This window comes from Pelodiscus sinensis, chromosome 8 (genome assembly GCF_052426305.1).
Source record: "Pelodiscus sinensis isolate ZL-2025 chromosome 8, ASM5242630v1, whole genome shotgun sequence".
Taxonomy (NCBI): Eukaryota; Metazoa; Chordata; order Testudines; family Trionychidae; genus Pelodiscus; species Pelodiscus sinensis.
In genome coordinates this window covers 56,699,203-56,843,381 of record NC_143059.1, presented here as the reverse complement: position 1 = coordinate 56,843,381, position 144,179 = coordinate 56,699,203, and the positions used below count along the sequence as shown (strand labels likewise).

The 144,179-nt window shown below is 41.8% G+C and overlaps 1 protein-coding gene across 2 annotated transcripts; it reads left to right on the top strand.

Moving 5' to 3' along the window:
• Positions 1–49,158: 49,158 nt before the first annotated feature.
• Positions 49,159–138,089, top strand: WDR11 (WD repeat domain 11). 2 transcript variants are annotated; one of them, XM_075935350.2, is made up of 29 exons: positions 49,159–49,516; positions 56,389–56,500; positions 62,040–62,193; positions 71,506–71,679; positions 73,419–73,605; positions 75,900–76,065; positions 80,341–80,455; positions 83,535–83,724; positions 85,790–85,884; positions 89,071–89,247; positions 91,706–91,790; positions 96,904–97,010; positions 99,346–99,421; positions 100,298–100,406; positions 100,709–100,833; positions 101,770–101,917; positions 109,075–109,181; positions 110,765–110,879; positions 113,478–113,649; positions 114,773–114,881; positions 120,075–120,137; positions 121,336–121,401; positions 124,984–125,155; positions 126,085–126,180; positions 127,157–127,322; positions 128,545–128,642; positions 133,102–133,247; positions 133,620–133,702; positions 135,745–138,089. In XM_075935350.2, exons 1-29 carry the CDS (start codon positions 49,431–49,433, stop codon positions 135,897–135,899), a joined length of 3,654 nt encoding a protein of 1,217 aa, XP_075791465.1. In that variant the 5' UTR covers positions 49,159–49,430; the 3' UTR covers positions 135,900–138,089. The 2 variants fall into 2 exon arrangements, with proteins under 2 accessions (XP_075791465.1, XP_075791464.1); XM_075935349.2 differs by having other exon boundaries at positions 49,160–49,516; positions 89,068–89,247.
• The last annotated feature ends 6,090 nt before the right edge of the window (positions 138,090–144,179 follow it).

The following is a 144,179-nucleotide window of genomic DNA, read 5'->3' as shown; positions in this document are numbered from 1 at the left end:
GCGGTTTAAAGAGTTACACTTCAAAGCAAGCAATAGTTTAGATGCATGGCACACAGTCCAATGGAGATTCAAGGCCCTTCAGGCTTAGTGCTTGGAGGACCCTTTCTATCTAATCTCTGTTCAAACAAAGGGGAGCTTATAGACAGAGGAGAAACAGTCACTGTTTGCCCTGAGCTGCCATTTGAGTTGGCTCCCAAACTGAGTGCAATGGTTCTGTTACATAGGGTTGCACCCACAGAAATTTCATTTACGGACAAAATGGGAAAAATTTATGGACAGACAAAAGTTTTTACGGACATAATTTTTATACTATAGATTTTGACATTGTAAACTTTAACAGTAAGCAATATAAAATTACATAAATTGCCAATGTGCTGATGCTAACTCGGTGGGATAATGTAGATGATAACATCATGTGGATGACATGATTCATGTTACATCACTTCAACTGTTGAGCTAAATGAACACTAAAACATCCAATTTCTGCTGCTCCGCAGTAAAATGGCTGAAACAGCACAGAAGAAATTTAATAGCTATAGAATAATTGCTGTTTTTTAAAACTATATTGCACTTTTACAAAATTTACGGACACCTAAATTTTTTTACGGACTTTACGAACATATCCAGTTTTGGCCCATTTTTTATGGACTGTCCGTAAATTTACTGATGGTTGGCAACCCTGGGCAGTGTAGTCCAGTCACTCACTGGAGCCAATGGGGGCAGTGAGGGCCTGCTATCGTATATCAGTATTTCTTAGGGAACAAAAGTATTATGCAAGCACTGGCAGGACAATCTTCCACCATAATGTATAACATGTTTTTTTTTCTGGAGAAACCATGTCCAGGAATGAGCATTCAGTATACTACTCCTGCTCCCTCCATCTTTGATCTCTGATGAGAAATAAGCCAGTTAGCGCCTCCTGGAATCTGTAAGAAGTTCACACACTGAGTGAAATGGAAAGCACTGGGTCATTTCACACATAAATAAACACAATAGTTGGTTACTCCTCGTGGAACGAGGTGTACCAATAGTTCGGAATAGGAAGCCTAATCCAAACTACCTACTCTGTGCCGCGTGTAGCTGCGGGCATGGAGTCCGAACTAGCAGACATTTAAAAATGGCGGCGCCCGGCAATATGCAAATGAAGCTCGGGAAATTCAAATCCTGGGCTTCATTTGCAACTCCGGTTGCCTACATTAACCACCCTAGTTCGAACTAGGGTGGTAGTGTAGACATACCCTCTGTGTCTCTCAACTCCTGGTTTAAACTTTCCCACACAAACAAAGCAGGCAGGGAGCCTATATCCAATTCAGATTTCCACCCTCTATCTCGATTGGTTCTCCCAGCCCCCTGGCTGACACTTTTGCTAGGTACCTGAGTTAACCTCTTAGTCACCGGGTGCTGGTCAGCACTTCTCCTGTTCATGACTGATGGTCACGACCACCACTTTTCTGTTGGAAGGGGGTGGGGTAGAAAAGGTTGAGTATGACTGCCTTAGTAGGCTTCATGGAGTTTCTAGCTCTCTACTCTTTTACCAAACTTTCAGTTTGCTTCTTTCGAAAATACTCTTGGTCCCCAAAATTCTCTCTCTGTCTCTGCTTTTGTGGTGCTATACTCCTAGCATTCATCTTCTTTCCACCAATCTCTTGTTTCTGTATCTTCCCCAGCCTTTCTCTGTCCTTGTCTCTTTCAGTGACGTTCCACTATTTTAAATCCTTGTGCAATTTCTTGACCTCACTGCTCACCAGACATTCTGCATCCTAATCGATGACTCTTCATCATTCAAATACATTAATTTTGCCTAAAATGGGATTTCTGATGGAATGCAAATTTCTAACCTCAAAGGGATAATTTCTCTGGGCAGATTTCAAGCATATGAAGAAGTCTACTAAGTTTGAAATGTTTCTCACCCAAGTTCTCAGTGCCTAATCATTTGCTACCAAGGAAAAAACCCCAAAATCTTCAAAAGACATTTTTGCAGAGTGATATTTAAGGCTCAGCTTTCCATAGACGACAGCCAGCATAAAAGAAAACACATTGAGCTAAGAATTGTGGCTGCAAGGGCTTCTATTTTGCCTGTTTTACAGCAAAGAACGCCCAGTATTTGCAGTAATTTGTTTCTCAGCTACTAAGATGACCCTTTCTGCACTGTTTTTTTGTTTTGTTTAGATGTTATGTTTTATACTGCAGTGAGGTCTCAGCTAACACTTCACAGATTTAATCCATACCGTCCTTCACAGTTCCAGAGTTAATGCTAAAACTAGCTTATAAGCTTCAAAAGAGAGAAAGGAAGAGTCCCTAAGATCAAAGTGGTGGTGACAGATGAAAGAAAATCAGAAAATGCCTTTAGGAACTAACAAGGAGACTCAAGGAAAAATGAACCAAAGATACAATCACCATACACACTTAGCCAAATAGAGAGAGAAAGCTTCTGTAGGGAAAGAGAGACTAATATGAAGGAGGATGATTGTTATTATTTAGGTAAGAGCTGGATTTTTAATGGCAGCGGGACGGAAAGGTGATTTGCTTGTGGAGAAAGTTGGATTTGTCCTACCACCGCTCAGGCAAAGTGGAAAAGTGACATGTAGTGGCTCTATATAAGGCTATGTCTACATACACCACAGTTCTTTTTTTGGAAAAAGGCACGCAAATTGCGATTTGCAATTTGTGTACCTTTTTCCGATTCTTTTTTTGGAAGAGGCTTTTCCACACGGGCCCAAATGTGGGAAAAACCTCCTCTTTCGGAAGAGCCCTTATTTCTCATAAAATGAGGAATACAGGGCTTCCAAAAGAACTCACCCACTTTTTTGGAAACTGATCCGAAAAAGCAGACGCATTTCCCGGACACGGCAGAGTTTTTCCGGGATCCTATCCTTGAAAAACTCTGCAGTGTAGACATAGAATTAGTTAGTTATAATTGTGTTGAGACACAATGTAAAATTGTTCATAATCTTCAGCCACATCTGCAACTGAAGTGTAACAAATGTGTTTCTTTTTCCAGTATGTTCAAAGTAGAAAAGTTAATACCGCTATAGGAAATCTAATGGAGGACATTAGTATATATTTCCAACAGAGCATGAAATCTAACTTTTTAAATATGTGCATAAGAAGAAAAAAAACTTGTTGCAGAAAGCACCTATTCGCCTACAGTTTTAATGTAGATAATTACATTATTAAGGCCTTTATCTGAAGTCCATTGAAATCAATGGGACTCATTCTACTGACTTTGGTGGAATTTTGCCCTTGCTATTTGGTGGGGGGGAGGGATAGCTCAGTGGTTTGAGCATTGGCCTGCTAAACCCCAGGCCCTCAATCTTCACAGAGGCCATTTGGGGCAAAAATTTGTCAGGGATGGTTCTTGGTCCTGCTGTAAAGGCAGGGGACTGGACATGATGACCTTTCAAGGTCCCTTCCAGTTCTAGAAGATAGGCAATCTCCATTAATTTAAATTTATTTACTTAGATTTCACTCAGTCTTTACTGAGTCAAAACTCCCACCAAAGTCAATGGGAAACTTCTGCTCTCAGCTGCACGTGTATCAGCCAATCAACTTCACACTGGTTTAGAGTAGAATTTAGCCCATTGGAGTTCTGAGTGAACAGGGATCGTAGCTTCATATTGCACAAATGAAACAAGTCTTCAATATGCTTCCATAATCCTTCATTAGCTGTCCATATAACAGTTTGTATTTGTTCAAAAATTCTTAGTTTTCAGGGTTTGACTGCATACAACCCAGCATATTTCTCTCATTTTCTCTCATTAGCTTCTGGATCATCTGGTTACTTAAATTAAGTAACTAACTTTGTGTAATTAAGGAATGAACTTCCTATTTGTATTCAAGATTTAAGAAATGTAAGTCTGTTGCTGCTGCTTTTAGCTGTTCTTAATTACTGGTTGTTTTAGTCTTTAATTGTACAGCGGTCTGTAACTCTTGTGAAAGATGCAACACCCGACTGCTGTTGTTTACATAGTCTATAAAAAATAGAACCAATTTATTCATTGTTTGCTCGCTGCCTGTATTAATTAACAACCGAGTCTACTATTAGAGGTTCATTGTTAGCCAAACCAAGGCGGGGTCTATTTCCTCTGCACTAAGAAGGAAGCATTTTGGTGGAAGTCCCTCACAAAGTTGAGCCTACAGCAAATCTGGACATGCCAAATAAGAGCCATTAGGCTAAGGTCAGATCATGCCCTACCATGGTAAAACCAATAGGGTGAAGAAAATGGTAGAAGGAAAGCTCAGTGAGGATCTGCTCTTAGGGTATGTCTACACTAGCCCCCTAATTCGAATAGGGAGGCTAATGAGGGCGACCGAAATTGCAAATGAAGTGCGGGATTTAAATGTCCATTCATTCCATGAGGTTTAACTGATACTTTGAAGTAAGGGGTTTATTTCAGAATTGCCCTTCTCTGCCATGTGTAGACGCGGGCAGTTCTTCTGGGCTAGTCAATTTCCAAAATGGCAACCGGCCGGGAACATGCTAATGAAGCGCAGGATATTTAAATCCCACGCTTCATTTGCAATTTTGGTTGCCTTCATTAGCCTCCCTAGTTCGAACTAAGGGGCTAGTGTAGACATACCCTTGGAGAGTTTGGTGTATTTAAGAGAGCCTGGGGAAGACGGGTGCATGTGTGTGCGCACACGCGGGGGAAGGAGGGTTGAAAGGTCATAATGTGTGTTGCTGAGTCTGTAAGAAGTAATAGGGAGTTTGCTAGGTTGCCAGAGGACTAGGAGATGGTGAAGGAGAGTTGACAGAGTTGAGTAGTTTAAGGAGGATAGGGTATGTCTACACTACAGCACTAATTCGAAGTTCGAATTAGTTAATTTGAACTAAGCTAATTCAAATTAGCGCATCTAGACTTAAAAACTAGTTCAAATTAGTGTTTTGGGTCGCATTTAAGGGCAGCTGAAACCGGTTCCAGCAGGGCATCAGGTCAGTAGTTGCTTTGTGTGGCTGCTGTCTGAGGCTATCTGAGGCTCGTGCTTAAAGGGACCCCCCCTGGACAGCCGGTTCTCAGCTTTTCCGCTTGCTTGCCTACCTCGCAGAGGGACAGCAAAGCGTTTTTCTCTACACCTGCCTGTGTTGGTGCTTCCCATTGGGGACACTGCCGCAGTTGGCACCATGGAGCCAGAGCTCACCCTGGGCATGCTGCTCCAGTTTTTGGACTTGCTACTGCAAGCCTGCCAGCAATGGGTGAAGGCTGCCTTACACCACCTGGTGCACATCAGCCCCCTGCCTCTCCCCCTGGCCTCCCCAGGGGTCGTGGAGAAGCAGCAGCAGCACCCGGACACCAGCGTGCCCTGCCGCATTTGGCGTCTGGACGCCAGCAGTGACTGGTAGGACCACATCATTCTGGAGCGCTGGAGAGACAGACAATGGTCCCAGAACTTCAGGATGAAGAGGGACACCTTCCTGGAGCTCTGCGAGTGGCTCGCCCCTGCTCTGCGGTGATGGGATACTCGCATGTGGCCCGCCATCCCCCTCCAGAAGCATGTGGCCATCACCCTGTGGAAGTTCTCCACGCCGGACAGCTACCGATCCATCGGGAACCAGTTTGGCGTGGGGAGATCCAACATGGGAGCAGTGCTCATGCAGGTATGGCACCCACCGACCAATGGGCCGGAGGGGAGGGGGGCTGCAAGGAGGGGATGGGCCGCCCCAGGGTAAACGTGGGGGGAGGAGGCAAAAGTTCCCCGCACTGGATGGTTTGGTCTCTCCTAGCCGTACTACACGCTGCCCACGGGGGTTGCTTCCAGGAGTGGGGTGCGGGGCAGTGCCAGGGAATGAACACTCCCAGCCACCCGGATGCCCCAGTGATTCTTGGTTTGCTGTGTCCCTTTGCAGGTGGTCAAGGCCATAAACTGGGTGCTGCTCTGCAGGGCGGTCCACCTCCCGACCCAAACTCCAGGGGTTCGGCGCCCTCAGCTTCCTCAACTGTGGGGGGGGCCATCGACGGGACGCACATCCCCATCCATGCCCCGGAACATCAGGCCTCCCAGGAGACATCAACAGGAAGGGGTACTTCTCCGTCCTCCTGCAGGCCATGTGTGACCACCGGGGCCAGTTCACGGACATTAATGTGGGCTGGTCCAGCAAGGCACACGATGCACGGGTGTAACAGAACTCTTCCGTGTGCCACAGGCTGCATGCCAGGACCTTCTTTTCCAACCGCCACATCAGGGTCGGGGATGTGGACATGCCTGTTTACCTGGTGGGGGATGCAGCCTACCCCCTACAGCCCTGGCTGATGAAGCCGTACACAGGGCACCTCAACCCCTCCCACCAGGCCTTCAATGCCAGGCTCACCAGGGCCCGCATCATGGTCGAGGGGGCCTTCGGACACCTGAAAGCCAGATTTAGGTGCCTCTTCACCCGCCTCAACCTCACCGAACACAATATCCCTCCCGTGGTGGCAGCATATTGTGTGCTGCACAATTTGTGTGAGCAGAAGTGGGAGGCTTTCCTGCCAGCCTGGATGGCTGAGGCTGACCACATGGCTGGCCAGTACGCGTAGCCCCGCACCGCTGCCATCCGGGAAGCCCAGTGGGGGGCCGTCCGGATCTGGGAAGCCCTGAGGGAGAGCTTCCAGGTGGAGGAGGAGGACTGAACTCTCCCTGCATGCCGCACTGGGACCTTCTTCCACCCTCCCCGCCTTCCCTGTTCCCCTCCCTAACCTTCCTTCCTAAGGTCAAATAAAGACACCTGTTTTGCCAACAAAAATCTCTTTTTATTTTACATAACTGGGGTGGGGGGAATGAGGAGTGAGGGTGGGAGAGGGGAGGGGGAAACCGGGGAGGAGGGAGCGGGAAGGAGGTGGAAAGGGAGGAAGGGAAGGGAAAGCTCAGGGTTGGGGGTCCTGCTGGCTCTCCCGTCTTGCAGCACTGCGGGGGCGTCGGGGAGGAGTGGGTGTGGAGGGTGGGGCAGGAGGGACAGGGGTGTGCGGAGGAAGTGGGAGGGGGAGCAGGGATGGGAGGAGGAGCGAGAGCTGGGACGGCCGCAGAGGCTGGAGCAGGAAGAGGCAGGAACCTGTCCACCAGGGTCTGGAGGTGACCTCTGAGGGCACAGCCCTGCTCCTCCAGTGCCTCCAAACTCCGCTGCCACAGCCGCAGGTCCTCCCGGACCCAGTGCTCCTGGATGTGAATCTGGTGCTCCAGTAGCCGCAGGTGCCACCGCTGGTAGTCCTCCAGGTTCCTGGTGCACCTGCTGTCCCGGGTGTGGGTGGCTGTTGCAGGTGGGGTGGTGCGCTCTGCAGTCCCAGGTGCTGCGGCTGTGGTGAAACAAGAGCAGTGGTCAGTTCTCCCTGGGGACATGGTGGGTGAAACCCAGCCCCCCTCTGCAAGGTGAGGTCGGCATGTGGGGAATGGTCCAGGGCCCCTGCATGACACACAGCTGCTGCTCCATGGTGGGCAAGGCCCAGGCGCACAGTCCCTGGGCTCCCTCTCCCCCCATGCCCTCCATATACATAAGGGGAGCATGATGGCACTCACATGTGGAGCCCTCCCCAGCCTCAGACGACACAGCCGATGTGCTCTGTGGGGTGTCTCGGGGCTCCTGGGTCCTGGGCAGGCTCCCTGCAGGCTCCTGGCTCTCGGCGTCCTCCTCCTCCATGTCCAGGACAGGTCCCTCTACCCCGGGGTCGATCACCACCCGGACTTTGTGAGCCCCCAGGATGCGGTCCAGGTCCTCAAAGTGGGGGCAGGCCCCTGGGCCAGCCCCTGGTTGGGAGGCCCTGGACCAGGCGGGTGCCTGCCTCTTGCAGCCCCGGGCAGGCTCCTGTGAGCCGCCAGCCTGGTCCTGGGAAGAAGGAGAGGGCTGGGTGGCAGTGAATGGCTGGCTCATGCCATGCCAGGTGCAGGGTCTGCTGGCTGGGTGCTGGCAGGCTTGAAACTGGCACGAGCACCGTAGCCAGACCGTGTCCCTTTAAGGACTCCTGGGCCGGGAGGGGGGGCAGAAGAGTTTCCCTGGTTGTGCCCAGAGTGGCCACCAGGGCAAGCTGGGGAGGGCTAGCCTCCCACTAGTTCGAATTAAGTGGCTACACAGTCCTTAATTCGAACTACTTAATTTAAACTAGGCGTTAGTCCTCGTAGAATGAGGTTTACCTAGTTCAAATTAAGCTCTCTGCTAGTTCGAATTAAGTTCGAACTAGCGATTTGCATACGTAGCGCCTATGAAAGTTAATTCGAACTGCTGGTTCGAATTAACTTTGTAGTGTAGACATACCCATAGAGGAGGGATCAGCTGGTCCTGGCCTATGTAAGGCCTGGTAGAAATTTGGGGTGGAGCTGCTCTATAGCATCAGCTTCCTTCCTTCCTTCCTTCCAGGAAAACAATTTTCAGTGTAAGCATCTCTGCTCTTGGTAAACATCTCAGTGTAAGCATCTCTTGCCCTCCAGAAAATCAAGTAGTGGAGTCAGCGCAGCAGGCTGAGCAGTTTGTTTATCTTCAGGAGAGGTAGGCGGGGAGTAAAGGAGAAGAATATACCTATACCTGCCTACAGCTTTAGGGCGTGGGCTAAATCATTTATGGAGAGAGTGTTAAGCACCCAGGAGATCTCTCAGAGCTAAGACAGGACTGCTGGCAGGTCAGCTTCACCTGGTGAAGTCCTAGTCCTATTTCACTAGAACTTCCAAGGCTTGTCGATCATTGAAACTCAGTGAACTAGCTCTACCATCATGAATTCCATCAGAAGGGATACTTATCAAAGTGTCTGAGGGAAAGCAACTTACTGCAGTATCACTTCAGTGGGAAGTTCTGGGGAAATAAAAGACTGGTAGAATCAAAACAGTTTTAGAAACTAAATGAAATACAGAAATGATCCAAAATAAGCCATTCTTGGATTATTGTACTACAAAAGAAAAAAAACATTAGTCCCATACAGGCCATTATTTTACCATTAGCATAATGTCATCAGTTAATGAAGACTTTCAGGAAACATTCACCCAGCTAGCAGATATGATTTGTTATTCTACACATTTATACCCGTGGATAACAGATGCGATTAAAATGCTATCAAAGTCATCTACTTTGCAACAAAGCCTCATCAGTGCCAATCAGTGACCTAACAGCATATGTTTTCTTGATGGTGCAAAATAGCTCTAATTTCACCCATATGGATAATGCTTTCCCACCAACCATAATTTTGCCTGCAGCATTGACAAGGAAAATTTCAGTCATAAATTATTTAATCTATCTTTGGTCCCCCATTGATCAAGCAGGCTCCATCTTTAGATAAGGTGGGTGAGGTACTTCACCGTGGATGGTCCCTAGAAATATGCCTTTGCTACTTATGCAAAACAGTCTGTTGCACCTGGCGTTCAGCTGTGGTGCTCAATGTATGCTTCCCAGACCTGGAGAGAAGCTCTGTGAAATCTCAAAAGCTTGTCTCTTTCCCCAACAGAAGTTGGTGGAGTAAAAGATATTACGTGATCTATCTTGTGCCTCTAAAGGGCAAGAATGTTTGATATTTGGGGTTGCCCCTGATCCATAGTCTGCCAGATTATTTTTCTGAGCTAGTCTTTCATCTGTTCTTTCCTTCTGGAGCCCTCCGATGAAAGGATTCATGACTCCAAATGTGTATTTATTGAAGGTGTCCTAGCACTGAAGCATTCTTGCTTTTAAAACACTTGCAAATGGCTCTCGATCTGTTTCTTGAAGAACATTTAGAACAGGTTACACAGACCATTGAATAAAGGAGGAGTTTTTGCATTGACTTCAGTGGTCTTTGGATGAGGCCATTAGTTTGTAAATTACCCTGACTCAAGTTTCTAAAATGCACACCTATTATCTGAAGATCTGATGCTAGCCACGTGCCCCGCATTTGCTATGAGTAGCTGTAGGTTGGTGTATGCTGAAATCTAACTGAACTACTGTCTCTTCAATCTTCCAGAACAAACCTGGGGCATTTTAGCAAAGCAGAGTAGGGAAGCATACAGGTTCATCTGCAAGGTCTGTCAATATAGCGTCTTTTACAAGCAATACATTGATCCTAAACAACAATAACACACAATTTAAAAAAGAAGCCTTAGGCTATTTGCAGCTATTGAATGAACTCTTGCCACTAGGCTCTATAACGTCACTAACGCAGCTTGCGCACATTTGCAAAATTTTGTTAACCTACTATGTATTTTAGAGAGTTTGTTTGTCTATCTGTTTGATCAAGAACAACTCCTAAACATTAAGAGCTAGAACCACCAAATTTGGTATGCAGCTTGCTCTTATAACTTAAAGCAAGTATGGGTTTGTGCCAAGAAAATGGGATGTGCCTGGAATGGGATTGCTTCTCATAAAACCAAACAGAAAAGAGACAAAATTACCAAACCAAGTACAGTCCTCAAAATTGACATAATTGAGCAAATGTTGAAAAACTGAACAAAGACGAGCCAGAAACATAGGATAAACTGGGAGAGGATTGCTTCTCAATAAACCTTACAGAAAAGAGATAAAAAATAGAAATTTGGAATAGTGCTCAGTTTTGGCATCGCTAAATCAATGCTTAAGATTTAAAAACTAGAAGAAAATGTTACTAGAAACCACATTTACCATAGCTCTTTTCTTAAGAAAAATAGCAAATTATGAGAGTTTATAGGGACAAAAAATAAAATACACTTGATGGAATTCCCATTAAAAATGTACTAAAATTAAATGGAAAAATGTTAACAATCACTTCTTTAAGAAGTCCAAAACAAAAATTGACTTTACACAAATAGTGCTGAATTTTTGAAAAATACAATAATTTAAATAAAGCATGTACATTTTCCTTCAATTAAAGCTTTTTTAAAAAAAGTTAAGGACATGAACAATGCTCTGTAAATCTGTAGACTCTCAGAACGTGAACGTGATACTATTCAGAAGGCAGTAAGTACCATGCACTGCCCCACTAATCATTACATGAGGGTTTGTGTTTGGGGTTTTTTGTTCCCTTAGTGGATTGGGTCCACATGAAAGAACACAGATGAAGTGTTTTGAGCACTTTTGCAATATCAAGATATGGTAGCGTGTCACAGGAGACTATCATAGATATAGAGAACTTCTTTGTACAGCATACCACATTAATACCACACTAATACCAACTAATGCCACACTAATACCAACCCTGGTACCTTCCCTTGCAACAAACCCCGTTGCCAGCTTTGTCCACATATTCACTCTGCTGATACCATTATTGGACCCAACCAAGTGAGTTATAAGATCAAGAACACATATTCCTGCGCATCCAGAAATATAATTTATGCAATCATGTGCCGAAAGTGTCCGTCCGCTATGTACATTGGACAAACGTCTCAGACACTTTGCCAAAGGATCAATGCCCACAAAACAGATATCAGACAGGATCACAAAGAAAAAGCAGTTTCTTGCCATTTCAACCAGAAAGGACATTGTCTCAATGACTTGATTACCTGCATCCTGCTTAAAAGACCTTTTAAGACTTCACTTCAAAGAGAATCCTCTGAACTGTCATTTATGCTTAAATTCGACACTTTACACTTACATTTAAATTAAGACGCTAATTATCTTACCCATTACAAAGATAGCTTCCCCAATTATCACCTCTAATATCATTAGCTCACAGACATTTACCTCCCTCCCTTTCCCCCCTCCGTTCCCCTTCTGTTCTGAAATTTGATTTGTCCTTTTCATATGTGTTCATTTTTTTAATTGTATCCTTTGGTATATATGGTTGTGACAATTTTCTTCCACTATTTGATCTGAGGAAGTGGATCTGGCCCACGAAAGCTCATCACCTATTAAACTATCTTGTTAGTCTTTAAAGTGCTACATAGTCCCGTTTTTTGTTTCAACTGCACCAGACTAACACAGCTACATTTCTACCACTATTCTATATAGCAGACTTCCATACAGACCCTCCGTTGGTGTAACTTGTCGTAACTCCACAATGATTGTTACAATGAGTCATAATGAGAGGCAGAGTGGCAAGAGAGACCCTAATCCATTTTGTTGGGTGGAATGATTTTGCCCAGCCTCCAAAAAACCAAGCCAAAACTAAACTGAACAAAAACAAAAATAAAATCCCACTTCCTACGAATCAGTGATGGGGTGGGAATTTACTTCCCCTGGAATTAGGAACCCAGGGTCACTGCCCTCATCCTTTGGCCACATAGTGTGGGGTGAGAATGACTTTCAGGGAACTATAACAATTTATGTTTGCTGTGGATCTGTCCTATCATATTCTGTGTAAAAATGGATAGGTCAAGCAAAGCAATTTTGCACTTCTTGTTGTCATTACAAATACACAGGTGGATTTTTCCCCAACAAAGGTAAAGTTAAAATGTAAGAAAATGCTTTTACCCTTTTAATGAGTTGCAGCCAGGCCTCGCTTACCCCATATTATGGGATAGCTTAATAGCAACATATTGCACAGTCTGGGTATGTCTACATTGCAACACTATTTCAAAATAACTAACACTATTCCAAAATAACTTAGTCCGCATCTACATAGCAGTCAGTTATTTCGAAATAGGGTTGAAATACTGCAAGCTGGAGGACTTCTTAGTCCAGCTCCTATAAACCTCATTTTATGAGGAATAAGGGAAGTCAGAAGAAGAGTGCTCTATTTCGAAATAAGTGCTGTGTGGACACTACCTATTTTGAAATAAGCTATTTTGAAATAAGATACGCAATTGACATAGCTCAAATTGCATAGCTTATTTTGAGTTATTCCCTGCAGTGTAGATGTACCCTCTGAAACTTAGCAACAGACTTGAAGAGAGAGAAGCTCTGAATGAAAAAAATGGAAGTGGAAATATACCACTGAACAAATCGCTTGGGGTTCACCTGCTCACTATGTTTCTAGTGAAAGGAGGTGCTTATTGGAAAGGATGAGACTTACACTTTCCATACGGAAACTCCACTGGGCTTTTCTTATATGCTCCCTCCCCCTGTCCCAGCCTTCCCTGCTCGTGTTAAGAGAGCTCTAATATCCAAGGAGGACATGTAGGATATGGCCCTTTCTGATCCTCCTCTTCCTGATGCTGATTCTGACCCAAGAATATGGAAAACCCAAAGGCATCTTAAAGACACTTTTTGCCCCATCCCTTCATTCCTAGGCTCACGGATGGCATATGTGAGGTTTTGACATACAGTCTTTAACACAGTGTGTAGAGGTTGGAATAGTAAGCAAACACACTGCAGGTGCAGAATATGGAGAGCATTTTCATGTACCCTGTCCTGGTTTCATTTAACCAATGGTGTACTATTAGCCAGCATGAGGAAATGTTAACCAGCTCACTGGGATTATTCTTTATCCCTTTCAAATAATGTAAAGGGATCTTTATTATCCACTTACATACCCCAGAAATAAATTGGCCTTTTCTAAATGTTTCATTGTGATGAAAAGTTTCAGAGGGGTAGCTGTGTTAGTCTGTATCTGTAAAAACAATGAGGAGTCCTGTGGTATCTTAGAAACTAACAGATTTATTTAGGCATAAGCTTTTGTGGGCAAATCTGATTAAATGGGTCACCGTTGTGTTGAAGGACCCTTTTCCTTTTTTAAAGTCTTCTTTCCAATAATAAATTACTATTCTTATACCTTCAGATACACTGTGAGGAAAGGGGTAAAGCTTATTAAATAAATCATCAGTTGCCTTTAATTTTCTGAGCCATTTTATGAATGAAATGACTGTGATGTCTCAGTTCAGTACTCAGTGATCTCCAGCCCAAATTCCCAACCTACCACCCAGAATTTAGAGCAGGCTAGCTCTAGCATGAAAAATTATTCAGATCTGCCAACTCTGTAACTCTATTGCTATGTCTATACTGCGCTCTCTTGTGCAAGAAGATATGCAAATGAGGTGAAGCGGTGATATTCACCGCGCCTCATTTGCATACTTAATGAGCTGCCATTTTGCGCAAGGTCTTTTGTGCAAAAAGGAGCCATCTACATGCTCCTTTTTGCACAAAACCCCCTTGTTGCGCAAGAGCTATTCTGCCACTTTTTTCAGCCCCTTGCGCAAAAATGGCAGCTCATTAAGTATGCAAATGAGGTACGGCGATATTCACCGCTTTGCCTCATTTGCATATTTTTTGCACAAGAGAGCCCAAGATAGATGTAGCCCACATGTATCTACTGGGAAATCCCCGAGCCTATAAGGAAATCCCCTCTATTTGGCAGATGGAGGTTTAGGGAAATACATAATGGGGGAGTGTGGGGAGGGAGGGAGTGTGTGTGTGTGTGACAGAGAGAAAGAGAGTTCAGAGGCACATAGATCAGAGGTTGGGGACCTCACAGTACAGTTTGTGGACCCTAGGGGACTTATGCCAAACACATGTGCCTCACGCAAAATGCAGAGCTACCCAGTAGTCTTTTGGCAGGGAAGCATTTCCTGAGGTAGCTGGGAGTTTGAGTGGAGAGGGGGTATAGGTGACAGGGATTTGAAGGGAACCAGGCAGAGCTGGTGTGTTGTTAGGGAGGAACTGGGACTGTGAAGCTGATGTGTTTTTGGCCAAAGAGGGGGATAACTGTGTGCATGAGCATACACCACCTGCAGCTCCCATTCTATAGGTCCCACAGCCAGCCAATCACTGATCATTGCTAGCTGGGGACAGCCTCCATGGGCCCCTAGGTAAGGTGTGGGGGACAGCTCTGTACCCCTGGAAGGAGCAGGGCCTCAAGCAGAAGGGGCAGGGCGAGAGCAGCCAGCTCTCTGCACCACCTGGAGCATGGCGCACCTCCTCGTCCCCAGCCCTTAGAGTCGCGCAGAGCAAGTGGCACAATGCAGCACTCTGGTGATGATTTAAAGGGCCCGGGGATCCAGCTGCCTCTGCTGCTGCAGTAGCAGTGAAAGCAGCCAGAAGTCCCAGGCCCCTTTGAATCACTGGGCCCCAGATCAACTGCCCCATCTACCCACGGCCTCCTCCCTCAGTGGACCTGGCTGAGCAAGGACATGGCCAGGCCATCCAAAGGATGCAGTATTTCAGATCTCCCCTCCTCTGACAGGGCGCCCGGGGAGCCACCAGTTATGGAGGTGTATTTCCCCTCCCCTCTTGCAAAGGGAGTTTCAATTTGCACCCCATGCACTGATGCAGCTGTGCTGAGACCAGTTAGTCCATTCATGTTTAGCCAGTTGATGATTAAACTATTCAACAGGCAACCAGAAGAGGGAAGTGAGGAGGTGGACATAAGAACATAAGAATGGCCGTACTGGGTCAGACCAAAGGTCCATCTAGCCCAGTATCCTGTCTGCCGACAGTGGCCAGTGCCAGGTGCCCCAGAGGGGATGGACCGAAGACAATGATCAAGCAATTTGTCTCCTGCCATCCCTCTCCAGCCTCTGACAGACAGAGGCCAAGGACACCATTTTATCTCCTGGCTAATAGCCTTTTATGGACCTAACCTCCATGAAATTATCTAGCTTCTCTTTAAACTCTATTATAGTCCTAGCCTTCATGTTTTCCTATTGCTGGTGGAGTGCTCCAGTTACAGGTGAGAGTACATTTACCCAGAATAGCTTTGCCATATATAACCATCATCGTCTATCGGGTATGCATTTTAATATTTGCATGCTGGTCCTAGCATGGGAGTTACGTTGATTTGGGCAGCTGCCAGCTGACTCTAGGGCCCAGGGGACTAGGGAGTCAGCTTTGCTTATATTTATATTACAGCTATGCCTAGTGGCCTCAGTCAAGAGGAGCATCTCCTTTTGTGAGGTGGGTGTATTAGCAATTGGGGTGGCCAATCCAGCTTTCTTTTTTAAAACTAAGTTTTAAAATCCCACCCTCCCATTAGCCAATGCTGGACAGAGCAGGAGCCATTGGGCTGAAACAGAGCCATTTGTGCGGGCAAGATCTAGTTGAAAGGGGGTAGGGAATAGCATCTATTGACACTAGACACTGATAGGATGCGCTGCTCCCTCCTGCTTGGGTGCAGGTTGGGGTTTCTTCTACTCAGGAGCATCAGCTACTGATGCCATTAGCACAGAGATAAGGAGCATGCATTGTATGGACTGTGATGGGTACAGCTGAAAGCTAACATTGCAATTGTAGCATACAGCAAAGGCCCCCGTCATTTAATGAGGGTGCTGATAAGCTGAAGTTGACATTCCTTTCACACTTGGTATTTTGAACTGTCTGTTGCATATGGTGAAACAGCAAGTCACCTGGGAGGGGAAAAGACAGGCCCACAGAGCTGTGTGTGTGCCTGTTAAGCCCATTATCAGTAGAACAATAGCATCCTCATTTAAATTCAGTGATACAGTCTTCCGGACAATATTATCTCTGGATTGCAGGGATCTGCGGGACTGCAGTTTTGTCAGTGTTTAGGCTGTACTGGGAATTTTAGCAGAGAAGTGCATTGTGGAAATGCTGTCAATTTGCCAGTTAATAAAGCTGTCGAAGGCACTAGGCAAAGAAAGCTGAATGGGGAATGTAGAACTTTTAGCTGGGGTTAATAGTTCTTACAATCCAGATAGCAACCCCTGTCATAACAGGAGAGCAGTTTTGCAGCTGAGAAATCCTACAAGATGAATTCAATGCAAAAAGCCTTGGGACTGATGAGGCATAACATGAGACAAGGTGTAGTTTATGGGAAAGAAAGTTGAGGAGTTGTGACGAGCAGAGCTGTGTGTAGCATGACATGTTCTGCCATTGACTTAATGTCTTTGAGTTCAATTTAAATAGATACAGCTTCAGCTGACTGGCTGAATAATATTAAACAGAATAGGTTTTCCCTTTAGCTCTCAATAACTCCAGCCTACTTAAAGACACTAACTCTAAACAGAAAAGTGATTTCCAGATCAAAAGAAAAGCTGAACTATAAATGGCTATAGTTACTTAATACAAGACAACCCAAATTCCCAAGGCATCTCTGCCACTTTCATGAGTGTAGGCAGGCAAGAAGGAAAGGTTGTTGTGTGGGTGAAGCATTGCCAGAGGCTTACAATTTCTAGATTTAGTTCCTGGCTTGGCCATGAATTTCTTCAGTAAGCCTGTACAGGCAGTCCCCGGGTTACGTACAAGATAGGGACTGTAGGTTTGTTCTTAAGTTGAATTTGTATGTAAGTCGGAACTGGTACATATTGTAGGGGAAACTCTAGCCAAACATTTCTCCAGAGCTCAGTTTTATTCTCCCACACCTCACTTCCCTCAGTCCTTTATTCTCAAGCTGAGGTGTCTGCTGACAAAAGCCGCTCCGCGTCTCTCTGGTCTGCTGGGGGAGGGGGGGCGCTAGCTTCACGTCTCCCTGGTCTGCTGGGGGGAAGCAGCTAGTGCGGGGTTGCCTCACCCCATTTGTAAGTAGGGATCCGATGTAAGTCGGATCCATGTAACCCGGGGACTGCCTGTACTTCGATTCCCAATCTGTAAAATGGGGAGAATAATGTCACTGTGAAGTGCAGAGACTGTGGCTAGATAGAGAGAAGTATCTAGGGCCCAGATTTACCAAGGTACTAAGGCATGGGAACACAGAGGCTACGTCTAGACTGGCATGATTTTCCGCAAATGCTTTTAACGGAAAAGTTTTCCGTTAAAAGCATTTGCGGAAAAGAGCGTCTAGATTGGCACGGACGCTTTTCCGCAAAAGCATCCATGGCCAATCTAGACGCACTTTTGCGCAAAAAAGCCCCGATCGCCATTTTCGCGATGGGGGCTTTTTTGCGCAAAACAAATCTGAGCTGTGTACACTGGCCCTTTTGCACAAAAGCTTTTGCTCAAAAGGACTTTTGCCCGAACGGGAGCAGCATAGTATTTCCGCAAGAAGCACTGATTCTTACGTGAGATCATCAGTGTTCTTGCGGAAATTCAAGAGGCCAGTGTCTAGACAGTCTAGACACAGCCAGGGTATGTCTACACTGCCACCCTAGTTCGAACTAGGGTAGCTAATGTAGGCATTTGAAGTTGAAAATGAAGCCTGGGATTTAAATATCCTGGGCTTCACTTGCATCTTGCCATTCACTTGCGCCACCATTTTTAAATCCCCCTTAGTGCGGACTCCATGCCCGCGGCTACACGCGGCACAGAGTAGGTAGTTCGAATTAGGCTCTCTAATTTGAACTATCATTACTCCTCATGGAATGAGGTGTACTGGTAGTTCGAATTAGAGAGCCTAATTCGAACTACCTACTCCGAGCCGCGTGTAGCCGCGGGCACGGAGTCCGCACTAAGGGGGATTTAAAAATGGCGGCGCCCAGCAAGTTGCAAATGAAGTGTCTAGGGCCCAGATCTACCAGATATTTAAATCCCGGGCTTCATTTGCAACTTCAAATGCCTACATTAGCCATCCTAGTTCGAACTAGGGTGGCAGTGTAGACATACCCCCAGAGTGTGGCAGCATTGTGATGGGGCGTCCACTCCACAGAAGACCTGAAGGAGTTAGGGTACAGTGTGTGTGTGGGGGGGGGGGATGTGAGGGGGAATTAACTGCCTAGGCTGCATCTTGAGGAGGAGTCAGGGGTCAAGGGCTAATCAAATATGAAGCTCAGCTGTGAGGGAACTGTATAACCCTAGCTGAAAACAGAAGGGGATGGAGAAGGGACAAACTGCCTTCCCTCTCAGGGTGAAGGAAGAAAGGAGTCTGCCCAAGGATATAGAAGTAAGGTTGGGATTATGCTTGTTGTAGGGCTGGGCTAGAACCCAGGGTGGAGGATGAGACAGGGGTTCCTCAGAGACTTTAATACCCTGGAAGGGGAGGACCAAGCCATGGAGCAGGAACAGTTGAGTCCCAAGTAAAAGAGGCAGGGAGAGTGATGGAGTGAAACATTTGAGGATGGGATCAGACTGGCAGCGCGAATTCCCAAAAATAGCCAGAAGGAGGTGCTCTGGTGATGAGTAGAACACCCTCTGGCAAGCACTTACAAAATCACAGGGAAAACACTGTGCTCCACAAAAGCCAGTGTTAGGCATTGAGGCTCACCATACAGAGAATAGGGAGAAATAGGTGCCAAAGGATTCAATTCACAAAAGCCAAGTGGAGTCAGCCAGTGGGAATGCAGGTAAGGGTTTCAGGCTGGGACAAAGGAATTTTTGGGTTTTTCTCTCCTTTGTCCCTGGGCAGTTTCTCTCCAGCTACTGAGGGGGACAGACACTACGTCTCCCTCCAAGACAAGACTCTTCACTGTCTGTAAGTAGGGTAAAGTTTAGATAAATCCATTTGGTTTTATTGTTTTATGGTTTTGGAATGGGAATCTGACGTCTGTGCATTTAAAAATGGGTTTTCCTCTCTTTTGTAACTAAGCTCCTGACCCATGGTGGGGTTCCCCCCATGAGTATATTAATTTGTGACTTTTCCTCCTAGTCATGATGCTTGCAACAGGAATATTGTGGTGATAATACAAGTTCTTTCTCTTTTCTTTTTATTAACCTGGTGTTGGTTAATTTTTGTGTCCTGGTTTTTACTTTAGGGGTGAGATTTCCCAAGTGATCGCTCCCCTGATTTTCCTTATCATTACTTGGGTGGTGGCAGTGGATTTTATCCCCAAAATCTAGGTTTTTAAGATTTGGGGAGGGAAGTTTTATATCAGAGCCTGGAAAGATAAGGTTTTGGGGTACTTTTGCAGGCCCCTACTTCTGCATTTATCGTGCCACAGTGGGGAAGAAGCCATGACAGGCCCTCAACTCACAAGCTGCCCCAGCTACTCCCACAAGCCAGCTGTATGATCTGCAGCCAGTCCATTTCTGAACAGTGCCCAGGAAATAGCCATGTATGCTCATGCACCACACCTTGCATTTCCCCGCCTTCTTCTCTTGACCCAACACTAAGTGGGGAGACTTCTTATCACCTGTGGATGGTGAGGAATCCTAGTGGGCTAGTCTGTACTCCACCCTAGTCCTACAGAACACTGGGGATATTAGTTGGCAGCTCCTTCATGGAGCCATAAGCCCAGGCACATACCTGGCACTGATGTCTAATACTTCTACAAGGTGAGGGAAACCTTTTTCCAGCTCCTCCAGAAGCTTCTCCTTCAGTTTTGGCTGCACTTTTCCCTGTATCTCCTGATTTATGCACATGCTCTCCATGACTCCATGAAGTCATGAGTCCTCCTTATCAACATCCTCCTGGGACTGGCCAACGTAGCCATCCAAAATACTAGGTCCGGGATGCCGGATGGGGAGATGCTCTATGATTGTGGGACCTGTTTCTGCTCCTCTCTTAGATCATGCATCTGGGCAGAGTTCTCTACTAGATACTTTTGAGTAGCAGTGAGTGCTGTCTGGGGTTCTCTTCTCTGTGTTGCCCTCTAGTTCCCTACTTTTGACATGGTAACTCTCACTCTTGTCCTTGTTTTATCATTAGTTGTTCTCCCGGAATTGAGGGGAGGGGCCTTTAGCAGTGGGCAGGTACTTTCCCAATAGGTACATTTTCTAGCCATTGTGTTATGGGATATTTTGATGTGGAGTGCCCTCAATTTACAGACTGCACTGGAGCCAAAATTGGGCCTGAATCCCGAATTTTAGGCACCAAAATACTGTTTTTGTGGATCTAGGTCTAGATGCCTAGAACTAGAGCAAAGCAGAAATTAGAAAGACAAGTTTTGTAGCATTTTTCTCCTGACCCTCAGGGAAGCTCTGGGAACATGCCTGGAAGAGTGAGGATGGCTACTGTCCATGGAATTATCCCTTCCTTCCAAATCCACATGCATTTGCTGAGTAAGATAATGCTGGATCCATTAATGGACAAAATAACTCTGGTGAAGCTATGCTGTCATCCCAAGGAGACTGGCGGTGCAGAAGCAAAAAAGCTCTCATAAGTGTCCTGAGATGGTCACAGCTTTGATTTGGATAAGTAAAATCTCTGGGTACATCAATAGTAGAAAGTAAAAGATAAAACACATCAAAGCTCTTGGGTTCACTGAGGCCCACTCAGACTCATCCTGGCCAGATTATACTAATTCAAATGAAATTGAGGTGATCCTCTGCAAACATTGGTTGTTAGCCATTCTATGTGAAATGGGGGTGCTGTGGGGGAGTGTAGCGGGGTCCCTCTCACTCCAGTCCCGTTGACCCCCTGCAGGGTCTCTCTCCCTCTGTGTCCCTGCTGCTGCATGGCGGCCGCTTTACAGTCTCGGCCAGCCCGTTGGCTCGGCCGTTCCCTGCTCTGTACTTCGGGCTGTCAATGCCCTGGCTTGGGCTCGGCCGGCCCGGTCCTCTCTGGCGCCTGCTGTCTCGGGTGCCTGCCGTCCCTCCAGCTCTCCACCTGTGGGAGGTGAGAGCCCAGCCCGTCCCTGCTCTCCTCCCCCCATCTCTTCCCGGATGCCTCCCTTTTGGGCGTCCCAGCCGGCATCACGCCCCCACACGCCGAGCGCACCGGCCGCTCTTTCCTGGGTCCTAGGGCCCGCCGCTTGCGGCCTTGACCCTACTGTGCCTGTGCCGCTGGTGTGCCGCTCGCCCTTGGCCGAGGTGACAGAGGTGCTCTCAGAGCTGCTGTGTCCCGCCAGCCAGCTGGCGCAAGTGCAGGGATTGGTTTCCCCATCACAGGGAGCATTGGTAGGTTCATCCCTGCCAGCCCTAACTGTTAGGCCACAAGCAACTGAAATTTAAAACTAAAATACTCGAGATATGATTTACCTGTTGATTTTTGAGTCTTTAGGGTACACTTGAGTAACCTCTCATGTGAAGACTAGAAATTATTTTAAAGTTGAGACTGAGGCTCTAAGAAAAATACTAAATATGGTGAGACTGGCAAAATTATGAGAGTTGGCAACAGTGTAATTCTATTATTGTATCTGACTCTAACTCTTGCAGCTATCTGAATTTTCCAGAAAACTTTTTAAACACTTTATTTTCCAATGACATTTTCTTAGTTTATTTAAAAAGAGTTCTAAGAAATTATTCATATACTTGCACATTTGAGATTATTCTGAAAAACAAATTGTGATATTCAGGCACTGTGCTTGTTCTGATCAAGCCCAAAAAATGGTACTTATTGTTGCTGGTGTATTGTTCTGATTAGATCTCTTGGTATTCTCATCCTATTGTAATGAGTACACAACAATTTTGAAGGAATGCATTTTTATCCCTCTTAATGCACAAAGTCCTTTTAAATAGTGTGAACTGATCACTTTCAAGATAGCTAATGCATTAGATTAAGTATGTGTCATGTTATCTTTAGAATTCAGTTCAATTGTTAATGCAGTGATGAAAAGGCATCAAGATGCCATTTCTGGTTCTTTGCAAACAGCACAAGTGGATAATGTTTGTAAAAAGATGTACCAGAGATATACTCTTATTGCCTGTATACAAATCTAATATTGCACAGTGTTATGCTACCATTACAGTTAAATTCCCATTCCCTCCTCCCCTTCCGGCCATGTTCAGGGTTCTATGGTAAAGGCCATCTTTAGCTCCCAAGGACAGACTTAAGCATCTAGTGACAATTTCCCCATAATTTGATTAAAATATAATCAAATAGCTCAAGTGCCCCAAGCTAAATTTGGTTTCTATCTGTTCGTGTAGAGAGCATTGTTTGCAAGTAACTTTTCATCATGAAAATCCCAGCGTAGGTAATTTTTCAAATGCTTGATAAGGGATGCATGTTTCTATGATTCTTTTGTGGATTCTATGGCATTGCCTAAGCCTTAATTACATTCAGTTACAACAGTAAATTGCATAAAAGAGGAAGGAATGAAACATAGCTTGCTTTTTGCGATTTTTTTAATAAAGCGAAGGATGAGAGAGCCTACTATCCATCCACTCAAAGGACTTACTGTCCTTTGCCTCATCCTTCTTGCTTCAGCAATGTGCTTTGGTATGCAGGGCTCTTATAGGCTGGCCACACAAAAACAACCAGCTAACACCTCAAGGAGCACAACTACTTTACATTTGTTGGTTGACGCTTGAGAGCCGAGTAAGATGAGTTGTGCATTTCATTTGTGGAAATGCATGTGGCTCCGGAGCCCAAAGGTCAAAGCACACATGCGGTTACAGATAGGGCATGGGATGCCGGTTGTCAGGACAGGAGGGAATGCAGCTCTATGTCGTCTTTCACGTGCAGCTGTGAGGTGTTGGTGGCAGTCATCTTCAAACTTTGTCACTGTTTTCCTCGTAAGGGAACGCCAATTAGTCGTGTCTACAGCAACTAGATCAAGTTGTCGAGGTTGAAGGCCTGTCCGCTGCAAGTTGGTCTTCAGGTTGTCCTTATAACTCTTCCTCGGGCATCCCTGTTTGTGACTACCAAGTACCAGCTCCCCGCAGAACAGCTGCCTCAGGATCCTGCTTTCGTCCATGTGGAGAACATGGCCATACCATCAACGCTGGGTCTGGAGGATCTTGGCTTCGATGCTTGTGGAACTAGCTCTGTCAAGCACTTTTTGGTTAGTAATTAGGTCCTGCCAGTGTACTTGCATGATTGATCGTAGGGAGTGTATATGAAACTGCTCCATCCACTTGATGTGCCTGTGGTACAGGGTCCATGTTTCAGATGGCACAGCATCCGAGAGTACCTCTCCTGTCATGTCATCGTGAAACAGCTTGATGAGTGAGATGAACATCGGTGGGCAACCCAGCTTCCTGAGGATGATCCACAATGCATCTCTGTTGACCATGTCGAATGCCTTCATCAGATCAATGAAGACAGAGTAGAGGTTCATATTCTGCTCCAGGCACTTTTCTTGCACCTGTCTCATTATGAAGATCGTATTGACAGTACTGCTATTAGGGTGGAAGCTACATTGTGACTCGGGGAGACTCACTTCTGAAACTGTCGAAATCAGCCTGTTCAGGATAATGCAGGAGAATATTTTCCCGGCAATGGAAAGCAGCGAGATATCTCTGTAGTTCCCGCAGTCGGCTCTTTCACCCTTATTCTTATACAGAGCAACTATCACAGCATCATGGAGGTCAGATGGCATTTCTTCCTCTTCCCAAATACTGGACAAGACATTATGAAAAACTTTAAGTGACTCCTCATCGCAGCTGTGCTCTTTGTGCATTATCAACAGTCATGGCAAGAGAATATCAAAAATGTAAAAGCCTCATGTTTAATACTAATTATTGTTATGAAAATGTGGAAAGTTTGACAGACGTGGCAAAATGTTTGCTGCACAATTACTTTGTTGCTAGAGTACATTTGCAGTCATAAATCTGTGATTACGATACATGAGAAATACTGACAGCTATGCAAGTACAAAAGTGAATCTAAGCATAGCTTTTAGGCCACATCTCTTTTGCTAACAATGATTTGTCCAAATGTTCACAGCTGGATTGCTCGTGTTACATTAAATGTGACATACTGGCTTCCTTTCCATGACAGCAGCAAAACACAGGCAAGAAATGCACCAAAACTTTGCTTTCAGATGTTCCATGCTAATGTTTCTTTTTCACTTGCATTTTCTTCAAGGACATGTTGAAAGATGAAACTCCCATCTAATGGACATTATCTTGGTAAATATAGGAGGAAAATGATTCATTCAATCTGCACAGAGGATTTTAGTGTTGATCTTCTTTTAAATGCATATATTGTAGTGGAATCTTCTCATGTGTATACTGGGGACAGAAAAATATCAGAATCAATATCCACCATGTGTCTGAGAGGATAAGTTTGTCCAAAGGCTGTACATTTAATATGATAGAAGCTAATTAACTATGCATGTATCCAACCAAGAAGCAAAAAGTTTTGCAATTTGTCTAATAAACAATATGGATATAGAAATATTTTAATAAATTAACCAAAAGAGATTCGTTTATTTTTAGAAAAATAGCATATCATTAACTTCCAACAAAGTACAACAGTTGATTCTCTTGGCGTAATGCTATATGGTGAGAGAGAATATTAGTCAAAAAAATGTCTTATTCCTCAAAAAATGAGGTTTACAGGATCTGTTGAAAAAGGGTTTATTTTCGACAGATCCACGTCTAGACTACCACTTTTTGTCGACAAAGCTCTGTGTCCAAAATAAGCGGCGGCCACGTTTATGCTAATGAAGCATGGGATATTTAAATTCCTGCTTCATTAGCAATTTCGATGTGTCTAATCTGCATCCCTCTGTTGACAGAGGGATGCAGTCTAGATGCACCCAGAGTGACATCATCACGTCATTCTACGTCTCCCTGCCTCCCAGCCTCAACAGATTCCCCAGAAGAGGGGAGGGGGCTCAGAGTGCCTTGGGTTCTCCGCTGGCCCCCAGCTCCCCAAAAGAGAGCCAGTGGGCGGCAGCAGTGGCTCCTTGCTGCGCTGAAAGCCCCAACATGCTGGGACCCAGTAAAGAACTGCCACTTCCGGCTGCTTGGGCCAGGTGTGCTGAGGCCACTGCATGCCTGGAGCTCCAGCCTGGAACCCCCCCATCCCCTGCAAGATTAGCGCACCAGTGCCAGCTTCCTGCAGAGGAGTGGGGAGAAGAGAAAACCCCGAGGCTCCATGCCGGAGGTGGCTTGCGGAGAAGTGTGCACTGCTGACAGGAGGGGAGGGGGCACCCAGCTACAGCTTTGGGGGGGAGGCTGAGAGCTCAGGGGGAGGCCAGAGAGAGGGAAGGGTGGCAAAGAGGCCAGGGCTATGGCTGGGGTGGGGAATGAGAGGCCGGGGCTGTCACAGCCCCCGCCTCTCCGGTGTCTGGGGCTGGTGCGGCCTTTGATACTCCCCTTCCCTCTCCCATAGTGGTGGGGGGGGGAGGGGGGGGAATCTCAAGCGGCTGGGGGAAAACCCAGTTCTTCACATGAGAGGATCTTGAGTGGAGAAAAAAATGGGGACCCTCAGAATAAGAAGGGAGAGGGCATTCATTAATGGACTTAAAAGTAGCCATTCCTCTACAAAGGAATTTCATAAACCAACTGCAGAGAGAGAGTGCAGAATTGACCTTCTTATGTAAAATTGACACCGTCTCCCTTGGTTTGAACAAAGACTTGACCTGATTAACATATTGTAACACCAGCTTTCCTTACATTCAACACCCTATTGACATCAAAAGCTAAGTATGGGACTTATCCAGCCCACTGAATTAACCTCATTAGCACCAGGACTACACTTAACAGTAATTTTTTTCTCCCTCTCCCTTCTTATTCTGAGGGTCCCCCTTTTTTTCTCCACTCAAGATCATCTCATCTGAAGACCTGGGTTTTGCCCACAAAAGTTCATGATACTCTATATTTTTGTGAATCTCTAAGGTGCCAGTCTTCTGTGAGTCTCAGTCGTTGTCATTGACAGACTGACTTTATTATATTTCCTTTCATCTGTCATGATGTTAAATGGCCATATTAACTAGTGACAGGGAGTAATAGGGAACACTGCATTAGTCTGGTTTTGCCTGCAAGCTGCAGACTGGCTGAAATATCTATTGTAACAGATTGTTAGGTCTTATTGCTGCAAGAAAGGAAACTTCCAGGCAAATACAGATAGAAAAATGTATCCTGCTCTTTGAATGGCTTTCCCAGTTTGATAAGCCACTTGCTTCTGATTTGGCTGTTGGACCAGAAGAGCTTGTGGGGGCGGAGGGGAGGGAACTGGGGGGAAACGTGTATCAACAATTGTAGTAGAAAACCCATTGAGTGAGAGTAGTCCTATGTGACTGAACTTAGGGGTACAGAAACTTGCTGTGATGCATTGTGGCACATTGTAAAGGGTGTAGATTTAATTAAAATATTGAAATTTCATTTTCCTATCTGAGATCTTGTTAAAGATGCAGCTGCTGCTATCAAAGGTGTGCTCTCATCTTATGCTATAGTAATTACATCTGTTCAGCAGCTACAGAATACTTGATATACCTAAGATCTAAAATTAGCACAAAAATAGTCTTCTTGTCACGCCTTCTATGGAAATACATTGAATTTGTGGACTCACAAGAAAACCTGAAGTTTCAATCTCACAAGATGCCTTGCAGGGTGAATACAGATTATGCTGTGTATAAGGCTGTAGACACAGCCAATATGGAAAACATCTTCTGACTAATCTCCTTCTGATAAATATCCATGTCTTTCCCAATCTGCTAAATCAAAAGTGAGAGGAGTGGGGAGCACCATTTTCCAGAAACCCCTGTCAAGAGTAGGTCCTCATTGTTACAGGTGTTGACCAAAAATATAAACTCTTGAGATTTACTTAAGATAACAAGTGACAGATGAAGTGAGGGAAAAGGGGAAAATAACAGAATAGATACTTTTTTTATTAATGTCTGCATTTTAGTTAGCCAACACATCCTGTGTATAATATCCTGGTATATTCATCAACTTAGAAAGCATTAATTTACATGAAGATTTTCTGATTTCCAGGCTAAATTCAAAATATTGCACTTTGTTCTTTTCCCCCAACTTTTTCTTCCTACAGAATTTTGCTTGAAAGTGGGTCATGTTTCCTTTTGGGAGTCCTCAATTTCTGAGAACATTTTAAAACACATTAACATTCCCAAGCCCAGGAGAGATGATACTTTGATGGAGGGCAGGAGATGTCACCAACTCCTGAAACTCCAAGGGATACCCCAAAGGCCGATCTTTGATAGCTGCTTTTGTTTAACCTATGTGCAGAAAAAAAGGAGTGGTCAAAAATGGAAACATTGTGAAGAAAATGAAGAGTAGGAATACTGCCACTGGGTCGAGGGACTCTGGTCAATTTATCACACTGCAAAAACAGTCATTAGAACTGCATGCAGATGGGAGAGTGCACTACAACTGCAACTGTTGTTCCTGGGCCATCCATTGCATCTTGGGAGAACTCCATTGCCCTTCCAAGATCTTCCTTCAAACAAAATGATGTGATTGTTTTAGGGGAAAACCCCTCTACTAAAACAGCCAATTCTCTCTCCAGTACTTCCACTGGAAGGGAGGGGGAAATTGAATACTGACGGTGCCATAGAATGTAGAGATGACATAAAGAACTCAAACAAGACTCCCTGAAATAGTTATATGCTAAGAAATCCATAACTAATGGGGCAAGTGACTGAGAGCTAACATTTTTCAGCTGCCTTCTTGATGAAAGATCATTTTTTCTTTTGTTAATCTACTAGTAGATAGTGACTTCGGTAAAATTCTTGTAATGTCTGGTTTGCATGTAGTCTGGAAAGCCTCCGGCTAAACCAACCCTGATTACGACAGAATTGAAACACAGAGTCCCGGGATTAAAAAGAGGTGGAAAGGAGGAAGCCAAGGAGACTGAACTATGGTCATAACTACTGCAGGGAGCCTCCTGTAAGGCCTGAAAAACCAGGGGGAGACAGAGAGACTCTGACCTGGGGTCCTGGAGAGACTCTGACCAAGTAGGGGAGAGACAGGAAAGGCTTCTCCAGAAGGCTAAACTCTCAGCAGAAGGTACTGGAAGCACATACCCTTAGGAAAGAGTGGCTGTGCCCAGCTAAAACTGGGATAATGATTGAAAGTTCATGTTTTATTTTCAGTGATTGTTTTGGACCACTGGACAAGTGGCACTGAGTGAGGGTTGGGGCCTGGACGGTCTGGGTGTACTTAGTAGTCTAAATAAATGGGACTGTGATGTTATCTGATTGAAATGTTGGACATCTGATTCAAATGTGTCATGTGGCCAGAAAGGGTTAACCAGCTCATAGGCTGAATGACCCAGTGTGGACCCTTAAAGACTCGTTAGGAAGATGTGTGAATGACCCGGGCTATTACATTAGGTTAGTGAAGAATTTAGAAGAACTTTGCTGAAGTTCAGTAGCCACTAATAGGTTAACAAAGAAAATATCCTTTGTCAAGAAGGTCCCATTGGGTACAAAGCAGGTCTTGTGATATGAGCAAACAATCCTTCTCTGTTACCATAGCTTTGATTCAATATCAGAGGGGAATACAGTATTAACATTTATCATCATACTTGATTGAAATTGTACTATTGTTTACATGTCTCTTTGAAGGTTCGGATAAAGTATATGTGAATTGTTTAATGCATAAATTACCTGTGCTAATTGCCTCTATGTTTGAGAGACAGAAGAATACATCAAAAGCTTATTGTGCTCTCCCAGGCCAAGTGGTTGCTATAAAGATATAAAGTCCCTTTGGAGAGGATGTTTTTTTATCTCTTGAGTATCTGCTTAGATACTCCCAGAGAAAGCTGCAAACCATAAAGGATGACATTCCAGGAAATCCTGTTTCCTTTATAATGGGCATTGACTTAATAATTCTGGACTGAAAAGATCCATCTGAAACTACCAAGATCAACACCCTATGTAATGAAACCTCCAGAACTGAACTCATGTCTGTATGTGTAGTAAGCATATAACCAACACTCTCTTTTCCTTTTTAATACATTTAGTTTAGTTAATAAGAATTTGCTATAAGTGTGTATGGGATAAGGTCTGAAATATGTATTCACCTGGAAGCTAGTGTGTCCGATCCTTTGGGACTGGTAGAACTTTATTTGATTTGAGTGTCTGGGTGGAAGCCTGAGGCTGGGATCTGCATTGTTTGAACTTCTGATTAACCAATAAGTGATAAAGAAGCTGTTTTGTGCTGTCCGGGTAAATATAATTATTGGAACAACCATGAGCTTTGGGGAGTGACTGTTTCATTTCGCGCAATGTAGCCTTATTGAATGACCTTAGCTAGCTCCACAGGAACCCCATGTGGGGATTGTTTCAACTAAGTTCTTAAAGGGGCCTTAAGATATAGGGGTAGGGGATTTGCTGAGGAACAACCTCTACTCGCAAACAAGATGGGGAGTGTATGGTTGGTAGTCACAATGTATTACAGTTTTTTACTCTGCAGTCATTTAACATCCAGGACACTTTTTTGTCAAATGTGGCAACTCTTGTGAATTTTTTTTAATTTCTACATTACTTGTATTAGTAATCACAAGTTGTCTTTTCAGCTCTATCTTAAAAGCCAGACCAAATAAGGCAGGAGCTTGCATCTAACATTTACATCAGTCCTTCAGAATCTGATAACTGAACAGTAATGCACCAGGGTAGGACAAACACCAAAATGTATCTGCTTTCTTTCAGGCACTTAAGGACAAAATAGAAAGCAAAAGTGCAAAAATGGGTACTAGCAGTCATTGTTCACTCCAGGGGGCCAGATAGCATTTCATTGCTACCTGAAATTTGCCTGTGTATGTATCCAAGTATCGTGTTAGCACTTTTAGCCATAGCATTGCATAGGGAGCTCACATTGAGCTGATTATTCAGCATAACCCCCCTCTTGGCATTGTTATTGCTTTCCACAATAAAATATCCCATCCTGTAAATATCCTGCATCTTTTTTTCCTAGACGTATGTCTTAGCATTTGGCCATACTGAACATCTATTGCTTGTGCCTAGTTTACTGAGCAATCCAGATCACGCTGTATCAGTGATGTGTCCTCTTTGTTATATACTGTCAGCCTCAATGTTTGTGTCATATGTAAACTTGATCAGTGATGATTATATATTTTCTTCCAAATTATTGGTAAAAATGTTAGTGTTAGTGTAACCCACATACCTAATGGGTGTGGTTCACTGACCCATGTAGGGGTACTTAGAGCACTTACAGTGAGAGATAAGAATGACTGAGTTCTTCAGCCTAAGCTAAGAGCCACCTGGCTTTATAGTTAAAGCTGTAGAGGCTCCTACACTAAGCTCCAGAGGTCCCCGGGTTAGTTCAGCCAGCAGGTGGTTACATTAGACCAAGAGATCTGTGTGTAATGCCATTAAAAACCATACCTGCTTGATGAAGATTCCCTACTTAATATTAAATTGAGGCAAATCTGTTAGCCAACTATTAATCCATGTGTGTATGTCATGTTGGTTTTGTACAGTTCTCTATTGCATTTGACTAGTTGGCTCATTAGAAATTTGATTGCAATTTCCATGCTGAGCTATAAGAAACTTCTAGTTATGTGAATTCTTCCTGATCCTCTATTCTCTGGGTCATAGCCTGTCCATGCTCATCATAGCCTGTCCATAGACTGCCACCTCAAGCTCTTGCTTCTGTTCCTGAACTGGCAATCATCTAGTTTCCACTCGCTCTTTTTCCTTTGTCACTGGTTTCTTTCTTTCTTGAATTGGGGTTGGAGATACTTCCTGAATCTGGATCACCAAAAGCTCTTCATCCTCTCTAATGTTTCCTAGTGTAGCTGTTTGTCCTTCCAAACCACAAATCTTTTCTTCCAGTACAATTAGGGCATGCCTACACTAGGAAATTTTGAAATAACTAAATTTGAAATAATAACACCCCAAATAGCTTTTTTGAAATAAGCTTATTCCCCAAGAAATGCAGGAGTACAGATTTTGAGATAACCAGCCTGCTATTACAAAATAACAGACTTGGTAGTATGGATGCTCCACTTATTATTTCTGAATAAAGGAAGTTATTTAGAAATAACTCTCTAGTGTAGACCAGGGCTTGTTGACTTGCATTTCAGTCAGAAGAAATCTCAGTCAAGAAAGAAAACATGCCACATGCATTGTTGTTCCATTGCTGACTATTAGGGTATCAAATGTAGAATCCTACTGAGAACCTCAAATCCTCTCGTTTTATCTCCCTCTGAAACTTCCTTGGTGGTTGCTCTTGTTTGTGGTCTGTGACGGGGCACCGAGACCCCGCACCCAAACACCAAGGCTCTGTGCCCTGGGAGAAGGGCAACAGAGCACTTACCGCCGCTGTTCACGCGCCGCAGCTCAAAGGAGCGGCAACGCGGCGCGGCTGAGCAAAGCCGCGGCTCAGCTGATTGATGCCGCCGCCCAGCTGGAAAAGAGCGGTGGCACAGCTGAGCGGGACATGGCTCCGACGAGGGGGCGGGGAGGGAAGAAGCGCGCGATGTTGGACGCAAGGGGGGGGCGGGGCGTAACCCCCCCCCGGCCGGCGGGGAGGTTCAAAAAGCTGGCTGGCTGCCAAGGACGAGGAGGGGGGTAACGCGAGGAGGTCGCGAGAGTACCCCCCCAGGTAGCAGAGGACCCGCAGAGACGCCGACGGGCTGAGCAGGGGAAAAACTGGCGGCGGAGGAGCCGCAGGAACACTGTCAGTCTCGGCAGCAGGAACCAGCAGGGAAGGAGTGACACCCTGGAGCCGGGGTAGGAGAAAGGAAGGAAGCAGCCAGGGCAGGGCGGCCAGATAGCCCGTGGGCTGGTGCGTTTAGGAACACGCCCCCACCAGTTGGACCGAGACTTACAGGTAGTCTCCGTCCTCAGGGCCCTGGCCTGGGGTCTGGGAGTGAGGGCGGGCCCGGACCCCCCTTCCCTCTCTCCTTCCGAGGAAACCCGGACCATGGTACAAGTGGTATTCATAACCTAGAAATATACACAATGGAACATGATCTACCTATATCTTAATCTAGTTTTACTTTTGAGTAATTCCATTTAGTAGTTTGTCAAATCTAATAAACTATGGTAATCAATCAAAACCTTCATTGTTATTTTTTCTTTAAAAATGCATTATGTGGAAATACAACATTAATGCAACATTTTTGGTAAATGTTCTGAAGGCACAAGTAGTTCACGTAGTTCAAGGTTAATGCTCTCCCAAGAACCATTTTGGCTATATTCCACCTATATATTAAGGTGTAAAAGTTATCACATACAGCAATAGAAAATACTTTACTAGGTATGTGCACGGGAGTTGAAAAACTTACCATTGCTTCCATAATTCTGAATTTCCTGATTTTAGTGCATATAAAATTTTGACAAAGTAGATTAAATCGGGGAAAAAACTTTAAAAACACAGTATAAATGAGAGCATTTTATTTTATTTTTAATCTGTACCTCATCAAGCTCAGTAAGTTCATATGTGCTCACATTTTCTTAAGGTTCGCCCATGCGATTTTTTATAGCTCTTTAAATCGATCTTGGCTCAGATTTGTTTTACATGATTGTTTCATTAAAAAGCTTTTTAGTGACCACTTTTCCCTTAAATAGCTAGGCCAAGAAAAAATTTTGTTGTAAAAAACTTTGACTGATTTAACAATTTCTTAATCTCCTACATTATTTCACATAGCTAGCAAATCCCCAATGTTAAAAAATAGATGTTTTGAGGCAGCCACTTTGAATCACTCAACTTTACATTAGTGTTCTCAGTAACTACTTCTCTAGGGAAATAAATATAAAGGCAAATGCTCCAGTGCTAATAAAATATCTGCAGGTAGCTTATTAGTCACAGGAATATTTACTTTCTGTACATGTCAAATAAAGTGGAAAATAAATGGTTTCTTGAATTATAGTTAAAGGTCCATTTCACAGCTCTGTGTTACACCAATGGAAGCTCACTTAGAAGAGTAGCTCTTTTCCTCTCCATCTACGGGTCATTTAACACCATGAATTTGCATTTTATATCATTTGAGAGACCCAGGAAAAAAGCTACTATGGACTTCAATTGGCTTTCTGTGCGTATTACTGGTGACACTAAAAAGCAATGTGAAGGGCAAGTGCATGACCTCTGCCCTAGTCACCCATCTTGCCTGTGGAGTAGGGTAGCCACAGGCTGAATGATTTCAACAATTCCTTGTGTGCTGCTGAGGGAGTGATTCTCCCCAAACAGGCTAGTGTGCCTCTTAGTATAACTAGAGTGAGCTAGTAGAATTTCCTGAGGGTCCCTTGAATGAGACCACTCACGAGAGTTATGATTACTTGAACAGGGATGAGCCAAGATTGGGCTCAAGCGAGTTAATGTTTCTAAAATAGTCATCAAATGACATTTCTATAGCTCTGCTCCCCCCAGTGAATGCTGCACAAATGCATAGGTCCACCAATGCATAGCTCATTTTAGGGTCATAGCCTAAATGAAGTAGCCTGCTGTCACAGTTGACGAACCCTCCTCATCTCTCTGATTACCCCAGGTCAAGCAGAAATTCTCACTGTCACCTGGTTCCAAGCAGTCCCATGTAATTCACCCACCCTCAGACCCAGCTCTCAGTTGCAGTCCGTGGTACTCACTGAATATTTCCGTCTCATTTTAGCTCAGAGCTTGCAGATCTGCTCCTCTGGAAGCAATGGCAGTGGTTAATGCTGGAACCAATCATACTTTGTTTTTAGGGGGCTCATTTATTTAGAACAAAAGCATTTTAGAGAAAACGGATCTTAAAAATCAACTACACATGACAAGTTTACCAGATGACTACCATCTTCCATAAGGGGGCCTTACTAGGACTAACTCCTGATAGACTCTGCTGCAGAGCCCCGGTCACTTCAGTCTGTCCCCTGTTAAAATTCACTGACAACTTCCTGGACAGCTCCTTCTCATTCACACCCTCCCTCTCTTGCAGGAATCAAGATACTTTGTAAACTGTTTACATCCCTTTTAATCTCTGGAAAAAACAGTTGTTGCTTTACCCTACAGCCTGGAAGGATGGTCTTTCAACTGTGTCCTTGGGTGTTTTTTTGTCTGAGAAGCCATTGTGTCACTTTCCCGGTACAGACACTATTGAATTTGAACATTATAGGCTTATACTACACATTCTATTACCCCCAGTATAAGTTAGGTCAATACAGTCATACAGGAAATTCTAATAACCCACTCTAGTTATACCTCATTTCCTAGGTAACATGCTGGTGACATCTCAGTATTCACTTTACTATATAACAAGAGGCTATGTGGGGTGTTGAAGGAGAGACAGCATCCCCTTTTTATATGGGTGTGAAACATGGACAGTTTACTGAAGACATATTAAACAAGTTGAAAATTTTCACATGCAACCAACCGATATACCTGTTCACGTTGATCACACCCACATCACCTGAAAACTATCTCCCACTGATTTTATATTTCCTTGGGCAAGTCACTTAAATATCTGAGTAAAATTTGACTGATTATTCTGATCTCACTGGGGTAGAATTAGGACTGTCAATTTAAAAAATCATGAATTTAAAAAAATACTACAAAACAGTTCCAAGTACTTCCCTTGTTTCCTCTGGCTGACTTCTATTTGACATTGTAAAAATCAGGACTTTATCAGGGTTCAGAAAGAACTAGATAAATTCATAGAGGATAAAGAACAAGGTAAATTCATCAATGTTTATTAGCAGGATGGTAGGAATGATGTCTTTCGCTCTGTTTGTCAGAGGCTGGGAATGGGTGACAACCCAGGGTATATCTACATTACAGAGTTTTGTTGGAAAAATGGCCGTTTTCCTGACAAAACTTGAGGAACTAAAATTACGTTCTTCTGCAAGAAAATCAAAAGAACAGAGGGTTTTTTACGGCATTGGTAATCCTCATTCTACAAGGAAGAAGCCTTTTTGTGAAAGACCTCTTTCGGAAAAAGGTGTGTGTGGACGGGGAAGAGGGAGTTATTTTGAAAGAAGAGGAAAGAGGAAAAAGCACAGGTGTCCTGGTGGCCACTCCGTCCATAGTAATCACAGCTTTCATGAGAGCATCCATTCAGTCTGGACACTATCTTTCAAAAAAGCAGATCACTTTTCCGATCCACTTTTTCAGTGTGGATGCTCTCTTTTGGAAGAAGTTTCTTCGGAAGATCTCTTCCGAAGAAAGCTTCTTTGGAAAGAGGCCTGTAGTCTAGATGTGGTCTCATTCTGTTCATTCCCTCTGGGGCATCTGGTATTGGCCACTGTTGGCAGACAGAATACTTGGCTAGATGGACCTTTGGCTAGTCTGACCCAGCATGGCCATTCTAATGTTCTTATTTAAAATCACATTTCCACATATTAAAAATTGTTTTAAAAACCCACCCAAGCACCAAAGGAAACTTATAAACTGGTAATACAGAGTAAATTGTCCTCTACAAAGTTGTTTTTTCTCTAATCTTTCACTTACAGTAATCTTAACAGTTAACTATAGCAGTAGTGGATTAAAAAAACTTCTAACAAAAGTACATTGTGGGGGTTTTTTTGTTCATTTATATTTTTATATTTTGACAGTGAGGGTGTCTCCTCAAAGGAGTTCGCAGCTGGTAGCATGTCTGGATGTAAAGCACAACATACATGCCAAGTATTACAGATGAGGTGGGGGCTAACATCTTTCCAAGTTATACCACTGTGACTACACTGTACTAAATAAGCAGAAATTGTCCCCAACAGCTAAGAGTAAAAATCTATCTGTCTAGAATGAGTAGAGTACCGCAGATAATGTTTTTATACAGCTCCTTTCATATTAAGATAGTCCCAATTGACAAGTCTGGGTATGGTGGTTGTAAAGGCCAATCTGGCAGTCATTATGACATTAATCTATGATTCAAGAAAGCACTGGTTTCCTACTTTATGGGGTACATAAATAAAATGTTCTCTCGGAAAAGTTAATGGCAGATATTTTATTAGCAATATAGAATTTGCACTAACATTAATCTATCATCTACAGAAGTCATTATTCATATTAATAAGATCAGTGATTCTAAACTGCAGTACGAAAACTTTTTTTAAATTATAGCTATTGCTTAATGTTAGCATATTTACAAAACCATGAACAGAAGAATTAGAGACAGACCTACACTGCCTCCAGAGTGCATTTTTGATATTATCTATGTCAGCGCCTTTGGACATAATTAGATGAATAGAGCCAATCAGTAAACAACCTGCAAATCACACAACAGAACATCACTGAAGAAATGGGAAAAGTTCAGGACAAGTGCAAACGTTCTAATTCACAGCATGAAACTTTAATGTCATCCAAGGAGGGAAACAGCCTTACTTTATTTCCAGTTTAGTCAAGGGTGATAAAAACATGATTTTCCTCTTTTAAATTATTGTAAACACACTTAACAAACCTCCAAATAAACTTGAACTGCATCTAATGCTAGGAGCTTAGGTAACAAACAAGAGAAATTGGAATTGCTCATTTCCAATTATTCATGCATGAATTCAATATAGCTAGTATTAGTGAAACCTCACGGGATTATTTGCATGATTGGAATGTTAAATACATTATAACCATTAATTTTAGAAAGGATTAAGTGGGCAAAAAGGGAATAAATGGCCTTTTTACATAAAAAATTGCTTTACATTTTTCTGAGTCACTGTTAACTTGAAAGAAAATGATCTCGAATGCTTATGGATCAATGTTCTAAAAGAGAAAGCACAAGATGGGCTATTAGCTGATGTCTACTGGAGACCACCAAATCACACCAGGGACCAGGATGACCTCCTCGTTATACACATATATATAATGTGTAGAGAGAAAAAAGCTACATAATCCTGAGGGACTACAGGTTCAATGACATCTTCTAAAGTTGCCATGTTCCCAAAACAAAAACAACCTTAGAACGCCTAATCATTACAGTTGACAACCTACTAACTCAGGGTATGTCCACACTGCCACCCTAGTTCGAACTAGGGTGGCTAATGTAGGTATTCGAACTTGTAAATAAAGCCCGGGGTTTAAACCGCCCTGCAAGGAGGTTTAACGGTAGTTTGAATTAGAAGCTTTAATTCAAACTACCTAGTCTGTGCTTCATGTAGCCACGGGCAGGTAGTTCGAACAACGGGGCATTTAAAAATGGCGGCACCCTGGAACATGCAAATGAAGCATGGGGCCAAATGTCAGAAAAGCTTCTTCTGAGAAAAAAGCAGAAAAAGATACACAAATTTCAGTTCGCAATTTGTGTATCTTTTTCCGCAAAAACCTGAAGTGTAGCTATAGCCCTAGAGTCCTGGCCCCATTACTTTATCTACAAGACCCTCTTTCATCTCATTTGTGACTTTTCTGCTGCTGTATTTGAATGTTTAACAGACGAATATATCCTACTTAGTACATACAGAGTAGATGTGGCAGTAATTTAACTTTTCAGATATATCTATATTATTGTTAATTATTTCATCACCATATTAGCTGAAAAAGAATATGTTGCCTGGGAAACAGGATTATTCTTTTTTCAAAAGCTTTTCATTTTTTTTATGGTTAGTTTTATCCCTCATCTTTGCATTTGTCCTTATTGAATTTCTAGCTTTCCATGGACAGATCTATTTCCATGGGATTTCCTCCTTGACTTTATGACTCATTACTGTAGTCTGTCCAAGATGATTACAGTGCATGACTCTAAATCCTCAGTGATTGTTGACTTTTCCTCCAAAGAAGTCTGTCCAGACAGGACAGAAAACATGTCCATCTCTTTTTGAAGGGGTTATAGACATAATGCATGGTTCATAATTGCAAACCTCTGGTTATTATAGACAGCACAAGTCACAGACAACCAGAAGCAATAGGGTAGGAGGAAACCTTCTCTGCTCTGTCATACCATGCTGCTCTCATATTGACTGGGGCCCAGCTTTGTTCTAATCTTCTTCAGACACACGTGAATCTGGTCTCTGCTCAGTGGAATTAGGGAGATGTACCAGTGAGGAACTGCAAGATTACAGTTTTCCTCTGAGTTTTCTCTGACAGAGAAACAAGCCTTGTGGAAAGGAGATGTGATATATTTTGACTTTAGTAAAGCTTTTTATGCTGTCTTGCATGATCTTCTTAAAAACAAACTAGGAAAATACAGCCTGGATGGCACAAACAGTATTTATTGATGGTTCTTAAGCAAGCTAGGAAGGGGTACCAAATGGGAGCCTGTAGACATGTGGTCCTGAGCCTGGTTTTATTCAATACCTTCATAAATACTTTATATCATGGCATAGAGAGTACACTTATAAAGTTTTTTGATGATGCCAAGCTGGAAGGGGCTGCAAATGCTTTGGAGGATAGGCTTAGAATTTAAAATGATCTGGAGCAAGTGGAGAAATAGTCCGAAGTAAACAGGATGAAATTCAATAAGGAGAAATGTAAAGTACACCACGTGGAAAGGAATAATCAATTGCACACATACAAAATGGAAAAAGACTGTGAAGGAGTACTGTGGAAGGGATCTGGGGACAAGCTAAATATGAGCCAACACAATAATAGTGTTACATCCTAAAATGATGTTTGTTTGGTTGGTTGGTTGGTTGGTTTTTTTTTTGCACCAGCAGGAGTATTGTAAGCAAAACACAAGAAGTCATTCTTTCATTCTACTCCATGCTGATAACATCTCACCTGGAGAACTGTGTCCAGTTCTGGTGCTACATTTCAGGAAAGATATGGACAAATTTGAGAAAGTCCAGAAGAGAGCAACAAAAATAATTAAAGATCTAAAAACATGATCTTTGAGGGAAGATGGAAAAATTGATTTTTTTAGTCCCGAAAAGACTGGGAGAAAACATGTTAATAATTTTCAGGTACATAAAAGGTTGATACAAGGAGGAGGGGGAAAAAACTGTTTTCAGCCTCTGAGGATTTGACAAGAAGCAATGGACTTAAATTTCAGCAAGGGTGGTTTAGGTTGGACATTAGGGAAAACTTCCTGGTTGTCAGGGCTGTCAAGCACAGGAACAAACTGCCTCAGGACACTGTGGCACTGGAGGGTTTTAAGAACAAGTTAAACAAATACCTGGAAGGGTCTAGCAATTAGTTATTCCTGCCTTGAGTGAAGGAGACTGGACTAGATGATCTATTAAGCTCCCTTCCAGTCCCACACTTCTATGATTCTATGATGCTCTTTGGTGGAAAAGCTACCTGAATGCTGAGTGAGCAGAACACTCTGTAACTGGAGTTGGAAGGTATGCAGTTTCAATGAAAGGATACTTTTTAGGAAGTAGAAGTGGCTTTGCTTACCTGTCTGCAGCTAATTTAAAGTCAATGAGGAGATTCCGTGGAAATAGATCTATCCATGGAAAGCTAGAACATTTGCATTGAGGCTCATTGTTTGTGTTACTCTTCATGGCAGCAAAATACACACCCTGGACTTCAGAAAAGTAGATTTTGACTCCCTCAGAGAACTGATGGGCAAGATCTCCTGCGATGCTAACATGAAGGGGAAAGGAGTCCAAAAGAGCTGGCAGTATTTTAAAGAAGCCTTGTTGAAGGCACAGGAAAAACCATCCCGATGCACAGTAAGAAAAGCAAATGTGGTAGGCGACCAGATTGGCTTACCAGGGAAATTCTTGGTGAGTTTAAACACAAAAAGGAAGCTTATAAGAAGTAGAAACTTAGATAGATGACTAGGGAGGAGAATATATATATGTCTCGAGAATGCAGGGGAGTAATCAGGAAGGCAAAAGCGCAATTGGAATTGCAGCTAGCAAGGAATGTGAAGGGTAACAAGAAAGGTTTCTACAGGCATGTTAGCAATAAGAGAATGATCCGAGAGGGTGTGGGACCCTTACTAGATGAGAGAGGTAACTTAATGACAGATGATATGGGAAAAGCTGAAGTACTCAATTCTTCTTTTGCTTCTGTCTTCACAGACAAGGTCAGTTCCCAGACAACTGCACTAGGCAATACAGTATGGGATGGAGGTGTGCAGCCCTCGGTGGAGACAGAACAGGTTAAGAACTATTTAGAAAATCTAGACATATAGAAATGCATGGGTCCAGAGTTAATGCATCTGAGGGTACTGAGGGAGTTGGCAAATGTCATTGCAGAGCCATTGACCATTATCTTTGAAAATCTGTGGAGATCAGAAGAGGTCTCAGATGATTGGAAAAAGGAAAATGTAGTGCCCATCTTTTAAAAAGGGAAGAAGGACGATCCAGGGAACACAGATCAGTCAGCCTTACTTCAGTCCCTGGAAAAATCATGGAAAGGATCCTCAAGGAATCCATTTTGAAGCACTTGGAAGAGGGGAAAGCGATCAGGAATAGTCAATATGTATTCATCAAGGGCAAGTCATGCCTGATTAGCTTCTATGATGAGGTAACTGGCTCTGTGGACATGAGGAAGTCAGTGGATGTGACATACCTTGACTTTTGCAAAGCTTTTGATACAGTCTCCCATAATATTCTTGCCAGCAAGTTAAGGAAGTATGGATTGAACAAATGGACTGTAAAGTACATAGAAAGCTGGCTAGATGTCGGGCCCAACGGGTAGTGATCAATGGCTAGTTGTCTGGTTCATGGTTGATTTCAAGTGGTGTGCCCCAAAAATTGGTTCTAGGGCTGGTTTTGTTCAACATCTTTATTTATGACCTGGATGGGGGAATGGATTACACCCTTAGCAAGTTTGTGGATGACACTAAGCTAAGAGGAGATGTAGAAACATTGGAGGATAGGGATAGAGATAGGGTCCAGAGTGACATACAAATTGGAGGATTGGGCCAAAAGAAATCTGATTAGGTTCAACAAGGACGAATGCAGAGTCCTGCACTTGGAATGGAAGAATCCCAAGCATTGTTACAGGCTGGGGACCAACTGGCTAAGTAGCAGTCCTGAAGAAAAGGACCTGGGGATTACAGTGGATGAGAAGCTGGATATGAGTCAACAGTGTTCCCTTGTAGCCAAGCAGGTTAATGACCTATTAGGGTGCATTGGGAGGAGCATTTCCAGCAGATCTAGAGAAGTTATTTTTCCCCTTTATTTGGCACTGGTGAGGCCACATTTGGAGTATTGTGTCTAGTTCGGGGCCCCCCACTATAGAAAGGATGTGGATGCATTGGAGAGTGTCCAGTGGAAGGCAACAAAAATGATTAGGGGGCTGGAGCACATGACCTACGAGGAAAGGTGACGGATTTGGGCTTATTTAGTCTGCAGAAGAGAAGAAGGAGGGGGGATTTGATAGCAGCCTTCAACTTCGTGAAGGGAGATTCCAAAGAGGATGGAGAGAGGCTGTTCTCAGTATTGACAGATGGCAGAACAAGGAGCAATAGTCTCAAGTTACAGTGGGGGAGGTCTAGGTTGGATATTAGGAAAAACTATTTCACTAGGAGTGTAGTGAAGTACTGAACTGGGTTACCTAGGTAGGTGGTGGAAGCTACTTCCCTAGAGGTTTTTAAGTCCTGGGATGGTTTAGCTGGGGTTAGTCCTACTTTGGGCGGAGGCTGGACTTGATAACCTCCTGAGGTCTCTTTGGGTACGTGTACACTAGCTCATTAGTTCGATCTAGGTAGGGTAATGAGGGCAAGAGGAGTTGCAAATGAAGCCCGGGATTTAAATATCCTGGGCTTCTTTTGCATGTTCCCGGGCGCCGCCTTTTAAAACCCCCTTAGTCCGAATTCCATGCCTGTGGCTACACATGGCATGGACTAGGTAGTTCAAATTAAAGATCCTAATTCGAACTACCTAGTCCGTGCTGTGTGTAGCCGCGGGCACGGAGTTCGGACTAAGGGGTTTTTAAAAATGGCGATGCCCGGGAACATGCAAATGAAGCCCAGGATATTTAAATCCCGGGCTTCATTTGCAACTCCACTTGCCCTCATTACCCTACTAGCTTGAACTAACGAGCTAGTGTAGACGTACCCTGCCAGCCCTAAGATTCCATGATTCTATGATTTGATATGGGACTAGGCCATTCTCTAGTATTGTGTGGGCTGAATAGTAAGTAATACCATTATCATAGTGCCCTGAATATTATATTTCTATAGCTATCTGAAAAAGAGATCATGGTGAGTTTGTTGCAAATAAATAGACTTAGAAAAATCTACAGAATAAAAGTAATTGTAGAGGATCATAGACCGTGAACATCATCATCGTTTTCTGACATAGAAGCTTCCACATGCAAGAATTATAGAATATAAATTGATAATTATCTGTGTTTTATAAAATAAATCTGATCCTGCCCTTGCTTTCACTCAAAAATCCTATTTAACTACTCCAGGCAGATTGCAAGAAGATGGGAAGTGTTTTGTGGGTCTTTCACGCAAGAGGCTGTAGAGAAAATGGCTTTATATTAGTCATTCTAAACTGGTTTTCATGCTCTTAAAAAAGGAGAGCGAGGACTTCTTGTTTCCTGTTTTCATTGAATCTATCTAAATTACCTTTATGTTTGCCATATTGCTCTTGCTGTCTTGGGCCCAGGATATCAGAGGGTATGTCTAGACTACATAGCTCCGTCGACGGAGCTATGTAAGCTAGTTTACCCAGCATAGGCATAAGTGATAAGTCGGCAAAGGCTTCCCCAGCTGACAGATCCGCATCTAGACTGCTGCGCTGTGCCAGGTCAGCTGATTGTTGGCACAGTGCGGTGGCTATGTTAATTTTAATGAAGCGGGGATTATTATCGTCGACGGAGCCATGTAGTCTAGACATACCAAGAGAGACAAAGTGGGTGAGGTAATATCTTTTATTGGATAACTTCAGTTGGCAAAAAATACAAGCTTTTGAATTAAACAGAGCTCTTATTCAGACCTGGGAAAGGTACTGATGCTATTCACTTCCAACTTTCTATTTGGAATTTGCTTATAGGCCTTTGCCCTTAGTTTGAATATGGCAAAGCATTGATATTTATCATACTGGCTTTGCCTACTCTGCAGCAGGATGAACATCTGTTCGACAAAGAAAGCTCGGAATAGGAGACACTGATATCAGTTAGCAAAGCTGGATGGGGTTCTTTTTAATCTGAAGCAGGTGGGATTTTCAGTGCCATGCTAACCTAAGGCTAGTGAGCTATGCAGAATGTTATTTTCCTGGCAGTCACTCACTGCCCACAGAACCCTTAAGGGTTGAGCTGCAATTCACACTCAACTAGTGCAATCTTAAGGCAGAGAGTGATGATTTCTTCCATCTCTTTTTTATCGTATTCCATCCCTTTGCCTTTCTCAGCAAGATTCGTTCAGGTGTGCAAGCTCGTGACAGCTGGTCTTGACAGTTTCAGTTTTAGGAGAAGAAAGAACTGATACTTAGTGGACTCAGTCTTCCTTCTTTTGGTTCAACTTTAAAGTAAGGCCTGGTCCTTGTGAGAGGCTGCAAGACTTCTGAATCGGCTAAGAGACCTTGATTTCCCTGGAGTTCAGAGTGAATTCAGGGAGCTCCGTATCTCACAAAGTCCAGCCATCAGCTACCAAGTTAAACTGTATCACCAGATTGTATGATATTATGTTGTATTATGTGAGAAACTGTATGAGTTTGTGTATAGAACTGTCATGCACATGTGCAAGTGGATGGAGTTACAGCTCTGTTTCTGACCTGAGCATTGGCATCTCCTGACTTTTGAATGCTTACATCCCCAAATCAGCAATATGAATAATTCAGCAAAGCCACAGGCCCCAGGCCAGCAAAGCACATCTGTTCAGTAAAGCACTTAAGCTCATTTGAATTCCATTGAAATCCGTGGAATTTAAGCACACTGGACATAGGGCTGGACAGGACTGATAAGTTCATTGAGTCCAGTCTCCTATTGCAGGCATGCTTATCATATAATACTGTTCACAAATGTATTGAGCTTTAGCTAATTAGGTTGTTTAGCTCCCATTGCTTTTATTGGAAGGCTGTTCCAGAACATGACTTCACTGATGGTTAGAAACTTAAATCACATTTCTAGCCTAAATGTAGTCATGGCCACTACATACCCATTTGTTCTTGTGCCAGTATTTGCCTTTACTGTAAATAGCTCTTCTGCCTCTCTGGTTTTTACTCCCCACCCCAATATATTTATGGAGAACAGTCGAATCTCTTCCCTGCACCTGTTCCAGTATATATTCGCCTTTCTTGAACACGGCAACCGGAACTGTCCACAGCCAGCAGCGGATATAGGGCAGGGTGAGCAGGGTGGCTGCCCCGGGCCCCGCACTTCAATAGGCCCCGCACCGAGCCACCACGTGGGAGCAAGTGGCGGCGCAAGCAGCCGTTTGGGCCCCGCGCTCCCCATGCAGCATAAGGGTGCAGCATGAGGCCCAAAGAGCCACTTGTGCCGCTTGCTCCTGCGTGGCAGCCCGGCTGAGCGGCACAGAACTCAGCCAAGTGCCACGGTGGGAGACGAAGGGCGTGACAGAGGCCCTTAATCCAATGGTTGTCCTTTCAACACAGCCTATTGTAGTCTCATTTTTAGCTATTCCCTTACCCACCCTACAATTCTTTGTACTGATCCCCATTTTCTCCAGTTTAACTAATAATTTCCCATATTACACTGTGTCCAATGCTTCACTAAAGTCCCGATAGATTACATCCATCACATTCTTCTTATCTTAAAAAAAACCCTAACAGTTACCTTGTCAAAGAAGGATACCAGGTTGGCTTTGTTAAATCTGTGTCGCATCTTATCCCATTACTTTCATATTCTTTCCTTCAGAATTTATTCTAAAGCCTATTGAGGGCAGATTAACAGTTCTGTAGGTGCCTGGATTATTCCCCCCACCTTTCTTAAATGACCAAATTATTAGAACTATTGGGTTAGAGGGGTCCACAAGAGTCATCTAGTCCAGTGATGCGCAACTCGTAGGCCGCAACCCCCTTGGGAGTCATGGCTCTCTTCTGGGGGGGAGGTCGCAGCGCTGTGATTCGGGCCAGCCGGTATTTTCTTTTCCCGGCTTGGCACATGACATACACGCAGCAGGGGTGGGAGGAACGGCAGGCAAGCGGAGTGGCATTTAAAGGGCCCACACTTTTTTTTTCTCAACCAAAATTTTCCCAGGGGTCATGAGTGCAAAAAGGTTGCACACCACTGATCTTATCCAGTGTTTCTCCCATGTAAGAGTACACTTAGGGATACTCGAGAGAAGTCTGGGGAGTACGTCAACACAACTGAAATTTGAAGAAAACGGAATCTTTGCTTTAAGTCTTACAGTGCTTTATTTATTTCTTTATTTTTTACACTAAAAAATTTCATCACCCGCCCAGCTCCAAGTAAATTGTTTCAACAAGTGTGAATGCAATGCTGGAAAAAAAAAGTGTGTGTCTGAAAACTATAGGTACTGGGGATACTTTTTTTTTTTAAGGAGTACTTTATAAAAAAAAGTTTAAAAATACTGATCTAGTCTAACCTTCTGGCAAGATGCATGATTTGTTGAGCCTATACACCCAAGACTAATGGCTATGCAACCTCTTATTTTAATGAAAACTTCCAATGAAGGAGCTTCCACAACTTTTCTAGGAAGTTTTATACATTATCCAACTGTTTGTATAATTAGGAAGGTTTTTTTCATAGGTACAATGTTTGCTATTCTCTAGTCATATAATATCCCTGATTTGATAGATTTACTAAAAATCCTTCCTACCAGACTTGCAATTTCATGTGCCAATTCTTTTAATATCTTGTGATGGAGATTATCTGGTTCTCCTGGTTACAGCACATTAAGCACTTTGAGTGTGGCTTTCACCTTGGCTGTGGTGATTTTCATTTCCATATATATTTTCCCATTAGCATGCTACTTTTTCCACCCATGTTATATATTGCATTATTATCATACTTATTAAAACCCTGAGGCAAAGTTTGCATTTAATTATTGGGCCATACTGACATAATCTTTAAGCTCTCCCACACTCCGCTTCTTTTCTGGTTTCCTTTTTATTTGTATAACTGAAGAACCTTTCACTATTGGTTTTAATCAGCTTTGCAATTCTAATTCAGCTTGACTTTTGGCAGTTCTCACTCAATCCCAATACTTTCTGACCTCCAGAATGTAGCTGAAAATGGACGGAGCTCCTCAGATGTTTTTCAGAACTGGGGTTTAAAGTCCCATTGTCTGCAGTACTTAAAGTGAAGCAGGTGCTTTGCTGAACAGGAATGGGATTACTTGTGTGTTTAAGAGTCAAACGTGCTGAAGAGCTTTTCTGAATCAGGACTTAGCAGTGCAACCTTAATATAGACTTTTGCATTTAATTTTCTATGGTTTTAAAAGGAAAAATAAAAAAGGAAAAGTTTAAATGAAGAAGCTTCAGTCTCCACGGCTCCAAAATTCATTTTGAAAAAAGCTTATGAACCGAACAGGTAACTCTCATATGCTGCAAAATTTTACTAAATATTACCTGAAAACTGCCAGTCTGGTCCTAGGCCATTGAGACTCTATCACTCTTGAATACAGCCACTAGAAGCCAGCTGCCCTTGACCAAAGTTTATTGTATATTGCCCTTTTTTATTCTGCCCAAATAGAGTTTACTTAAAAATTCAAGGAGATGAGAGGGAAGAAGCTAAAGACAGCATACTATCTGAGCTTTCTCTATATTCTCGAGAAGGTCAACTTGAACCATTTTTGGCTCACTTTCTCAAGATAGGCAGGAGTTTTTCATTCTGAGATTTCACATGTAGGAACAAAGGCCCAAATCCATAAAGGTATTCAGAGGTCTAACACCATTGACTTCAATAGAAACTAGGTGCCTAAATATGCTTTATGGTCTGGGCATTGCTATATATTTGATAAAATATATATAATCTAATATTACTGGCATTGTATCCATGGAACAGTCACACAAGAACATGACAAGTTCTGTTCTGATATCAAAAGCACTTCTTAGCAGAAGGTAACCAGTTGCAGAAGCAGAGTTAGTTTTACATTCACAGCAGTGAAAGACATTTCTGAAGAGTGATTATTTAAGAAGTCATTTCACTGATCACATTATTTCCTTTAATACTGTTCACTGACTTGGAACTTCTCACCATGTACAGTCATATCATCAGGTTCTTGCTGTCCCGCCTTCCTGCGTTAATCTCCCTTTTCTCAGGTGATGTCCTCCTTCAGCTTCCCCACTCTCTTCAGCAAACTATTTGTTTCCACAGCATTGGGTGGCAACTCACATCTTTTCCCTCTCTTTTTGCTTTACTGCTGCTTTAGATAAAACTCAAGCATTGCATATAAAATTCTTTCACTAAAACGTTTCCTTTTCCTTCAGCACTGCACATCAGGCTTCTTTATGCTGTTTGAATCAGGGAAGTGTGGTCAGCATCTCTTCTCCTCATTTGCGTATCCTCTCAAAATCTTACATGCTTCCTATTTCTCACTGTAGAAGATCTTGCTAATTTCTTTAGTGAGACAAATGATACACCCTAGAAAAAGCTTTCACTTTTCTCTACCTTCTTCTGGCTGCCTTTTCTCCCTTTTCACCACAGTATTTGATCAGGTGACCTTTTCACTCCTTCAACTCCAGTTGAAGAAACTGGATGGAAATGTTGCTGGGGAGTTTCTATCCACTCTGTGGCTATGTCTACACTGTAGGGTTTTTGTGCAAGAACTCTTTTGCAGAAAACTTCTTGAGCAAAAACACGTCCATACCTCAAAGCACACTGCACGGATACTCTTCCACAAGAAAGTTCTGATGGCCATTCACAGACTGGCCATCAGAGCACCTGTGCTTTTTCAGATAGGCTCTATTTGTGCAAAAAAACCCTGCACAGCATTCACATATGCCTTTTTTTCGCAACAGCTGTAGCACAAAAAGGAGCTATGCCTCATAGAAGGAGGTTTATCTACACTACAAAAAGCCCTCTGTTCTGCCGTTTCACTGTTGATTTAGGCTGTGTCTAGACTACATCCCTCTTTCGACAGAGGGATGTAAATGAGACACTTTGAACTTGCAAATGAAACGGGGATTTAAATATCCCGTGCTTGATTTCCATAAGCACGTTATGGCATTCTTTCAAACAAGCGCCATTTGAAAGTAAAACCACGGTCTAGACGAAGTTCTTTAAAAAACGGCAGGCATTTTCAAAAGATCCTGTCTAGACCATGGTTTTACTTTCAAAATGGCACTTGTTTGAAAGAGAGCCATGATGTGATTATGCAAATGAAGCGTGGGATATTTAATTCCCCACTTCATTTGCAATTTGGAGTGTCTAATTTACATCCTTCTGTCGAAAGAGGGATGTAGTCTAGACACAGTCTTACTTGCCCAAAAGCGTGCTTGAGGTGTGGACGCTCTGTGGGTTTTTGCACAAAAACCCTGCAGTGTAGACACAGCCCGTGAGAAGAGTAAGAGAAGCAACATCAACAAACTCAAAGACACAAACTGTAATGTACCGTATTAGCAAATGGACAATTAAAATGAGTGAGAATTGAGATCTGCTCAGCACTTTGGCAGATTGAGCTCTAGGAGTGTATGATTATGTTGCCCCCAGTGTAGTTTATAAAAAGAAAAAAGTCCTATTATTACTTTTGTAAACAGATTCTTCAGCTCAGAGGATAAAGAACAGTATTTTGGGATTGGAAGATCTTGAATTCTATCTTTTTGTTTTAGCTGACAATTTTATACAGCCAAGGAGCAGACAGAAGAAACTATCAGTTGCAGGTGGCTAATATTTTGGACATGAGGATAAAAGCAATGATTGTATTCAGCTGCTGGGTAACTATTTTTTTTACAAGGCTGCTGTACCAGTTTGCAACAGAAGCTGGGTGTTTTGATGCAGTAGGTGCTGAACCAATGGAGCCGGGGTATACGGGTTTTAAAAAAATGACAGGATCCAAGTCACAGATGAGACTTTTCCCCAGAGCGACTGGGCTAGGATGGATCAAGGCTCAGCTAGCCCCACTAAAATAGGGGTGGCCACATTTATTCCCTACTTAGATTGTGCCCACTGGGTTGGGGGCCCAGTTTGTCAATCAGCGGCCGGCTCCCGGTGCTGGTGGCGCCGACCAGGCAGCGGAACGAGCCCACTGGGCGAGCGCGGCCAGAATGTAGCAAGAGCCGAGACGAGGCAGCGTCTGCGGAGAGGGGAGGCTGCGGCGCGCGCTGAGGGGGCCGAACGGCGGGGAGCTGAGCCCCGCCCGCCCGCAGGCGCTGTCTCGGGAGGGGGCGGGGAGCGGGACAGACGCGCCTCCCGCGGTGGTTTCACTTGCGGGCGCGGAGCGACGCGCCGGAACCCAAGTGCCTCGGGCGCGGGGGCAGGCCGGACCGCTGGGGAAAGGGATCGGCAGCGCACAGCGCCGTGGCCGGGCTGAGCCTCTTCCCCGTTACTGCGGAGACCCGGCCCCCGCCCGCAGAGCCAGGGGCCACCGCGCAGCGTCCAGCGCGCTGCGGCCGGGCGCCCCCCGCCCAGCATGTTGCCCTACACGGTGAACATCAGGCTGTCGGCCCGGACCCTCACCGGAGCCCTGAGCGCGCAGAACAGGGGGGCGGTGGACTGGTGAGTGCGGGGCGGGGCCGGGGAGGGGAGCGAGACAGAGAAGGGCCCTGGTTGGGGGCGGGGGGCTCTGACGGGCCTAGCGGGTGGGGGCGGCTCCTAGTTCAGGGGCGGCTGATGAATCTCTAGGAAGGAGGCCGTGGCGATACAGGGGAGAGGCGCCTCTGCCCCTACGTGGAGGAGGGAGCCCTGCCTGGGTGGAGCAGGGGGAGAGGCCTTCCAGGGAGAGGCTGAATGCTGGAGAGTTAAAGGACCAAAGGTTTTGGCGCAGAGGCAGCGAACTTGTGCCGCCCTTCTGCTTCAGCCTGCCGAAGACAGCTGCCACTGGAAGACGGTGCCTAACCCCCTTCCTCTGTGACTGGTCAGGGTGTTACTCACTTTTCTAAGAGTGCAGCGTGGATCTCTTAAGCACACTGAAATCACGAGTTTTAAACACGAGTTGGTTCGTTTTTAAATCGTGTGGGGTTTTTTTTCTCTGCCTTTTGGTTTGTGTTTTACGTTTTTGAGCTTTTGCTTGGTATGTATCCGGTCACGTTTTCAGGGTTGTTTTGGTTTTTTTCAAACGAATAAAGTTGAAATTCCCATGTAATCTGCAGGGGCTGAAACATTGAGATACCTGATATTGTGGGACTTGCTATATATCTGCGAAAATTATCAATACTGAGTTTGGACTATCCAATCAGTTTCACGTCTTGCAAGTGAAAACGTATCAGAAACATGCTCTTGACAAGTTCAGTTATGTGAAATTTCTGTGCCGAGATCACTGCTTTTCATAGAATCATAGAGCTGGAAGAGACCTCAGGAGGTCATCAAGTCAAACCCCCTACCCAAGGCAGGACCAATCATAACTAAATCAACCCAACTAGGGCTTTGTCAAGCCAAGACTTAAAAACCTCTAGGGATGGAGACTCCACTACTTCCCTAGGTAACCCATTCCAGTGCTTCACCACCCTCCTAGTGAAATAGTTTTTCCTAATATCCAATCTAGACCTCTCCCACTGTAACTTGAGACCATTGCTCCTTGTTCTGCCGTCTGTCACTACTGTGAACAGCCTCTCTCCATCCTCTTTGGAACCTCCCTTCAGGAAGTTGAAGGTTGCTATCAAATCCCCCCTCCCTCTTCTCTTCTGCAGACTAAACAAACCCAAATACTTGAGTCTCTCCTCATAGGTCATGCGCTCCAGCCCCCTAATCATTTTGGTCGCCCTTCTCTGGACCCTCTCCAATGAGTCCACATCCTTTCTATATTGGGGGGCCCAGAACTGGACACAATATTCTAGATGTGGCCTCACCAGAGCCGGATAAAGGGAATAATAATTTATCTGGATCTGCTGGCAGTGCTCCTCCTAGTGCACCCCAATATGCCATTTTTACACTGTCAAATCAAGTGTAAAAATGTAATAAGAAAAGCAAAAAAAGATTTTGAGGAACAGCTAGCCAAAAACTCAGAAAGAAATAAAATGTTTTTTAAGTATATTAGAAGCAGGAAGCCTGTAAAAAACCTGTGGGTCCCCTAGATGATCGAGCTATAAAAGGAGCAATCAAATGATAAAGCCATTGCGGAGAAACTAAATGATTTCTTTGCTTCAGTCTTCACGGCTGAGGACATTAGGGAGATTCCCGAATCTGCACCGTCCTTTGTGGGTGATGAATCTGAGGAACTGTCCGAGATTGAAGTGTCATTAGAGGAGGTTTTGGAACAAATAGAAAAACTTAATGTTAACAAATCTCCAGGACTGGATGGCATTCATCCAAGGGTTCTAAAAGAACTCAAATGGGAAATTGCTGAGCGATTATCTGTGGTTTGTAACCTATCCTTGAAATCGGCTTCCGTACCTAATGACTGGAAGGTAGCCAACGTGACACCAATATTTAAAAAGGGCTCTAGAGGCGATCCTGGCAATTACAGACCGGTAAGTCTAACTTCAGTACCGGGCAAATTAGTCGAAACAATAGTAAAGAATAAAATAATGAAGCATGTAGAGGAACATAATTTGTTGGACAAAAGTCAACATGGCTTCTGTAAAGGGAAATCCTGTCTTACTAATCTATTAGAGTTCTTTGAAGGGGTTAACAAACATGTGGATAAGAGGGATCCAGTAGATATAGTATACTTGAATTTTCAGAAAGCCTTTGACAAGGTCCCTCACCAAAGGCTCTAGTGTAAATTACATGGCCATGGGATAAGAGGGAAGGTCCTTTCTTGGATTGAGAACTGGTTAAAAGACAGGAAACAAAGGGTAGGAATAAATGGTAAATTTTCAGATTGGAGAGGAGTAACTAGTGGTGTCCCCCAAGGGTAAGTCCTGGGACCAATCCTCTTCAACTTATTCATAAATGATCTGGAGAAAGGGGTAAGCAGTGAGGTAGTAAAGTTTGCAGATGATACCAAACTGTTTAGGATAGTCAAGACAGAAGTTCGAACTAGGGTGGTAATGTAGGCAACCGGAGTTGCAAATGAAGCCCGGGATTTTTTCCCGGGCTTCATTTGCATGTTGCCGGGTGCCACCATTTTTAAATGTCTGCTAGTTCAGACTCCGTGCCTGCGGCTACACATGACACGAACTAGGTAGTTCGGATTAGGCTTCCTATTCCGAACTACCTATCCTCGTGGAACGAGGTGAACAGGTAGTTCGGAATAGGAAGCCTAATCCGAAGTACCTAGTTCGTGCTGCATGTAGCCGCGGGCACGGAGTCCGAACTAGCGGACATTTAAAGATGGCGGCGCCCGGCAACATGCAAATGAAGCCCGGGAAATTCAAATCCCGGGCTTCATTTGCAACTCGGGTTGCCTACATTACCACCCTAGTTCGAACTAGAGTGGTAGTGTAGACATACCCCATCAGATTTCCTTTGGCCCAATCCTCTAATCTGTCCAGGTCACTCTGGACCCTGTCGTGCCCTCCAGCATATCTACCTTTCCCCTAGCTTAGTGTCATCTGCGAATTTGCTGAGGGTGCAATCCATCCCCTCATCCAGGTCATTAATAAAGATGTTGAACAAAACCAGTCCAAGAACAGATCCTTGGGGCACTCCGCTAGAAACCGACCGCAAACCTGACATTGAGCCGTTGATCGCTACCCGTTGGGCCCGACAGTCTAGCCAGCTTTCTTTCCATTTTACAGTCCATTTATCCATTCCATATTCCCTTAACTTGCTGGCAAGAATATAGTGGGAAACTCAAGGTATATCACATCCACTGACTTTCCCATATCTACAGAGCCAGTTACCTCATCATAGAAGCTAATCAGATTTGTCAGGCATGACTTGCCCTTTGTGAATCCATGTTGACTATTCCTGATCACTTTCCCCTCTTCCAAGTGCTTCAAAATGGATTCCTTGAGGATCCCCTCCATGATTTTTCTGGGGACTGAGGTAAGGCTGACTGATCTGTAGTTCCCTCAGTTGCCCTTGTTGTACCTCGGTGTCTTGTACCTCAGTACCTTCAGTGGTCTGAACTGTCAGTGTCAGTGTTGTCTGGTCAGGGTCGTCTTGGCATGTTCCTGACAGGACCTCTACTCCGTCGGTGATGATAAACTTTCGGCTGCGTGTGTAACAATCGGTACTCCCTTTATCTAGAGTGTTAGACCCCGTGCACTTGGGTCAACACAGGAGATCTCTGAGAGGCCCCGGAAACGACAGATGCAGGCCAGGTTAGAAATCAGTCGAACAGGTTTATTGTCAAATGCGAAGCTTTACCAGTTGGTAACAGAGATCAGTTCAATGTTATACCACGGGGTACTATGGCCTGCGTTGACAAGGTACCAACACCGGACAAGCCTATTGCCATATATCAGATATTAACAGAAGTTAGTCAAAGTTAAGCTACTGTGCATTCTGTAAGTTTAGGCAATGACACCTGCCATTCAGGCGCCTAGTGCACCCCTCCCCCCAAGGTTGGCCAGAGAGCATCCTTTGCGGTGTCCTTTTATAGACAGGTACAAACAACTTACATCACTTCTTTACGTACCAGGTTACCACCCTCTGTTGCGTGGTTACCACCCCTCACCTTATGGAAGTGGGGCTTAATTACTATACTCATGCTGTCAATCTCGACCCGGTCCTGAACCTAGATTGTTATGTGCATTAGTTTTTAGGGAGTCTTTGTACCAAGACATTTCTTATTAAGATGTTCCGTTACTCCCCTTTAGCTTGCAGTTTGTACCCGGTGCCTCCCTGTGTCCTTCCATGCTCGACCTAACTTACACAATCACACAATTATCAATAGGGCCTCTTTCTTGGCTCCTGTGTTACTGAACCAAAGTCTTGCTCACTAGATTGTGGGCCTGTTGCTGTTTTCATGTTACAGGCCTCTGTTCAGGCCTGCTGACTCCATGTTACTGACCCTCAACTTACTACAGTCCTCCTTTCCTTTTTTAAAGTTGGGCACTACATTTGCCTTTTTCCAGTCATCCGGAATCTCTCCCAATCTCCACGAGTTTTCAAAGATAATAGCCAAAGGCTCCGTAATGACACTTGCCAACTCCCTCAGTACCTTCAGATGCATTTAATCCAGGCCCATGGATTTGTGTATGTTTAGCTTTTCTAAATAGTTCTTAACTTGTTCTTTCCCCACCAAGGGCTGTCTACCTCCTTCCCATGCTGTGTTGCCTAGTGCATTTGTCTGGGAGCTGACCTTGTTGGTGAAGACCGAGGCAAAGAAAGCATTGAGTACTTCAGCTTTTCCCACATCATCTGTCACTAGGTTACCTCCCTCATCCAAGAAGGGCTCCACACCCTCTCTGATCACCCTCTTATTGCTAACATGCCTGTAGAAACCTTTTTTGTTATCCTTCACATCCTTTGCTAGCTGCAATTCCAATTGCGCTTTCGCCTTTCTGATAACTCCCCTGTATTCTCAAGCAGTGTATTTATACTCCTCCCTAGTCATCTGTCCAAGCTTTCACTTCTTGTAAGCTTCCTTTTTCTGTTTAGGCTCACCAAGGATGTCCCTGGTAAGCTAATCTGGTTGCCTAACATACTTGCTTTTCTTGCTGCGCATCAGGATGGTTTCTTCCTGTGCCTTCAATAAGGCTTCTTTAAAATACTACCAGCTCTGCTGGACTCCTTTCCCCTCACGTAAGCATCCCAGGGAATCCTGCCCATCAGTTCTCTGAGGAAGTCAAAGTCTGCTCTTCTAAAGTCCAGGGTGTGTATTTTGCTACTCTCCTTTCTTCCTTTGGTCAGGATCCTGAAATTTGTCTGTTTAAACATTTATATTGTGGTGGAATCAAGAGCTATGGTTTTCAGCCTTTTTTGCTCAAGACCCATTTGTAAATGTTTATGGCCTGTTGTGACCATCTGGAGGTGGAGGCCTTGGGGTTAGTTTTGTCTGTTCCTGTCTGGAACTTACCCTCCTGCAGCTCCTGTGCTGTGGGTCTGGCTGGGCTTGGCTTTCCGCTCCAGGCATTGGAGCTGGTTAAGAGGTGGGGGCTAGAACAGCTTCCCACCTGCTGCAGGCACAGGACTGCTCCAGCCTCAAGGGGTCCACCTGCATGTGACACACCCGTGCACCCCTCAGGCACGAGCTGCTCTGGCAGGACATAGGTGCAACCTGTCCTGCTGCAGGCCCACCGCTGCTCCAACATCCCAGCTTGAGCAGCCTCTGTCTGCAGTGGGCCCATTTGCGCTGGAGGTAGTGGCTGCTCCCCAGTTTGGGGAGGAGGGGGAGATAGCTGCAGCCAATTGGTGGGTGGGAGAGACCCCTCCCTCCCGCACACCCCTCCTTCAAATGGTTAACTGGTTGTTTTACCAGTTAAACAATTATATAGGATTTTACATCTCTACTTTTTTTTTAAATGTTCTAAGCCCTATATGCCCTCCATCTAATTCAATCAATGACTGTGTCAGGAAGGTTAAAAGTACACCCATTTCGTAGCTGGTGAAACTGAGACAGACTAAACAGATGGACTGCAAATCAGGCACATGCTTAATTTCTTGAATCAACCCTCTGAGAACTTCTAACTCAAAACAGCACCTTCCCTTACACTGGCTGCCTTGGAATTTTCTTAGAGCAGTGAACATTATCTGAGGTTCTGAGCTTGGTTCCTTTTTGGATTCCTTGCTTTGATTCCATTTTTATTCTTGTTTGTGTCCAGCCATTTAGCTGAACCTCATATTTTTGTGGTCTTTCTCTGCCATTGTAATCCTCTTTTCTGAGGTCAAATAGGCTGAAACTTTTTACTACTAATGAACTCTCTTGAAATATGCCTTTTTTTCACCTCCCTCTCCCACAAAACAACTAATCAAGAAACCCACCTCCCAACAGTGTGAATTATCTTGTGTGTTTATCAAAGAACATGCCATTTACTGATACAAGTGGTGGGTTTAAACTATGTAAGGGATTAGTTTACCCTTTTAGCATTTAAACGGCGTCTTACATATGTTAGCCTGGCATTGAAAAATGACTCCCTGTAGAGTTCTGGAATATATTTTAATGTTTTCAGGTTTCATTTTAGTGTGTGGCTTTTCCTATTTGTGTTTCTGATAGCTTGATGTTGTACAGACAGGAAGGCATGCTTCTTGCCCCCAAATTATTTTAATTTAAAAAAATGGTAAAACAAATATGCAGAATGTAAGGGAGAAGGAAATGATGAAACAGCTAATATTGGCTGCTACGTCATAATAAACACAATGTTTTAATGAGACAACGATTTTTTTAAAAGTATGTGATATAGAGGCAATCAGAAATAACCAGGTTGCTGTAGTTTGGCTTTATTTTATTACTCATTATGCACAATATCAGTTTTGTTGATAATCCAGCTACAGAAACTCTTACGCAGCATAGATTATTGCTAGTTTGACTTTACAGTTAAACAAAAAAAAACTTGTGAAATCAGAGTACACTCACTAATGGTCTATTACTATTTTTCCAGGGGCTGGCAAGGTTTGATTGCATATGGGTGTCAGTCCCTGGTACTGGTGATTGATTCCAATACTGCCCAGACTGTACAAGTGTTGGAAAGGCACAAAACTAATGTTGTCAAGGTGAGTTATCTGTTTCAGGTTGTTTCATATGATTCTTCTGTGTGTGTGTGTGTGTGTGTGTGTGTGTGTGTGTGTTCTGACTTTCAGTGTAAATAACTACCATTTTATTTAATTTGGCTTTCACACAAAATCTAGTATTAATCTTTAGGGAATTAATCTTTAAGGAATAAAATGACCCCTTTGATGTCTAAGGTAAGGATGTTAAATTTAGATTAACTAATCGAACAGTCAGTGTAATTTGCATCGACTATTTGATTAGTCAATAAGGGCGCCTTTGCCTTTGAAATGTAGCAAGGGCCCTGCTGGCTCTTGCTATGTTTCAAAGGCAGGAGCACAACCAGCTGGGGACTCAAACAGTTGCTGCTGGCCCCGTGCTCCCTGCTTTTGAAATGTACAAGAGCATTGGGGCATGGGGCTAGTGGGGGACTCAAACAGTCCTCCATTGGACCTGCGCTCCTGGTGGTTCTTTACTTTTGAAATGTACAAGAGCCCTCCCCAGGGCTCCCAGGACTCCCCAGTGGCCCAAGGCTTCATGCAGCATTTCTGCTTTGAAATGTACAAGAGCCCCAGCAGGAACTCTTGTACATTTAAAAGGTGAAACGCTGCTACTGTGCTCCTGCCACCCTCCCATAGAGCTGGAGCTGCAGGAACTGGCTTTCAAGCCAGCTTCCCCTGCACCCCACCTCTACCCCCACTTGCTGCTTCTATTAGCAAGAGGGGGGAGTGGCTAGTCAACTAATGTGTCAACTATCGATAACCTTTTGCTTATCGGATAGTCAACTAGTTGCTTACATCCCTAATTAAGTCATCATTTAATCATGATTATCAATCATTTTGAAAATCTTAAGAAAATGAAAGGTAGATAATCGATAAAAAGAGTTCATAATGGATCTGTGGATTGTCTAGTCTTGGTGAAAGGATGAAGTATCTTTTCCGGGAGATTGCTCAGCTCAGAAGTTTCATCAGAGCTTGATCTTATCAACCTTTAGAGCCTGGTAAAAGGCACATCGCTTTGATCTTTTGTGAAACCATGCGGTGTTGGTGGATTAACACTGAGCAATTGGTGCATGTTGTCCTCTTTTACCACTCCGTACTGTAAATCTTCTTGCACAAGAGTAGGTGGGCAGCGTGGATGCTTTCCGGAATAACGGCCGTTCTTGCACAGTAACCCGCCAGTGGAGATATAGCCTATGTGTATGAAAACCAGCATAATTTGGTAACACTGCTCATGGGAAATGGTGGGCTACCCACAGAACCACAGTGGAGTGCAGATTGCCCACCACTGATCTAGTCTGACCTCCAACATAACATAGACCTTAGTATGTCCCCAAAATAATTCCCAGAAAAGATCTTTTAGATAGAAATTGGGACTGGAGAGTAAATTCATGTCACTCCCTGAAAAATGATTGAATAAGGATTTGTGTGGGACACTTTTTGAAGGAGAGTGCAGTTCAGTTTCCCAGTCTCTGCTCTATCCATCAAGCAGAGAGCAGATTTGTAGACTGCAGTTCAGCTCTTCCTTGTCTTATACCCTAGCCCAGTGTTTCCCAATTTTATTTAGCCACGGAACCCTTTTAAACTTGAAAGAATTTTGTGGAACCCTAATAACACTCAAATATCGAGCTGAAAAAGTAGAGCACAAATAAGGAAAGATAATAATAAACAAATGCTAAACAAGGTCATGAGATTAACATTTAGTTTAATTGCACATATTTAAAAACAAATCAATAATATTAATTTTTGTAATCATAAAATTGTAATGGAATTTTCTCATGGAACCCTTATTTTCACTTCACAGAAACCCAGGGTTCCTCAGAACAACATTTGGGAAACACTGGTCTAGCCTGTGTACTGGAATGGTGGCTATACCTCCTATGCAGTCTTTTATGGGAGATGGGGCTATTGGTACTGTATAAGATAGTGGTCTGTTTTGCTCCTGGAGACGAGCATATTTATGAGTGAGATACAGAATACCATCTGCAGTGTTCAAGTGATTTATTTATAGTGGACCCTCTGCACTTGCATATATATTAACCGAAATAAATCTCCTTTAAAGTCTCTGAAGATATAGGTAGCTGAAACAGAGGTAGATAGCTGTAGAAGAGTATCCCACCCCCCTTTTTTTTGGTGGGGTGACAACCATATAGGTTGTAATATTGATGTTTCTTCAGATTCTTTGGCTTTTTGCTTGTGGTTTTTTATATTGTAAAATTAAACCTTTTTGTGTTGCTTTGGAAGCATTGATAACTACCGAAAAGTTAAAATTTGCATCTAAATCAGGACAAGAATCCTTCTAGTCACATCTTAATGACCGAATTTAGTCTCCAGTTTTGGAGCAGTAGCATGTCAATGATCAACTGAGTTTCCTACATAATTGTAGATCCATCATTTTCTTGCCTATTGATTAAAATATCTAAATTTTTGTTTCTGTTGATAAGAATAATTTTTAAATGTCAATATCTGAAACAGCTTTTTAAGTTGTGTGCCATATTGTTTCTCCATATAAGGCAAAACATTTCTTTTACATGAACACTTGGATTAAAGCTTTTCTATTGTATTATATATGTGGAAATTATAAAAAAAAAATGTGGCCAAAATTTGAACAAAATTATATTATCCTGGTAGACAGTGGATCGAGCACGGGATATAGACACATAGAAGAGGTTGGTAAATAACCATACAAATAGTCAATGTGATAACTGTTCTAAATTGAGTATGACATCTAGGTGTTTTTTGTGCAATTTAGAGATGGTCCTGCAGTTTGACACAAAGTGAAAATGAAGGCTGAAAAGAAAGGTATCAAAATATATCTGTGGCCAACCCATGTAGCTATTTGGGTACCTGTATATTATGAAGTATATTAAAATACTTTGTAATGCCTTTATTCTCTTTAGTTATGGCAAGATACTGTAACAGAAAATACAACAAATCATTCTTCAGAATATGTTTGAAAATTATGTACTCTGTCATTACAGTGAATGACACCCACTTTGTGGGAGCAGATTGTCATCTTAGCATACTCTACCCAAAACATGTATTGGGCTGACCTTAACCCTGGCCATGAGCTATAGGTAAATACAAAGGATATAAGAGTGTGACCTGTGAGCCAATACTGGCACCAGTTACAATCTTCGTAGGGCTGCCAGAATACATGGCAACCCCACAGGAAACACCTACAAGATCTTTATCAGGCATTCTTAAAACTTAAATACCCACCTGGGGAAGTGAAGAAACAGATTGATAGAGCCAGAAAAGTATCCAGGCCCAACAAGGAAAATAACAGAACACCACCTGTCATCACCTACAGTCACCAGGTTAAGCCCCTCCAGTGCATCATTGACAATCTATAACTTGTCCTGGAAAACCATCTCTCATTCTCACAGGTCTTGGGGAAAAAAACAATCCTCACCTACAGAAAACCCACTAACCCGAAGCAAATACTTTCCAGCAGCCACATATCACACCTCAGATACTCACCCAGGAATCTACCCCTGCAACAAACCGCATTGCCAACTCTGTCCACATATCTATGCAAGCGAGACCATCACAGGACCTAATCACATATGCCATAACTTTAGAGGATATGAGGTTGTATGAACCCCTGATGTGATATATACCATCAAGTGCCAACGATGCCCGTTTGCCATGTATATTGGCCAGACTGGACAGTCTCAACAACAAAGGATAAATGGACACAAGTCAAACATCAGAAATGGTAACACACACAAACCTATTGGGAAACATTTTAAGCTGCACAGACAATCAATAGCCATTCTTCTACAAAGGAATTTCACCAACCAATTACAGAAAGAGTATGGAATTGATATTCATCTTCAAATTTGACAGTTTCACCAGGCTTGAAGAAAGACATTAACTGGATGTTGCATTATAAAGACAGTCTCCTCTGCCTTTATCACTTCATTTTTACATCAAAAGCTAAGTATGGGACACATCCAGCCCATTTAATTAGCCTCATTATCACCAGTCCTACAATTGACAAGTACTTTGTTTCTTTGGTATAATAACTTGGTTTCTGTTATTTCTACTCCAGCTCATCATCTGTTGAAGTGAGCTTTTTCCCATGAAAGCTCATGATACTATATATTTTTGTTAGCCTCAAAGGTGCTACAGCACTATTTGTTTTTAATGATATCATTGTAACTGCTTCAGGATAGCTATATTTTCGTGCTAACTTTGTGATGCTATGCTATTTCAACAGGAAGCTACAATTTTATATAATTTATTAGATGATTTTTCAAAACCACCATCACATTTATTAACTTGTGCAGACTCCAGGAAAATGACTAATTTATGAGGAAAAACAGAGTAGTGGAATTTTTTCTTTTCTGCTCTGAAGATTAGAAATGATTATACTGGCCAAGATCTTTTCACACTTCTCTAGAGGTATTCATAAATAATTTTCTTCAGTTCCTGAGCTTCATTTTTTTTTAAAAAAAATCTGCTTACCACAAAAATTTAAATAACTATTACAGTTGCAAATGACATAAGAAACATATTTTGAGACCATTATTACAAAGAAAATAACATGGAAAAGCTCCATTTACAAGGATTTTTCACCTAAAAATCTTGTTTGCATTATGATACTAGACTGCCTACCCCAGCAGTTAAAACTGTTAAAAGCCAAGAAATAAGTAGTTAAGTATTTCAGCACATTGTCTGCAGACACCTGCATGCCTCTGCTTAAACTTCACCATTTTTTCCTTCCAAAGACTTGCTCAGTCTCTCATCTTCTGTGCATAAAGTATACGTAGGAACTGAAGAGAAAGTCAAACAAAGAGAGTCAGATTCATTTGCATCACATGAAAACAGACAACTAAATATTTACAAGTTTTATAAGTATTTACATACAAATGCAAGATGTTCTAAATACACACAGTTACTGGAGCCCTTGAACAAAGGAGGTGCTAAAGGAACACTCAAAGAAAAAAAGACCTTGATAGAGAAGCTTAATAAATTCTTTGCTTTGGTCTTCTCTGCAAAGGATGTGAGGGAGATTCTTACTCCTGAGTCATTCTTTTTAGGTGACAAATCTGATAACTGTCCTGGTCTGTCCACTCTTCTAATCTGAGGAAGTGGGCTTTGCCCATGAAATAAATAAATTAAATAAATAAATAAATGCCTGCCTACCTACCCCTCCCCCTACCCTCCCTCTCTCTCCATCTTAATTTTGGAATTTCTTTAACTTGGAACATTACATTCTCAATATTTTTATATTTAATTATTATTAACTGTGGATGCAGAAAAATATTGATTTGTGTAATTTTTAGTGCTGAGCATGCACCTGTGCACAGTGGTAATATATACAGGACAAACATAAATCATTAAACTTGCACAATAGTTGCCAGTTTGTTTCTATTTATTAAACTGCAGTAATTTCACGTGAATGTCACTGTTACACAATTTTCTGGTGTTTGTTTCATATAGTTTGTATCCCATTTAGTGTTTTCAAAAGAGAAAGTATTAAATACTTGTCTTTGTTATATATATTTATTTTAATTGGTTTTATTAATATCTTCAGGTTAAATGGGCTAAAGAAAACTACCATCACAATATTGGTTCTCCGTATTCTTTACGCTTAGCTTCTGCTGATGCCACTGGAAAGATAATTGTTTGGGATGTGGCAACAGGAACAGTTCGCTGTGAAATACAGGAGCATACAAAACCAATCCAAGGTACAAAAGTTATATGCTATTTATATAGTAAATTGTATTGTAAGAGGCAATATTAATCGCTTCTCGGCCTTTTGGCTAAGATGTGCAAACATGTTCTCGGAGCGCGATTTGCGGAAAGGTAGGGGTCGGGTCAATAGGCTGTATTGGCGTCATAACGGTTCCCAAGTCAGTACCCTGACATACGCGGGGCGTTTCGCCTGACTGCCCAATGCTCGGTCCTTGCCTGGAAGCCTCGCACATGCTCCAGATCAATTAATATCTACTAATTGCACTGGTATCTGGAGTCTAGGACCAGTGTTCCCTCTAAGCTGTGGCAGCCCAGCTTCACAGGTGATTTATCAGCTCCACCCAGTCAGTTGCCTCCCTCCTGGAGCCCTGAGTCTCTGACTGGGTGGGGCTGATTAATCACCTGTGAAATTGTGCTGCCCTGCAGCTGAGAGAGAACATTGGCTAGCAAGTGTGAATTTTATTCACAAGCCTGCCTCTTATTCTCTGACCTTGTTAGTTCCTGTTTACCCATCTTTAAGGTAGGTATAATACTTATCTTCCAGCAGGCTTGTTATGTGGTTTGTAAAATGTTTTGAGATCTTGTGATGAAAAGTGCTTTAAGTTAAGAAGTATTTTGTTATTGATAAACATCCATGCAGTACACTAAATAAAACACCCTATTTTTGAGTTGGGCATTTAATGCAGCTCAGAATTCAGTAATATTACTTGTACAACAGTACAGTCCTGTTAATCACGCATTTGACTGTATTCTTGTTTACAATGCATTTTATATAGCCACTAGAGTCCAAGCATACAAATATGACAAATTAAAATTGGGTTGTGTGTTCATAAGGAATAAATGTTTCTTTGTTATTTTAAACTATTATATCCAGGCCCAGCCTTAGATCAAGGCGGTTGCCTTGGGCCCTGTGCCTTTAGGACCCTGCGTTGCCCGGTGCCTGCCAGCCTAGCCTGGCTGCTTGCTTGCTGGGAGCTGCCTGGCCACATGGACCGCGTGGCGCTGTGCAGCCAACCACAACATGCTGCCTTGGGCCCTGCCTGATTATATCGTTTGTCTAAGTACCTATGTCTGTCTTGGCATGCAAGCACAGGAATGCTGTTTCCTGCATAGGAGCTGGTATAGAAAAAGCAATACGATGTACTGGAAAAGGACACAAAGGGAGTATTAAGAAGCAGGCAAATGGCAGCAAATGAGGGGGACATAAGAGGGAACTAGAGCTGATACATACAGGTTGCACCTCTGAAATCCAGGATTCTCTGGTCCGGTAATGTCCATGGGCTGGCATGATCATGGATGTTCCAGGAACAGAGAGTCCTGGCGTGCTGCTGAGGGAAGGAGATGGGAGCCAGTGCATGGCTAGGTTTGGCTGAGAGAGGGGAGCCAGGACCGGTGCACCGCTCAGCTGGGCTGCAGTGGGGAGAGCAGAGGGCACAGGGAGTCAGCACTCGGCTCAGCTGGGCTGCAGGGAAAGGTGGGTGTGAGAGCCAGTGTGCGGCTCAGCTGGACTGGAGAGGGGCCAGGAGATGGCATGCGGCTCAGCTGGCCTACTGGGGGTTGGGGTAGGGGAGAGAGAGCCAGGAAGCCTAGAAGCTCATGGTGGGGGCGGAAGGAGGGAGTGTGCAGCAATGGGGAGCCAGCAGTAGAGGGCCTGAAATGACTTCCCCTGCTCAGGCAAAATCTCTCATCTGGGACCAGTCAGGTCCTGAACGTGCCACACCAGGGAGATCCAACGTGTACTTGGATGTAACTGGGCAGAGTCTTGAAGTTGAGGCTATTGTGTTTGAATTTAATATGGAAGGAGTTGAAGAAACATGAGTGAAAGTGCAGGAGAGGAAGGATTTTTAGATGGTAGGTGATCATTGATTTTTGGTTACAGTGGACAGGATATGTCAGAGGTATTTGTTTTTTTTGTTGGCAGTGCTATATACATGTGCATGTTGTATCACTGCAATGGGAAGTGATAGAAAATACCTAGAATGCCATACATAAATAATTCTTGCTTAGAAGTTGGATTGTTCTTTATTGTGCTTATTCAAAAAATAAAAATGAGTATAGATTAATACTGTGACGCTCAACTTTTTTCCACCCAGGACACAGAAACCACCTAATTTCTTAATGTGTAGCATACCTAAATTTCACAGACTATTCTGGCCACACAAAATTGTGGGCTGTAATCCATATGAAACTGTAGATGTGGTTGGTGCTAGGACATATGGAGGATTGTGCTGGATAACAGGCTCCTGATGTTGTGTTGGATATAATTGCAATTACCAGTGACGTCTGGTGCGATGTTTTTACGTCCTTCTATCTTCCCTCAGCAAACTTCTTTAGTTTTGGAGGTCATGGAAACCAGCTCTATATGACCTGTGGAAGTGTTGTTTGTCCTAGAGCTCATTTTCATGCACAGATCACCCGAACCCGGCTCTTCTGGGTTCTTGCATTATTTGTCGAGCCCTGCTAATAGGTATGATAGATAGGTGGGCAGACTCCAGAGGTGCTCTAGGACTTAGTGATGGGAGTGGGAAGCAACCTTCTTTTTACCTGGCATTTTGTTTGTTTTGTTGTCAGTCAGCAGGTTGAAGTTCTTGAATTAAAAACTACTTTATTGTTATTGGTCATATGGACTTACAAGACCAACTTTTGTGCGTGAGTCTCATTGCTAAAAGAAACTTGCAGTTTTATTTTGTTGGGAGTTTTTCAGTAAACAGGTTTCTGTGCTAACATATTTTGGCATCTTTTACACTTGCCTGTGATTTTTAAAATCAGACCAAACCCTGAGGAAAAAAAAAAAAAAGAGAGAGATTTAAAGAGCTACCTATATCCTATTAGGATTTTGTTTTATTTCTGAAATAAAACTCAGAAATGAGGTTTCGTTGTTTAATGAAGTTTTCATGGTACATTTCTGGGAAAAGTTGATTAGCCTCCAAGCTTTTTTTTTATCCCAAACTCTCTGTGGCACCTTCCCGACTCCTGTTTTTATCTGTAACTGTATTATCTGAAAAGCTACTTTAACAAATTAGATTTTTGTTTCTTTAGCAAGGTTTATAAAACAGATGCATAAAATAAAGTGGATAAAATACAGCAAGGCTTACACATGCTTTTGTTGGCTTCAGTTAATTTAATTAGTATTGTGACTTTTTACATGTTGCTTAAAGCAAATTTCTGATTATATAGCACCAATCTGTATGTTTTGCAATACAAACACCTCCTACCAGCACTCCTGAATATAGTCTCCATGCCATGGAGTCCATGCCACCATCTAGAACAGGACACTCACAAAATTTTCATAGTGTAGACCACATCTTAATAAGAGATTATTTCATAAATCATCTCCCCTCTTGTCATCACAAAACATTCCTTTGATCCTTACCTTAATTACGTATGATGAAAGGTAATATTGAGAAAATTTTCACTTTTAGTGCAACGAGAGTATTATTTTTTTTAATAGTCTTCTGTTGAGGCTCTTTTCTCTCAGGTGTTCTATTCCTTTCTTCCCTTACTCCTTGCATGCACTTTTTTGTTTCTAGTAGTATCTAGTCATTCAGTTCTCTTTTCCCTCTGGTATCCTGGACTTTCTCTCCTGCTGGTAGTTTGGCAATTCCAGCCCCACTGGTACATTTGGTCCTTTTAAAGATGCTCCTAGACACAGTGATTCCCAACATTTTCCAGAGGGACCCATTTTGACAATTCAGGAAGACTTGGTGACCCAAAGCAATTCAAAAATGGGAGGAGGAGGCGAGGCAGAGCCACCTGAGGAGACACTTAGCGACCCTTTTGAAATGTAATGGCGACCCATTCTTGGGTCCTAACCCATAGGTTGGAAACCCTGTCCTATACTAATAGCCTATAAGAGACACAAGTAGTTGGTGATATTGTGAAGGCCAAAACTAACAGGTCTCAAAAAGAACCAGGTAAATTGATGGAGGATTATTAGCCAACACGGTTGGGAGGCCACCTCATGTGAAACTAGGAGTGGATTACAGAGGATGGAGCGCTTGACAGTTGCCTGTTCTTTTCATTTCTTCTGAGGCACCTGGCATTGGCTACTTTTGAAAGATAGGTGACTGGGCTAGATAGACAATTAGTCTGACTCAGTATGGCTATTCTTTTATTCTTTAGTGTGTTTCTCCTCTTTCTGCCTGCTTCTACAGACCTCCAGTCTCCAATCAAGAGAATGGAAGGTGATAGAAACCATTGGAAATGAGCACTTGTGTGACCTACCAATTCTCTGTGCAACCTTAACAAGTGCTTCACAGATGACAATTTGGGAATTGCTGATACAAAATGTACAAAATGTCCTTTTATTTTATATATTTTGATCCTAGGCGTTTCCGCTTGGGTATGGATAAACTTTGTCAGCTTGATGGGAGCCAGACAGGGCATTCTTCAGTTAATAACTCTTTTCCCTGAAGAACATGAACAGGCAAAACACAGAAAGATGGGAAAAGGAAGGAATAACCTCATGTTATGACTAGGGAACTGTGGTAGAGAGAAATTATGACTTGTCAACCGTCCCACCCATTTGTGGCAAAGTGAGAAATTAAGTCCAGATCTCCTGAGTCTCAGTCCAGTCACTTGACCTCTCCGTTATTACTGAGATCAGTGAAGTCTTTCCATGGATTTCAGTCAGAGCAGTGTTAGGATAATTAGGCCAGTGCCGAGTGGTTTTTGAAAATTCCAGAGCATTATTTTTATAAATACAAGGATACTAATTATGTTAGCTGAGTTTGTATATTGGTCATTGGCTTTTTTTTTTTTAAAAAAAGTCCTTCTCACTCAGCTGAGTAGATAATGGCATATTGTATTCTCCAGCAGGATAGATTTAAAATATATTCTCAATGTCATTGGAAGGCATCCATCTTTCTGTCTTAAAAAAAGGGGGGGAGGGAATTACATATTGAAAACCATCTTCTAAAAATTTTCAGAGTTGGATAATGAGCTCTTCTTGTCAGCTTAGAAACCCTTAAAAGTCATCTGATATTTCACAAAAATGATTTGTTCAGATTCTTACAGCACTTTTGTATTAACTTTTGTGTTGGTTCTGGCACATAAAAAAGTGTCAATTGTTAAAGTGAGCAATCAAATTAAATATTAATGGAAAGAAGAATTGAGAGCTCCTAACTTGTTATTTTAATTCTACGTGTGCTATTAGAAACATTGCATTTGTGTTCTGAGGGATTTAGGTACCGTCTTACAAAACTTCAGAGTAGTCTGCAGATTCCATTTTGGTTTGACAGTGCAGATTCACCCCTTACTTTTAGCTGTCTGCATTAGAATATTTTTTCAAAAGTGATTGAGCAATAAGATTGTATTTAGATCTGAAAAGGAAATTTTGAATGGAAATGGGTGAAAAGGAGTGGGATGAAAACAAGTAAATATAGCTTCTACTGAAGGAGGATATGTATTATACAGTTATGTACAAACATCTGCCCACTCCATTGTTCTGTAACCCATCTGATTCTCCCTTCCCTGTTAGGTAATTTCACCTACTGTTATAAGACAGGATACCTTGAATAATTTGGTTTGATATGTCAAAGAAAAATATGGTTGACTCCACATTCTTGTGACTAATCATGTCACTTTAGCAATATAGTTATTCTTTTGCATACATACTATAGAATGATAATTTGAAGTTATTCCTGAGCTCAGGACTCATATTCCAAAAAGATAATTTGAAACACAGTAGTCCTTTGTTTTATTTTAAGATATGGTATTGCCACTATTGAGGAGCAGGAAGTTTAATAGTGGTGTATGCGCTAGTATATGGTGCTAGCCATTTCTTGGTTCTTTCAACTCGTTCATTGTCAAACCAGTGTCTAAGTATGACTGTGAAGAGATTCAAAAGGATCTCACAAAGCTAGGTGACTGGGCAACAAAATAGCAGATGAATTTTAATGTTGATCAATGCAAAGTAATGCATATGGGAAAACATAATGTCAGCTATACATAAAAATTATGGGGTCTAAATTAGCTATTACTCTCAAGAGAGAGATTTTGAAGTCATTGTGGATAGCTCTCTGAAAACATCCACTCAAGTGTGTAGCAGCAGTCAAAGTAAACAGAATGTTGGAAAACATTAAGAAAGGGATAGAGAATAAGGCAGAGAATGTCTTATTGCCTCTATGTAAATCCATGGTACGCTCACATCTTGAATACTGTGTGTAGATGTAGTTGCCTCATTTAAAAAAAGATATTTTGGCATAGGAAAAAGTACAGAAAAGAGCAACAAAAATGATTAGGGGTTTGGAACAGCTGCCATATGAGGAGAGATTAATACAATTGGGACTTTTCAGCTTAAATAAATAAGTTATTTATTTGTTCCCATACAACAGAAACTAGGGGTCACCAAAAGAAATAATAGGTAGCAGATTTAAAACAAACAAAAGGAAGTTTTTCTTCCTGCAGTGCACAGCTAACCTGTGGAACTCCTTGCCAAAGGATGTGTAAAGTCCAGGAGTTTAATAGAAGGTTGAGAAAGCTATCGGGGGGAAGCTGTTCTTGATTTAATTTTAACAAATAGGGTGAAACTGGTTGAAAATTTGAAAGTGGAAGGCAGGTTGGGTGAAAGCGATAATGAAATCATAGAGTTCATGATTCTAAGGAATGGTAGATGGTAGAACAGCAAAATAGAGACAACGGATTTCAGGAAGACAGATTTTAGTAAACTCAGAGCTGGCAGGTAAGGCCCCATGGGAAGCAAGACTACGAGGAAAAACAATTCAAGAGAGTTGGAAGTTTTTTGAAGAGACATTGTTAAGGGCTCAAAAGAAAACTATTCTGCAGCATAGGAAAGATAGAAAGTATGGCAAAAGACTGCCGTGTCTTATCCAGGAGATCTTTCATGATCTAAAATCAAAAAGGAATCCTATAAAAAGTGGAAACTAGGTCAAATTACAAAGGATGAATATAAGCAAACAACACAGATATGCAGGGGCAAGATTAGAAACGCAAAGGCACAAAATGAGTTTAATCTGGCTAGAGACATAAAGGGTAACAAGAAGACATTCTATAAGTATATTAGAAGCAAGAGGAAGACCAAGGACAGGATATGTCTGTTGCTCAGTGAAGAGGGAGAAACAATAACAGGAAAATTGGAAGTGGCAAAGGTGCTGAAGGACTTCTTTGTTTTGGTCTTCACCTAGAAGTTTGATGGTGACAGGATGCCTAACATAGAATCACAGAACACTAGAACTGGAAGGGACCTCAAGAGGTCATTGAGTCCAGTCCCCTGCCCTCATGGCAGGACCCAGTACTGTCTAGACCATCCCTGATAGATGTCTATTTAACCTGCTCTTAAATATCTCCAGAGATTCCACATTTTCCGTAGGCTGGAAACATAGCGAATGGTAGTGGAAATGAATTTTTTTTTTTTAAAAAGAACAAGTTAAAATTACTTAGAAAAGTTAGATGTCTTCAAGTCACCAGGGTCTGATGAAATGCATCCTAGAATACTCAAGGAGCTGATAGAAGACGTATCTGAGCCTTTTACTATCATCTTTGAAAAGTCATGGAATTAGGAAGAGATTCCAGAAGACTGGAAAAAGGGCAAATATAGTACTCATCTATAAAAACAACAGACCAATCAGTTTAACTTCTGTGCCAAGAAAGATAATGAAGGAATTCATCTGTAAACATCTGGAAGAAAATAAGATAACAGCCAGCATGGATTTGTAAAGAACAAATCACGTTAAACCAATCTGATAGCTTTCTTTGATAGGAAATAAAGTCTTCTTGATAAGGGAGAAGCGGTGGATATGGTATACCTAGACTTTAGTAAGGCATTTGACACGGTCTCATATGACCTTCTTATCAATAAACTGGGAAAATACAACCTATATGGGGCTTCTATAAGGTGGGTGCATAACTAGCTGGATAACTGTTCTCACAGAGTAGTTATTAACGGTTTACAATCATCCTGGAAGGGCATCACAAGTGGGATTCCACAGAGGTCTGTTTTGGGACTAGTTCTGTTCAATATCTTCATCAACGATTTAGATGATGGCATAGAGAGTACAATTAAGTTTGCAGATGGTACCAAACTGGGATAGGTTGTAACTGCTTTGAAGGATAAGGTCAAAATTCAAAATGATCTGGACATACTAGAGAAGTGGTCTGAGGTAAATAGGATGAAGTTTAATAAGGACAAATGCAGAGTGCTCCACTTAGGATGGAATGATCAGTTTCACACTTACAGAATGGGAAGCGACTGTCTAGGAAGGAGTACTAAAGAAAGGGATCTAGGGGTCATAGTGGACCACAAGCTAAATATGAGTCAACAATGTGACGCTGTTGCAAAAAAAGCAAACATGATTTTGGGATGCATTAACAGGAGTGTGGTGAGCAAGACACGAGTAGTCCTCCTTCCGCTCTACTCTGTTCTGATTAGGCCTCAATTGGAGTACTGTGTTCAGTTCTGGGCACCACAATTCGGGAAGGATGTGGAGAAATTGGAGAAGGTCCAGAGAAGAGCAACAAACGTGATTAAAGGTCTAGAAAACATGACTTGTTAGGGAATTCTGAAAGACATAGGCTTTTCTAGTTTAGAACAGTGAAGACTGAGAAGCATCATGATAGTGGTGTTCAAGTATCTAAAAGGGTGTTACAAGGAAGAGAGAAACAAATTATTCTCCTTGGCCTCTTATGGTAGGACAAGAAGCAATGGGCTTAATTGCAACAAGGGACGTTTAGGTTGGACATTAGGAAAATCTTCCTGTCAGGGGCGTTAAACACTGGAATAAATTGCCATGGGAGGTTGTGGATGTGTTGGATAGACATCTGTCAGGGATGATCTATATAGTGTTTGGTCCTGCTGTGGGGGCAGGAGAATGGACTCAATGACCCCTCGAGGTCCCTTACAGTTGTAGTTTTCCATGAGTCTAGGGTTAAAAAAAACTAGAATATTTCATGGAGGATAGATCCACTAATGGCTATTAGCCAGGATGGGCAGGAATGGTGTCCCTATTCCCTGTCAAAAGCTGGGAATGGGTGACAGGGGAGGGATCACTTGATTACCTGTTCTGTTCTTTCCTGCTCGGGCACCTGGCATTGCCCACTGTTGGAGGGAAGGATACTGGGCAAGATGGACTTTTGGTATGACCCAGTTTGGTCCTTCTTATGTTATAAATTAAAATACATTGTTTCAAATATGTATACTTCATTTGATCAGGACTAAGAGAACATATTATCAATGAATACTGCAAAAAAACCTTCATGCAATAAGAGGATTTTTTTTAAAAAAAAAAATCATGAAATATTTAGTGTAGTACGCTTAATAAGTCACTCTTTGATTCTTTCTTTTGCAGACATGCAGTGGCTTTGGAATCAAGATGCTTCTCGGGATTTATTACTTGCTGTTCATCCACCAAACTACATTGTACTATGGAATGCAGATACAGGCACTAAACTTTGGAAGAAGAGCTATGCAGAAAACATCCTTTCTTTTTCATTTGACCCCTTTGATCCTTCACATTTAACTTGTAAGCTTGTTGTACAAAAGGAATTTCTTATTTTATGGTATTTGTTTTTTGCTGACAGTGTACTTGGTATAGTGCAAATACAGATAAATGGTCCCTGCCCCAAGAAGTTTAGAACCTCTGTGACCCTCATTTAGAAAGCAGGCTGCACTATGAAATTCAGAGGGGATAATTTCATAGATGTTTGTTTAGTAACATTACACATTGTGCAAGCATTGTTGAAGTGAATCTTAAGAGGATTCAATTGTGTAGTTGGTGATTTAGCAAGCTGGGAGATCATTCTACCTGTAAGTCACATAACTGTGAATGAGAGAGGGAACTGGTGTCAAAGCTGCCATTGTTGGTAGTGTGAGATGAAGGATCCAGCATTGTCCCTGAATTTGCAAAGAACCTGAAACAATAGCCTTAAGTGGTAATGAGATTACTTCAAGAATAGCTGAAGAGGGCGCATAAGAATGATCTAATGTCAGGGCCTTGCTAGATGGGAGATAGGGAGGAAGGAAGTACCACAAAAAGAGCAGATAAAGGAATGACTGAGAAGAAAGAAACCAAGAATGAATGGGACCTTGGAAAGCAGGGTTTTCAACAGTGTCAAAAGCAACCAGATATCAGAGGAGATGAAGTATAGATTTGTGAAAAGTTTAGTTGCAGTTGCAAATGGAGAACAATGAAATCACTATTTCCATTCTTGAATTTAGCTCTGTCAGTACTCCTTCCTCCCCCCCCCCCCCCCCAGATTGGGTATAGTTTCTGTATTTTTCTACTTCCCTCCATGGAACTCAAAGGGTACGCCTACACTGAATGGCTTTTTCAAAATAAGCTATTCTGGAATAGTTATTCTGAAATAGCTTATTTCAAAATAGCACATCTACTCTGCAGGGACGCCTCAAAATTAGTCGGAGGCAGGCTTCCCTAATGTAGATGTGCTATCTCAGTTTAGAACTGCAGGAGGAGGCACTGGGGAGGAATAACTTAGAATGGCCCTGGTGGGCTATTTCAAAATAGCAGCAGTGGAGCGTCTCTACACACCTCATTTCGAAATAGGTGTTATTCCTCGTGGAAGGAGGTTTACAGATTTTGGAATAAGCTATCCATTATTTTGAAATTATTTTGAAATAACAATGTCTGTGTAGACCCTCACATTGTTATTTCGAAATAACGCTAGTTATCTCAAAATAACAGTGCAGTGTAGACACACCCAAACTGAAGGAAGGACATTTGGGTGCATATATGTGCACATATATAATATAAAATTATGGCGATGTCAGTCATGGCTCAATAGTTAAGGTTGAGTTCAGTTATGCAATCATGTGAATGTTATAATTAGAGGTTCTGAGAGAATAATGTTACATGAAATTGTCAATGAGGACTTTTTCTTGTGGGTAACCCTACTTTTCCTTTTGTATTGCAAAACTTAATGAGGAATAGTTGATGACTGAGAATCAGTGTACTGAACTAATGTGAAAGGACAAACAAGAACTTTCTGTCAATGATCTCTACAGTATTTTATAATATGCAGACTTTATTTTTGAAAACTGAGTTTTGTGGCCTCTAGTGAATTGCAATGGACCATCTGCTGCTCTTTCACTAGAAGATTGCTGTTAGCTAAAATCGCGAATTTCCCAGCCAGTTCAATATCATTAAAACTATTACCATTTCTCCACCCAAAAGTTACATTAAAGCACCATAATAAAATTGCACATCATAGTTTGCTATAATAAAAATTTTTTTTCTTGGTACAGTGCTCACCAGTGAGGGCATAGTGTTCATCTCCGACTTCTCTCCTTCCAAGGCTCCTGCCAGCTCGGGTAAAAAAGTTTACATCTCTAGTCCACATTCCAGTCCTTCTCATAACAAGTTGGTTGCTGCTACAGGGGCCAAAAAGGCCCTTGATAAAGTCAAAATTTTAATCACTAATGAAAAACCAAGGTAAGTTGCAAGTGTTTCTTTTGTGCTCAAATAACTTTTTCTCTTTCATATTATAAATCCTGTAAATACTAGTTGAGTTGATTTATGATGTAGTATTTTCTAAAAATAATCTTAGAGGGTGTATCTAGACTACACCTCTCTGCCTACAGAGAGATGTAGATTAGGCACATCGAAATTGCTAATGAAGCAAGGATTTAAATATCGTATGCTTCATTAGCATAAAAATGGCCGCTGCTTTTTTCAGCACGGAGCTTTGTTGGAGAAAAGTGGCAATCTAGAGGCTGATCTTTCGAAAAATAAAGCCTTTTTCGAAAGATCCTGTAAACCTCATTTCACGAGGGATAAGGGATCAGTCATACAATGAGGCTACAGGAGTTGGAGTAAGTAGTCCTCCAGCTCAACATTATTTTGACATGTCAAAATAACCGCTTATGTGTAGACGCGGACTATGTTATTTTGGAATAACATTAGTTATTCTAAAATAACGCTGCCGTGTAGACATAACCTAAGACTGAAGTAAGGCAGTTAAGAAAATACCAATTATTCATAAATGTCTTTTCCTGGGTCCAGTTTGCTATGAGACTGTTCCTGTTCCTCTTTAAGGATTTAACTATGAACAGTACTTTAGTTATCTCCAACTTAATATGTTATATCCAACTTGATGTGAAGTGTAACTATCCATGTTCAGGCTTGGCTCGCCATGGACAGAGGTTGCTCCTTGGGATAGTGGTGCATCCTCTGTCTGTGGGGAGCTTGGGTCTCCCATGAACAAGGGCTGCTACCACCCTGCGCTGCTACTTCTAATATAGAGGCAGTAGCAGAGGGTGGCGGGGGCGCCTCGGGAGTGGAACCGGAAGTGCATTGGCTGCTGGTCCTGTCCCCAGAGACTATTGAATAATTGTGTAACCACTAAATATTGATGTGGTTTCTCAGTTATTCAATTAATCATTTTCTAAAATCCCTAGTTAATAGTGCTGTAGTCAGAAGGAGGCTGAAATAATGTTGGAGCATTATCAACGGCTTCCTGTCAACTTTAACATGTTTTCTGAAAGTGAGGCTAGTTTTTAGTTTTACAAAATAAAAAATTATGTACCGTTATATTCAAATTGCTATGAAGTCCACGAGTAAGGCTGATTTCTCATGAACACCAATACAGTAATTCCTCATTTAACACGGTAGATACGTTTCAGAAAATGATCGTACTAAGTGAAAACGTGTTATGCGGGTCAATTTTCCCATTGAAAATCATGGAAAAGGAGGGGATTGTGTTTCAAGTGCATGTGCGCTCGAAGCTCCAGCCTGCACTTGTTAGCAGCTTGTTACATAAGGTTAGGGGAGAAAGGAGACTGGGTTATAGAAGAGAGGGGATGTGTTTGGCTCTGGAGGAGGGAAGGGAAGGATAGGGGAGGAGGTTTGCAGCCGGCGGCTGGGTTTCCCCAGCTGGCCGGTCGCCGACAGCTGCGCGGGAGTTCCCCTGCCTCCCTGCAAAGCGGCAGAGGTTCACCGCTCTCCACTCTGTTCCCCGGCGACGCCCTCTGGCCAGATGCTTCGCGTCCAGTGAAGACGGGTCGCTGGGGAACGGCGCAGCGAGTGGTGAACCTCCGCCTCTTTGTAAGGAGGCAGGGGGAAGCCCCACATAGCTGCAGGTGACTGGCCAGCTGGGGAAACCCAGCCACCGGCTTCAAGCAGGGGGCGGAAAAGAGGGAGCGAAGCATCCGGCCAGAGGGGGTCGCCGGGGAACGGCATGATGAGTGGCGAACCTCTGCTACTTTGCAGGGAGGCAGGGGAAGCTCTGTGCAGCTGCTGGCGACTGGCTGGCTGCTAGGGGAAATTGTGTTATTGAGGGGATGGGTCGTGTTCGAAAAATGTTCCGTTAAAAAAAAAATCGTGCTATCTCGAAAACGTGTTAAGCGAGCATGTGTTAAGCAAGGAATTACTGTAGATGTTACAGTTGCTAACACTATTCACAGTAGGACAGCCTTTTACTTGAAATGGAAACCTTTACATTTGTTTTCCTAGCATCATAAACTTATTCATTTCCCCAGGCTTTGCATATTGAAGTTAATTTCTGGAGGTGTATTTTGAGTTGTGATAGTTATAGATACTTTATTTGAACCATCTTAGTTGTTGAAATGGGCATTCTTTGGAAATTGACCTTTCTAGCTGCATTCAATTCATTACCATACAGATATGAATTTCATTATGAGTTTGAAATATGTTGATATCAAAACCTCTTTAAAGCTGCTCTTACTTACTGTACTCCTCGTAAAGACTGCTTAATATGTGTATTTCAGTGCTGAATCTGTAACACTGAATGAGTGTCTTCAGTTGTCATATCTACCTTCCAAAAGAAACTACATGTTATTACTCTATCCCAGAGAAATTTTGATTCTTGACCTTGAAGTGAATCAGACAGTAGGTGTAATAGCGATTGAAAGAACAGGCATACCTTTTCTACAGGTAACAAATTCAGTTTGTTCCAGATTAAGTATATTTCATTTAATTTTCTTTGCAATTAATACCATTCTTTAATTAATTGTATTTACAAACATGTATTGTTTTTTATAAATATAAAGTGTATTAATCTTTTCTTTTAAAGTTCTGTTTGCTATGTGGCTGTCAGAAATAGATATTTAGGTTGAGATTTTTAGTCTATAAAACCCAAAGAAAATGTTAGTTTACATGTGAAGAACAAAGATTCTTACTGTGCTAAGCAGCTATATAGTCTGTACTGCATAGCACTCTGTATGCGTGTGAATTATTTTACTGTGTGCATACCAACAGAGAGAAGATATTTTCACCTACTAGATTTCACTTAGGCCCTTAACTATTCTTTTTTAAATAAAATGAAAATGTACGTTTTTCATTTAAATTATTGCTCTGGGATGAGGTTGGGGATCAGGAGTTCACTATGCAGGTATCCCTGGAGAGAGGATTACCCCAGCCCTCTCTCACTGAAGCAGCTTGGGGCCAGGTGAGAAGTGCCTCTCTATGGCAACTGCAGCTCCAGTGGGCACAGTCAGGGGAAAGGGTGCATGTTCCCCCGGCTGGGACAGGTCCAGGTTCGTGTAAACCCTGTGCTCCCCAGCTAGAGTGAGGAAAGCAGCCAACTCTGCACTTTCCCCTCGCTCTCTGATGAAGAGGAACAGCCAGCAATGTTCCTGTATGAACTGAAGGAGAAAGAGCTTCAGCTCCTCCCACCATACTTGAGGGCACATGAGGTATAGGAGTTATTGGGAGTGGGGAGGAAGGGTTAGGGTTAGGGTTAGCCAGCCCCTTCCATCTTCCTGCTGATTGTCTCTTCTCTGTATGGTTTTATGAAAAACAATCCAATTTTCCTGGTACATCCAAACCCTAACCTTGCTTTAAGTCAGAGGTGGGCAATAATTTTTAACCCGGGGGGGAGGGACGGGGTACTTAATGAATTTTGCTTTGTGGTCACGGGCTGGCTCCTCTGCTGGAAGGGGTGGGGCCTGAGGCAGAAGAAGTGAGGCTGGAAACTAGCCTCTTCCCAGAGTTGTTTTGGGCTGGAGGCTTTGAATTTAAAACATTTCAAAGGGTTCCCAGCTCTGCTGCTACCACATGTCTGGCAGCCACCAAGGGTTTGCTGCAGCTATTTAAAAGGCTTGCTGCTCCAGCCCCTGTCAGAATAACACCATGACTGAAATCCATGAGCCATTTAAATAGGATTCTACTACCTGAGCCGCCCCCTGGAAATTCAGTTGCATGGGCAGCAGGATATAAGAGAAAGCAGCCAGATATATTTCACAGGCCAGATCAAAGTGTTAGGTGGACAAGATCAGCCCCCAGGCCGCACCTTGCCCAGCTTAAGTTGTTATAAGAGGAAGTTTTATACCGAATTTGGTGATCTTGCCATTTAGGAAGAGTTCTTGAACAAGAAGATGGACAAACTCTCTCAAATATGTAGTATATAAAGGAATCTTGAATTTAGAAGTAGGATTCCTTGACACAGAATGGTTTCTGCAAATGACCAAAAAATTTGCCGCCTCCATCTCAGCAGAGTCAGTTGTTGATCAGACTAGCAAGGGGATAGAAAGGATGGAATAGGCGTGAGTGCTCTACAGCCTTTCTCTCCTATCTCACCCCAATTGAAAGTGAAGATTTTTCCTAGGCAGGGATAGAGAAGAGGTGTGTCTGCCTTTCCCTGCCCGCCCACTGGCCCTAGGAAGAGAGAAAGAGATGATTAGCTCTTCTCTTTGCCTTTCCTCTCCTGTCTTCCCCATCTGCTTGCTGTACAGGCAGTCCCCAGGTTATGTACAAGATAAGGACTGTAGGTTTGTTCTTAAGTTGAATCTGTATGTAAGTCGGAACTGGCGTCCAGATTCAGCCGCTGCTGAAACTGATCAGTTTCAACAGCGGCTGAATCTGGAAGCCAGTTCTGACTTACATACAGATTCAACTTAAGAACCCCAGGCGTCCCCAAGTCAGCTGCTGCTGAAACTGATCAGCGGCTGATTCCAGGAAGCCGGGGGCAGAGCAACTCTGCCTCGGGCTTCCTGTAGTCAGCCGCTGGTCAGTTTCAGCAGCGGCCGACTTGGGGATGCCTGGGGCAGAGCAGCTGGGGTGCTGCCGGGTTGGTCCAGTAGCGCCGAGGAGCGGCGCTGCGGGACCAACCCAGCAGCGCCCTAGCTGCTCTACCCCAGGCGTCGTGGGCAGAAAAGCCTGGCCTGCTGGGGGGGAGGAGGCACTAGCTGCGCTCCCCCCCCCCCAGCAGACCAGGGAGACGGGGAGCAAAGCCGTGGAGGACGCCCGCAGCAGGACAGCCCAGGCACGCCGCGGCTGTCCTGCGGGCGGCCTCCGAGGCTTTGCTCCCCGTCTCCCTGGTCTGCTGGTCAGACCACGGCTCATCTGGGCGTCCTGCTGCTCCCGTCCTCCGGGGCGAGAAAAGCCCCGTTCGTAACTGCGGATCCGACATAAGTCGGATCCGCGTAACTCGGGGACTGCTTGTATATAGAGCTTCACTAGCATGCATGTGCCAAGTTGGTGTAATGACTACTATGCTGCCCCTATTGAAAAATGGAGGTATAATTTGAACTGCAGATCTGAGATTCTGAGCATCTGTTCAGATTGCCAGTTCTGGGAACAAGAAGGAATTTTTTACTAGGGGAGATTCATGTGGTGTCTGGGGGAGTTTACTTTCCCATGGCATCGTGGCGACTTGGTTAGTGGAAAAGTATTTAAAAGCTGTAAGTTTAATAAGTTAAGTTAGTAACTTCTTCACAACCTGTGACCAGTGTAGGTGAGAGGCTCGAACAAATCAGTTCCAAAATGTAAACATGAATAAGCAATCTGGGAGATGGATGTCGCGTTAGATTGGAGGGGAGACCATGTCTTTATGGACTAAGGTACCTCTGCACAATAAAATTAATAAAGCTGCAGTGTGCCAGTTTAGAATCTGTCTCTGTGTTTACTTCATTTTCCTGCGTTTCCTTCTAAATTGTTTTTAAATTTGATGTAGCTTGGTTGGTGGAGATAAGTGTGGAAACTGTTTGTGTTAGAAATAGTATAAACCAAATGACTGAAAAATCATGAAATTACGGTATCTAAATTGCAACAGTCAAGTTTTGTTCTCAATTCCCAGAGAGACTTGGAGCAGGGCTTGCTTAGGTCACTAGCATTAGAGAAGGTAAACTAGCTTTCTTTCATACACCATCTCCATGTTAATCTTTCCTATTTTTTGTGAATGCTTGGTGATTTAGTGAAATCAAGATTCCATTTGGAATACTGACATACTGTAGAGAGATTCATACAGCAGGGTCTAATAATGTAATGTAATAGTTGCATTTTCCAAATAGTTTTCATTTGTGTATATAGAAAAAATGAAAAGATTGAAACCCATGAATTATGTTCATTCTAAGCTCATGTCGGTGTGAAAATATGTATTTGCAAATTCCATTTTAAAATTAATTGTAGGTGCTTCCTTGTGAAGGATGGGAAGGCTAGTTGGGCAGGCTTGTTGGGTAAGAGTGGGAGAAGTACATGGCTGTTAGAAGAGATGTGGCAGCCATAAGTTTCTCACCTAGTAGCAGTTTCTTTTGTTGAGTAACAGACACTGAAAAGAAATAAACCTGCAAAAAAACTTGTCCTGATGCAGCAGATGTTGTTTAATTAAGCTCACAGAGGCCTGACTCAAATCCACCCTATTTGTGGTGTCATAAAAGCTACCAGTGTGGAAACAATCCTTTGAAGAAAAGAAATGTCATTTTCAGTGCATTCAGCTTTTTTACACACAAGACAATGTGCTCTTTTCTGAGCATCTGGCTTTGTTTGATTAGTTAGCTAAATGAAATCTATGGTCTTATCAAAGCTAGTGTGTTCTTATGGTATCATGAATTCCTGGGACTAGAGAAAAAGTAGAGCAAAATTTCACAGCTACAACAAATGTTTACTTCCAAAGGTATTGATGATGCTATAAAAGAGAGGTTCTCAATTCTCATTGTTAATATCTGAGCTGCAGATTTATTTTGTTTTGAAACAAAGTTTGAGAGTTCCCAAGCTTTTTGCACAGGGGACTGAAATCTGCATAACAGTGCATTTGCTTTTTTTACAGATAATATTTTTACTAGACAAATTGATTTAAGTAGTTCCTTAGCGGTATATTCTTTAGAGACTCCTTTAATATAAACGAGCATGCATTTTCTAATGCATATTAACATAATAGGCACACTATAATTTTGTGTTTAATTCAATGCTTTTTGACATCTGTTTGTATAGGTAATTCCATGCTTTCAGCGTGATGGTTTGTTTTGCCTGCACGAGAATGGTTGTATAACTTTAAGAGTTCGCAGATCTAATATTAGTATAACTGGTACACCAAATGAGGAACAAGGTGAGTTTGGTGCCAACAAATGATTAAAACTGAGTATGATGTCAGAGTCCGCTCTTCTGCCCTACCTTTCAATTTACTGTTTTTTAAAAAAAAACACAAACTTTTTTTGCAAAACATTAAAACCTGGGTCTTACATAAAATTGTATTTGCCTTTTTTATGGTTTTTTTGGGTTTTTTAAAGAAAATTAATTGAATTTCCACTGTTTTCTCAACTTAATTATAAATCCCCTTGTCTTTAATGCAACATACGAGCATGAATATCCTAAAAATCCTCTAATTGCTGAATAAAATATCCTTTTAAAATTATGAATCATTTTAATAATCAAATCTATAGGCAAGTCCCAATAAATGATATTTAATTTGTTCTGTTGTGTCTTTGGACAAAGCAAAAGATGACATACATTATTATGTGTATACACAAGTTTTTGGAAGCACTTTGCTTTGAAGCGTTTATTACAAGTCACTGTGAATTGAGGCCAACTCTAACAGTAATTCTAGTTCTAAATTACAGGTTGGACCTCCCTGGTCTGGCACCCTCAGGAGCTGAGTGGACCCAAACCGCAGAGTTTGCTGGACCTGGGGAGGTCAAGGCTTCTCTCTGGGCTGTGGGCATCCCCTGGAGCCTGGGTTTTCCTCCCCACTGCTGGCTGGGACTCCCAGGGTCAGCCTCCTTGGGCTGGGATTCCCCCCAGTAGCCGGTGGTCCCTCTCCCCGGGATTACCAACTATGCTGGGGCTTTCCACTGACCCCATTGCTGCTGGGATTCTGGACTGGGGCCATGGATTATCTCTGGCCACCATCAGTCCTATTTCTGCCAGGGATCCCCCACCTGGCCTCCGTTGGCCCCGCTTTCACTGGGGATCTCCTCTGCCGGCCACCGCTGGACCCGCTTCAGGGTTTCTGGCTGAGGATTCCCCACACCCACCGCCAGCTCAGCTGCCGCCGGGGTTACCGGCCGGGACTGGAGATTTCTTTCAGCTGCCATAGGGGCTCCCTGGCTTGGGGCTTCCCAGGGCTGGACTCCCCACCCACCACAGGACCAACCTCTGCTAGCCCAGCTGGGACTCCCTAGCACCAGCTGACTTTATGCTCCTCACCTCCAGGGCTGTCTTGTCTAGCAACATCCGTGGTCCTTGCTTCCAGACCATGGATGTTGTCGGACCAGAGAGTCCCAGATTAGGGAGGTTCAACCTGTACGAAACTTATATTATTGGTTGATTAATGGAATATTACTCAGTTAAATGTTTTAATTAAATTAAACAGGGAATAATGGGCATAAGCTAAATCTATATACACGATTAACCATAAAAATTTTAACATCCCTGGGGAAAAAAGTATTGTTTCTGATAAGGTCTTTCGATTGGCTTTGCAGTTTGAATATTTTTTAATGGGGTGCTTTTTAACACCTTACATTGTTCCATTTTGACAAGCATGTCAGAGAATAGGATGTCACAAATCAAATTGGCTTTTAAGAACATATGTTGAAGATCTTACTTCACTATGGGTATGTCTACACTACCACCCTAGTTCGAACTAGGGTGGTTAATGTGGGCAACCGAAGTTGCAAATGAAGCCCAGGATTTGTATTTCCCGGGCTTCATTTGCATCTCGCCGGGTGCCGCCATTTTTAAATGTCCGCTAGTTCGGAGTCCGTGCCTGCGGCTACACGCGGCATGGACTAGGTAGTTCGGAATAGGAAGCCTAATCCGAACTACGTAGTCCATGCCGCGTGTAGCCGTGGGCACGGAGTCCGAACTAGCGGACATTTAAAAATGGCGGCGCCAGGCAATATGCAAATGAAGCCCGGGAAATTCAAATCCCGGGCTTCATTTGCAACTTCAGTTGCCTACATTAATCACCCTAGTTCGAACTAGGGTGGTAGTGTAGACATACCCTATGTGTAAAGCCTTGTGTGAATACAAAATTGTGGATTCACATCTGCGAGTTTCAGCTCATTATCTGAGCCGCAATTTGTGATCCGGATTTTACTTGCATCCGCCCAGCAAACCATCTGAAAGGAATGAGGGGGAGGGAGAAAAGATGAGCCAGAGGGGGCAGGGTCTTGCAGGAAAGACAGGACCAGAGTAGGGATTGGGGGTAAGAAGTGGCAGAGTGACGGTCTCAAAGGGGTGAAGGACAGAGAGAAGGGAACAGACTTGCATCATGTGCTGCCACTGCTGGGGGCTCATGAGTGATGTATCCCGCAGCAGCAACAACAGCTTCCATCAGACCACAGCAAGGCAGAAGGAACTGCATTGGAGTCCTGCCTTTTCCAGCCCCATGGTAGGAGAGAAACCCTGCTGCCCAGGAATCGGCTGGCGCCCAACGTGTTGTCTCCCCCGCAGCATCAGCCCCACAGAGCTGGGCCTCCCCTTTAGAACTAGGCAGCTTACTGGTTTGCTAGGACCCCTCCTCCTTTTCTGGAAACGAGTACTGCAGTAGCAGGTGTGTGGGGTGAGGAGCATGTGTCCCTGAGCTGAACTGGGGTCCCTGCAGGTCAGTGCTTACCAGGCGGGTGCTGGGATAGGAAGAGCTAGGCAGGGCTTGCACTTGGCCCCTTCTGCAGGGAGATTTAGGAGCTTGTTGCTTTCCTTTCTCACTAGCAGTGCAGCAGCCTGCCCTGGTGCTCACTCCTCTGCCTGGCGGCTGGGAGGAGGGTGGAGAGAGCCCTGCGCCAGTATTTGCTCCATTATCCACAAAAGTGATCTGTGGCTATGAAGTGTATGTCTGTGGATATGCAGGACTCTAGCTATCTGCTTACCAATCTAGAGCATGCCTGTCTTTCACTTCTTTTGAAGAAAAGGTTTAGAATTAGAGAAGTGTTATTAATGTTTGAAAAATTCTAATGGAATTACTCATTTTCAAAGTAAATTAAAAATTAAGACCACCCGTTGTACTTGTTAAAAGTGAAAATATATTTAATGTATAATTTTCTTTAATAAAAACTTGTTTTTCCAGGAATATTCCATTAGTCTTAACAAATAAATTGTTTTTCCCATTTAACCATGTCACCCACCGAGAACCGTATCCTATTTTTGAGTCTGAATTTATGCTTATACTTGGTACATTAATATTACAGATCCTATTCAGGAGCTGATTTATGACTTACGTAGTCAGTCTGATGCAATCAGGGTGACAAAGACAGTTCGCCCATTCAGCATGGTGTGCTGCCCAGTGAATGAGAACTCTGCTGCTCTCATAGTCAGTGATGGCAGGGTAATGATATGGGAACTGAAGTCTACCATTGCTGGCAGAAGTTTACGTAGCAGGTAACTGTATTATGTTTCTGTTGGACTGGTGTTTACATAGAGCATTTCACCACATTATATGATATTATAAAAGTAATAGGGTGAGTCATGCGTCTCAAAAATACCACAATTTCATGTGCAGTACAAGGGTTAAAATAGTGGTAATTTACAAAAGTTTTAGATTTCATTTTTGTTTTGGGGGGAAGGGATATTATTCCCTTCACCCCCCCCCCCCCTTTTAAAACAATCGTATTGCAAATGGGAAGGTATCCAAAATAGAGGACATACCTAGGTGCAACACTTTTAAAGGAAAATTTTCCTTTAGCTTTCTCTCTTCTTTCTGCCTTGAGCACTGTCATTCAGGTTTTTTTCAGAAAACTATTTTCCTGAAGAAAAGACTTATATTTCAATTGCGTAAAATAAGAGCTGCCAAAATACACTAGGAAATTAGAACATTTTTAGTAGGTGCCAGTGAATGTCCCCCTGGGTGTCCCCTCATGGTACCCCTCACCATAATTTCTCCTCTTGGTTCAACATTAAACTCAGAAAAGAGGTTTTCACAGTTCTGGTAACAGCTCTCCGTAGGTCTGATTTTGGCTACTTAGGCTAATGCAGAGTAGATTCATACTCTAGCTTCCTGCAAGCTAAATGTTTACATAGACAAGTTCTTTGTTGGCTCAAGGAGGGTAATCTTTACACCCTGTTTGTCAGATTTGCTGAATTGTATATATTGCTATAAGTAGGGCTCGACAAATTATACAATCTATTCGCCCGTGGCGAGTAGATTGTAACCCGGAAGAGCCGGGTTCTGGCGATCTGCGCATGCACAGCTGGCGAGCCCTGGCTATAAGACATTTAAGTACTGAGTGAGTTAAAAAGATGTTGGAACAGGAAATGTTGTGAAATAATGTTGCTATGATATTTTAAACTGTATATTAATCCTTTTTCTGCATCAAGTCTACAGCATTGATTATCTTAGTGTTAAACAGGAAATTCTGCATGTATAGAATTTTGGATGTTATTTAAGAACAAGAACTACATTGGGTAGTTTGTCACAAATGTGAAGCAAAGAAGATTTCGTGGAAAATGTGTATAGGAAAGATGAGAATTACTACAGTAAACTTCCGATAATCCGGCACCTTTAGGACCCAGGGGGTGCCGGATTATCAGATATGCCAAACTATCGAAAGGGGGGGCTGTGAGGGGTCTGAGGTGGGGTGGGGGAGATGCCACCCCAGATCCTTCATAGCCCCCCCTTCTGATAGTCCGGCTCTGCCCCAGGCGTCCCTGATTCAGCCGCTGCTGGTCAGTTTCAGCAGTGACTGAATCGGGGATGCCTGCAGCAGAGCAGCTGGAGTGCTGCCAGGTTGGTCATGTCGCACCGACCCTTGGCGCTGCAAGACCAACCCGGCAGCACCCCAGCTGCTCTGCCCCAGGTGTCCCCAAGTCAGCCGCTGCTAATACTGATCAGCGGCTGACTCCAGGAAGCCCGAGGCAAAGCTGCTCTGCCCCGGGCTTCCTGGAGTCAGCCGCTGGTCAGTTTCAGCAGCAGCTGAATCAGAACGCCTGGGGCAGAGCAGCTGGGGGGCTGCCAGGTTGGTCCCACAGCACTGAGGAGCGGCGCTACTGTACCAACCCGGCAGCACCCCAGCTGCTCTGTCCCAGGTGTACCCAAGTCAGCTGCTGCTGAAACTGAGCAGTGGCCCAAGGGGAGCGCTACGGGACCCGGGGGCACTCCAGCTGTTCTGCCCCTGGCTTCACCGATTCAGCTGCTGGTCAGTTTTAGCAGCGGCTGAATCGGGGAAGCTGAGAGCAGAGCAGCTCCAATGGTCTGGCTGCCCGGAGCACTTCCAGGTTCCTGATGGTGCCGGACCATCAGAAGTGCCGGACCATCGGAGTTTTACTGTAGTGAGATTGAATGTGGGAAACTAAGCAAAATAATGTTGTAGCTAATGAGTAGAGGGTGTTTAAGTGACATGTTGGAAGAATAGTTTAGGGGAAAAAAATAGAATCGAATGCATCAAGCTAATGTTAATGCAAAACGGCATGACTAACTTTTTCTTTTTTTGCTTTACAATAATTCAAGTGCATCACCTATGTATTCTCCAGTCTCTTTCTGTGGAATTCCTGTAGGAACATTCCAAAATAAACTTCCAGATCTTTCATTGGATAACATGATAGGTAAGAGTTGTAAATTATAACTTCAGAGCTAGTCTTTTAAAACTAAAGAGAAAATCTTATGGTTTGTGGATTGTATGTAAATACTGAAGCTGGATTCAGAGTTTGAGTTGTAATTTTGAAAAGCTGAATAGCATTTCTGGTTTTAAAGAAGATATTCAGTTAATATTTCTGTGGCACGATGTGTGTGTGTGTGTGTGTGTGTGTGTGTGTGTGTATAGAGAGAGAGAGCGAGAGCGAACGAGAACGAACGCACTCCTGTTAAAAATGTAACATTGGGGAAAATAAAGAATATTTCAGTAGCTTAGGAACCTTCTAAATATAGGACTAATATTTATTCTTTGAGTGCTTGCTTATGTCAATTCCATTCTAGTTGTGTGCACACCCATGTGCACAGTCATCTGGTGGTGGAAACTTTTCCCTTAGAGATATCTGTAGTGTAGGCTGTGGCACCAGTTTCTTCTACTGCCTGTGATGGTTGATTAGAGCATCTTGTATTGCATCACAAGAGAGTTAGCAGTTCTTTCAGCCCATTCTTCTGTCGTCTTTGTAGTGAGGTGTTAGGTACTTGGTTTGACCTTAAGTTAAGTATGAGATAATAGAAAGAGTCCTGGCTAGTCATAGAGCAGGGCCTGCTCTGTTCTCCATGCTTTAAGCTGTGTTCATCTTGTAGCTGGCCAGTGCCCATTAGTGACCCCCCCCCCCCCCCATGATAGGTGTTTGAAATGTCTGGGGGAAATCTCACAGAAAAGGCAAGTGAGAAAAGTCTGCAAAAACTTTCGTCCTCAAACTCAAAAGGAGTAGGATTTTCACCTGAGGGCACCACTGAGGGAGGCTGAAGTTTGTTCTGCCATGATACCCTCCTGACTGGACTCCACGTGTACTTCATCACTGTGTGCAGCACTGCTGGCATGGGAATCTGGTCAGCACCATTCCCCCTTGCCGGTGCTAAAGAAGCAACTGAAGCCTAAGGGCTTGCCAAAACCATAGGACAAGGGGGCTTCAGTCAAAGGACCTACATTAGGCCATCTGCCTGACCCAGAGCTGCACAGGGGTTCCACTGTGGTTGCATCCCCTAGCCCAGCCAGGCATCCAAGCCTGACTCCCAGAACAGCAGGGTTTCCTGGCCCCTTGTATGTCTGCTTGTGTCGAAAGTGGCTTTAGTGGCTGAGGAACAAGTAGCCCATCTGACACTGCAGATACCAAGTCAGCCTATCAACCTAGTTAAGGCCCAGACCTCTTAGTACAAGCCACTTATGGGACCTCCATCTAAAGCAACATTGCATCCCCAGTCCCAGGGCCACAGGTATTGATCCCTGGCATTACAGCCTAAGACTGTGTGTCACAGCTTTCATCTCCAGTTAGAAGACTTAGGTCCCTAACACCACGGTCACTACAGATGAGGCACTAGATGTCTGAGTTATGACACTGATTCCTGTGCCCATACATATTTCTATTTTTCCAGGGCACAGGTGTTTTCTCTGTTTTGCATGGCCACGACCTCTTTCAGTTGATGACACTACTCTTTGGCCTCTTGTAAGCACCATGTGCATAGAACCAAGTATTTACAAAGTGCCTAGTTCTAGAAGCTGCCTACCTGAGGCACAAAAGCATGTAGATTTACCTGTACTTTGATGACTGGTTTATAAAAGACCGATCCCGAGATCATGTACACCATCATCTCTACTGCTTTTTCTCCACCTGTTGTGATCTGAAGCAGTTAATAACCAGACTATGTCAACTTTAGTCCTAATTCAGCACATAGAGCTCATTGTATAAGGTAGGCAGTGCCTGATATGCCACACATGAGCGCAGCATTCAATGGAGTGCTATAGCTGACCCTACGGATACTGCTAAGGCAAAAGTCTCTAACTGTGGATGTGGGTGTGTGCTTATCTAGAATGGAATGGATATGAGCAAAATATAGTAAAGAAAACCAGTTATAGAAGGTAGGTAATCATTTGTTACAGCTCCTATGAACCACCAGTGTGAGAATCTGGCTTTACTGCATCTGAGTAAGAGTCTTTTCTGTGTTAATCTATTCAAATCTAGTGCACAGATGCTGACTTTGAGACTTTTGAGAGCTTTGCTTACCCCTTGAAGATACACTGCACTTGAATGAATTTTCACCAATAGTTCACTGTTCAAAAAAAACTTCTTGGTAATTTTGATACGATTTAGAGTAGTAAGGGTAGATGAACGCTTAAGACCAGATTCTCCATTACCTGTATGTGGTGTTGTCATTTCGTACACCTATGCCATTCTGAACTACTTTGCATTGGTGTCAATGGCTGTCCAAAGCGTAGGGCAATAGAGAATCAAGCTCTATTTTTCTTCTGTCTTTAATATAACTATTATGCAAGTGCACTTAGGCTACGTCTACATTGGCTGCCTATTACGGAATAGGCATGCTAATGTAGAACTTTGGAAGAGGCAAATGCGCGGGGGATTTAAATATCCCCCGCGGCATTTGCATTTTCATGACCGCCGCTTTTTTCCGGCTTGGAGATAAGCTGGAGAAAAGCATCCAGACTGGCGCGATCCTCCAGAATAAAGCCCTATTCCGGAGGATCTCTTATTCCTAGAGATTCGCCAATCTGAACGCTTTTCTCCGGCTTATCTCCAAGCCGGAAAAAAGCGGTGGCCATGAAAATGCAAATGCCGCGGGGAATATTTAAATCCCCCGCGCATTTGCCTCTTCCAAAGTTCTACATTAGCATGCCTATTCCGTAATAGGCGGCCAATGTAGATGTAGCCTCAATGTCTACCAATGGAGTATATACAATAGCAGCTTTCAAGAATCATCACTTCTTTTTTCTGGAATGGAGTAATCACATTCAAAACACCTTTGAACTGTAAAAGACGAAAATGAATCCACTTCTGAGTCCTGGAAATAAATCAGAATTGACAAAATTTAAATATTTGTACTTCTAAAGCTAGAACTGGGAACAGGAGGAGACAAGGAATAAACCAAAACATTTATCAGCCAAAATGTAAGCCTTCTGAAGATGGTTGTGTCTCTACCTATTATAACAATAGCGAATGCCTCTTTAAACAAATGTTACTGCATACATTTATTGGTTATTAATAATTATTTGCCCTATTATATAAGTATTTCAGCTGGTAAGTATTTGTCATTGTCAAATTAAAATGCAATGCTTACAGAAGCTTTTTTTAAATATAAAGCAGGACAAGGTGCAGTTGCTGGTGAAGAACAGTTAAAAAATTCCTTTTTTCAAGAAGTGCATCTCAAATTCCTGCTGACAGGGCTTCTTTCAGGACTTCCTTTGCCTCCATTTGCTATCCGCATGTGTCCACCTCTGACCACAAAAAACTTAAAACAGTATCGGCCTCTCTTAGCTGTTGGTGAGTACTCTGAACATTGTACTTGATACTTTGCACTGAGCTGCATGTCTGAAGAGGAAGTGGATTTCAAATCAGGAGAATTAAGGTTTGAGGCGAGTTCTAGCTAGACCAACAGAACTAAGTTGTCAATTAGAACAAAGGGCTGAGCAAAACAATATAACAATCACAGGCATATGTATAGTCTGATTGTTTTCAGTTCTTTTCTCTGAAAACCAGGAATAATATCAGTCTTTTTAAATACTTTATGCACAATTCAAAACAGTGACCATTTTAGTGCCTTCACTGAAAATGTTTGTTGTGGAGTTTTGCTGTCAGTAGCCTTGGGCACAAGTGGTGCACTTGTAAAGTTAGGTGGTTTGGCTGTCTTTTTTGTCCATAGTTGTACCTGCTTGGATACAAGTATTTTGGTGGTATTTCTGTTGTCCGCTGTACCCAGTGATTCTTAATCTTTCCCCTACTTTGACCCTTTCAGAAGTCTCGTTTGTCCTGCATGCTGCCAAGTTTTACCTCACTTAAAAACTACTTGCTTACAAAATCAGACTTAAAAATACAAAAGTGTCACTATTACTGAAAAAGGCTTGCATTGTTTTCAGCTATATCATTGTTTATCAGCTGGAATATAAATATTGTATATTTCAGCATGATGCTTGAGCTTGTTTTTCACTTGTGAGTCTTCTCTGAAGCTTGCAGAAGGTTTTGGAACAAAGATGGGCCCCAGGCAATGGGGTGAAGCACGTAACTTATCTTTGTGGGAGCCCCTGTGGTATGGGTCTTTAGACTATTGTCTTGCTTACTATCTCCTAATGCCAGCCCTGCATTTGCAATCCCACTAAACCCTGCTCAGTCTGCAACCTCAGGTTGAGAAATACTGATCTAGATGTGTTGATATGCCCTCTGCTTTCACCCCGAGTGGTACATATGCCCCTACTTGAGAACCACTGCTTTTGACTGTCATTTCCATATCCGCACCCAGGGTACATCTAAACTACACCCCTTTTTCAATAAAGGGATATAAATTAGTCATATCGAAAGTGCAAATGAAGTGGGGATTTAAATATCCCACACTTCATTTGCTAATGGCGACCCTCGCTTTTTTTTAAATGGAACTTTTCGAAAAAAAACCCGGTAGTTTAGACAGGGGGTTTTCGACAGAAATGCCCCCTTTCGAAAGAACCTGTACTCATTTTTTGTGGAGTACAGGATCTTTCGAAACTGGGCATTTCTGTAAACTTATTAGAAACATTATACTTTCCCCCTCTATCATGCTTTGGGGGTACGTCTAAACTATACCACTTTTTCAATAAAGGGATGTCAATTAGACGTATTGAAAGTGAAAAGGAAGCGGGGATTTAAATATCCCGTGCTTTATTTGCATAATGGTGGACGCTGCTTTTTTCTGAAATGGAGGAGTACAGGATCTTTTGAAATGGCATTTCTGTTAAAAATGCCTCGTCTAACCTGCCCTCTTCTTTTTTTTTTTTTTTTTTTTTTTTTTTTTTGAAGCCTTGTTTTGGGGAAAAAAGCGGCGGCTGCCATTATGCAAATGAAGCACCACCATTATGCAAATGTTTAAATCCCCGCTTCATTTGCACTTTCAATATGTCTAATTTACATCCCTTTATCAAAAATGGTGTGATTTAGATGTACCCCCAGAGCATGATAAAAGGGGAACGTATGTTTCTAATACGTTTACTATTGAGAAAAAAAACAGTGAGTGTATCCACTACTCCAAGTGGAAAATTATCCTTGAAGTTTTATATATGATTATAAAAATGGCCTTACTAGGTCAGACCAAAGATCCATCTAGCCCAGTATCCTGTCTGCCGGCAGTGGCCAATGCCAGCGCCCCAGAGGGAGTGAGCAGAGCAGGTAATCATCAAGTGATCCCATGCCTGTCATCCATTTCCAGCCTGTGACAAATAGTGGGCAGGGATACCACTCCTGCCCGTCATGCATTGAGGGACATAACTTTCATGAGCTAACTGATTTAAAGTAGCAGCTATTAATACATTTATTAGCTTGTATTTAAATGGAAATGGTTCTTCCAAAGAAGAGAAAACAGAATTGTAGATACTGATTTATGAAAATTTACCATGTTGCTTCTTCTGGATGATCAAGGAACCAATATATCTATGTATACAATTCAGCAACTCTTCTTTGTAATAAAAGTGAAAATACCTGGTAGTTTGGTATCTCCCACTTTTGTTCCAAAATCTTCTGCAAATTCTAGAAGTTGAAAGCCCTGACAGGTGCATGAACATTCCCTGTCATAACTTTACAATTTTTGAAGTAGGATTTAAACTTTAGCCAGTTAGAAATCAAAGTGCCCAGTTTGTGCTAAAAATGTTAATTATTTATTGATTAAATCATTTGGAATAGCTGTGACTTGTTTTCATATTTTTAAAAATACTTCAAAAGCTGCACATATATATTTTATAAAATACAAATTATTTTATAGGTACAAGCAATGGTTCAGTCTTAGTGTATAATCTGACCAGTGGACTTTTACACAAGGAGTTAAGCATCCATTCCTGCGAAGTCAAGTGAGTTTGTTTTTATTTCTTGCTAATCCTTTGGAGATACAAGAATGATAGCATTTAGTATTCCTCAAGCAATGCAGGCATTTTGACACACAAGAAATTTACTCTGTTGAATTTTATGTCCTAGTATCTTTCCTCTGAAAAAACAATTTCTTACTGTGAAAATTAGATTGCAAATAGCATTGAATGATAAATATTTGAATTGGTACCTAATGTTCCTGTTGATCTAGGATGGACATTAGCTGTTTGCATTGTCTCTAGAACATTGGAAGACAGAGAATTCTTTCTAACATGAAAAACTTTATTACAATGTCTGATTTATATGGCTCTTACTATTTATGCTCCTTTTCTCATTGGACTTAATTCCACTCAAGTTGTTAAGGTGTATTTTGTTTGTTATTTTCATTCATATTAAGCTAAAATTATTGATAGCAAAATTTTAATGCCAACTGAATTAAAATCTGTTGATCTTAAAAAAAATTTAAGGCATGATATATATAATATTTAGATTTTTGAATAAACACATACATAAATCTGAAGAGCAGATACCATGTATTTGTAGATATATTAAGGCCATATAAATATATGCCACATGAAGAAAAGTAATGTGTATTTTCATGTCATTCAGGGAGACTTTCTGGGTACCAGATTCAGAATTCATACTAGTGGAGGAAATATAATATTGTTACTATTGATTATTTAGATCAATGGTTTTCAACCTTTTTTTTCATTTGATGACCCCTAAACAGTTTCAAATGGAGATGTGTACCCCTTGAGAAGTCTTAGCCTATGGACCTCATGTTGAAAAACATTGATGTAGATTACGTAGGGTTGCCAGGTATCTGGTATTTCGCCTCCTGTCTGGTAAAAAAAAATTCAAAGAATACTGGACACCTAAAATGTCTGGTATTTTCTGATTTTCCTCGGCCAGGAGGCGAAAATGCCAGGCACCTGGCAACCCTACAAACACTCAGCACCTGACCTCTTCCCCTTCCCCTTCCCCTTCCCCTCCCCTCCCCCCCCTGCCCCCGGGCTCCCAACACCCTCAGCCCCCCGACCCCAGCCCCCATACTTACCTGGTTCTGCAAGGCTGCTGGCACAAAATGTCTGACAACCTGCACTCCCTTTTAAAGGGGACATGCTGTTTTATTTTATTTTATTTGCTCAATGACTTCGGTCTCCCTTTTTGTTCCCTTCAACAGATTTTTTTTTTTTTTTTTTTTTTTTTTTTTTTGATGGGAGGAAGGAGTGTTCGGTATTTTTGTTTCAACCATCTGGCAACCCTAGATTACAGTAATGCCCAGAGGCCCTAATCAGGATTGTCCCTCCATTGTACAAACACGTAAGAAATATATGACTAGCAGAGTGAATACTAGCTGCTGTTCAGTACCCTTGCTTTGGCTCTTTCACCAATGAACTTGTAGCACAATTAATACATGTTACAGGGACATCGTAACTGTTTTCATTTTCATTAGATTTTCCTTCTTTTCCTACTATGAACTGGCTTTAAAATTATTCTCGTTTTATGTTCTGTTGTGCAACACAAGAGGTTACTGAATCCTTCATTTTTATAATATTTAAAATTTAAAACCATGGCTTTCATTAAAGGGCGTCTCATTAAAGCGAAACCAGTGTATTTTGCAATCTTGTAGGCATGTTAAAAGCATAAATTTCAGAAAAGTTATTTTAACCTTTTCTTCTATTAATAATTGATACTAATGCTTGAGTTTTCTTAATCCTTAGTACTTCTGTATCATAATTAGAAACAAATCAATGATCTATTATGAAATTTTATACTACCTCTTGAACTTCAGCTGTATTTTTGAATGACACTTCAATAAAATGTGGAACTACAAAAATATTCTTAAAAGGGTTACTCTAAGCTTTAGAATATTGAAAGTGCTTCTGTTATCGTTATAAAAGATCCAGACATAGGTATGATTCATATTCTGAAAGTATCTTTCATTTTATTTATGAAAGAAATAACACAATTAAAGACTCCTAATTGGGAAAACTTAATGTAAAAGATAAATCATGACTCCACATTGGGGTACTGAAGTTATGGAGATAGATGGAGGAGGAATTGTATGCTCGCTTTTTAGAATTTTTTTTATATATTATATAGTATGTGTATTTTATTTTGCTTGTATATTGTTTTAATTTTATGGAGACTTAACATTGTCAAGGGCTTTTAACTTTTGTACCCATTTTAGAAATTTGATAATATAGGTTGCACCTCCCTGGTCCAGCACCATGAGTTTGCCAGATCAGGGGAGGTCAGGCCTCTGGCTCTCCTGTGGTTCCCCTCCTGACTATGGCCTGGTCAGTGCACTGCCCTCAGGCCTCATACTAGGGTCTGCTACCCCAGCCTGCTGGTGTGCCTGATAGCTCCTCCAGGCCGACGCCCCTGCTGGTGGGGCTTCCTGCCACTGACCCGGCATTGACTGGAAGGTTTCTGTGCCCTCTGGCTGGCAGAAATCCATGCCACCAACCAGCAGGACTTCTCTCTGGCTGCTGATATCACTCTGGCCAATGAAGCTCCCTGCCCCCAGAGCTGGCCGCTGGCCAGCTCCCTGCTTCCAGACTGCTGGCCCTGAAGGCTGGCAGTGGCTGGCAATCTGTATGGCTGGGGCTTTCGGATTTGTGGTATAATTAAAATAAATATATTTGAAAATATAGAAAACATCCAAAATATTTAAATAAATGCTATTCTGTTATTGTTTAACAGTGCGATTAAAAAATTTAAAATTAAAAAATTTAAATCTCAATCTCTTGACAGCCCTAAATTTTATATATTTCTACTTTAATAGCTTAATTTCCAACAGCATGTTCATGGATTTCTAGAATTATTTTGCTGAGCTGCTGTTGGACAATGTTGAATTGCTGATTTTGTGTTGGACAGTTATGCCCCAAGTGACACAACTTAGCATAGTATGTATTGGTTTCAAGTACCAATGTGACGCTTTCACCTTGTTAAATCCAAATTCAGAAAAGCAAGAGCCATCCTCTCCAATGGTGCACTTATTTGTAATATACTACCATACAGTTTGAGTTAATGCAGCAGCTCTTTATTACTCTGGGTAAGAACACTAACTCTAAACTCTTAAATGTTGAATGTTAGCAAAAAATTATTTTCAAAGTGATATAAAGATAAAATTGATAAAATACTTTAATTATATTCTAATGTAAAATTGATAATAAAACAATTTTATATGCCCATTTTAAAAAAAGGTTGAGCCCATTCTCTCTCATGTTGGTCAAATATTTGTGGAAAAAAGGCAGACACCTTATCTATATACAAGGTCCTGGACACAGTTCTGAAAGTGTTGTATGGGACATACCAAATTCAGCACCATGTCCTCTTCTCTTTATTAACCTTCCTCAAAGACAATATTTTGTTTCCATTCCTGAGATTCCTACCTTTCGGCACTTTCAAAGAAAAATCAATTTTGTGCATTTAACACAACAAAGTACTTTTACATTAAACCAAAGATTGTAGAAAGAATACAAATTTTGGATTGAAAATCATATTACTTTTGGCTTTTTTGTGTGAGTTTATTTTCTGTGCTTTCTTTAGTAAGTCTATTGTAAAGTTGTAAGATTCTCTCTCTAACTAGATGGAGCTTGTTATTCACCTAAAGATTTGAAGTCTATAAGAATGTATAACTCCAGTGATCAAAATCCTCATTTCCTTAAAAAGCATGCATTGATCAGTGCTCTGGGGGGGGGGGGGGTGGGTGGTGTGTGTGTGTGTGTGTGTGTGTGTGTGTGTGTGTGTGTGTGTGTGTGTGTGTGTGTGTGTGTGTGTGTGTGTGTGTGTGTGTGCACACACACAAGTACCATGTAAATAAAATCAACGAACCTCATATTTTAATGAGTAGATGTAGTCTAGAAGTCTACAAAATTAATTCTGTGTAACTCTTAATTGCACCAGATAAATGAAGAGTCATTCTATAACAAAGTTTTATAGAAAGAAAATATGTTAAAACTACCTCCTTAATTATGCAGTGAATTATTAGTTTCTTCCAGATTAGTTAAGATATGTATGACAACAGTAAATAATTATATTTCTTCAGTGGTGAAAGCATTTAAAAGGGAAGCACATTTTTAGTTAATCTGGGTATCATGAGATGCAGTAGATCATTATTATCATGGACATATGGCCAAATGTCATCAATGGGAATATCAGTATAACGAATCCTTGTATAAGTCTGGGCTGATGGCTAAAAATCTAGAATGTGCTTCTGTTCTTTTTTAGAGAGGACTGAAAATGGCTACTGGGAAGAAGAGTAATGAATTATAATTACTCTGGTGTTTCTATAATGTATAATAACTTTGCAGAAATAATACAATTAAATCATAAAATAGAATTTGGCAATTGCAAAGATTTTGGGGCCTCCTAATCTGTTTCAGGGTATTCCCTATGATATATGTACTACTGAGAGGCATTACATATTTACTTGAGACTGGAGTTTCATTGTGGTATGATAACAGTTATCTGTTATATGGAAGCATTTTTCAAATCTGTTTGGTTGTTCACTCTCCTCCCTCTTTTTCACACCATAATGTTGATAGAATGGGAATGTGTCTTCTCATTACCATCCATACTAATTAAAAGAATGCACATGCATCCTGGCTAGTCTGGACTGATCAGTTTATTCACACAACTTTGTGTGTCAAATAGAGTAGGATGCTCTCAGATGAAACCTCTGGATTTCATATGGACTACATTTATGGCCCATTTCTACAATGTGATGAACATGTTCTGCTCCTCATAAGCTATGCCTCTCTATCAGATTTTTGTCAATACCTTCCTGTTGTTCCTCAATGAAAACAAGAGACTGTCAAGAAAATAGCATCTAATGCAGTTTGAGAATAAAGTTCTTGCATTAATATCACTTGATAACTATATCTTTTTTGTTTCATCATACTTGTAAATGCACATGTATCCTGCTTTTTACATTTTGTTTAAATAATGTTTCTTTAAAAATATAGAAAATTAGCTATGTGTTTTCAAAGAGTAAGCAGTGGAGTAATTCTTCTGCACTAATCTGTAATATTTTCTAGACTCAATTTTTTCTACTAATATGCTCCATATATTCTATTCTGATGACAGGGGCATTGAGTGGACAAGCTTGACTGGTTTTCTTTCCTTTGCTACATCAACACCCAACAACTTGGGATTGGTAAGGAATGAACTGCAGCTGGTTGATCTTCCAACAGGTTAGTGTTTCCTGGGACATCTGTATAGATTATGCTTTAGAAGATGACTGGGGCAGAACTGCTTTTTTGAGGGATACTCATATTCATATCTGACTTCAGTGACAAAAATAAATGATACTTTATCCTGTTGCCATGGTGGAGGATAACAACTAAGAGGAATTGAGCTGATATTGTTCTTCCTTGTCCAACTACAAGTAAGTGTGATCTGTGCAAACTTACTGAAGGTAAAAGATTTACACAAATATCTCTGGTAAGAGTCAACATAGAATAACTATAATTTGTCAGCACCATTTCAGCTGTATTCTGCTTAATTAACTCTGAGAATGCCAAGACCAGTTCAACACCAGTTCTTTTGTGTAAGACTGTTTCCATATGTATTTTATCCACAGATTTCTGAAAGTGTGGTGAAAGTAGTTTGTCTCGGACTAAACTTGCATTTATGCCATGTACAGTTGAAAAGGTGCATTGTACCCTTTACTGAAGTACTTCAGCAAATGGATAATTATTTGACTGCACTCTAAGCCACTGAGAACAGAATTTATTCTGAAGAGTCTGTGATCTTATTTGAAAGAGCAGAACTCAGCTTTCAGATCCCAGTCTGACTATACAGAGCTTATTGGTTTATAAGCAACAAAAGATTATTTGACCAGGACACACGGTCACATGAAATACATTTTAAACAGCAGGCCTCAACTTTATTATTAAGATCTCTCCATCACAAACTCCCTGTTTGCAGTCTGAACATATTTGATATCAAAGTTACTGGGAAAACAACTCTTTTAATAATCTCTTTAAAAATACATATCATCAAGTATGTCTGTAAGAATGCAGACAACAAAAATGATTCATTAATGTTTCTTGCAGGTTTTTTACTAGGCATATTATTACACAAGTTTCAGGAATAATTTATTTCAACTACAGTACAACATATTTTTCATGCCCCTTCGTGCAAAGGCTTAGGGGAGTCATGGGTAAGAGAGAAACTGAGAGGGAAGTACAGTAATTGCTTTGCAGAAATCTGGGAGTGAACCATGGTGGTTTTTGGAGCTAGAGAAGTATGGAATGGGCTTTTTTTTTTCTTCCCCCAGGAAAAGGGATTGTTAAGGAGTTTGGGAGCCTTCCCCATGCGGACTCTAACCCTACCCTTTCCCATTCAGTCAGGCACATTTGCCCCAATGTGTCCCTGTACTCCAGCTGCTCCTCGTTCCCATGTATCCCTCTACCTTTTCTCAGCCATCCCCACCCAATCCTATCCTTAAATGACCATGCACCCCCCACTCCTATTTAGTCCCTGTTTTAAGTGTTGTCACCCCACAAGCTCCTGTGCTCCACCCTAATCTGTCCCCCTCCCCAGTTAGAGCTTCTGAACCCCAGTCTATATGATCCCTAGCAGTCCCATGTGCCCCACTCTGTTCATCTCCCTATGCAACATGCCTCCTCATCTGACACCACAGACAGGCTTTTACAAAGGCCGTTTCTACCAACTCCCTCTCTATGGCTGGGTGCTCCTGCACCTGAGCCAGCTGCTCTCTTTTCTGGCCATATCAACCTCTAGTGGGCAAAAGTTATAATTGCAGCTTCCCTTTGTCTCCCCATCGACATTAATTCTGCACTTACATAATAGCACGAAATTTTTCCGGAAGTAGAAAATGCATTTCACTAAGGAAGGAGAAAAAGAAATTGAATATAATTTACTGGAATATCTCCTAATATTTTAAGTATTCTGATGCTTGTGAATTGAACTGGACACTTTCGTTTAAAACACCTTAAGTCTATGACACTTAATAGTGGCATAGGTATTATAAAGCATCACTAAAAAAGCACAGTAAGTTTCATTGTTGGTATTCAGCAGTGATCACTCTTCTGTTTTGAAAGTTATAAGTACAAAGCCATCAGGAATGCAGTGATGCAGTGGGTGCAGAATGAGTTAGTGCTTCATTTGAGAAATACTTATAAATTTCTTATATTCAAAACAAGTTTAAAAAATGAGAACAGGCTGTGTTTTTTCTGGTGTGAAAATTGAAATCCATTCAAGGTTTCCTCCTGGAGCAGTCATTAAGTATATTTGAAATATTGTCTATGAGCCAAAACTCTAATAACTCTCCTAACTCACTGTCAGTATTTGGGTAATGCCAATCATGCATCAATTCCAGTATTTCCGCTCTGGAATTGAGGCTGTTATGGGGTTCTCTTTATATTTTAGTGCCAAGAAAGCAAATAAAAGATGAATAGCAATGTGAATAGAGAAGAGAGGGATGAGGCATGTCAGTTACAATGGCTTTACTTTAGTGGGGTTACCATTTTTATATTCCCCCATATAACTTCTGTATTTTAGGCAGGAGCATTGCATTTCGTGGGGAACGAGGCAATGATGAGCCAGCCATTGAAATGATAAAGGTGTCTCATTTGAAGTAAGTAGCCTTGTAAAGCTTATGTTATCTAGTATTCGGTTTTCAGGAGATGCTTTTAACAGACAGGAGTAGACTGGTATTGAGAAAAGACTGCACAAGGAGAAAGTGAAAAAGAATATAAAAATTAATTAAAGGAATTAGTCTGTTTTTAATATGTTTATTACCGTAGGTTTTTATTAAGAAAATATGAATGTTTATGTAACGGACCTTTCACAAACTTCAAAATCCCATTGGGTGCTTAGAATAACTAAGGAGAATGTTAGTCTAGTAGTTTTGTTGATTTAAATTGTCGTTTTGATGTCCAGGGCAATTCAAGAATGGTGGTTATGATTTTCTTTTTCCCTAGCATTCTCCATGGGTTTCAAGGTCTTTTTAGAATCTAAACTTTAAAATCAGAAGGTTAAGGTTGCACTTTGATGTCTTCCTGTGCTTTGTACATACTTAACATAGGCCCTGATATTGCCACCACAATTACAAAATTAGTAGGTTCAGACTGAAAAATTAGAAGATTGTTAGATTAAAACAAGAAAAGAACAGTTTGATTGGCAAGAGATAAAGATGGCATAGGAAAGTTGCTACAATGTCTTCAGTTTTAGGGAGAAGGTAGAGTTGATAGCTTCTGCAGAATGTACATTTTACTTTTTAATAGTTAATAGTAATTGAATGGGTACACCAGTCCAGTTCCGCAAAACTTGTTGCATGACTGAGGCTAGACTAAATTCGTTCAGTGTCTTTTTGCCCTCTACTTACAAACAAAGACAAACAAACAAACAAACAACCCACACATATGCACACACCATTAACATTAAGCCAGTAAGAAAATGTATAAAAGAAAATACATAAATTGGAATGTAGTAAAAGTCTCATTTATTTCAGGCAATACTTAGTGGTAGTATTTAAAGACAAGCCTTTGGAAATCTGGGATGTGAGGACCTGTACTCTTCTTAGGGAAATGCCAAAAAACTTCCCTGGCGTGACTGCTTTGGTAAGGAATCCAATCTGTTGTTTCTCATTTGAAATGTAAATTGTTATTAAATTTGTATATCTTGTAATTTGATGGTTTTTTTTTATTTCTATAGTCTACAAACAGAGTCTGACCTCTCCCTCCACCCTTAATGGTCTCTCACAAAATAGTCTACTAAAGAGGAATCCTAGTTTGAAAAGATGCTCTCCTAAAATATAGAGGCTTTTGTTTTTTAAATAAAAATAAATCTGAAATAATCAATTAATGTAACTAAGATGTAAAAGGGACATGATTTCCATTTTCCTAACTAAAAATTCTCACAGGAATGGTCATCTACTCATAACTTGAAGAGCTTGAGAAAAAAACAGCTTGCAGCCCGTGAAGCCATGGCCCGGCAGACAGTTGTATCTGATACAGAACTCAGCAGTGTAGAATCTTCTGTGATCAGGTATTGCCCATCACTATTTCATATGATATTGTAATAATGCATCAGTTATCCTTCACCTGAATGTTCTCACTTAACTGATTTGTCATTTGTTACTAGTGCTAAGCATTTGGTACATGCCATCCAGATGCTCTCCCAAGATAGACATAACCTGTTCTGTTAAATAACTTTGCAGCATCTCTTGTGCCATTTGACACATTTTGGCACCAAGGAGCCAAAGAATGGACCAGAGTCGAGTACTTGAACATGGTCCTTTGATTTGATTTATGACCAAGAAAAGTTATCTAAACAGACTTTAACAACAACCTTCAGTGGCCTATTGCTTGAAGTAAAAATTTTATGTGCAATGTCATAAGTGTATAAGAGTATGTCTACACTTCATTCCTCTGCAAATGCAGAGGAACGAAATGGCAAATGAAGCACGGATTTGAATTTCCCACACTTCATTTGTATAATCGCATCCGGGCGCTATTTCGAAATAGCGCCATTTCAAAAAAAGAAATGCTGTCTAGATGCTGTTATTTCGAAAGAGAACCCTTCTTTTGAAATTACCCTTAGGTTTAAGGGTAATTTCGAAAGAAGGGTTTTCTTTCCAAATAACCACATCTAGATAGTGTTACTTTTTTTGAAATAGGGTATTTTGAAAAAGCAGCTGGACGCAATTATGCAAATGAAGTGTGGGAAATTCAAATCCGTGCTTCATTTGCAATTTCGCTCAGCTGCATTTGCATTCCTCTCTCGAAAGAGGAGTTCAGTGTAGACATACCCTAAACCAATTGGTCATTTTAGGACTTACATAGACTGTACTCAGGGGAAACGCACATTTCCAATTTATTGTATATTTTTATGCATTTGTTGACTGGGGAAGGCTGACTTCTTGTATCCATTTTCATTAAAAGAAAAAAAACCACCTTTGTCTCATGATCCTTTTCTTTAAAGCTTATTACAGGAGGCCGAAAGTAAATCTGAGCTGAGTCAGAACATTTCTGCCAGAGAGCACTTTGTGTTTACAGATACCGATGGGCAGGTTTATCATCTCTCAGTGGAGGGAAACTTGATAAAAGACAGTGCAAGAATTCCACCAGATGTGAGTGCAATATTTTTGTCTCATCAATGCTGTAATTTGTTTTTATAGCTGCTCTCGCAGAATATAGCATGCCATTAATATAGAGACATGCATTTTAATGGCAAATAGTTACTAGAAATCAATAATTGGAAACATGAACCCAAATATATAAGCTGTAAAACAAACTAAAAATACTCTTTATAATTTTGTAGAAATATATAATTGTATGTAAATATTCAGACAATGTTCTGACTTACAAGGACATATTAGTTTGTTACAGTAATTCCTCATTTAACAAGTGCACACTTAACACGTTTTCGCGATAGCACGATTTTTTTTTAGGGAACGTTTTTTGAATTACACGACTGTCCCCGGAATAACACGATTTCCCCAGCCGGCCTGTTGCCGGCAGCTGCGCGGGGCTTCTCCCACCTCCCTGCAAAACAGCAGAGAGTTTGCCACTCGCCGCACCGTTCCCCACTGACCTCCCCGCCCCCTTCGCCGGACGCCTTGCCCCCTCTCCTCCGCCCCCGCTTGCAGGCCAGCAACTGGGTTTCCCCAGCCAGCCCGTCGTTGGCAGCTGCGGGGGGCTTCCCCCACCTCTCTGCAAAGCGGCGAAGGGTTTGCCACTCGCCTCGCCATTCCCTGGAGACCCCCTCCTTGCTGGACGCAGTGCGGGTCCAGCAGACCCGTCACAGGGGCACACTCCCAACCCAATCCCCCTCCCTCTTTTCCCCTTCCTTTTCCCAGAGCCAAACATCTCCCCTCCCTGCTGTAACCCAGTCCCCTTTCTCCCCCAACCTTATGTCCCGGTCCCAACAGACACCACCGCTTGAAACTATATCCATTGTTTGCCCAATTAACCCAAAAAAGCAGTGTGTGTTCTGAAAAACCTGTTCAAGGTTTTCACATAAAACCTTTTTTCTTTACATTTTAAGCTAAGTACTTTTAGTTGATTTTTATTTTGCAGTTACTTTCTTCCACTGTTTGTGGGGAAAATGGGTGCATGCTCAGACAAGACAGCAATAATAGCTAAAATTAAGTTTCAAATGTAGTGTAACCATGGCCCTCGGTGAGCGCTACTGCCTTTGATTGGTTTGATGTGGAGACACTTTTTAAATAGAAATGTTTTTTAAATACAAACTAAGAACATTTGTGTTGTGGGGATCAAGTGGGATGTATGGAAGGAGTGTTTGGTATCTGTGGTCATGTGGATTTTTTTTACACCAAGCCTAATGAAGCCCTGCCCATTTTATGGTACAAATTCATATTTTTCTCCAGAAGAATTGACCAAGGTGGTGATGTGTCAACTTTGAAATGGTCACTTTTAAGCATAAGAAATCTCTTTCTCTTACCTTTTATTTTATTTTATTTTATTTTATTTTATTTTATTTTATTTTATTTTATTTTTATTTTTAAAGGTAACAAAAAAAATTATGCAACACTAAGGCTATGTCTACTCTGCCCCCTCTTTCACAAAAAATATGCAAATGAGGTGAAGCGTGTAATATTGCTAAGCCTCATTTGCATAGTTAATGAGGCTCTGTTTTCACGCAAGAGGCTTTTGCGCAAAAAGGAACTGTGTACACGGCTTGTTTGTGCACAAAAAGAAGCTGTGTAGATGGCTCATTTTTGCGCAAAAGCCTCTTGCACAAAAACGTAGCCTCAAAATTATGCAAATGAGGTGTGGCGATATTCCACGCTTAGCCTCATTTGCATATTTTGGGGGCAGGAGGGGGCAGTGTAGACATAGCCTAAGGTTGCACATTTAATTTTTATACTTTCTGACTGATTTTAATGTTCTAACAGCAGAGATACCTTCGACGTTTAGTATTCCTATTTAAATGTGTACATATTTGTCATAAGATGCGTCAAGAGGTACAAATGAATAAGTTGACATTTCTGTCAGAACCTTAGTTTGTGCAGTGTGTGATGTGATTTTAACTATTTGTCCTTAACATTTCATTAAGTGATTAATTGCATTTAATATGAACATCTATAGGCTTGATTCTGCAAACACACACACAAATAGTTTTCAATGTGTAACAGCCCTTTTAGCTCAACGAAACTCTTCACATACATAAAAATTTAAACACCTGTGTGTTTGTGGGGTTGGAGTCTGAGTTTGTTTTTTCATTTTCAGTGGTGACCAGTACATCAGTGATAGCCCTGGGATACAAGATTTGCAACACTAGATCAGATTACTCGTCGATCAGTTCTGGTAGTGTGCCTCTGGTAGTGGCCAATAACTATTCCTTCACAAGAAATTGAAGCCTACCTTTTGCCCAATACACCATCACATGCTGCTAAGCAATTGTGCCGTACTGCATGTTAAATGCATGTGATGGGGTTTGGGATAGGAGAAATGTTTGAGCTTTTACTTGTACCTTGAAGCAAGATGTGATTGAATTTAGCTTATAGTTGGATGCCTAAGTACAAAATGTTTTTACTGGCCACAGTGCTGTCTTTGACACAAAGAACTGTAGTGGCAGTGTTTTTCCATTTATTTTTATTTTCAGTCTTGAGATATTTTAAGTTGCAGATGTTCTGTTTGATTGCTGTTTTTGCTAATAGCATGTGCAGTTCTTCTGTTAAGCCTGTTACTGAAGCGAATGCAAGTTTGCCTTAGTAAGGCGTATAGAATAATATCCTAAGTTTCAGTAGTAAAGTCTTAATTTTTTTTCTTCATGGGACAGAAAATAGAAAGTTTGTGTACAATTGTTATGCAGTGATTTAGTGAATAAACCAATGATCCTTATAACCCCTCTTAACTGTAAGTGACATCTGGCATTCTCTGGTTAGCCCCCTCTCCCCCCATTCTCCCGTGCCTGGTACTCAGGCTTACTAACCAAACATTATATGGCATAGTTAGCAGTATATACTCTGAAAAGGATTGAAACCCAAGATCACACTCTCCTATGACTCCTAAAGTAATTGGGTTGCTCTAGGAAAAGATGACTTGTTCCTTGGTAAAAGAGTTAAGGGACCTTGTCCTGCAGGTACTTTTACCCCCTCCAACTGTTTTTAAAAAAAATGAGGAGTCTCGAGGTACCATAAAACCTTTGTAGTGAGAGAACCATTCTAAAGCCTTATTCAGTCCTAATCTGATCACATTAAATTTGCCTCTATAAATTTCTGCTCCAATGTATCTGATAAAGTAGGTTTTACCCACGAAAGCTTAATAATAAATCTGTTAATTTTTAAGGTACCACAAGACTCCTCATTGTTGCAGATACAGATTAACATGGCTATCCCTCTGAGACTTATTTTATTATCCCTTTCTCTTTGTTCAGGCCAGCAATCAAGATATTGCAAAAATCTTTCTGTTCTATCTTCTGTGTTCTGTGTTGTAAAAGATAAGTGGTAGCTTTCACAGAAAGAGACAGCCTATTAAGGATCCAGTCTCTGATGGCTTTAGTAAATAATTTAGAGCAGACTTGAGCATGGGGAGCATTAAAAAAACAAGTAATGGAAAAATTGCTGTTTTGTGGTATAATATTTTTCCCTTATGATTGAATGAAACTTATATATTTCTAAGAGAACATTTGCAGAATTTAGGAAAGAGGCAGTGATTATTTTTATCTGTTACATAAACGAATCTTCTTAAAGGCCAAGGTCTTCTAAAATATTTTTTGTATACGGTGTGCCAGTATATATAGCTACCATATATAGCTACAACAATACATCAAAAAGTTACTGATATAATCATATGTTTAGGCCAGGTCTGCATTAGACCTGGAAGGTCTGCGTAAGGTACGTAGAATACGTAGCTAGAGTGGGCTTACAGTAAACTGATCTTGGTGGCATCCCCACAGTGGGAGGCTGACGGGAGCAAACACTCCCATCGGCTTCCCTTACTCCTTGCAACTGCGAGGAATACAGGTGTTGGCTGGAGTTACCCTCAGCATTCTAAATTGAACCCGCTAAATCAAATACCAGAATGTCAGTCTCCATGCTTCTAATGTGTGATATTTATTGTCTGATAGCTTAGACAGTAATTTTTAAATATGTCTGAGCATTATAAATTGATTAGGATAGAAACATTTTATAGCAGTTGTTCATATACTTTGAGCTCTAGCTTAAGACAAAAATAGTTTCCTAGAAAGTTTATAAAGTTTGTTCAACATACTCAGGTGATATTAAAGTATTCCAGACCAGAAGTCTCTTGAGAATTACTTTTTTCTTAATTAATACCTCTGAACAGATTCATAGTTTGAGTAAAGAATATACAAAATATTAGGATAAAGGTACTTAAATACACATCACTTCTAGTGGTGTGCTAAAGCCACAAAATTTGGATTTCAGGCTGTCTGATGTTCAGATGCATGGTCTTGGTTTTGACCAAGTGGTAATTTTTTAATGGTAGCCCTAATAAGTATGGTTCATGTCTACCAGTGGTAAATTAACCCCTTTGCTGATGGCCCATATAGAGTATAGTGCTGCACAGTGTCCCTTCTAAGCTACCAGGCAGCACAGCCGTGCAACTGCTTAATGAGTCCTGGACAGGTGGTACGAAGGGGACATGTTCCTTTGGGTCGAGACAGACTCGCTGCTCTGTTCTCAGCAGGGAGCAGCTGCTGTCGCTGAGGGAGAAGTGCTTCTCCCCTAGCCAGACAGCTCTGTGTGTGAATCCTGTGCCCCTAGCTGCGCGGGGCTCATTAAGCAGCTGTGGGGATGTGTTGCCACGCAGCTTAGAGGAAACACTGATGCTGCATCTCATTTTCAGCTTCTAAATTTTATTAAAAGAAGCTATAGCTATTTAAAATATTTTTCTAAAATTACTTTTACATATAATTATCAGAGGAAAGAATGTGAGTCCATAATACTGTCTGTTAAGATGCCATCCAAATTATTAAAACCCTCTATTTTAGAAGATTGAAAGACTGTTAATTCTCACTTTCATTTTACAGAAGTTGTAGCAGAGGTGGGGATCTTTTTTGGGTCAGGGGCCACAGACCCACAGAAAAATGAATTGGGGACTGCACACAAGTGAGAAACAGAACGAAAACAAAAACCAACCCTCACTGTTGTGGTCCCCAGCTGAGGAGCAAGGCACTCCCCACATTGCATACAAGAGCCTAGGTGGGCCTAGGCTAGCAGATTTTGTGTTCTCCAGCCCTGCAGGGGAAGGGCATCTGGAGTGCCAGTTCAGGCTCACCAATGAGCCTTGGGAGCCGGATCCGGGCAAGCCAGGGGGATCCGGCCCCCAACGCCTGAGGTTCCCCACCCCTGGGTTATAGCAATCAAATTAGAACATAGGTTCCCAGACTGTCTATTATGGTTATAGTCAGTGGGTTTTTTTGTTTTAAAAAAAAATGATGCCGGTTCTCCAGGGGAAAAGTTGTTGAGCTCTGACTGAAGCTGCTGGTACTATGTACCGGGAAGTACCATCGCAAAAAAAGCAGTGTTTATAGTGAAAAATCCATGTTGAACACTATGCCTGCTACCCACAGTGATGTGGGAGTCTTTAAGAACAAATATTATTTGTGCTAGACAATGGATTTAATGACCCAATATCTTGGATTTTTTTTGTAGGCTTCTATCTTTGAAGACAGTGTTACAGGCAAATAATACATTATAACCTCTCAAACAAGGAGAAAAATGTTTGCAGGCACCCTTTAATCATAAAGTTTGGAGGTTGTCACTTCATGTTGATATAAAGATGTATTGTTTTCATGTCTGTAAAATTGTGGAAAATTATTTATCTAAGTACTTATATGGGTCTCATTACCATAGTATTTCAGCACTTCACAATTACTATTGAATTTGTCTTCATATCACCCCTGTGATTCCCATCAGAGAGATAATAGAGTAAGTGATTTGCCCAAGATCACACAGATACTGAGCTAGGTATTGAACGTGGGGATATGTCTAGACTGCAAGCTTCTTTCGGAAGAAGCTTTTCCGGAAGTGATCTTCTGAAAAAACTCCTTCCGAAAGAAAGCGTCCACATGGCAAAAGCGCATTGAAAAATCGATATGCTTTTTCAAAAGAGAGGATCCACAATGAATGAATGCTATATCACATGTAAGCTGTGACTACTATGGACGGAATGGCCACTAGGGCCCCTGTGCTTTTTCCTCTTTCCTCTTCTTTCGGAAAAACTCCCTCTTCCCCATCCACATACGCCTTTTTCCGAAAGAGCCCTTTTGGAAAAAAGCTTCTTCCTTGTAGAAAGAGGTTTACCAATGTCAGAAAAAACCCCTCTGTGTGTGTGTGTGTGTGTGTGTGTGTATATATATATATATATATATATATATAATTTTTTTTTTTTTTTTTTTTGGTCAAAAGAACGCGATTGCAGTGTGGATGTAAGTGAAGTTTTTCAGGAAAACGGCTGTTTTTCTGAAAAAGTTCTGTAATGGAGACATAGCCTGGGTCTCCTACTTTTTCAAGGGCACAACAAAATTATTGGTTGGAAAATGCATTATCTCAGTTAAACATAGCACTTGTTTTTTGGGTTTTTTTTTTTACATTCATATGTTTTTTTACTTTGTGACATGGAAGGGGGAGCTTGAGAGCAGTTTGTTGAATAAGAAATATTAATATCTATGTGCAGACTAATTACAGCTTTTATGATTTTAAATCTGAGTAAAATTTAATATTTTGTTTCAGTGTTCAAAACTGAATGTTGCATTCTAATAATTAACCTTGGTGTGAGTTTTCTTAATAATTTGTTAAGCTGTAATTACAGAAAGGGCTCGGGTTTGCTACAGATTTGTAATGGGTCAGAGCTCTCTTTTTGGAACCCTTAACAATTTTTTGCTGCTTTGAAGTGCAGCCACTTTCTTGCATCAAACATGAAGGCTCAAATAAATTTCTGTCAAATTGGAATCCTCTTATTTCTGTTTCCTAGTATAGGGTATTGGTTCTGTGAGTTTAATAGTTGAGTCCTGTCATTTGAGGTTTGCAGGCAGCTAGGAACACAAAAGCTTTTCATTGCTTTAAAACCCCAAATCAAAGGTGATAATACAAAACACTCCATTCAGGGGAAAGTCTTCAAAAATATGATGTGGTAGATTCTGCCCTCTGACCCAAAACAATTCTATTAAATTCAGCTGAATTGCTTTGTTGTAATAGAGAAGAATTTCGCTCATTAGTTTCATCTATTGTCATATGTTTATGCATATGTATGCTACTGTTAATTACATAGTTTTATTCTTCTGAAATTCTTTCAGGGAAGCATGGGTATCATTACTTGCATTGCCTGGAAAGGAGATGTACTAGTTCTTGGAGATGTAGATGGAAACTTAAACTTCTGGGATTTGAAAGCAAGAATGTCCAGGTATGTGTGTCAGTAAAATCTCAGTAAAAATTCATATAGAAAGATGGACGGGTATAACATTTTTTTCTCGGTGTTAGAGGAGTGGGTTTTGTCTGATGTAACTATTCAAGACTGTATTTTTTAAAAAAAAAAAATTCTCAATCATGCCGTACCAGAGATGGATTAAGCAGAAAGACGTTGGACTATGTTCATAGACTTAAGGTACCATTGTGATCATCTAGTCGGACTTGTCTAACATCAGCCATGCAACTTCCCCTAAAATAATTGCTAAAGCATATCTTTTAGAAAAACATCCAGTCTTGATTTTAAAAGCACGCGCGATAGAGAATCCAGCATGACCCTTGGTAAATTGCTCCTATGTTTATTTACCGTCACTTTTTAAAATGTACATCCTATTTTTAGTCTGAATTTGTGTCACTTCAATATGTAGTCACTGGTTCTTATTATGCCTTTCTCTGCTAGATTGAAGAGCCTATTATCAAATATTTAATCCCATGTAGGTGCTTATAGACTGTTAAGGATGTTAAAATGCAGTTATCAAGCTAATTGTATAGTCAATGCAATTTGCAGTCCCCTGCTCAACCAGTCCCCCACTCTCCCATGCTCCCTGCAGCCACATCTGCTTTTGAAATGTACCATAGCCCCGCAAGGCTGTAGCGGCCACAGTGGGGAACACAGGGCAGAGGAGGACTGCTTGGTCCCCACTCATGCTGTTTCCCCACTACACTTCTGCCCCCCAGCAGCAGCTCCTGCTCCCCTCTGTCTCCACCTGATAGAGGTAGCAAGTGGGGGCGAGGGAGAATTCCTAGTTGAGTCACTAATTGACTATCTGATAAGTTTATGCTTATCGGATAATGTCGACTAATCACTACATCCCTAATAGACTATAATCAAGTCCCTCCTCTCTGTTATTTGTTGTAAGATTTTCTTTTATAGCTGCCTTTACTTACCCTCTAAATCAGACCTTTTTATTTTTTAACCAATGCAAATGTCTTCCTTAGTGTGAGATTGTGGCTTTTGGGGAGTCTAATGAAGTGTCCTTAGACAATTACCCCGTTATCATTCAGATGTTTTTGTTTAAATTCTTCTTCCCTACTGATCTGGCTCATAATTGATTTCAGCATTTTGAAATTAGCCCTTTTAAAGCATCAGGTAAATGCATCACTTGTCTAGACATTATAAATGTAATCGAGTTTTGATCACTTGTACCAAATTTACCATACATTTTGGTTCTGTGATATAGAATGTTTTCAGCTGGTATAGTTCCACTGACTTAAATGAAACGAAAGATTGATTGAAAAATCTGGTTTGTTATGTTTAATCCAAGGAAGATTATTTCATAAGAAATGTTAATACTTAATAGTATAAGATGTTCTGAGTTTCCCTTCCTACAGCCATTTTTTATAGATCTGTAAGTTTTTTATATTTTGTGTGTTTTTGTTAATCGTCTGTTTATATAGTCTTGGAAGATTAGTTCTCCAGATTCATACAGGATCAAAGTGTAAATGCTCGAGGAGGAATTTATATTAATAATTTATATTATATACATTCCTGAGAATGAAATTGAATCTTCTTGTCCTTAGGGGCATCCCTACACACCGAAGCTGGGTGAGAAAAATACGTTTTGCACCTGGGAAAGGAAATCAAAAACTGATAACAATGTACAATGATGGAGCTGAAGTTTGGGACACAACAGAGGTGGCCATCTATTTCTTATCAGTATTTGCTTTTGTGAAAAATATTCTGCTTTGCATTAGAGAAGGTCAGGCACCTAAGCAATTAAACTATTATTTTAACCAGATTTATCTATTGTTGACATATGTATAATAGTCAGCCAGTGTTTTCGCAAAGACATTTTAGGTTTTTTTCAATCTGTTTTTAGCTGAGAAGAAAGCTGATGCTCTATTGAAATACACAATTTTAACACTCTTCTGATGTGTTTTAGATGCATATGGTGTTTTGAACTCACTCTTTGGAATAGAAAAATATCCCTTTCAAAACTTTGTCAGTTTACTGAATGTCTACATTTATGGAATTGTAAAGTTGTATTGCCTTCAGAACTTTCTTTTAACTTATTAGGGGATGTCTACCTTTGCCCCCTAGTTCGAACTAGTGAGGCTAATGAGGGTGACCGAAATTGCAAATGAAGCGCGGGATTTAAATATCCCATGCTTCATTAGCATGTTCTGGGCTGCCGCCATTTTGGAAATTGACTAGTCTGGAGTAACTGCCCACGTCTACACCCAGCAGAGAAACGGGAGTTCAAAGTAAAGTCCTTAACTCGAATTAGCTGTTATTTCTCCTGGAATGAGGTTTAACAGCTAATTCGAGTTAAGGGCTTTACTTCAAACTCCCGTTGCACTGCTGCGTGTAGACGCAGGCAGTTACTCCGGGCTAGTCAATTTCCAAAATGGCGGCCGCCCGGGAACATGCTAATGAAGTGCGGGATTTCGGTCGCCCTCATTAGCCTGCCTAGTTTGAACTAGGGGGCTAGTGTAGACGTACCCTAGAGAATATGGGAAGGCCAGACACTTGGTATTAATATTGGTCCTGCTTCTCTCCTCCTGCAAGAAAAACCTGTATTAGGTAAAATGCTCTCAAAATTTCTGGGATACATCTTGCATTGGTGGAGTTCAGGGCAGGCTCACAATATTTTGGCACCTGAGGTGGAGAGCTCGAATGACGCCCCCATGCCTCCTCACTTGGGCCAGAACTTTGAAAGGTCTCTTGTGCCCTCCTTCCTCCAGCACAGCACTCCTCCATCTCTGTGTATCTAGAGCAGAGAGAATACATATGCACCAGCAGCAGACACAATTTTCTACACTCTGGGTCCTAGTGGTGCGCTCCCCTCCTCCTCCCCCCACACACAGTCTGGCTGGCACCTCATGTGGCCTCCTCAGTTCGCCTCATGGTAAGGCCAGCCCTGGTGGAGTTGCATTCCCCCCTCTAGAGGTCCATAGACATGAACATGATTAGAGCTGGATGATTTCATAGGGAGAGGACGTGTGATCTTTAACTCCATGGATATCATAAGCAGAGCTGGCCACAACCCTCCTCCAGTAATGATGTCTGAGGAATATTGGTGCTATTGGTTATTCCTCCCTATAGTTCTTTTGGGAATGGAAGAAGGGTTTAAGGTAGAAGCCTTAAAATGATCTTTGACTTCCAATTGAAAATCTGTCTGTACCCAGGAAAACAACTTATGAGAACCACAACTCCTAAGTTCTGTATCCAGAACTTCTTTCTAAGTTGTGATGCTCCAACCCTGTTGTATGTCTGTGGTGGAGCTTTGTCATCTTTAGTGTCACGCCACAGAACTGCTGCTTCCCCTTTCTCATGCCTGATTCAGTTCTATCAGTTTATACACACATCTAGATAGAGAAAAGAATCTTAATTGATGAGATCCTCCCTCTTGCTAACAGGCCTAATGGCCCCTTCACTGCAAACCACTCTAGTATACAGGCAGTCCCTGGGTTACGTACAAGATAGGGACTGTAGGTTTATTCTTAAGTTGAATTTGTATGTAAGTTGGAACTGGCGTCCAGATTCAGCCATTGATCAGTTTCAACAGCGGCTGAATCTGGACGCCTGGGACAGAGCAGCTGGGGTGCTGCCGGGTTGGTCCAGTAGCGCCGAGGAGCGGCGCTGCGGGACCAACCCGGCAGCGCCCCAGCTGCTCTACCCCAGGCGTCGGCGAGAAAAGCCTGGTCTGCTGGGGGGGGTGCGCACTAGCTGACCAGGGAGACGTGGAGCAAAGCTCTCAACTAGGGAGACGCAGAGCGGCTTTTCTCGCCACGGAGGACGCGGGCGGTGGGACCACGGTGCGTCTAGGCGGTCTGCTGGGGGGGGGGGGGCACAGCTAGTGCGGGGTGAGTCACTCCGTTCGTAAGTAGGGATCCGACATAAGTCGGATCCACGTAACCCGGGGACTGCCTGTACTGGGACAGTGTAAAGCGGGTCTGTATCTGGGACAGAACATTGCAGAATTAAGCTGCTCTCTAAGGACCACTGGTAAAGGTGGGGAGTGGAGGCAGGGTGCATGTATCAGAGAGTACCCTGGCCCATAGAGCAGGCAATGTAACCTAGGCAAGCTCTCAGATCTCTGTATTGTACAAGGGCCTTTCCAGCCCCTAGAGCATTCCAGAATCAGGAGAGTGCAAAGATAGCTTAAAGCCACCTAGCCCTTCCAGCTACACCCAGCTTGCAAGTTCTGTGAAATGGCTTTACGAGGCATAACTCAATCTTGATCAGTGTCATTAGCAGCATTGTAAAAGTGAAAACGTCTTCTATTTTAAGGTGCAGATGGTAAGCAGCGTAAGGAGTGGAAGAAATGTCAACTTCCGAATAGTGGATGTGGATTGGTGTACCTCAGACAAAGTGATCCTGGCATCAGATGATGGGTGCATCAGAGTTTTAGAGACAACTATGAAGTCAGCATGTTTTAGAATGGACGAACAAGAATTAACAGGTCTGAGAAATCTCAACAGCATCTAATGCATCTGGTTTGAATAGTTTCCCTTTTGCTACAGTCTGCAATATATTCCATGTAGAAAGATGTGCAAAATAGTGTTTATTATTTAAAAATGACTTCAGTGTAAGCCAGAGGGATAAGGTAGTTCACATACATCAGAAACTTTGGGAATATGGATACGTTTTATACTAATCAGTTATACAGCTTTTGGTATTTCTAAATAACTCATGTTTTGCTTTTTTAGTCTCATCTGCATAGCTATGCATTAAATGCATGTATACATTAATTTCATTAGAACAGTCATTTACATGCACAGCATGAGTTTTAGTCATGTTTATGATGAGTGCTTTTGTTATACTGCTATACATTTCCAGAGTTTGAATGAATGGCCGAAAGTGGATGTTTCCATTAAATTGGAGGTTAGAAAAAAACTTGCCATAGGAGCAGATTATTCAATAATTTTTTAGTACAGGGAATTTAATCCCTTCCTCTGGAGCGTCTAATTGGTATCAGAGACTAGATGGGTCACCAATCTGACTCATTATAGCAATAGTTAAGCACAGGTATCCATACTGACCAGGCTTTTTAGAGGCATTCAGTATAGATATGTTTAATTTCTCTTCCCTACAAAACCATATTGATGCCTCCTGTTTTAACTGCAGATATTCCTGAATACTGTGATAAAGACTCAGTTTCACTGGAGTCCATAGTAATTGTGATATGTAAGGCTGATGCCTTCTGGCATATCTTGGCATGAACTTCTTTCACATCTGCTTTATAGAAGCATCCACCACATACGTCTCTGCTTAATTCTAATATTTGACTTTGCAAATTCATCTTCAACCATATTTTAACTAAACTAAAAGCCAAAGACCAAGGAAATCAGGTTCTGGCCGTAAATGTCTAGTGACTAACTGCATCTCTTAGAAAATTGTTTAGCAATGATCCATGCTGTACATCTGAGATTATAATCTGGACCCACATTTAATTTTTTTGTCTTCTGGCACAGGCAGCTACTTATACATTTTATAGTTGTTAACTGTTGTATCGTTAGAAGTTAGCTACTTAGAGATTTTTAATGTGAATCTTTTCTCTCCTCACTTCCTCTCTTCTATTTCAGAGCCTGTGTGGTGCCCTTATCTCCTTGTTCCAAGGGCTTCATTAGTTTTAAAATCCTTCTTGCTACATCAGCCATGGAATGATAAATGGACTCTAGATATTTTACACATGTAAGGCTTTGTTTTAATTTTGTGTCCAAACTTTTAACTGTTATCACACACAGCTCACCTATGTATTCTTTGGTAGGAGGTTGTTAAATGGGTCAACTTGAACATTTACTGAGCAGTCAGAATGAAGAGGCAGAACAAAAGTTTGTTTTTCTAGTGGCGCTTTCCTACCTGCCTTTGAAAACAGCGAGATTCTAAGTGAACAGCAATTGTCTGTTATTTTATCAAAAAACAATACTATGCTTTTATTCTAAAGCAAATTGTTTTCAAAGTAGAGGTGGTCCCTAGAGAAGAATTCCAGGTGTCCCTGCCTCTACACCGATGATCATGTTTCCTCATAAGTGGTGTAGATTCCTCTTAGAATGGAGCGCCTTATGAGGATGTAACGTTTATTAATTCTAGTGCAATAGCACAGATCCATAACGATTGTTCAGGGCAAGATGTAGACTACAAGAAGTTTGCAATATAAGAAGATAATCAGTGTACAAATGATATGGTCAGTATATGTCATTTTATATGAATGATATATATATTATTAATATGGCCTTAATGCAAATGCAATGTAAAGTATGTCAAATAAGGAACTGAAACCAAAAAGGACTGGGAAGGACACAGTGATGAAAGTTGAACTCCCCAAAGTTTTGTGATGAAATAGAGAGCAGTGAGACCACTGGGGAACCAATGATTTCAGCTTTGAAAGGAAGCAAAGAGGAAAGCTGAATGGGATATTGCTCAAAGATGGAAATGGAGTGAAAAAGTGGTAGGAGCTACAATAATAGAATCATAGAATACTAGGACTGGAAGGGACCTCGAGAAGTCATCGAGTCCAGTACCCTGCCCTCATGGCAGGACCAAATACTGTCTAGACCATCTCTGATAGATATTTATCTAACCTACTCTTAAATATCTCCACAGATGGAGATTCCACAACCTCCCTGGGCAATTTATTCCAGTGTTTGACTACCCAGACGGTTAGGAAGTTTTTCCTAATGTCCAACCTAAATCTACCTTGCTCAAGATGAACAAGTTTTCTCCCTCCTCCTTATGACACCCTTTTAGATATCTGAAAACTGCTATCATGTCCCCCCTCAATCTTCTCTTTTCTAAATGAAACAAACCTAATTCCTTCAGCCTTTCCTCATAGGTGTCAAGTTCTCTAGACCTTTAATCATTCTCATTGCTCTTCTCTGGACCCTCTCCAATTTCTCCATATCTTTCTTGAAATGTGGTGCCAAGAACTGAACTCAATACTCCAATTGAGGCCTAACCAGCGCAGAGTAGAGTGGAAGAATGACTTCTCGTGTCTTCCTCACAACACACCTCTTAATGCATCCCAGAATCATGTTTGCTTTCTTTGCAACAGCATCACACTGCTGACTCATATTCAGCTTGTGATCTACTATAACCCCTAGATCTCTTTATGCCGTACTCCTTCCTAGACAGTTGCTTCCCATTCTGTATGTATGAAACTGATTGTTCCTTCCTAAGTGGAGCACTTTGAATTTGTCTTTTTAAACTTCATCCTATTTACCTCACACCATTTCTCCAATTTGTCCAGGTCATTTTGAATTATGACCCTATCCTCCAGATTAGTTGCAACCCCTCCCAGCTTGGTATCATCTGCAAACTTAATAAGCGTACTTTCTGTACCAATATCTAAATCGTTGATGAAGATATTGAACAGAGCCGGTCCCAAAACAGACCCCTGCGGAACCCCATTTGTTATGCCTTTCCAGCAGGATTGTGAACCATTAATAACTACTCTCTGAGTACGGTTATCCAGCCAGTTATACACCCACCTTATAGTAGCCCCATCTAAGTTGTATTTACCTAGTTTATTGATAAGAATATCAAGTGAGACCGTATCAAACGCCTTACTGAAGTCTAGGTATACCACATCCACCGCTTCTCCCTTATCCACAAGACTCGTTATCCTATTAAAGAAAGCTATCAGATTGGTTTGACATGATTTGTTCTTTACAAAATCATGCTTGCTGTTCCCCATCACCTTGCCACTTTCCAAGTGTTTCCTTAATTATTTGCTTAATTAATTGCTCCATTATCTTCCCTGGCACAGAAGTTAAACAAACTGGTCTGTAGTTTCCTGGGTTGTTCTTATTTCCCTTTTTATAGATGGGCACTATATTTGCCCTTTTACAGTCCTGTGAAATCTCTCCTGTCTCCCATGATTTTCCAAAGATGATAGCTAGAGGCTCAGATACGTCCTCTATCAGCTCCTTGAGTGTGCTAGGATGCATTTCATCAGGCCCTGGTGACTTGCAGGCATCTAACTTTTCTAGGTGATTTTTAATTTGTTCTTTTTTTATTTTACCTTCTAAAACTACCCCCTTCCCACTAGCATTCACTATGTTAGGCGTTCCTTCAGACTTCTCGGTGAAGACCGAAACAAAGAAGTCATTGAGCATTTCTGCCATTTCCAAGTTTCCTGTTACTGTTTCTCCCTCCTCAGTGACCAGTGGGCCTACCATCTGCTTGGTCTTCCTCTTGCTTCTAATGTATTTATAAAAAGTCATCTTTATTCCCGTAGCTAGTTTGAGCTCATTCTGTGCCTTTGCCTTTCTAATCTTGCCCCTGCATTCCTGTGCTATTTGCCTATATTCATCCTTTGTAATTTGTCCTAGTTTCCATTTTTTATATGACTCCTTTTTTATTTTTAGATCATGCAAGATCTCGTGGTTAAGCCAAGGAGGTCTTTTGCCATATTTTCTATCTTTCCGACACATCGAAATAGCTTGCTTTTGGGCCCTTAACAATGTCCCTTTGAAAAACTGCCAACTCTTCTCAGTTGTTTTTCCCCTCAGTCTCGATTCCCATGGGACCTTACCTATCAGCTCTCTGAGCTTACCAAAATCCACCTTCCTGAAATCCATTGTCTCTATTTTGCTGTTCTCCCTTCTATCCTTCCTTAGAATTGTGAACTCTATGATTTCATGATCACTTTCACCCAAGCTGCCTTCCACTTTCAAATTCTCAACTAGTTCCTCCCTATTTGTTAGGATCAAATCTAGAACAGCTTTCCCCCCGGTAGCTTTTTCAACCTTCTGAAATAAAAAGTTGTTTCCAATGCAGTCCAAGAACTTATTGGATAGTCTGTGCCCTGCAGTGTTATTTTCCCAACATATATCTGGATAGTTGAAGTCCCCCATCACCACCAAATCTTGGGCTTTGGATGATTTTGTTAGTTGTTTAAAAAAAGCCTCATCCACTTCTTCCACCTGGGTAGGTGGCCTGTAGTAGACTCCTAGCGTGACATCACCTTTGTTTTTAATCCCTTTTAGCCTAACCCAGAGACTCTCAACACTTCCGTCTCCTATGTCCATCTCCACCTCACTCCAAGTGTGTTCATTTTTAATATATAAGGCAACACCTCCTCCCTTTTTCCCTGTCTATCCTTCCTGAGCAAGCTGTACCCTTCTATACATTCCAATCATGTGTATTATCCCACCAAGTTTCTGTGATGCCAACAGTGTCATAATTGTACTTATTTATTAGCACTTCCAGTTCTTCCTGCTTATTTCCCATAGTTCTCGCATTTGTATATAGGCATCTAAGATCCTGATTTGACCTTGCCTCCCAGTTTTGCCCTGACCCTCCTTTCTCTCTGCCATTGTAGCCCACGCTCCCTCCCATTTCCGACCCATCTCCCAGGTCCCCATGTAATAGCTAGAGGGGAGAAGATAGACACCTTCACTGCAGCCCTTGGGAGTCCTCTCAGGGTTTGTCTGTCTGGGGAATAGATATACCTTTCACTAGTCTATCACAATCTATATGACCATATGGACTGTGCTGCCATGATGTAAAAATTCCTTATGTTTTTATCTACACTGCTATGACATTCAAGCTCACTTGAGAATGTTTAGTGCACAGCAACAGGGTCCAAACAGACACGTATTATATAGAAAGCCTATGTCGTGTAGATTCACACACCTGCCAACCAAGACAAGCCTCTGTGTGGAAGGTGAGAGAGAAGTGAAGGCTGCCATGTGAAAGAATCACTGCAAACATACTTGCCTATGTTTTCCAAAGTGGGTAGTGATTTGGAGTGTCTCTATTTCTGGGTGCCTAACTGGAGACTCCTTAAAGGAGAGTGGTTTTCAGAAATTGTGAGTACCCATCCTCTGGAAAGTAGGCCCTTTTTAGGTTTCTCAAGTGGGCACCTAAAAAGTAAAGCACCCAATATCATTAACAACTTCTGAAAATTAAGGTTAAAGTATTGTAAAAGGAAATCCGGGTTTCCATGGGTTCCAAGAGATTGGTTTTTGTTGTTGTTGTTGGGTTTTTTTGGTAATGAAAGGGGGCATTCTCAGAGTAGAATCTCACAGTAGAATCTCAAAGTTATGAAACTTGGTTGCGTATAACTCAGGACAAAATAAGGTTGTTCTTTCAGAAGTTTATAACTGAACATTGGACTTATTGCATCTTTGAAACTTTACTGTACAAAAGAAAAATGCTGTTTTTAACCATCTTGGTTTAAATGCAAAAAGGACAGAAACAATTTTCTTACCTCCTCAAATATTTTTTAACATTCCCTTTATTTTTTTAAATAGTTTACATTTAACATAGTACTGTCCTGTTCAGTATTTGCTTCCCCCACACTCCCACTTCCTGATTGTGTACTTCTGATTCCAAAAGAGAAATGTAGTTGATAGGTCAGTTCATAACTCGGATGTTCATAAATCTGATATTCTACTGTAGCCGAAAAAAGAGTGGAAATGGGGATGAGAGTGAATGAGGAACCGGTATGGGAAAGTCATGGTGCAGTGGGCCTGCTAGGCATCAAGGGCAAAAGAATAAGAGGATGGTTAAAATTGGATTTATTATTGCTGAAAATAAGCAGAAGTAAGCAATAGAGAAAAAAAAAGTGGAGGTAGGAAAAGAACTTGAGACAAATGGGATTGAGGATGAGGAATTCACAGGCAATAGGAGAAAGGGGAAACCTAAAGGTGAGTGAGTAAGATGGAAATGTGAAGAGAAAGGAGACCATAACAAAGATGTGAAAGTAATGAGGGTGAGCAGGAGTGAAGAATAGGCTATTATTAGTACTTGGAAACTAGTATTTGATGTCCAAGATTTTCTGTCTAAACTGAATTTCAGATAATACTGCCAATTTAGTTATGAGAAAATGTAAAATTCTTAGACTATATATTCCTGTTAAACCACATGTTTTCCTTGCAGTGACTATCCAGAGAACGAAAATATTAAAAACCTGCTTCAAAAACAGCTGGATTCATTGTCCAAGTAAGAAGCATTTTATTAATGTTTTAACAAGATATACCTTAGATTGAGGTTTCAGCTTTTCATTTAGTAGTTAATCTGGAATTGCTTTATTTTCGCATTCAAACATTTTGCCATGTTTAGAGATAAATATTTGGGTTACAAAATGAAATTGAACATACTTAATAACCTGCTTTGTCTATTGAAAAGTGATGAGTAGCATTCTTCCCAAATCTGAGAACTTCCTTAAAACAAATTGTTTAACATTGCCTTAACAGTCAGATGAAACTCGCATCTGTTTTGTGACATTTGGGTTGTGACATTGTTGATGTCACAGACGATGCTATCTATCAGCAGGAGGCCCAGGAGTACTCATTATTTAATTCAAATGGCACTTATAGTTTATTAGAAAAATATTTCTCAACATAGCTGCTCTTTAGAATGCTTTCTGGGCCAAGTGGGTGCAGCCTCTGGAAAAAAAAAAATGAAATATGCAGAATTTTAAATCCTGGCCAGAGAAAATCACACTGGCACTTTTGAAAACTGAATCCTTTCAAGATAAGTTACTTTATAGTTGAAGCTCATATTTCTGGTGATATTACATCAGTCTCCCTGGTTGCATAGCCAACAGATGGCAGTACAAAACTATTAAGGCAGTCTTTATAGCCAAGAAACTGGAAGCACTTCCTCTTTCCTTCCCTGCATCCCAAATAAAAAGCTAATTTTCTACTGAATTCAGAAAAATGCATGCAAACCTATATTCATATATTGATAATACATTTATTTATTGTCCTGTGATGCCATCCAGATTATATTTGTAGAATTATGACATTGTTATTACATTAATTTTATAATATAATGAATTGTTATAAAACGACATTACAGCTTCAAGTATATCCTTCTGGTAGTTCACATGTATTGCAGTTCAAGTAAGTCAAAAGGCATTCTTGACTGATTGATTTTAACTATTAAAACTGATAAACTGTGAATTGCTTCTTTTAAAGGTTTAGACATACTTCAGCTTTGTATAGTTGACATGATTAAATATTTTATGGAGGCTTTTGTTTAGGTCAGCATGAGTTAAACTTAATTTCCTTATCTGACAAGAAGAAATAAAAGGCTTGTGTTTATTTTTAAACTTTAATTCCTAGATGTATAGAACTTGTTTTTAAAAATCATGAACTGCTTATTACAGGTCAAATTTGACTCTTTTTTTTTGCAGTGACATCAAGAAACTTATGCTTGATCCTGAATTTACTGTATTGCAGAGGTGTTTGCTGGTTGCAAGGTAAAAGAAATTCAAATAAAGTAATTGTAGGTTTTTTTAATAATCCTGTCCCCATCAGCAGTAACAATTTTGCTTAATTTTAAACATGTATGTGGTTTGGCTAAAATGAATCACATTAATGATGTCCATAAAGTTAAGAATGCGCATGTATCTCAAGGAGAGGTGTCTAAGTTATTATCTTAGGGTACGTCTACACAGCAGGGCTAAAGCTGAAATAAGCTACACAACTTCAGCTACGTCAATTGCGTAGCTTAAATCAAAATAGCTTATTTCAGTTTTTGGCGCTGTCTACACAGCAGAAAGTCCGAGGAAAAGCACTCTTCCTCCAACTCTTCCTCCAACTTCCCGTACTCCTCGTAAAATGAGGGTTATAGGAGTTTGAGTAAGAATCCCTCCAGCTCAACATTACTTTGACATTATGTCGAAGTAACTGTAGTGTAGACCCGGACTGTGTTATTCCAGCATAACCTCAGTTATTCCAAAGTAACACTGGTATGTAGACGTACCCTTTTGTTACAGTGACACTACACCTTTATCATGGACAAATAAATTGCATTTTAGAACTACCATGTCCACATTGAAATAGTAGGCATTACTTATACAGTGTTCAAAAGAGTTGGGCCTCCCAGGTCCAGCACCCTTGGAATTTGATGGGACCTGGATGAGAGATTTTTCTGGAGCAGGGGAGAGAATTTCTGGCCCCCCCTGCTGCTGGCCCCAGCCTCTGCCCTGCCACCCCACTGGGCTTCCAGGCTCTTCTCCTCCTCCCCTCCCATGCCAGGCTGCCAGCTCTCCCTCCACCAGCCCAACTGAACCACATGTTGAGCTTCCCAGGCCCTCGCCCCTCACACAGCCCAGCTGAGCTCTGCACTGGGCTGTGCATCTAGACTCTCTGATCCTGGAACATCCGTGATCCTACCGGACCATGGATGTTGCTAGACCAGAAAGTTCCAGTTTATAGAGGTGCAACCTGTAGGATATGTAGAATAAGTCCAATCTTTCTCCCAAAGAGCTAAAACGTAGGCCTTTATGCAAGCAAAGAAAAAGTGAGGGTTTTTTTAATTTCACGACCAGTGTTGCATATTATTCTACCCAAATCATAATAATTTTAAACTTATGAAGTTTCTTAGTTGCTTCCAACCTTTCATGATTGATTTTTTTTTTCCCTAAAGTTGGGTCGGTCGGTCGGTCGCTCTCTCTCCCTCCCACCCTCCCTCCGTGTGTGTGTGTGTGTGTGTGTGTGTGTGTGTGTGTGTGTGTGTGTGTGTGTGTGTGTATGTAAAAACAAATTTCCTGCGGGATGAGAGTGTGACATCATCACATCACTCTGTGTCCTGCTGCTCACCTCTGCCATTAGCCGCACAGCCTCCCCTCTTCCCCAGGAGCCCTGATCAAATGGCCACTCCGTGAAAAGGGGGAGTGGCTTCACAAGCCCCCTGGAGCAGCATCTACCTGCTTCTCTGCCCTGTCTCCAGCCTACCAAGCCCACGGCTTTGCTCTGTGTGGCCACAGCACTTGGGGACCACGCTGCAGGCCTCCCCCCCAAGTGAGCCGCTCTAGTGTATGCTAAGGGCCCAGGGCCAGGCTGCTGGCTCAGGTGTGCTCTCCTGGGCCCGCTGTGAGCTGGACAGGTCTTGGCCACATCGCACACCCAGTTCTTTGGGGACAGCATGGTTATGCCACTTCCCAGACTCTCTGGAGTGGTCGATCTGTGCTCCGAACTCCCTGGCTCGCCACAGAGCAAAGCTGCCCAAAAAAGCCCATTCGGAAAGGGCAGGGCTGGGGGCAGGCTGTGGCTCCCACTGCAGTGGCTGGGGCAGTGTTGCTCAGCCTGATGGTGCTCCTGAGGGGAAGGGGTGCGCAACTTGAAAAATTCGTGGGAAGGGGTAGGGAGGGGAGAAAGGGGATATGTGGTGCAAAAAAGAGGGATGGTGGGGATGAGCGGGATATAGGAATGGAAGCAGGGGATTGGGCAGTTTGGGGATGTGGAGGGGGAGGGGTTAGGGAAGGATGGGGATGTAGGAATGGAAGAAGGAGGTGGGGGTAGGGATAAGCGGTGTGGGCTGGGGGAGACGGAAGGGTTAGGAAGGATAGTGGGTGTAGGAATGGAGGCAGGAGGAAGGGGCCTAAGAATGGAGGTGGGGATAGGGATGGAAGGAGATAGGGTGGGCTGTGGGCCATGGAGCTTCAGGATAAGGGTTTGTGACCCAGATTACCCACCGGGCTCTTTTCTCGTGTGACCCAAATCTGGTTCTCTCCATTGCTCCCTGTCTGCGCGGAGCATGTCCTAGCCCTGCAGCGGGAGTTCGCTTGCCAGCTAGGCCGTGTCCAGACTCAGGGGTTTTTTCGGGAAAAGTAGCCTTTTCCCGAAAAAACTTCCCCTGCGTCCAGACTCAAGCCGCGTTCTTTCGAAATTATTTCGAAAGAACGCGGCTTTTCTTTCGATGGCGGTAAACCTCCTTTCACGAGGAAGAACGCCTTCTTTCGAAAGTTCCTCTTTCGAAAGAAGGCGTTCTTCAATGTAAAGAGGCCGTCTCCGAAAGAGAGCATCCAGACTCGCTGGGTGCTCTCTTTCGAAAAAGCGGATTTCTCTTTCGAAAGATCCGCCTGCAGTCTAGACGCGATCTTTTGAAAGAGGCTCTTTCGAAAGAAGCCTGCAGTCTAGACATAGCCCTAGAAGGGCACATCTGGAGTACTGCCACCCTGCAAAGATAGGCAGTAACCAGTGCAGAGAGCAGGGAATTCTCTACCTACGTAGCCACTGGAACAATGGGGATTCATTTGGAGTTGGGTCTGTTTTATTGATTGCATTTGGTTTTCATTTACACATGAGGTTCACAAGCCTGCAGAGCATAGCCCTTCCTGACAGATCACTTTTCTGTAGACCTGTGCTCGCCAAGAGAGGCTCTGAATTCTGCACACAAACTAACTATTTTATTTTATTGGTGGGTGGGGCAGGAGCAGGAAGTGCGGGGAGTGGATAGCTGGTGATTGAAGCATGCAAGCAGCGGGATGGGCTGAGAGTGTTCGGATAGAAGGGCCTGTCTAGGAGAGTAGTGGGGCAGGAGCGGAGGAGGATGTGAGTGACTTGGGGCCATGTGGAGTGCAGCTGGACTCAGTGCAAGAGGCCAGTAAGAGGGGGTTTGGTAAGTGTAGCAAGCAGGGGGCGCAGCCCCCTATTAATGGTAAAGCATAAAGCGACACCCCATTAAGAATAGATTATGTGCTAGTTTGTGGAGAGATTCACTGAGCCTTAACGAAACTTTTATGTCTTTCCTCCAACTTGCCACTTCCTAGTTTGTTGAACATATTTCAAAAGTGATATTTGTTTGTGATGTTGTACATAAGAAGTCTAATTTGTAACCCACTATATTTGTGATGCCAAAAAGAATGTACCTTATTCCCTGAATAAAGAATATATTTTATACTATTTAGTAATAATTCAGTGTGTTATGGAATAAAATCTAAAATTAATCAATATTAGTGATTATATTATTGGGTTTGTGAATTTAAATTAGTCTGATGTTGTAGCTACAACGTATAATGGTAGGTTTGTTTCATTTTGATTTTTTGACTTCTCAGACTCTATGGGGATGAATCAGAACTGCATTTTTGGAGTGTTGCTGCACATTATTTGCATAGTTTCTCTCAGGAAAAATTACTAACTGCAAAAACTACAGATAGCCTTCAAGAAAAAATGATCAACCCATTGGATATATGCTACGACATACTATGTGAAAATTCCTATTTCCAGGTATTGCAAACTGTTTTTAAGTAGTATTTATTAGGTATGTGTCTAAATCAACAAAATTACAAGAGCATTTCTTCCATTTTGAATTTAGAACCCCTTCATACAAGTGCCTCACTTTTATTTAAAAATGAAAGGTGCATGACTGTGTGCTAATAATGGAGTTTTACCCTGAACTCTCATTGTACTGGTTATTGTGAACTTAAAGCACTCAATACTATTTAAAGGCTGGGTTTTTGTGTGAGATTTATTAAATAAATATTATTATACTCTTATACAGTTATTTATACATCACATTTATATATATTTTTATGATCACATATTTTTGGCAGGCGTTTCCGATTCATATGAAAAAAGTTCACTTTTATGTATTATAGTGAAATCTTTGTTATCTGGCACTCTGTTAACCAGAAAACTTTAACAAGCTTTGCCCCCAGCCACATACAGTCATATCTTTAGGCGCACAGGCCTGGCTTGGTTTACCATGATTGTCTTAACAATTTTTTATTTAAGAACTACTAATCATCTTTAACTCAAAATAGAAATGTGAGGCCAACTGCCTCACACTACAAAACTACCAGTATTAAAAACTTGAGTTTTACTGTTATTATCCATTGGTTTTTCCTAGGTTGATGGAATCCTCAGATAACCGGAATTTTTAGATAACCGGAATGCCCTAATCCCTGAGCGTGCCGGATAACACAGGTTTTACTGTAGCTAGTTTGTAATGTGTTTAGTTGTGTGTGTCCCTCCTCTTGAAATGTTTTAGCAGGTGTTATGTCACTCCTTTGGGGTCTTCTATTTTACATACATACATACATACAATTGTGTGTTAAAACATTTTGAAAGCCGCCTCAAATATTTTAAATAGAGAGGTGGGATAAAAATATGTTAAATAAATAAAATCATGTAATCATTTTTATTTTTCTCTGCAGAAATTTCAGCTTGAAAGGGTACATCTACAAGAGGTTAAAAGATCAACCTATGAGCACACCAGGAAATGTGCTGACCAACTTCTCCTCCTGGGACAGGTTTGTGGGTGATTGTTTATGTATGAATAATTTCCCTTACTGTTTTTAATGGGTTTTGTTTGTTCTTGTCTAAACTTCCTTTGTCCACACATTATGTCGGTCTTATCTAGGCTGAGTATCTTCAAGGTAACCTACAGCCAAGACCCTGTCTTGGCTAACAAGTTAGGTATATTGTTCCACTGCACCAAGTGTCATCCAAATATGAAAGGCACCTCTACACACATCCTTCTTTTGGAACTTCCACATGATCTTTCTTGAGTCAGATGGCCAAACAGATACTACCCTTAAAGTTCTCTGAAAGAAAATAATCAAGCTGCTCAGATAGTTTAGTATTTGCAGGGAAATGGTGCTAGTATTGGTGTGCAAGTTCACAAGATGATATATGTCATCAAAGACTCCTGTCAGATCTAAAAGATTTGACATGGATAAAGAGATAATATTCCACCATATCCAGTGCAGCCTAAAATCCATTCTTATTAAGTATATATATAATCCTTTTCATACTGCTCCATAATTTGGTAATCGATCAACTTTAAATATAGAGAATTTCAAAAAGTTAGTTTTAAGGTATTGCGTGTACCATTTTTTGAGTACCTCACTAGTTTCTTTGCTTACACAATCTTATTTCGCCCTTACTTTTTAACTTACTTTTCTTTCCTCTATTGCTCTGTGAAAGGTCATACAAATGGTAAACTGCATACTGTACTCAGTTTCCTGTTTCCTCTCTGTAAGCCCGCTTTCTGGAAAGCCCTTAAGCATGTGTTTTAATCCAGTCCCTATTAAGAATTTGTGTGTTTAAATGGTCTCCTGAATTTGTGCTTTCTTAAATTGAGATCAGACAGTAAAAAACATGAAAAAGATTTTTTCCTCTTCTCTCTGTAACTATAACTATTGTTTTTTATTATAACATTGAAACAAACGTGTGCTTGGGTTTGTTTGTTTTTTAAGATGATGTAATTTTAATGTTTCTTACCAGACTGACAGAGCAGTACAACTATTGTTAGAGACAAGTGCAGAAAACCCACATTACTACTGTGATTCACTGAAGGCCTGTTTGGTCACTACCGTCACTTCATCAGGTCCTTCTCAAAGCACGATTAAACTGGTAGCAACCAACATGATAGCAAATGGAAAGCTAGCAGGTAAAATATTGTGTTTTAGTACAGTAAACCATAAAGGATGCTTGCATTAAAGGGTGTGCTGTGGCAGATGCACAAAAAACATTAGATATAATTTTAAGTCCTTGATAAGAAGGATAAACTAGTTGGTTCTTTTGGTTTTAGTACAAACCATATTCCAAAATGAGCCTCTTTGCATTGTATTGCTAATACCAAAGAAGGTTGCTGGTTAACTCTACATATTCGCCACATTCTTAAGACAACAACATTTTTATTGGATAAAATTAAAACACACAGGTTGGAAACAAAAGTCTTTCTATATTTCAGTTTGTTTCAAAACAATTAATATATAAATAAACTCTTAGAGCTATATCTTTGTGTATGTCTACCTATTGTAATAGATCAGTAAGAGGCAACTTAGGCTAGTAAGTAGCCCTCCTTCATCTAGTGGGCCTCAGGATTGTTTTAACCAAGATGGTCTCACAGGATATGGTAGCTTGTGCTCTTGTGTCCCTAAAATTTTCAAGGTGTGCCGATTGAATCGTAGTAGCACTTTGGCTGCAGAGGGAGCACACAACTTTCACAGTATTGTGTGCAATCAGCATACCCCTCACTTCATGTGCCCTTGCTTTAAGTTTGTGTCACTTTTGTATTACTGGTAGGAAAATACCCTATGTGGAAGAAAACCATCAGAATCTGTCAATTCTGTGCATGGGTAACAGTAAACAAAATGTCTCATAGGCCACACATAGAACTCCAGTGGCTCTGCATGCAGCTCTCAAGCCGCAGGTTGTGCTTCTAGGTGATTAGACCCTTCTTAAGTATAATATTGTGTTTTATTAGTATTTTTTTAGGGCCTAGGCTACTTTTTTTTTTTAAAGAAAAGTTGATTTGCAGATATTGGTATAATGCTGTAACACTTATTAAGTCTACATGGTCCAGTGATCTCCTTAGCATGTCTGTATGAGGCAAACAGAAGCAAAGGAAATGATGAACCTTGTGGAGCATTTTTAAGCTCAGTGGATGCCATGTAAGGCAAGAGTGATGGTGTCCTGGATAACCTTGAGAGCTCCAAAGCTCTTACAATGCTTGAAAACGTGTGTGTTAAGAACTGGGGACTTTATGGATCTCCAGTATCCCAAGAGGCAGCAACGGAATTTTCTGGGGGATCTGTTACACTTAAATAGTAATGATTTCCCCTCCTAACTGACAGTCAAGTTTTAAGTAATCTGCTTTTATTTTTCAGAGGGAGTACAGTTGCTCAGTCTAATAGATAAAGCTGCTGATGCCTGTCGTTATTTGCAAACCTATGGAGAATGGAATCGTGCAGCATGGCTTGCAAAAGTATGTAATTGTTCAATCCAGATAGTACAATGAAGCCTTGTGTCAATTTTTGGCTTATTTTAAACTGCAGTGGCATTTAGTTTTGATTATAAATAGTCATGATTCAGTTAGCTTTCATCTATAATACTCTGGTGACTTAGTTCCATTGATACTGTATTCATTGGTTGGCATCTGCATTTTTTCCATGGCCCTATTAAAAATGCCACCCGTAACAAAAATTGAAAATGATATCCTATATTACTTAGTCTTAGAAGAAATGTCCTTAATGGCCTGCAGTATATTAGAAATAAAGTAAGTATAAATTAAACCTTAAAAGTAAAAGCCCTGCCTCAAGATATGTATTTACGGAGACTAGTGTGGATTTTGAGGTCCTTCAGACTTGAAAAATACAGGCAGTCCCCGGGTTACATGGATCCGACTTACATCGGATCCCTACTTACAAACGGGGTGAGGCAACCTCGCACTAGCTGCTTCACCCCAGCAGACCAGGGAGACGCGGAGCGGCTTTTTTCAGCAGACACCTCAGCTTGAGAACAAAGGACTGAGGGAAGTGAGGTGTGGGAGAATAAAACTGAGCTCTGGAGAAATGTTTGGCTAGAGTTTCCCCTACAATATGTACCAGTTCCGACTTACATACAAATTCAACTTAAGAACAAACCTATAGTCCCTATCTTGTACGTAACCCGGGGACTGCCTGTATACAATATCAATTCAGAAACATAACAATGAGAAAAATTCTTTCTTATGCATAAAGCTATAATGTCCCAACTGTGCAACTAGAACATTGCAGGCAAACACTGCTTTCAATGGGGACACCCCAAAAGTCTTCACCTGGGCAGAGGCCTAACTGCATGGATTGGAATATAACAGGGGATAGGCCACCTTTTCAAGCCAAAGATCAAACTACATCAAAATTCAGAACAAGTGGTCAACAAAGAGCCTTATAAGAATGCCCATTTGCATGACTAAAAATATGCAACCTAATATTATTGATAATTGACATGCTTAATAATCGCATAAATGAAACATTGTACACCCAGATTTTATTTAATGGAACTTCTACTGCTGCTTGGGGGGTTCAGTTTGTGGATGTGGGGGTGCAGGAGTCAGGGTTGGGATATATGAGGGGGTCAGGTCAGAGAGTTGGGATGTGTGGGAGGTGCAGGGGGCAGGACGTTGGGATGGGAAATTGAGTATGTGGAGAAAGCCCTGGGGCCAGATTACCTTACCTGGTTAGGGCTGGGCTGCTGAACCTGGGCAGCAGTGGTTGGACGAGGGGCTGGGCCAGGATCTCAACAGCCAGATTGCGGCCTCCCCTCCTACCCATGCCACAGTAGGAGGGTGGCCACCACCAGCCCTTCTTCTGGCCACATGGGAACTGGACCGCAGGGCCTGCCTTTAGGATCAGGGCCGTGGACAGGATTTTGTGGCCAGGTGGTGGCTGAGCCCCAATTAGGGCCTTGTTGGCCAAGCTTAATTTTTAAATAAAGTAAAATATTATGTCCAACATAAAAGCTTTCAACATTGTCTTTATTTATGGCAGGGATGGGGAACCTTTTTTGGGTCAGGGCCCACTTATCTACAGAAAAATCAGTTGGGGACCACACAAGTGAGAGAGAAACAAACAAAAACCCTCCAAAAAAACCCAACTAATGTGGCCCTCCCCACTGAAACACCTCACTCCCCTGGTGCTCGAGCCCCATGGTGGGGAGAGGAGCAGGGAGGACTTTGTCAGATTAACTCTTCTGTGCTTCCAGAGTTAGTGGATTTTTTGCCCCCCCCTCCCCCTCCAGGTTCTGGGGTAGGGCCAAAATAAAAGCCAAAAGTGTGTGGGACAGGGCTGCCAGTAAGTGAGATGGGGTGGGGGTGCAGGATCTGGGCGGGAGGTGGAGTGTAGGAGGGGGTGAAGGTGCGAGGTCTGGGTGGGAGGTAGGGTGCAGGAGCAGGCTTGGGAGTAGGGGGTCTGGCTGGAGAGAAGGGGCAGAAACAAAGGAAGGTGTCAAGTCTAGCCAGGAGGGAAGGGTGCAGCAGAAACAGAGGGTTCAGGAACAGTCTGGGAGGAGGGAATTTGGCCAAGGGAAGGGTACAGGAGTAGACTGGGATAAGGTGTCTGGCCAGAGGAGAAGGGGGCAGGAGGAGGAGTCTGGTGACTGGGAGGAGGGGGCAAGAGCAGGCTGAGGGCAGGGTTTCTGGCTGGGGGGGAGGTGCAGGAGTGGGATTGGGGGTAGAGTGTTTAGTCAGACAGGAGGGGGCAGGAGCAGGCTGGGGGTAGTGTGTCTGGCCAGGGAAGACGGGGGCAGGAGTGGACTGGCGGTAGGTGTCTGGTGGGGGATTCTCGGGGGAGAGGGTAAGTGAGCAGGCTAGGAGTGTGGGGTGTCGGTGGAGGGGAGGAGGGGCCACTTACTTGCTTTCTCAGGCTCCCAGAACCGTGTCCCAGGCACTGCCTCCCACTGCTCCCATTGGCCAGATTCTGGGGAAGGCCTCCAGGAAGCGTGTCCTGTGCTGCTGTTCCCCCCCAGCTGGAAGAGGGGAAAGGGAAGCAGACAGCTCATTCATCCACTTCTATTTCCACTTCTTCCCTCACCTGATCTGATGGTGAGGCTTGGAGCTTTCTGAACCCCCCCCCCCCCCACACACACATACACAGGAGTCTTGCGTGGGGCTTTGAGACTGGAGCACCAGCACAGGCTTCCTGCTGCGAGGGGGCGGGGGAAGTGAAGGAGGAGTCTGAGCTGGAGCTGCCAAAGAGCCATTGGTTGCCAACCTCTGGATTATAGGATTGGGGACTGACTAACAATGGGCAAAAATTCCGGTTTTCTTGTTTGTGACCAGAGGTTTGTCAAAGACATTTTACAACCTGTTGGGATTGGTATCTTCTCTTCTGGTAAAATTTGACATCCCTTATGTGATTTATTTTAATATCTGGAAAAGATAAATATTTCACTTTCATGGGTGTCTATCCTAAAATAAGAATAATTTCAATCTGTTTGGCTCTTTCAGTGGAAAAGGGGATTATAGATTTTTTCCAAATAGATGAGGCCCACTTTTATTTTCCCATTTTGTTTTTTAAGTCTTTAGGAGACGTACAAGTGTCATAGTGCACTCTTACTGAAAAATTGTTTACTTTCTCATTGTTTGTAATTATAAAATAAATAATTCCCTTCCTAGTTTGGCCCTAGTCAGGTCTCAAGGGTGCCAAACTAGAGAATTTGCCAAACCACGGGAGGTTATTATTGTCTAGCAGCATTATCCGCATTACCGCATTTCAAGAAGGATGTGGAGAAATTGGAGAGGGTCCAGAGAAGAGCAACAAGAATGATCAAAGGTCTAGAGAACATGACCTATGAAGGAAGACTGAAAGAACTGGGTTTGTTTAGTTTGGAAAATAGAAGGTTGAAGGGGGACATGATAGCAGTTTTCAGGTATCTAAAAGGGTGTCATGAGGAGGGAGAAAACTTGTTCATCTTGGCCTCTGAAGATAGAACAAGAAGCAATGGGCTTAAACTGCAGCAAGGTAGGTTTAGGTTGGACATTAGGAACTTTTTCCTAACTGTCGGGGTGGTTAAACATGAATAAATTGCCCAGGGAGGTTGTGGAATCTCCATCTGTGAAGGTATTTAAGAGTAGGTTAGATAAAGGTCTATCAGGGATGGTCTAGACAGTACTGGGCCCTGCTATGAGGGCAGGGGACTGGACTCGATGACCTCTTGAGGTCCTTTCCAGTCCTAGTTTTCTGATTCTATGATTCTACCCACACTTCCACTGCTTACTGGGCTCCTAGTGGACATTTAGGGGTAAATTAAATCTAAATAACGGCATAGAACACAGAACCAGAACTGGTAGTGGTAAAAAAAATTTATGGGACTGCGGGAAACTTGGCCGCACCCAGGGTAAATGGACATCCAGATAACTAAAATGTTGGCGGGCCAAAGTGCTGGACTAGAGGGGTTCAACCTACATAAATATTGTACGTATTTCCGCATATAGTATGTAGATCAGTGTAAATAAGTCATTTTCTATATGACATTTTAGTTCGTATTGACTTTACTAGTGTTTTTTATGTAGCCTGTTTTAAAATTGGGCAAATATCTAGTTGAGTTGATTACTCTTGGAAGATCTCTGTATACCCTCAGGGATATGTGTATCCCAGCTTGAGCATCACTGTGTTAGTGAAATGAATAGCAAGCAAACCCAAATTTGTGTGTTGAGGTTTAAATGATCTGGCAACATTCTTGTGCTTCTCATTTTCCTCATTATCATAATTCTAGGATCCAGTGCATATGGGATTTTGGAAGTAGTAACTTGAGATAAACTCTGAGTAATAATCTGCTGAGTTACCATTAAGTTATAATCCTATAAACTCTTGGAGTAAATTTTTTACTGGCTTGTCATAGAAATGTTTTCTTTTGTTACATAGCAATTGGTGCATTCAGACTTCAGACTTCTTTATCTCCCAAAGGTTCGACTGAATTCAGAGGAGTGTGCTGATGTGTTGAAACGTTGGGTTGATCACCTTTGCTCTCCCCAAGTCAACCAGAAATCCAAGGCCATCCTTGTCCTCTTATCACTAGGATGTTTTACAAGAGTTGCAGAGATGCTGCACAGGTAGAGCTGAATGAGCACATTCTACTCTGCTTTGTCCAAAATTGTCAGATAACTAGTCCATAAATGTGTGTATTTCTGTGAACTTTTTACGTTTAGTTCTCGTTTTCAACATTCTGTTTTCTTTAGTTGGCAGTTACCTCAATGGTATGTCATCCTTGTCTATATGCTTGTACTAATGCTTTTTCTGTGTTTTCAGAGTGGTGGCATTTTACATTTTCAGCAGTGTTTAAAGGTGCCAGCATCTAAAACTTCAGCATCAAAGATCAACTCAATGATTATTATTGCATTACAAAGTTATATAAACCAGCTGAAAATGGATTGAAGAAATTGTATGTCTTCCGGTTCTAACGAGTTTTTTTTTCTTTTCAACAGCATGAGGTATTTTGATAGAGCTGCCTTATTTGTTGAGGTTTGTCTGAAGTATGGCACAATTGAAGTTAATGAAGATACAAATATCCTTTTTCTAAAAGCATACAGTGTGGATGGGTGAAATTAGCTAGCCTGTACAGAAAGAGAAACTCTTAATACTTATGTCCCCAGGGTGTATACTGCACTTCTTGAAGGAGCAACAAAATAAGGAAAGGAGTGAAGGAATGGAGAGAAAATACATACCCAAATCACAATACTAGCCTCTTCTTGTATTCTATGATAAGTGACACTGAGAAACAAACAAGAGAGCAAAAATAAGAACAGAAGTGTGAAAAATTCATACTTTTTAATTTTACAGACGGGAAGGAAGCACATGACACAATGTGGGTGCTGATTGAACTTGAGCTAAATTGCTGGTTACTACTGGACACAGGTTAATGAGGCATTTATCTTTTTAAAATTGTACATCACAATGCATGTAAAATTTGAGGTCTTTTAGGTGCTCCCCTGAAGTGTTTGCTAGCAAGAATATAATTTTTCTTTATTGTAAAAGGATTGTCAGTTTTTGAAGTTTGTAACATCAAATTATAGTATGAGATAGAAGCTTAACTGTAAAAAAAAACTACCCAAGAGCTTGTTTCTTCCAATATACACTTCTGTTAATATGTTGCATCTTGAAAATGGTAACCATCATTTAGAAAATTAACTAGGATTTATTTTTATTTTAAGCAATGTGCTTATTTATAGAAAAGTGTGGCTGTTTTATAGAGATTAGTATTTACATGAATTTTGGGAGGACCTTTTTCCTTCCAGCTGATAAAGCTACAAATGAGTCCTATAGTATAGACCATCCCAAATTATTACAGTTTGTTACAAATAGGACCCTTGTACCATTAGAAAACTAATATGTGTGACAAGACATTGGATTTGTATTTTTGTATCTGTGTCTGTTGAAATGAATTTCCATAAACCTTCATCAGATGTTTGTTTTTTAGTTTTTTCCTTCCATTAGATTATTTGAAATAATGGTGCTGAACAGCTATTTGTAAAATCATTTGCATTAGAATTTTTGCCTTCATTTGTGCTTTGAAGTAGGATTGTTAACTATTGGGTATTTGTGTAAACCTGTAACTGCTGGAAACTTTAGCAGTTACTCATGAGGGGGCATCTCACTGCAAGTACTGGCTGCCTGCGTGTACTGGTTCCTGCCTGCTCCCCCACTCCTCGCACTGCCGCCTCTCCATCAGAGGCAGCACTGCGGGGCAGAGGTGAGGGGAGAGAAGAGGAGTGCCAGCTCTACAGAAGCCAGTGCCATGGGGATCTGGCTTTTAAGATGACTCCCCCTGAGCATCAGCTCCCTCCTGCTTCTCCCCTCACCCTCTGCGCTGCTACCTCTTTGGAGGCGGGGCGGGAGGGAGGTGGCTCTGCAGAAGCTGGCACGTGCAGATAGTCAGCTTAAAAGCCAGCTCCCTGTATGTGCCAGCTCTCGCTTACTCCCCCCATTCTGCTGCCTCTGATACAGAGACTGCAAGGGAAGGGAGTACATGTAGTCTGTAGCATTAATTGAAAAACCCAAGGTTATCGATTAATCATGTAATCGACTACACCAGGGGTGGCCAACCCATTCTGGACAAAGAGCCAAGGTCCAACGCGAAGAGCTGGGGCAAAAAGTTGTGAGGCAAAAAAAAACAAAACACTGGCCCTTTAAGAAGGCTTTTTGGCCTCAGCAGGCTCCCGTCGACATCTGCCATATTGGATCTGCCGTTTGCCATATTGGATCTGCCATTTTGATCCGGATAGCTCCCCTGCCCCAGTGAGCACAGGGGAGCCGGGAGGCGTTGGCCATGTTCAGGGGGCGTAGGGGCAGCTTCGCGAGCCACACTGATGGGCAGGGGGAATAGCCGCATGCGGCTCGCAAGCCATGGGTTGGCCACGCCTGGACTACACGTTGACATCCCTACTTTGAACTTGCTTTTAGATGGTACTTGGAATCTTGTTTCAGAAGTGAACAAGTAATTAACAGCAATACTCAGCATTTCTTGCTTCGACAAGGGTGTGAGTGAGAGAAGCCTGCTTCTGAGCCTTCTCCATTATCTCTTTTCTGTTTTCCTTAACCACCATTTACATAAACTAATCCACGTGGTATTTGCAGATTATGCCAGAAGTTTGAAGACACTGGGTTTTAAGCAGGGTGCTATTCTGTTTGCTTCGAAAGCAGGAGCAGCTGGTAAAGATTTATTGAATGAGCTTAAACAACCTAAAGAGGAAATGACTGAAGAATGACAGTTTCATTTGATTTTTCAGATATGGATTACATTTCCAAGATTAATGCAATTCCATTGTATGAAGTATTTTCTCTCTTTTAAAAAAGTTGTATGTGCAGACTGTGACTACTTAAGACAGAACTTGTTTTTAAGTTATCTCATACTTTTAAAAAAATTCTCACTTCTGAGAATAGTCATAGAGATGGCTTTAAAATATCACAGAACTGGAAATGCTTTTAACTTTTTGATCCTAGGCGCAAAGATCAAGGTTCAAAAATTTGCTAAAAGATTTGTGAAGTTTTGAGGAAGGAAGGGTTACTTTCTCATTTTAAAAAGACCTTTATAGACATTTGGAATTCATCAGAAGTGAGTTTATATGCATATATTATTGATTCTGTACATTAATAAGAAAAATTAGTTAAGGCATAACTGTAGATCACAAAAACAGGCAGTGGTTTTCTTGACATGAAAGCCATGTGATTTTCCCAAGCCCCATAATTATTTTGGTTAAGTCCAGTGTGTTTTGACATTTTCCTAGTCAGCTCTGAATATTATCTTTGAAAGCTTTAATTACAAGAAATCCTTAAAAAATAGTTACAAATTTCTCCTTTTTAACTTTTCAAAAACCATCAAAAATGATTTCTTCAGTGTATTCGTGTGGTTATAATTTTTAAAATGCTACATTCCATGTTATTTTAAATTCCCTCTGTGGCTGGAGGAATAAATGGTCCCCTGCACTCTAATACTCAGTTCTTGAGATCCAAAAGAGAGGATCCTAGCACACACACTGAATGGCAGGATCTCTCCACACCATTCAAGATCATTAGAAGAAAGGACTCTTAAGACACTTGCTCTTGCATTTCTTCTGCAGTTCAGGAGCTGCGGTATGGTTAGTTGTTGAATGTGCTGCCATCATCAGAGAGTAGAGAAAGCACTGTACAGAACAACATTGTAAAGCCTTCAGTATCTCATTCCCTACCTTACTGTGAGGTAGGCTGCCCTGGTTGACAAGGCTTTTGTAACAGAAAATGCCTCTGGCAGAGTCTCTGCTCCTGATTGTTGTGCCAGGCATACGGTATTGGCGCCTAAGCATCCTAGCTACTTGTTTGACGATGTCCTTTGCATTACTGTTGCTTGTAGCAGACATATCTATTTTATTTACAGTCGCATTGATTAAGAAACATTTTACAAGAAAAGACTGCCTGCTGAAATATGATTTGCATGGAATGCGACATTGTATTCACAAAATGAAAGTAAAGGATATTGAAACTGTCAGCTAAGGAACTGCTACTTTTAAAAATCACTTAATATTAAATTAGTGTCGCTAACTAATTTAATATTTGATATTGTAAAGAAGCATATCACTTAAATCTTCAAAGTGGTAGCTCAGCAGTTGTTTTGACTTCATGCTTTACGCACTAAAAGTAACAGAACATAAAATTTCCCCATATGTCTGGGTATTTGTTTACATCTCTAACTCCAGAAATGTTTTTAACTGTGAGCCAAAGTGGCATTTATGAGTTACAATTTCAAAAGGCTGGAATTTTCAATACATGGTGGGTTTTATGTAAATAGAAAATCTGAGTTTCATTTCTATAAACAGGAAACTGAATGTTTTAACTATAATGTATCTGATTTCTTCCTGCCACATGTTCCACATACCATAATGTACATTCCTTTAGTGTATTATAAACAAAGCACATATAATTATGTTAGCTAGAAAAATATATACAATAACATTTGCCTTAACCTTTTTTTTTCTCCTAACTCGTAGTTGAATACAAGTTAATGCAACTATTAAGGACTAAATGTGTCACCTTTACTTATACTGAGTATCTCCAAAGTTGCCCATATTCTCTGCTGTAGGACTGCTCAATGTGAATAAGTGTGTCAGAGTCTGTCCACAGACAAATCTCTCTAGGCATTTCTCAGTAAGTCTCTGATAAAATTCTCCACATGCTTAGTGTACAGTTTGAATTTTAAATCCGTGATTTCATGTTATAAAAAAAAATTGAAAAAGACCTCCCTCCTACTGGATTTGTTTATACGTGCTTCTCTTTTAAATATGAAGGTTGTACATCTTGCACAATGTTATCTGATTTTTGTTATCTTTATGCATAAATTATGGATAGTGTAAAAATCATTACAGAAATCCATTTGAATATGAATACTGTCACAAAATATAATTAAAAAGTACTCTTGAAAACCATTCTGGTGCTTGATTTAATTCTCAAATATTTCAGTTACTGTGCTTAACCAAATCCCTGTGTACTGACTGTGTTGTCTTTTTCTTTTTCTTTTTTAATTTTCTTTCCTTATTATTATGAAGCCATCTTGAAGGATTGCTGATCAAGATTAGCTTTGGTGAGGGAAAATAAAGTTCAGCTTCATGCATATGTAACACATTAAGGCTGAAAATTTCACTTTTGATATTCAAACTTATATTTGCCAAAAAAAATGAAATTTAGGGGCAATTAAAATTATAGCACACCACCTCCCTTAAAGCATGAAAAGAAGTTAGAGAAAAGACTTGTGTATTCCTTTACATCTTTCTGTTGTCTACAGCACTGTCAATAACATAATCAAATGCTCCATAAGGCTTTCACGTCAATCTACAACTGATATCAGAAAGCAGTATGTACCTCAGCTTCCTCAAATTTGCACTCTAGCATGAAAGCTTTATGCTAACTCTATGCCTTGATACCACTTTATGCCAACAGATCAGCACATATGACTGCCCTACAGTTCATGCATTTGGGAAATTATTTTGTCGTAATACACTGAGATCTGTCAATAAACTCCTAGTCTCTTCTTTCCCTACTCAGAGAACTTTTGTCAAGACTTCAGGGGCTACGTCTACACTGGCCCTTTTTCCGAAAGGGGCATGCTAATTTTCCAGGTCGTAATAGGGAAATCTTTTATTCCTACTTCAAAGTAGGAATAAGAGCTCCTCCAGAAAAGGGCTTTTTTCCAGAGGATCGGGGCCAGTGTAGACGCTCTTTTCCGGCTTTTCTACAAGCTGGAAAAAAGCGGCGGACATCTTTATTTAAATGCCGTGGGGGATATTTAAATCCCCCACGGATTTCCCTATTACGACCTGGAAAATTAGCATGCCCCTTTCGGAAAAGGGGCCAGTGTAGACGTAGCCCAGGGGTAGTGAGTGAAGGACTCTCTTGGTCTGATGTGCTGTTTTGTCTCCCTCATGAGTGAGTATCAGCATTAATCACTCAGCAGATTCTTTATGAAATTAAAAATCGGTGAGTGCATTTTGGTGAACAAACTTGCCATTATGGCTTAATCATGCAAAATACATATAGAAAGATATTTCTGATGTATAACTGAGATTCTAGCAGCCAGCAAGTGAGCTAACTGTGGCCAAAAGGACAGGTTTTAGAGAGTGTGAGATTCCTTGCAAAAAGATACAGATTGTCCACTGAAATAATTACCAAAATGGCTGATTTTTAAACTCTTGTTTATTGTATCAATTATTTTTATCAAGCAATGTCAATGGTATTTGGTGTCTATATTCTGTGGATTTGGTTTTTGTCTTTTCAATGACATTTTTACATAATAAAGATTTAAAGCGCCCCATCAAAACTGAACTCTCCAACACAACCTTAATTAGGACATTGCTGCACCATAGTAACAGTTCTAAAAAAGCTAAAAAACCATATAGGAATTAAGTTTGCAAACAGATATGCTCCATAACTCCTTGAATATCTTACATGATCTTATATTGCAAGGAGCTGTTATATGTCAAATCAAGCTTGCTCTTGGTTTTCTGAACATGCCATTTACCAGTACTGAAATTTAGTTCAAAAGGAGCACAACCCATGTTTCTAATTAAGGAGACCCTGTGACTGAAGTGTCTCAATGGAGAGCTTGTAAAATATTTTTTAGCACACAAGTAGACTTACAGTAGTGGTCCCTTCTTTTTCATAGAATCATAGAATAATAGGACTGGAAGGGACCTCGAGAGGTCATCGAGTCCAGCCCCCCGCCCTCAAGGCAGGACCAAGCTTAGTCTACACCAACCCTGACATGTCTATCTAACCTGTTCTTAAATATCTCCAGAGAGGGAGATTCCACCACCTCCCTTGGCAATTTATTCCAATATTTGACCATCCTGACAGTTAGGAATTTTTTCCTAATGTCCAATCTAAACCTCCCCTGCTGCACTTTAAGCCCATTACTCCTTGTCCTGTCCTCAGTAACTAAGAGGAACAAATTTTCTCCTTCCTCCTTGTGACACCCTTTTAGATATTTGAAAACCGCTATCATGTCCCCCTTTAATCTTTTTTCTAAACTAAACAAGCCCAGTTCATGAAGCCTGGCTTCATAGGTCATGTTCTCTAAACCTTTAATCATTCTTGTTGCTCTTCTCTGTACCCTTTCCAATTTCTCCACATCTTTCTTGAAATGTGGCGCCCAGAACTGGACACAGTACTCCAGCTGAGGCCTAACTAGTGCAGAGTAGAGCGGCAGAATGACTTCACGAGTTTTGCTTACAACACACCTGTTGATACAACCTAGAATCATATTTGCTTTTTTTGCAACAGCATCACACTGTTGACTCATATTCAACTTGTGGTCCACTATGACCCCTAGATCCCTTTCTGCCATGCTCCTTCCTAGACAGTCGCTTCCCATCTTGTATGTATGGAACTGATTGTTCCCTCCTAAGTGGAGCACTTTGCATTTCTCTTTATTAAACCTCATCCTGTTTACCTCTGACCATTTCTCTAACTTGCTAAGGTCATTTTGAATTATGTCCCTATCCTCCAAAGAAGTTGCAACCCCACCCAGTTTGGTATCATCTGCAAACTTAATAAGCGTACTCTCTATCCCAATATCTACATCATTGATGAAGATATTGAACAGTACGGGTCCCAAAACAAGACCCAATTGAAGACATTATATAAATCTGTAGCCTTTAATCTCATAGGATGAAGAGTTGTATAACTTTTTTAGCTCTCTGAATTACTTGTGTATAACTGTATAAGGTTCTTTCCCATCCCTGGGTGACCATTTAAAATTTGTGCAGCTGTTATATGAAGCTCATTCAATCCCACCTACTGTTCTTAGAATCAGAGAGAGGTTTGCATACATTTTGCAGGGATGCTGTAATAAGATTTTAATTTGGAGCTATGTTGTCTAATCTGATTCTGTGGTAAAACAAATTAAGTTCAAATTGTTTTAAAATGATTCTTACCTAGATGATGATGATGAATGTTCTTGGTTTTAGATTAAATGGAAAATGTAAAGTCCAGTGTGTCCTCTAAAAACTGTTTTAATATAAGCAAGCCTTTAGAGTTGAATTATAAAATACTGTGTTGCAACAGAGGTGGTCTGTGTAAATTGACTATTAATTACCTGAATGAAGTGTCTAAAATTGGATAGATATCTGATATATTTGGGTATATAGGACATACATATTTGATGGGCATATATATCTATGGAAAATGACAATGTTAAGATTTATAGTAGTACAAAAATGATTAGTAATATATTGCAAATGAATCATGTATTAAATGTATTAAAATTTAAACTGCTTTTGAGGATTCAGTCTCTAAATTGACACCATCAGGCAAAGAAGTATATTATTATGCATCAAGAAAATCCAATCCAGGATAATGATGTGATCCAGTATCCGAGTAACTAGTCTAAGACCTTAGTTGTTTTGAAGGAATTGACCCTTGGGACAGAGAAAAGAGAACATTCATGACTCTTGAAGAATGAATTGGTTTAGTCTGGATGATCACTAGCTGCAGCTCAATGTGATGCAATAAGGATTCAGCTATTGATTTAGAGCATGTAAGAGAATAGTTATTCTCTAGCAGAGACTTGTTTTTAACAAATGCTTATCTTCAGACTAGTATGAGATTTTTCTAATCAATTTAGGGAATTTAGGTATGTGTTTTTTCATTAATTTGAAGGGGAGATGTGTCTAAATCTCTTAAATTGATCTGAAGTCTCATCGCTAAATTCTCTGAGCAACCTAGCTCCTGCAAATGCATGGTGTGTCCACTTGTTGCAATTTTTAGACCATTTGTCTTGCCATTCCTCAGCAAAATATTTGCTCCTATGCTGGAAGCAACTAACAGTGCCAGATTCAAGATGCAGAAGTTGGTAGACTCTCCAGACTGGCAAAGCCTGTCTTCCCATTTTTGAAGGGTGATCACATGATAGATTCTGCCTGTTTTATTGTGCCTGGCTTTTGACCAGAACTTAGACTCTCTAGTTCACTTCAAAACTACATTCTGACCATTAAAAAGGAAATTACTCATTTCTGTATTACAAATCTTGACAAAAGCAAAGAATATGAGGGTCAGTTCTTGCAGTATGCTCGCCATGTGTTGTTTAAAAAACACGTATCAGACTGTGAGTGGTCCCTGTGTTCTGTAAGAGAGCGCCCTGGCCTTTCCACTGTAATGTACTGCAATGCTGCTTTTTCAATCCATGCCAGTGAATTAAGCTGAAATGGTCAGAAAATTAAAATGCAAATGGTGAAAAGTGGCAAATGAAGCATATTACAGTAGCTCATAGGACAGTGTATATTATCAAACATTACTATTGATACACATTCTGGCTACCCTCCAATTCGGAGCAGGAAAGATTTATACCATCTTGTCTAGTATTGAATTTGGGACATTATAAGCTTGTCCTACCTGCAGCTGGTCAGCCGATGGTCAGGGGTGGGTGGGTGGGTGGGTGGGTGTGTGTGTGTGTGTGTGTGTGTGTGTGTGTGTGTGTGTGTGTGTGTGAGACACACCCGAGTCTTCAACTGCTGGGACACACGGCCCTGTTGCAGTGGGCAGTCTAGGAGAGACTGACGGGCGCCCTGAGGAGTTTAACGTCCGTGTCTTAGTCCGCTAGGATCGGGATCCCTTCGCGGAGGGCAGCTGACAGACGCCCCAGAGTTTATAGGAAGAGCTTATTACATCTCAGATTTTAACTGCTAGGATACAGGATCCCTTCACAGCGGGCAGCCTAGGGAAGACTGAGAGATGCCCCTACGGATCTGTCCTCTGGAAGTGACACGATCCAAATGCCCAGCTCTGCCTGTATCTATCTGTCCCTTATGACCGTCTGAAGTTCTTTTAAATTGTGCTTGGTTTTGTTACAGCAACTGAAGGAGTCAGGTTAAAGCTTAAACAGTTACAGGTTTATTAAAGAAGCTTATAAATCATATGGTTACAATGGCTAATGCTCTATTTCTTATCTGCTAGAAAATATAGATCTTAAAAATGGTTACAAAGAAAATAAAGATAGAAAATAGAAATAATGGTACCAAGTGACAGCTTAATCTTTAAAGAGCTCTAAGTCTATGTGTACACTTAAGACAAAGGACACATCCAGGTACAATTTTTACCCCCTTCTGTGCCTCTCAACTCCAGTGTATCAGGCCAGGGCCGGTCCCTCAATTCCTAGGAAAGACAAATACGAGGTGGGCATCCCCGTGAAATTTCGGGAGGTCAATCACCTAACCCGACCAGCAGATAGATGGTAGATTGACTCTCAGAGTAAATGTGCTGCTGGACCCATCTTTATACCCATAGGGGCCCGTATCCTCTTTCTTATCTAAAATGCCAAATTGTGTTGGTCTGTCTTTGTGATGCCAGTTCTTACAAGGGAGTTTCAACTTAATTTACACTTGTAAGAGAGCTAACTAAATTGTGAGTACTGGACATTTTTGTACTGGGCGAGAGATTTCTTCCCCCCCCCCCCCCCCCCCCCCGCGGACTGCTGTGTGTTCATATCAATATAGGTGCCAGCCAAGGCAGTTCTCGCAGCCTCGAGGTCAACAATTGGCATATCTCTGTTTACAGCCATCCAGGGTCACAGCAGCCTGCATATCCGGGCCTTCTGTTCAAGGCTTTTACTGCTCTGTGTGCCCTGTATGCTCCAGGCAAGCAAAATGGATGTTACAGGGGGGTTCCTGTCTGGCTACACAGCCTTTAGAATATATCCTTGTTGATTTTTAACTTTATAATGGATTTTTTTAAGCATTTCTAATGTTTTTCTGGCATATGTAATACCAATTGGAGAAAAGAAAAAAGTAAAAATGGAAGGGGGGAAAAAACACCTGATATATCCTATAGGCAATACCCAACAGAACTTTTGGATGTCCTAAATGTAGGGAATATAAAGGTCAATTCCAATAGCTGTGTCCAAAGATCTTGGATGAGCTAGAGTCAGGATGTCAGTGAGTGAATTTCTATTGCTTTCAATGGGACGTTTGAGCCTAATTGTTTTCAGTTACTGGAACAAAGGATCGATATCTGGCCTTGCCTTGGAG

Coding starts and splice junctions, on each gene's coding strand:
- WDR11 (XM_075935349.2), top strand. CDS start 49,431: ATGTTGCCCTACACGGTGAACATCAGGCTGTCGGCCCGGACCCTCACC. Junction 73,606..75,899: donor ATCACTAATGAAAAACCAAG/GTAAGTTGCAAG, acceptor TGTGTATTTCAG/TGCTGAATCTGTAACACTGA. Junction 99,422..100,297: donor ATAAAGGTGTCTCATTTGAA/GTAAGTAGCCTT, acceptor CATTTATTTCAG/GCAATACTTAGTGGTAGTAT.